The following is a 144,179-nucleotide window of genomic DNA, read 5'->3' as shown; positions in this document are numbered from 1 at the left end:
TGAGTGAAATCATATGGTATTTGTCTTTCTCTGATTTATTTCACTGAGCATAATACTCTCTAGCTTCATCCATGTCGTTGCAAAGGGCAAGACTTCATTCTTTCTTATGGCCGAGTAATATTCTATTGTTTATGTATACCACCTCTTCTTTTCCATTCTTTAGTCAATGGACTGTTTTCATAATTTGGCTATTATAGATGATGTTTCTATAAACATCTGGTACATGTATCCCTTTGAATTAGTGTTTTTGTATTCTTTGGGTAAGTATCTAGTAGTGCAATTGTGGGGTCATGGGGTAATTCTATTTTTGACTTTTTGAGGAACCTCCATACTGTTTTCCAGAGTGGCTGCACCAGTTTGCATTCCCACCAACAGTGTGCAAGTGTTCCTTTTTCTCCACATCCTCACCAACACCTGTTGTTTCTTGTGTTGTTGATTTTAGCCATTCTGACAGGTGTGAAGTAATCTCATTGTAGTTTTGATTTGCATTTCTCTGTTGATAAGTGATGTTGAGCATCTTTTCATGTTGGCTATCTGTATGTCTTCTTTGGCAAAGTGTTTATTCCGTGTCTTTTGGCCATTTTTTAATTGAATTATTCATTTTTTGGATGTTGAGTTTTATCAGTTCTTTATATATTTTGGATGCTAACCCTTTCTCAGATGTGTCATTTGCAAATATCTTCTCCCATTCAGTAGGTTGCCTTTTAATTTTGTTGATTGTTTCCTTCACTGAGCAGAAGCTTTTTTTTTTTTTTTTTTAAAGTAGGCTCCACACCCAGCATGGAGCCCAACACAGGGCTTGAACTCACGACTCTTGAGTTCAAGACTTAAGCTGAAATCGAGAGCCGGAAAGAATTAAGCTGAAATCGAGAGCCAGATGCTCTACCAACGGAGCCACCCAGGCACCCCTGTACAGAAGCTTTTTATTTTGATGAAGTCCCAATAGTTTATTTTTGCTTTTGTTTCCTTTGCCTCTGAGACATCTAGAAAGAAGTTGCTACAGCCAGTGTCAAAGAGGTTACTGCCTGTGTTCTCTAGGGTTTTAATGGTTTCAGGTCTCACATTTAGGTCTTTAATCCACCGAGTTTATTTTTGGGTATGGTGTAAGAAAGTGGTCCAGTTTCATTCTCTTGCATGTTGCTGTCCAGTTTTCCCAACACCATTTGTTGAAGAGACTGTCTTTTTCCCATTGGACATTCTTTCCTGCTTTGTCAAAGATTAACTAACGGGGGGGCGCCTGGGTCGCTCAGTTGGTTAAGCGACTGCCTTCGGCTCAGGTCATGATCCTGGAGTTCCGGGATCGAGTTCCGCATCGGGCTTCCTGCTCGGCAGGGAGTCTGCTTCTCCCTCTGACCCTCCCCCTCTCATGCTCTCTGTCTCTCTCTCTCTCTCATTCTCTCCCTCAAATAAATAAATAAAATCTAAAAAAAAAAAAAAAGATTAACTAACGGTATAGCTGTGGGTTCCTTTCTGGGTTTCCTGTTCTGTTCTATTGATACATGTGTCTATTTCTGTGCCAGTACCATACTGTTTTGATCACTACATCTTTGTAATACAACTTGAAGCCCAGAATTGTGATGCCTCCAGCTTTGCTTTTCTTTTTCAGGATTGCTTTGGCTATTCGGGATCTTTTGTGGTTCCATAGAAATTTCAGGATTGTTTGTTCTAGTTCTGTGAAAAATGCTGTTGGTATTTTGATAGGGATTGCATTTGTAGATTGCTCAAGTAGTATAGACGTTTTAACAATATTTGTTCTTCCAATCCATGGACATGGAATGTTTTTCCATTTTTTGGTGTAATCTTCAATTTCTTTCATCAGTTTTTTATAGTTTTCATAGTAGAGATCTTTCACTTCCTTGGTTAGGTTTATTTCTAGGTATCTTATGGTTTTTGGTGCAGTTGTAAATGGGATCAATTCCTTAATTTCTCTTTCTGCTGCATCATTATTGGTATATAAAAATGCAACAGATTTCTGTACATTGATTTGGTATCCTGTGACTTTACTAATTCATCTATCAGTTCTAGGAGGTTTTCAGTGGAGTCATTTGGGTTTTCCATATGTAGTATCATGTCATCTGCAAATAGCGCAGTTTTGCTTCTTGCTGACTTGGATGCCTTTTATTTCTTTTTGTTGTCTGATTGTTGAGACTAGGACTTCCAGTACTATGTTAAATAACAATGGTGAGAGTGGCCATCCCTGTCTTGTTCCTGACTACAGAGGAAAAGCTCTCTGTTTTTCCCCATTGAATATGATGTTAGCCTAGGTTTCTCATATAAGGCCTTTATTATGTTGAGGTATGTTCCCTCTAAATGTACTTTGTTGAGCATTTTCATCATGAATAAGTCCATTTTTATAGATGAGGGACTGAGACATAATTTGAAATAAGCCTCAAAGGTAATCTCAAAGGGGACAATGCAAACTTATGGGTGGGTTGTGGAAGTGTTTACAAGATAGCTGAATAAAGAAGAGGAAGAAGGGGAGGGAGAAAAAAAAAGAAAAGAAATGAGCGGGAAACAGACACAGGATCTGAATCTTACATCCAAGTTCTACAGTGAGCCATCATTCTCAGCTTGAGGTGTCCTATATGATAGCCCCCATGGCCCTACATCAAATGTTCTGTATGATAGCCCCCATGGCCCTACATCAAACATCCTGTATGATAGCCCCCATGGCCCTACATCAAACATCCTGTATGATAGCCCCCATCGCCCTACATCAAACATCCTGTATGATAGCCCCCATGGCCCTACGTCAAAGCAGCAGGGAGTGGTGCAAAACCTTTAGTGTCTTGCTCACCTACACACAGAATCAGCTTCAAGAAGGAAGAGAGCTCCCCTGAATACAAACTTCTAGGCACAGCCAGGCCAGCGTGTATTTAACAAACTCTTGGGCAAACATATCCAGGTCATTATCCATAATTCTACTGCCTTTTTTTCCCTTTTCTTCCTCCCTTCCTTCCTTCCTTTCTTTCATTTCCTTTCTTTCTTTCTTTCTTTCTTTCTTTCTTTCTTTCTTTCTTTCTTTCTTTCTTTCTTTCTTTCTTTCTTTCTTTTTCTTTCTTTCTTTCTTCTTTCTTTTTCTTTTTTTATCAGCTGAATCCTCAAAGATCCAAACTACCCTCTATTCTCTGTTGTCATCATTACCTGGGTCCCTGTAGAGCCCAAAATGTCATTCAGGAATTATAAGCAGAATTTAGACTGAAGGCAAAATACACTAGGATTTGCATTTCAGATTTACTGGCTAGGAGACTTCAGGCAGATGATTAACTTCTTGTGCCCATTTCTTTCTTATCTGCCAAATGGAGAAGATAATGTCTTTCTTATGGGGAGACTACACTGAACAGCGTTTAAAAATTCAATCACCTTACTCTGACATCCATTTGAGAATGTTTTTACCTTCGATAAATTACCTAATTTCAGCAAGTCTTAATTTCTTTATCTGTTAAATGAGGGTAAGGCTGATAGCACTTATGTCACAGAATTGTTAAAAAATTGAATGAGATACTATATATGAAACACTTGACATATTCCCTGACAAACAGTTAATGATCAACAAGTATTAGCTTTTATTATTATCACTGAAGATCAGTGGTAAGCCTGGCACAGCATAGCTGGCCTGATGCAAGCTAACTAGCCTTATTAGGGTACATGTGGCAAGCTTTGAAAAATTTGTATTTCACATTATTTTCTCTCACCTGCCATTCTTAAGTGTGCATTGGATGATGAAAATCTAGCTTTCTAGTTCTTTTCTTCTGGATAGATGAACCTCCATACAGAGATAAGGACTCATGGTGTGGGTAAAACCTCAAGCAAGACTGAATGCTGCCTCATGCTCTTATAAGATCTAGCTAGGAAGAAAGGAGTGGGTCGACTCTTGTCCCCTCAGAATTCATGTCTACTAGAACCTCAGAATGTGACCTTATCTGAAAATAGGGTCTTGGCAGATGTGATATAAGTAGTTAATATGAGGTTATATTGGAGTAGCATGGGCCTTAAATTGAATGGCTAGTGTCTTTCTAAGAAGGCCATCGGGTACAAGCCAAGGAACACCAGGGATTGCCAGCAACTTCCAGAAGCTGCATGAGAGGCAGGGGACAGACTCTGCTTGAGAGACTCAAGAAAGATCCAACCTGCCAACATTTTGATTTTGAACTCTTGGCTTCCAGAAGCTATCAAGTTTGTATGATTCATTAGGGTAGCCCTAGGAAACAAACACATGAGGGACCTCTAGCCCAAGGGGGGATGTGTTACAGCATCTCTTCTCCCCAGGCTATTAGCAAGAAGTCATGCAGAAGGCGTACATATGGGGATCCTGAACATATCCAGACAAACACAGGACCTCAGAAAGTGGGTCCCGGAAGACACAGCAAGGGCAGGCGCGTGTTCTGTTACATCAGTGGCCCATTGGGCAACTGAGGGTAGTTCTGTACCATCAGGAGTGGGTGACAGGGCATGAAAGGGCAAGGATGTATAACCACATTGATATGCAGAGAAAGGGCAAGGATGTATAACCACATTGATATGCAGAGACAGGGCACGAAAGGGCAAGGATGTATAACCACATTGATATGCAAAAAAAATACTCAAGGGTGCCCTACCAGACAGATTCAGGGGCGGGGGCACCCCAGGCCACACTAACTCATCAGTCCTTTTAAGAATATAGCCAAGGGTGATGGCTTTCTTATGCCACAAAGACAACACTGATGTCAGAAGCATCCGAAGAGCCTGGCAAAAATTCTGGAGCCCTGAAATAGAGCCTGCAATTTGTGTTTTAAAAAGCCTTCCCTGGGGCGCCTGGGTGGCTCAGTCGTTAAGCGTCTGCCTTCGGCTCAGGTCGTGGTCCCAGGGTCCTGGGATCGAGCCCCGCATCGGGCTCCCTGCTCGACGGGAAGCCTGCTTCTCCCTCTCCCACTCCCCCTGCTTGTGTTCCCTCTCTCGCTGTGTCTCTCTCTGTCAAATAAATAAATAAAATCTTTAAAGATAAATAAATAAATAAAAAGCAGCCTTCCCTGGTAGGTTGATTCAGAGCCAGGTTTGAGAAAAATAGCAAGTGCAGTTAATGTCAGGCAGTAATATGCCAGAATAAGAAAAGGATGCCCAGCCCATCATAATGAGCAGCTGAGCTGTCAAGTGTGCCTTCGATGCGGTAACATCTCAGACCACGTGGAGGCACTGACAAATCAGGCACTGGGTGGGCCCAGGGTGACAAGGAAAGAGGACAGCTGGCTGCTGGAGGAGCAGTCAGTGTCCTCTGGCTGTCGAGCAAGTCTTTGCTGGAGGCCTGGCTCTACAGCTCTTTTTCATCCTGGAATAATAACTTAATAGTCAATGATAGCCCGTATTTCCCTAGCACTTTTGAGTTTATAAGGCATTTCTGTAACAATTTTAATTGTTCACTCTGCTTTTCCTGCGATGTAATACTGTAAATATTTATAGCTCAACTTGGATGAAGAGAAAACTGAAGATCATTTGCTGGTAAATGGCTATGCTGAGATGTAGAAAGTTCTACTAGTGGAAGCAATCTATTGCAGATGTTCTAATTTATCAAGAGGATCCTATTGAAGGGGCCGTGCATAAGCCTTTGTTGATTTTTTTTTAACCTTCTAAGGGATTTGTTAGTTGAGGGAACCGAATGGCCATAGCAGTTCCTGCCTCCAAAGGCTGCCCCCTGCTCTCGCTGACCTGGGCACAGCCAAGTCTGTGCACAACGTAGCATGTTGCCGCCACCTAGTGGTGAAGATTGCATTTAACCCTGTGACTGGAATAAAAATAAGTAGAGGGAGGTCAATTAAGTAGAATACGATTCTCAAGGTCGGTTTGAAAACAATCTTGGATTCCCCTCTGGCCCTCCAAACAATAACACCCTGATATATCTTTCTGACAAGTTTAGACGTTATATAATCAGGCATGCTTTTTAAATTGGCGCACCAAATCTCCCTTTCCCTGTTTCCTCTATTCATATCCTATAATTTTTCCTTTTTTTAAAAAAAAATTAGAAGCAGTACCCTTAACCTCTCAATATTTGTGAAATAGCTAATGCAGCTATGCAAATGACAGAGAATGCTCTTTCAGCCTTTTTTATGAAGACTTAAATATCTAATGTAGAGCACTTCTCCCAGTGAAAGCCATCTCTCTTCTCAGAGCCAGAAGAGTGATCCAGAAGCATTCCTCTTTGAGTTTTAACATCTCACCTGTAGAGAGATCACTTGAAAGGAGTTGATAGTAATTAGATCCACAAGCTGGAAAACATACATTTACCACCTCTCTTTTTCTGTGTTGTTGATTGATGAGCTAAAGTGAGGTTGTCCATCCTAAATTTCCCAAGGAACTCAATGAACATTTCCATTGTCTTTCCCTTTTGTTCAAATGAGGGGACAGAAATGTGAGAAACAAATAGCTCATTCATATGAGTCTGAATTTTGCAAAGCTGTCAGCATTCTCAGACTGAAGATGCAGCATTTCTTTTAGTTCTACACATGGGACCAGTTCTGCCATTAGCTAGCTCTCTGTATGATCCTGGGGGACTTGCTCACGTCTGCAGGGTTGCTGTTGAAAACCCTTGAAACAGATGCTAAGATTGTTTCTAACTGACACACACACACAGATATGCACACGCACACGCACACACAAGCACTGATTCCCTTGCCACTGTATCTTGTTTAAAAGACCCATGGCCCTATATTCACCTTGTACTGGGTTCAGAAGTAGCCCCCTAAATGATGTGTCCTTATCCTAATCCCTGGGAACCTGTGAATGTGACCTTTTTAGGGAAAACGGTCTTTTTTTTTTTTTTAAAGATTTTATTTATTTGTTTGAAAGAGAGAGACACAGCGAGAGCAGGAACACAAGCAAGGCGAGTGGGAGAGGGAGAAGCAGGCTTCCCGCGGAGCAGGGAGCCCGATGCGGGGCTCGATCCCAGGACCCTGGGACCATGACCTGAGTGGAAGGCAGATGCTTAACGACTGAGCCACCCAGGCGCCCCTGGGAAAAGGATCTTTACAGCTATAATTAAGGATCCCATAATTTCCTCCTGGATTTTTCAGGTAGGTCCTAAATCCAATGACAGTCTCATAAGTACAAGTTAAGGAATACCTGCAGCCACTAAAAGCTGAAAGAGGCAAAGAAAGATTATTCTTTCAGGTAATTCTTATGTCCAGAGTGTGTGAATCTGAAGTATCAGTAGGAGAGCCACCATCTGGCCCCACTGAAGGCTGGTAGGACCGGGACTGAGGATACTGGAAACACAGTCCGCACAGCGCCCTCTGCTGTGTGTGTGTGCATGTGCGTGCGTGCGTGCGTGCGTGCGTGCGTGCGTGGGGATGGGGAGATGTGGGTGAGGCGCTGGGACATATCATGAGGCCATAGAGTAAGGATTATGCTGGTCATCAAGGAGCCATGAAATGCCAAAATCAGTTTTATGTTTTCCTCAGTTCAACTCTCTCCTGTTCTTCCCCACTCGTCAGTCGTATTTTGTTGAGTGTCACCACCTGGTGGCTGTGCACTAGGGATTAGTGAAGACATGCTAGCTTCTTAGATAAGAGCAGAGCCTTTGAGCCAGAATACCCGGGTGTGAATTCTGATGTAGATATTTTCTAGTCGTGTGACAAAGTTACATAAACCTTTGCTGCTTTGGTGTTCTCATCTGTAAAACAATGTAAATAACAATACCATCCTCTTAGGCTTTGTGAAGAATAAATATAAAGTGCTTGGAAGAGAAGCTGGTCCATAGAAAGTATGATAGTGATCACGTCTTAGTTAGTACTAGGAGGCTCTGTATTACACTCGGGGCCAGAGAGTACTGGGAGGGCTCCCGGCCGCGATCTGGAGGGGAGCCCTGAGCAGCACTCTGGGGTGAGGGGAAGGGCTAGCTAAAGTGACAAGGAACAATCGGGAACCATTTGTGAAATAGTTTTAGAATTACCTGGTGACCCCCAGACGGAAAGGAAACTGGCAAAATAAATCTAGACTTCTTGACCACCTAACAGAACAGAAATTGCAGCGATTATCATTTTGATTGGTGGCCCTGAAGTTTAGGGAATTTGAGGCAATCTGGGTTGCACAAATATTTTTAAAAAATGAAAAGCACTCTGCCATTCTCTGTTCTATATGCTCTTTTCATGTAATAATAGTTACTATTTTCCATGTTATTGTATATTATTCTATAGCTTTACCTACAAATATTTAATCCATCCTCTTACACTTCATTTATATGGTTTCCAGGTTTTTGCTATAAAAATCAACACTGCTGTGAACATCTGTAGTCCAAATATTGGGTGTTATTTTGGATCTTTATAGCCATTCTGTGATTTATTTGCTTGGATATAACCTTCTATAGTGGATACCTTTATCTCCTCCTAAATTTCCTGGGGATCTGGCCAATGCCTGGAATTGTCCTTGAACAATGGTGACCAGCCCAGGCCTGGCTGCAACTTTACCATCTGTACTCTACAGCCCCCCCCACACACCCCTTTTGGCTTGATCTTCACTCAAGTCAACTGGGTAGCATGCAAGTCCCCCTCTCTTCCCAAGGCAAATAGTGACCCTTTGTGAGTTTTTGAGAAGTAGGCCAATTTCAGTGAAATTTTGTGACATACATCTCAATACATTACTTAAAAATGACATGTGTAATTTGTAGCTTAGCATCGCGTTGGAGTGAGGGTCGTGTACGGAGCTGGGTTTGTTGAGTGTTGTTTTAATGGAGGTATGGGATGAAGAGATGATTTCTTTCACAGATAATTGTGCTGGGGAGAGATGGAAAGTTCAGAATCCTGGAACAAAGCCCCTTGTGAGATCTTTAAGCTATCTGAAATGGGAGGAGGTGGCTGGGACAGGTGGGGGGGACAGGCAGGGGGTAGCTGGGACTGCAGAGCCCCAGTCCCAGATATGTCCCGAATCCAGAGAGCTCCTCCCCCAGCCCCTCCCAACAAGTGGTAAAAACTACTGCTCAGGTACTTCAGTGACAAAAACGACTCTTACATTTTTAAAAAAACATTTATAGCATGTTCGTCATATTCCAGATAGTGTGCATTTTCACATAGAAGCCCAAAAAATTTCTTAGGCTGGTGGTTTTGTTATCTTCAACTAACAGTAAAGGACACTAAAGCCTCAGCAGTGAAGTAATCAGATTCCAAATCACATAGCTAGTGCTGGAACTGGGACAAAACCCGTTTGCCTGACTCCAAAGCCCATGCTTTTAATCACTGTGTTTTACCACCTCTCTGCCGCATAAATTAGCACCTAGGAAGCATCTAGGAAATCTGTACAAAACTACTTGCTTTTAATCCAAGGATGTGCTAAGGAATAGGAATGACTCTGTGCAGAGTCGGTACAATAGATGCCCGGTAAGTGTTTGTTGAATTAATGAATAATTATTTTATAATTGTGTATCTTGCAATGTAGTATACCTGAAAACTTATTGGCTGCATATTAGTAATTATGCATCTTCTGATTTTAGAATTCTCCTTTAATAACTTGAAAAAAAACTTTATTCTTAGGACATAGATCAGATTGGAAACTACATAGAACATGCTTATTCTGAGAGATGTATTTCTTTTTTCCATCTTTCATCCATTTGCAAATTTTCATTTTTATCAAGTTATTTTCTGGATGCTATAAAGAAATGTATAATTTCATTCCAATATAGATATCAATAGCATGAAATAATGCAATAGATCCCTTCATTTAGGTGAACTCAATTAAAAGATGCTATTTTTCAGAGGCAAACACCAGTTAGAGAGAGCACACAGGGAAAAAGAATCTAGGGGTGGCCAAGTGTGAAGAAGCTATACTGGGATCTGAGGCTGCCAGTGGTTAGGAAGAATTTTAGGATGTGGTAAATCTGGCACTGATGGATATGGCTAAACATGGGCTCTGGGTGAGTAGAAAGTTTGTATAATCAGGATGGCGCTAATGATCTAGGAGTGATAGGTTGAGTTATCCTGAATCCTGTTGAGAATAGTTCAGATTTGGTTTCAATGAAGAGTGAAAAAAATTAATTGTAATTGGCAAATAGTGCCATGGCAATTAAAAAATCCAGGATAGTTTTCTTGAAAGACTTCATACTCTTTGTCATTAAGGTTTTGAAAACGGAAATCTAACTTTGCCACTGTAATATAAAAATGGAGACAATTAGTACTTAAGGCTTCCAGAACAACATTTCATTAGCACTGCATTAAGATATGGACAAAGTAAGGCTGTACTATTTTCCAGGACTCTTTGTAGGTGCTTTTTATTTTATTTTATTTGTCTTATTTTTATTTGATAGAGAGAGCACAAGCAGGGGGAATGGCAGGCAGAGGGAGAGGGAGAAGCAGACTCCCCGCTGAGCAGGGAGCCCGATGCGGGGCTCTGGCAGACGCTTAACAGACTGAGTCACCCAGGCACCCCTGTAGATGCCTTTAAATAGATTAGTTCTATATCTAATCTCAGATAATGGCCCAATGCAGTAAATAGTATTCTTGTTTTACAGATGGGGAAACAGATTCAGGGAGGTTAGGAAAATAGCCCATAAGATAGTAAGTGATGAAGTACTGGGATTTGAACCCAGGAGTTGAATCCAAGTGTCCTGAATCCAGAGAGCTTTTACTTTATCCATTACACAATCCTATCAAGCACCCCCCAGATTATGACCGTTTTTTAGACACTTATAAATTATAGACCCAACATTTATTATTCTTAATCACCTTACCCTTTTCATTTCTTCACAGTATTTGTAAAATGTTGTATTTGTATTTCTATGTATCATATATACACATGCACATATACAGGTACATACACCCCCACACCCCAACACATGCAGGTGATCATTATTGGTATGCTGGAGCAAACCAAAGTTCTTCCTGAGGAAAATTCTGGCTTCACTTGACCATACTATTCCTAGGAATCACCTCAATTCCGGGATGCGGGGCCTGGTGCCTGGATGTGAGTACCACATAAATCTTCACATTCCACAACTAGATCGGTATCCTACCGTCTGCTTGTCTGCCCACATTGCACATATTCCAGATAGTGTGCATTTTCACATAGAAGCCTAAAAAATTTCTGAGGCTGGTGGTTTTGTTATCTTTTGTTATCTGAGGGCCTGCCCTCAGCCAGTGCAACCAGCATCAGAGAACGCAGAAGAATCTCAAAATAAATAGACTTGTCATGTCTTATCATTAGAAAACTTTTTTTTCTTTTGCCGATAAGACTGTTAACAATAATTGCAAAATTAGTAGTCCCTACCTTCTAAAGCCTAAAATGAGTACTGACTCCTATTTGTTGGGTCTTCTCTTTCCCCAGCACTTGTCACTTGAAGATTTGTGAAGTCATGTCAAATCAACCATGGGAATTTTCAAAACAGGTGTCCTCAAGTGTGAATGCTGTTTAAAAATCCTTGGAGCTATGGTTCAGGAAGATATGCCTGGAAATGAAGACTTTTCTGCCTTCTAAACTTAATTACACCCTTCCCCTTTTTCCTAGATGATAAGAGAAACAATGTAAAGGGAACATCTCAAGGCACTAAAGAAATGAGTGATTACAGTATGAATTAGAATATCTAATCATTGTTTATATAATTTTGTGGGGCAAATGGAAAAATGCAAATATTTTTGCCTAAAGATTTATTAGGCTTGGACCCCCTAATTTGAACATTCTGTATTAGAAAGACATAAATCTAGAGGAAATAGAAAACTATCCAGGTATAAACTGATTAATAAAACAAAAACTAACTATGGTGATAATTTAAGAATAAAATATCCATAGGTTAGAAATGTAGGAATAGAGGTCACGTAAGAAAATACCACTGATATATATTGTTATTGCAATTTCAGTTCAAACGAAGCCCCTTCCTCTTCTTTTTTAAAAATGAAATGTATTGGGGCGTCTGGGTGGCACAGTCGGTGAAGCCTCGGTTTCAGCTCAGGTCCTGGTGTCAGGGTCATGAGATCGAGCCCCCTGTTGGGCTCCATGCTCATTGTGGAGTCTGCTTCAGATTCTCTCCCTCTGCTCCTTCTGCTCGTGCTCTCTTTCTCACTAAAATAAATAAATATAATAAAGATTAAAAAAAATAAAATGTATTAAGGGACACGTGGGTGGCTCAGTTGGTTAAGAATCTGACTCTTGGTTTTGGCTCAGGTCATGATCTCATGGGTCGTGAGACTGAGCTCTGCATCAGGCTTCCCATTCAGTGGGGAGTCCGCTTGAAGATTTTCTCCCTCTGACCCTCCCCACACTCACATGCTCTCTCTCTCTCTCTAAAATAAATAAATCTTTTAAAAAAATAAAATGTATTATATTAACACACACCTCTTTCCTGAATGATGCAAGTCAATTCCTTCCTACATTTGTTCTGTGTGAAATACCTGAGTTATCAATAGGTCCAGATTAATCTTTTAGGCCATAAAATCAGACGTGAGTTTAAGGTTACCAGCTTTGCTCTTGAAACCTAAAACAAACAAAAAAATCAAAACAAAACATGTGAAAAGATGGACATGAATCCATTATTAGACATATGATTTGCAAATATATACTCCTATTCTGTAACTTTTAATTTTTTCTTTTAATTTTTTGATGGTTTCCTTTACTGTGCAGAAGCTTTTTAGCTTAGTGTAGTCTCATTTGTCTAGTTTTGCTTTTGTGGCCTTTGTTCTTGTTGTCATAGCCAGAAAATCATTGCTAATACCAATGTTGAGGAGTTTCTTCCCTGTATTATCTTCTAGAAGTTTATGGTATCAGGTCTTATGTTTAAGTCTTTGATCTATTTCGAGTTAATTTTTGTGAGTGGTGTAAGATAGGGAGCTGTCTCACAACTTTGAGATCATGACCTGAGCCAAAACCAAGAGTCAGACACTTAACCAACTGAGCCACCCGGGTACCCGGGGATCATCTTTTTTTTTTTTTTAAAGATTCCATTCATCTGACAGAGAGAGACACAGCGAGAGAGGGGACACAAGCAGGGGCAGAGGGAGAGGGAGAACCGGACTCCCCACTAAGCAAGGAGCCTGATGTGGGACTCCATCCCAGGACCCTGGGATCATGACCCGAGCCAAAGGCAGACGCTTAACGACTGAGCCACCCAGGCGCCTGGGGATCATCTATTTTTAAAACAGCTTTATTCACAATAGTCAAGACACGAAAACCACCTCTATGTTCATTGATGGATATATGCATAAATAAAATGTGATGTGGTATTCAGTCTTAAGAAAGGATATCCTATTATATATGGAACAATGTGGGTGAAACTGGAGGACATCATGCTAAGTGAAAGAAGCCAATCACAGAAGGACAAATACTGCATGATTCCAATATATGAGGTCTCTTAAAGAATCAGACTCACAGAGTGGAATGGTGTTGCCAGGGGCTGCAGGGAAGAATAAGGGGGGAGTTGTTAATAGGTATCAAATTTCAGTTGTGAAAGATGAACAAGTTCTAGAGAACTTCTGTACAACATGGTGCCTTTAGTTAACAATACTACTATATTGTGCATAAAAATCTGTTAAAAGCATAGATCTCATGTTAAATGTTCTTAGCATAATAAGAACAGCAACAACAAAAATGGAATGAAGAAACTTTTGGGGATGATGGGTAAGTGTATTACTTTGATCATGATGGTGGTTTTATGGGTGTTTCCATATGGCCAAACTCATCAGATTATATACATTAAATACGCGCAGTTTTTTGGTATATCGATCATACTTCAGTAAAGTTGTGTTAAAAATCTGTAATCTCTACCCTGGACGAGTCATATCCCAGCTTGTCCTAAGTGTAATGTGGCATCTTGGATTGAATATTGAAACAGAACAAGAGGACGTTAGTGGGAAAACTGTTGAAATCTGAATGAAGTCTGAAATTCAGTTGATAGTAATGTACTAATGTTGGTTCCTCAGTTTTAACACATGTACCAATAGTAATGGAAGATTAGGAGTAACTGGTTAAAAGGTATATAGAAACATTATGTGCTATCTTTGTAATTTTTCTGTATATCTACAATTATTCCAAAATAAAAATGAGTAAGAATTATTTAAAATAATGAAAACTTTAGAAGCTAACTTTCACTATTTAGTTAATCTCAAAGGAAAACTATGGTAAAGATATGAGAATTACAAGCATGTAGGCTCATAACAAAATAATAATCTACCATCCCAACTTTGCCAACCAAAAAAGAAGTTGTGAACATAAGTGGCTCCCTAATTTATCCAATAAACAAGAGCGCAAGTTTGTAATTACCTTTAAGAAGATAAAGAAAACTAAGCAAAAATTTACTTTTCCTGCAATATCCAGGCTGTCTCCAAATCACTAGATACCAGCCAATCTAGAGGTATGTTGTGACTTTCCAGCTGTCCTGTATTCAATGCAGAAACCTAGTGATTTAGGTAATACTGAATTGAACACTTGGCGGCCGGCATGCCTCCTTGATCCTTAGCTCAGCTTCTTTTCCTAGAAAATTGAGAAAGACGTTAGCAAACCTGCAGCATCATAAAGACCTATTGTAACAGTTACCAAATAATCTCTTTATACTCCAAAGACCAGCTTGAAGTCTGATATAAGTAAGGAGGCCTATCTGTTCATGTTCAGTTTGGAAATATGAAGGGTCATTACCTGCCAAAGAGAATTCATGTAAGAAGCAGAATGTTTTTGCAACTGAGGCAAGGTGAAATAGGCACAATGCCTGGTCTTCAGGAGCAGTGCTGTCCAATAGAACTGTAGTGTGAACCACACATGTAATTTTAAATTTTCTGGTAGCCACATTAAAAAGAATAAAGAGAAATGGTTGCAATTCATGTTTATAGCATCTTATTGAAACTGATATGTTCAAAATGTTATCATTTAAAAGCATAATGAATACTAAAAATTATTTTTTTTTTTGGTAATAAGTCTTCAAGATTCCATATATTTTTTATGCTTAGAGCACTGGCTACATTTCAAGTGTTTAAGGCTGGTACAAAGGGCTTCCGTAAAGATATTACATGTTTAAAACTTTAGAACAGAAGAAGATAGCAGGAAGGGAAAAATGAAGGGGGGGAAATCGGAGGGGGAGACGAACCATGAGAGACTATTGACTCTGAGAAACAAACTGAGGGTTCTAGAGGGGAGGGGGTGGGGGGATGGGTTAGCCTGGTGATGGGTATTAAAGAGGGCATGTACTGAATGGAGCACTGGATGTTATATGCAAACAATGAATCATGGATCACTACATCAAAAACTAATGATGTAAGGTATGGTGATTAACATAACATAATAAAAAATAGAAAAAAAACTGAAAAAAAACTTTAGAACAGAATTAGAATGTTAGAATGCATTTCTAAGTGTCTGTATCACATTTCCCAGTTAATCATAGTGCACAGGGCTTTAAATAGCTTTAGAGGTAATCATTAACTCTGTCAGGCAGGCAGGGGTGGTTACACATAGGTCCTGTCTCAAACAGTCTTGGGTTGGACTCTTGACAGCATGACCACATGATCTTGAGAACATTCAAGCCTCAGTTTATATCCTATGAGAATAACAATATATAATAAGAATAATATCTACTTCAAAGAGTTGTAAAAATTAAGTAAGATAATCCATATAAAGTACTCAATACAACACTGATTCTGACTTGAAAATACACATTTGATACATGCTATTACTATGCTATTATTATTTGGCTGAGTGGGAACCATCTTTTCTGGTGCCTGTGAGACATTTAAGTGGAAGTATCCAATAGACAGTTAAGCATAGGAGGGAAAAACCAAGAGTGGAGTAATTCCCAAAGAAGATGCATTCTAGGCCTTTTATTGTGCTCAAGGATCCAACAATGTAAGATATCACGTTGCATTTAGGACAGTTAATATTTGATGGACAAACTTTAAAAAAATTTTTATCTCCACTATAGTTAGCATACAGTGTTATATTAGTTTCAGGTGTACAATATAGAAGTGATTCAACACTTCTATACAACACCCAGTGCTCATTGTGATAAGTGTGCTCTTAACCCCCTTCACCTAATTCACCCATCCCCCTACACATCTCCCCTCTGGTAACCACCTGTTTGTGCTCTATAGTTAATAGAGTTAAGAATCCGTTTGTCTCTTTTTTTTCTTTCTTCATTTGTTTTGTTTCTTAAATTCCACATATAGTGAAATCATATGGTATTTGACTTTCTATGACTTATTTCACTTAGGATTATAGCCTCTACACTCACCCATGTCGTTGCAGTATATACCACTTATATATACATATATATGGTGTATATACCACTTCTTCTTTATCTATTCATCTATCGATGAACATTGGGCTGCTTCCATAATTTAGCTATTGTAAATAATGCTGCAATAAACATAGGGGTGCACATATCTTTTGGAATTAGTGTTTTTGTATTCCTTAGATAAATACCCAGTAGTGGAATTATTGAATCATATGGTATTCTATTTTTAACTTTTTGGAAATATGAGGAACCTCCATACTATCTTCCAGAGTGGCTGCACCAGTTTGCATTTCCACCAGCAGTGTACAAGTCTTCCTTTTTCTCTGCAACCTCACCAACACTTGTTTCTTGTGTTGTTAATTTTAGCCATTCTGACAGGTGGGAGGTGATATCTCATTGTGGTTTTGATTTGTATTTCCCCGATGATGAGCAATGTGGAGCATCTTTTCATGTGTCTGATGGCTACCTGTATGTCCTCTTGTCTATTCATTTCTTCTGCCCATTTTTGAATTGTATTATTTGTTTTTTTGTGTGTTGAGTTGTACAAGTTCTTTATATATTTTGGATACTAACCCTTTATCATGTATGTCACTTGCAAATATCTTCACCCATTCAGTAGGTTATCCTTTAGGTTTTGTTGATGGTGTTTTTCGCTGTGCAGAATCTTTTTATCCTGATGGAGTTTCAATAGTTAATTTTTGCTTTTATTTCCCTTGCCTCAGGAGACATATCCAGAAAAATGTTGCTATCACCAGTGTTAGAGAAATTACTTCCTATGCTCTCTAGGATTTTCATAGTTTCAGGTCTCACATTTAAGTCCTTAATCCATTTGAATTTATTTTTGTGTATGGTCTAAGAAAGTGGTCCAATTTCATTCTTTTGTACCTTGCCACCCAGTTTTCCCACCACCATTTGTTTAAGAGACTGTCTTTCTTCCACTGGATATTCTTTCCTTCTTCATCGAAGGTTAATCATGGGTTCCTTTCTGGGTTTTCTATTCTGTTCTGTCGACTTACATGTCATTTTTTGTGCCAGCACCATACTGTTTTCATTACTACAGCTTTGTAGTATATCTTGAAATCTGGAATTTTGATACATCCAGTTTTGTTTTTCCTTCCTCTTGTATTTTTTGGAAGAGTTTGAGAAGAGTAGGTATTAACTCTTTTTTAAGTACTTGGTAGAATTCACTTGTGAAGCCATCTGATCCTAGACTTTTGCCTGTTGGAAAATTTTTGATTAATGATTCAATTTCATTGCTAGCAATCAGTCTGTTCAAATTTTCTTTTTCTTCCTGATTTGGTTTTGGTAGTTTATATGTTTCTAGGAATTTATCCATTTCTTTTAGGTTGTCCAATTTGTTGGCATATAATGTTTTATAAAATTCTCTTATGATCCTTTGTATTTCTGTGATGTCAGGTGTTATTTGTCATCTTTCACTTCTAATTTTGTTTATTTGAGTCCTTTCTTTCTCTCTTTCTAATGAATCTTTCTAAAGTTTTATAAATTTTGTTGATCTTATAAAGGAACAAGCTCCTGGTTTCATTGATTTGTTATATTGTTTTTTTCAGTTTCTATTTCATTTATTTCTGCTCTAATCTTTACTATTTCCTTCCTTCTACTGGTTTTGGGTTTTGTTTGTTCTTCTTTTTCTAGCTCCTTTAGGTGTAAGGTCAGGTTGTTTATTTGAGATTTTTCTTGCTTCTTGAAGTAGGCCTGCGTTACTATAAACTTCCTTCTTAGAACAGCCTTTGCTGCATCCCATTTTGGACTGTTGGGTTTTCATTTTCATCTGTCTCCATGAATTTTTTATTTCCTCTTTGATTTTTTGGTTGACCCATTCATTGTTTAGTAGCATGTTATTTAACCTCCATATATTTGTGTTCTTTCCAGATTTTTTCTTGTGACTGATTTCTAGTTTTATAGTGTTGTTGTTGGAAAAGATGCTAGCATGACTTCGGTCTTTTTGAATTTGTTGAAACTTGTTTTGTGGCCTAACATGTAATCTAATCCGGAATATGTTCCATGTGCACTTGAAAAGAATGTGTATTGTGCTGTTTTAAGATGGAATTTTCTGAATATATCTGCTAAATCCATCTGGTCCAATATGTCATTCAAAGCCACTATTTCCTTGTTGATTTTCTGTTTGGATGATCTATCTGTTGATGTAAGTGGGGTGTTAAAGTCTCTTACTCTTATTGAGTTACTATTGATTCCTTCCTTTATGTTTTCTTTAAATTTATTTTAATTAATTAATTGAGAGACAGAGGGCAAAAGCAGGGGGAGGGACAGAAGGAGGAAGAATTCCAAGCAGACTCCGTGCTGAGCACAGAGCCAGATGTGGGGCTCGATCTCACAACCTTGAGATCTTGACATAAGTGGAAACCAACTGAGTCACCCAGGTGCACCTCCTTTGTGTTTGTTATTAGCTACTTTATGTATTTGGGTGCTCCTATGTTGGGTGCTATCTGTTACTCTGTCCTCTAGGTCACTAATCCATTCTGCTTCCTCTAGTCTATTATTTATTCCCTCTAGTGTATTTTTTTAATGATTTATTTATTATTTTGAGAGAGCGAGAGAGAGAGCAGGGGGAGGGAGAGAGAAACTCAAGCAGACTCCACACCGAGCACAGAGCCTGGAATCTGGCACAGGGTACAGTCTTGCAACCCCAAGATCATGTCCTGAGCTGAAACCAAGAGTTGGACACCTAATGGACTGCAGTGCCCAGGTGCCCTTCCCTCTAGTATATTTTTAATTTCAGTTATTAAGTTTTTCATCATTGATTGGTTCTTTTTTTATGTTGTCTATCTCTTTGTTGGGAGTCTGACTGAGGTCCTCCACTCTTTTCTCATGACCATTACTTTAAATTCTTTATTAGGCATATCACTCATCTCCATTTCATTTAGCTTTTTTGCTGTAATTTTGTCCTGTTCTTTCATTTGGGACATATTCCTCTGTCTCCTCATTTTGTCAAACTCTGTGTTTGTTTCTATATTTTAGGAAAGTCAGCAACATCTCCTGCTAAATAGTGGCCTTATGAAGAAATCCTATAGTGTCCTACAGTGCAATGTCCTCTGTTACTAGAACGCATCATTTCAGGGGTGTCTCCAATGTATGTTGTGTGCACCCTACTGTTGTGCCTGAGTCACATTTGCCTTTAGTCCAGTTGTCTGCAATGGCTTTCTTTGCCTATTGTGGGCAGGGTTTGGTCCTGTTAATGGGCCAATCTGGGGCCACCTTGTGCTTCAATTGGGTCAAACCAGGTGTTTGCTAGAGATGCAGTAACAGCAAAATGCAGGGTTCTTTTCCCTGTGCTGTCCCCTGAGAAGCTTGAAGTCAGACCAGATGTCTGCCCCTAGCCCCCTGCTGGGGCTGCAGCCAGACTGATGTGTGTGGTTTTCCTCTCTCCTGAGGGCAAGAGTCATTTTGGAGTAGTGTTGGCCCCATCAGGGGCTGCCATGCTTATGGTGCCGCTTTGGATGGACCCCTGCCAAGGGCATGTTGGGGAGTCCATGGGAGAACCCAAAGGCAGGGTGCATGGTGTTAGCAAGGTTTGTGCTGGTCTGATGTGGGAAGAGACTTGTAGACACTCTGGAGAACTTCTACCTATACCAGGTTGGAGCGTTGGGTCTGCAGGAGAATGTGGGAGTTGGGGTGGAGAGGGCACACTGTTAGAAAGTTAGGTAGAGAGTGTTTTCCCTGCACTGGTTTCTGCAGGTGTCTGTGTATCTGGGCTGGTAGGCAGGGCTCAGGGAAATGGTGCTCAGCAGTTCTTTTGTTCTTGGAGAAGTCTCCCAAAGATCCCTACCTTTCTAGCACACTTTCTGAGATTAGTGAACAAATCTCCCTCCCTTATACCCCAGGTATTTTTCAAACTGCTACTTTGATGCTGTATCTCAGCAGGGATGTTTGTTGTGCTGTCCCTTTAAGGGTGGGGACTCAGTTTCTTATCAGCCTCTGGCTGAGCCTGATGAATTTTAAAATTCCAGGTGTTAAGCTCCACTGATTGTAAAAACTTGGGAAGTTAAGCCCCTGTGGTTTTCAAAGCCAAATATTATGAGGATTTATCTTCCCAGTGTGGGTCCCCATGCCTGGGGTGCCTACTGTGAGGCCTGCTCCTCTCTCCTCCCTGCACCCATGGTGTCCCTCCCGCCCACAGACAGTCTTGCTGGTCAGTTTGGCTCCCTGCCATGTCTCTGACCTTCCCGCTATCTTGAATACGGCCTCTTCTCTACACTTAGCTGTGGAGAGTCTCTCCACACTTCAGGTTGTTTTCTGGGTTATTTACACTGATGTGGGTGTTATCTAGGAGTATCTATGTGACAAGGAGAACTTAGGATACTCCTCCACCATCTTCCCCAGAATTGATCTGGATGGACAAATCATCTTCTTTTTTTTTTTTTTTTTTTAAGATTTTATTTATTTATTTGCCAGAGAGAGTGAGAGAGAGCATGTGAGTACAAGCAGGGGGGAGCATCAGGCCGAGGGAGAAGCAGGCTCCCTGCTGAGCAAGGAGCCTGATGTGGGACTCGATTCCGGGACCCTGGGGTCATGATCTGAGCCCAAGGCAGACACTTAACCGACCTAGCCACCCAGGCGTACCAAGGATGGACAAATCTTAATTCCTCAATGGACATTTAGGACAGTTAGTATTTGATGGACAAGCTGGGAGATGATATAGGCTTATGTGTCTGAGTCTCTGTTTGAGCTTTCTGAAGAAAGGAGCCATCAGGGTTTGTTTTGTTTTGTTTTGTTTACAACTGTGCACCCAGCACCTTGCACAATGTCTGGCACATAGATTCTCAGAGAAGATTCATTCAGAAAGAATGAATGATATGCAGCATGTGGAGTGACACATTTATTAAAATAATACTATTAGCTGAAAAGTAAGAGCAAAACTAAAATGCAGCAACAAAGAGGGCTTAGCTACAGTGAGACTAAAAGCCGAGAGTGAGGGAGAGAGAACAATGTGCACGACTGATGCTGAGAAGGAGACAGAAGCCTGAGTTCCTTCCATCGTTTCTCTCTGTAAAACTGTCTTTCTCATCACACTCACATTCTGCCCAGTGACGTTCTCCAATAAAAATGACTTGTTTTCAAAATGTCCTTGAGGGCGAAATAGCACACACAAAATACGTGCAGGGTCACAAGAGCAAAGTGATCATGGCATCCACCTGCCCCTTCTCCCTGCACATCCCCTACTCACGCACACACATGCACTGACATTCGCTCACAGTCACATATGGATCTTGGCAAAAACAGTCAAAAGAAAAGGCTTCTGCTTAACCCCTCTTTAGACAGTCACCTCTCACTCTCTCAAGAGTTGAATTCCGTGGGTTGGGCTGGGCTTCCTGCTAAGATTCTCTTCTATCAGACGGGTTTAAGAATACCCAGCCTTCTGCTTGCATTACTAATAGTATCAGTAGTGTGTTAAAACTGAAAGGTCCTGGAATTGTGACAGGTTTTGACATGGGTTTGGGGATGGTCACAAACCTCTGAAAGCCCTGTGAAGTGTTGCACAAGCCTAACTTGTGCCCTGTCTTCTCACTTTACATCTGTGCTCTCCCGATGAACTCCCACCTGAGGCATTTCAGTTGTCAAGTTTAGGCAATAATCACTTCTCCCTTCAAAAAACGGGCTCGTTTGGGCAATTTTAGACAATTTCTCAAAATTGAGAAAACAGAGGTTGTCCTATAATGAGAGATGATACTCAAAATATCCGACAACTAGTGTGGCACCGATACCAACCAACAATCAGTACACCCAGTCAGGGCAGGCCAGCTGCATTTCAACCTGCTTGGCTTGCTGCCCAAGGACACGCACTGTAACACACCCCTGAGAACACATGGGTATATTTTATGACCCAATCCTGTGAACCATCTTCACAACCTGCCTCACTTGAAGAGATCAAAATCTGATATGTGAAACAAATATTGTTTTTATATTTGAGTATGACTATGAATAGTCTTCATAAGTGACATTTTATTGTATTAATTTTCTACTGCTGCCTAGTAAATTACTACAAACCTAGCAACTTTTTTTTTAAAGATTTATTTATTTTTTTTATTTGACACAGAGAGAGACACAAGCGAGAGACAGAACACGGCAGGGGGAGTGGGAGAGGGAGAAGCAGGCTTCCCGCGGAGCAAGGAGCCGGATGCAGGCTCGATCCCAGGACCCTGGGATCATGACCTGAGCCAAAGGCAGACGCTCAATGGCTGAGCCACCCAGGCGCCCCCAAACCTAGCAACTTAAAACAACACAAAGTTGTTACCTCACAGTTTCCATGTGTCAGGAGTGTAGGCATGGCTTAACTTTAGCTGGGTCCTCAGAACAGGGTCTCCTAAGGCTGCAGTCAAGGTACCAGCTGAGTTTGGGGCCCTATCTGTGGCTTGAGGTCCTTTCCCAGGCTCTCAGGGTTGTTAGCAGATTCATTTCTTTGGAGCTGTAGAGCTCATGATAGCTTGCTTTTTTAAGACTAGCAGGGAAGCTTGTCTGATCTTAGGGAAGGCCTAAATCTTCCTTTAAAGATTAGGTCACACCCACCCCCAAACAATCTCCTTTTGATGAACTCACAGCAATTCTGATGAAGGATTTTAATTATATCTGCGAAATCTCTTCATCTTTGCCATAGAATGTAACCTAATCACAAGAGTGACATCCATCATATTGACAGGTGTGCCCACAATCAAGCGACAGGGATTATACAGGGTTATATACAGGGGGTAGGGAATGTGGAGGCTAATTTGAATTCTTTCTACTACACTTAACATAAGTGCTTTTGTTATACTCTGGTGATCACAAAGTACTGTTTTCCGTGATTGCAGATACTTGTTGCAAATTTAGGACTGAATCATGTATTTCCGAAATTGACAGAACAAAGTATAGGGTGGGCAAGACACCAGATGAAATAAGCTTTTATTCTTGCATTATTGAAAATTAGCATTTTTGCCTTTCATAGATTATTTACATTACCTTCTTATATGTTAAGCACACACTAGTGGCATTTTTATAGGAAATGCAAAATGAGGATAAAGATGAAGAGGTCTAAGCGGTTCACAGCTCTGAGATGTGGCTACACTGCTTACATATGGAGAAAACAGACCTAATATAGTGTCCTGCATATTCACACTTGTATTCACCTGCTAGGACCGCCATAATGGAATACCACAGACAGGGTGGTTTAAGCAACAGAAGTTCATTTTTTCACAATTCTGGAGGCTGGAAGTCCAAGATCAAGGTTCTTGCAAACCTTGACTTACTTTGAAAGATAATACCCCATTACCTCAAAACAGATTTATTTGGCCTTCACATGGTCTTGAAAAGAAGATGAATCTGAGGTCCATTAACTAAATCATACTTAAACTTTTTGAAAATTATTTTAATGATGAATTTAAAATTATACCTGAGGACAGTTTTCCAAAGAAGGTAATCTGGTTGACAGGAACTCAAGGTTGATGATACCCTCCAAGCCTCATAATGGGTCTATACTGACTTCTCATTGATTTCCTTAAATCGTTTTACTTGAGCTGGGAATTTTTAATTGATAGAGACAGCCTAATGTCTAATGCTTCCAAAAGAATCTCACTGTCTCCCTCCAGTTTCTCCCACTGGAGAAAACAGACCTAAAATAGTGTCCTGCATATTCACACTTGTATTCACCTGCTAGGACCGCCATAACGGAATACCACAGACAGGGTGGTTTAAACAACAACAGTTCATCATCTGCAAGATGGTTTTTGGTAGAGCCTCTCTTCTCGGCTAGTAGACAGACACCTCTGCTGTGTCCTCACGTGGCCTTTCTTCTACGTGTGCGCGGAGAGAAAGAGAGAGTGCTGGTGTCTCTTCCTCTCCCTATAAGGATACCAGCCCTATCAGGTTTGGATTCACCCTTATGACCTCATTTAGTCTTTTTTTTTCCTTTTGTGACTGATTTATTTCACTGAGGACAATGTCCTCAGGGTCCATCTGTGTCGTAGCATGTGTCAGAATTCCCTTCCTTTTTTTTTTTTGCCATTTTTTTAATTATTATGTTGTGTTAATCACCATACATTACATCATTAGTTTTTGATGTAGTGTTCCATGGACCTCATTTAGTCTTAATTACCTCCCTAAAGGTTCTATCTCCAAATATAGTCACAGTGCAGATTAGGGCTTCAACATATGAATTTAGGGGAACACAATTTTGTCCATAGCAATACTAAAAATATCTGCAGACAATGAACAACCTGGGGGGTTGCCTGCTTATGATGACCACAAACAGTGTTGTTGCTGTTTTTAAAGGTTTTATTTATTTATTCATTTGAGAGAGAACGAGATCATGAGTAGGGGGAGAGCAGAGGGAGGGGGACAGACAGACTCTGTCCTGAGCACAGAGCCCAGTGTGGGGCTTGATCCCACGACCCTGAGATCATGACCTGAACCGAAATCAAGAGTCAGATGCTTAACCGACTGAGCCACCCAGGTGCACCAGACAGTGTTTTTAAAATCACTAATCACCATTCAAAAATTCATGCACAAATTCCAAGAAATCTCTCCATCTATTTTCTGTCTTTGCTGAAAATAATAGAGTGTCTTAGACTGGTAGTCTGTTTGTTACCAAGGCAACAAAGATACATGTGTGCCCTGCGCAGGGCAGCAGAGCAACCTCTTGTCCCTTGGTTCTGACAGAATGACTGCAAACTGTGCCCAAACAAATCAGTTGTATCATTTTTCCCAATAAAGAGACAAGAAAGGTCCCAAAGATCTTCATAAAGGGAATATAATAGACCCATAGTTCCATAGCCAGGGCTATGTCTCCCTCTGATGGATCCTTGGCTCTCTCTAATGAAAGGTGCAACCACACAGAGCATTGACACTGCTTCCACAGGAGTTAGGTATGAATGTCAGGATCTGTGGTAGAGACTGCTGTTTACAACCCAATATACTTTATCTCCCTCTTTTGTTAATAACTGAGCCCCTATTTTAGAAATCAGTGACAGTGTGCCTTGTGAAGAAACCACATTTTCTCTCTTCTCCTTGTAACTAGAAGTGATCAATGTATCTAGATTTTTGTCTGGGACTCATGAGAAGGCTTTTATGGAGGAAGCACATAGCCACCGCGTGTCCTTGTCTACGCTTACCTCCCCCCTTCCTTTTGTTTCTGCCTGAACTATGCATTTGATGTCTGGAAATAGAGCAGCCATGTGGGTGACTGGAACTTTAGGAACCATCTTGGATAAGAGTTAACTTCAAGGAGGGAAGCCACATGTTAAGGAAGACGGACCTAAAACGTGGAACAAGCTTAAACCCATAATGATACTATGGAGCTTCCATACCAACCCTGGACTATTGGACTCTCTCATGTGAGGGAGAAATAAGTCTCCGTGACTTGCTGTGTAAAGCAAATGCCTAACTGATACATAGTGTAGAATGAAAATCTCAGAGTGTCAAAATTACCTTAGAAAATCCTTTAAGTCCTCCATAAAATACAGTTAAAAAGTGTGACATAAGTCCTGAATGGGTTATAGGCATGAGGAGATGTTTAGCCTTTAATTCTTGGTGCCAGTCAAGAAAACAGACCAAATTAGTCTCTATCCTTGCATTGTTTCAATTAGTATTTGTCCTTTAGAAATTATCTACATTGATTCCAGAGATTATAATTCAGAAATTAAAAATCATATATGGCCTGAAAAGAAAACTATAGGGAAGTCCCAGTATATCTAATCCTGATAGCTGGAAGCAACATGTGTGTATATGTGTGTGTGTGTGTGTTTGTGTGTGTGTGTGTGTGCAAATATGGAATTACTACGTATGATTCCACCTTCACTTTTCACAGGAAATTTTATGATTTTAACTGTATTACTTAATGTTTCTTTATGACTTTTAATTAACATTTCAATTTTATTTCAAGGCTCTTGAACGAGCCATCATCATGGACATCCTGACTACCAAGCAGGATGACTGAGATGTCTTTAAAATCACTCACACTTTCTTCTAATAGGTTTTGGGTGAGCTAAGTTTGATTACATTTGAATACATCTTCACGGTATGTTTCTTTGAGCAGAATTATGGGCAAAAGTATCAAGATGACTGAAATTGCCGTCTTTTCTCTTTATTCTTTCTCTTTCTCTTGCATTCAGTTCAACACTGTTATATGTCTGAAACTGAGAAAAACATCACTGCTCCCATGCGGTTTTGTCAAGCTGCGAGTAAGTGCAGCTCTGAGAAGAACGGCAGGTGAAGAAGTTCTGGAATTCAGAATTCCCTAAGGAATGTTACCATGTTGCTAAGCTCTGTAGTGTATCTTAACAACCAGGGAGCCCCGTGGGCTTCTTGGAGCAACAGTGGGAGAAACTGGAGGGAGACAGTGGATTCTTTTGGAAGCATTAGACATTAGGCTGTCTCTATCAATTAAAAATTCCCAGCTCAAGTAAAACGATTTAAGGAAATCAATGACAACTCAGTATAGACCCATTATGAGGCTTGGAGGGTATCATCAACCTTGAGCTCCTGTCAACCAGATTACCTTCTTTGGAAAACTGTCCTCAGGTATAATTTTAAATTCATCATTAAAATAATTTTCAAAAAGTTTAAGTATGATTTAGTTAATGGACCTCAGGTTCATCTTCTTTTCAAGACCATGTGAAGGCCAAATAAATCTGTTTTGAGGTAATGGGGTATTATCTTTCAAAGTAAACCATCTGTTGTTGAGGAGATCATACAAATAAAATAAGCTAAGGTTGTGGAATAAAGACATTTATTTTGTGAAAAACATTTAAATTCATATAACAAATACTTACTGAGCATATGCTATGTGACAGTTACTGGGAATGCAGAGGTTGGACCAGGCCATTGCCTGTTTGATTATAATATCCTATGAAGAGAAGCAGAAAATAGACGCAGAAATACAAAAAAAAAAAAAAAGTCAGAAAGTGACATGCGCTATGGAGACAGCTTAAGGAGGGTAAGGGATAGAGAGTGATGGAGCCTGGGAAGATGGTAGGAACTACTTTAGAGAAGGGTAAGGAAGACTTTTGGAGAAAGCCTCAGCAGAGCAACAAATGAAGTGAAGATCTGAGTGGTGTACATTTTAGGCTACCTCTAGCAAATGCAAAATGTTTCAGCATTCATCACCTAAATAATAATCTTTACATCTCTGGGAATTCATAGTAAATTTCAGCTCTTCGTTGATCAGATATTGTGTTCTGTTTTAAACATACATTGTATGTAAGTGTTATTTTGGACTAAGATTATTAATATTTAATACAGATTTGCATAGTTTAAAAGTAACAATGATCAGAATTAGGACAACATGATTACTAATGCTTCTAAAACACAGGTTTTGAGGATTTTGTGTCATGTAGTCTACATAAAATTCAGTGATTTGCTAATATACAGGTCAATTCAAGAGGCTGTAGGAAAGGAAATACTGCTCTCAGAAGCACTTTCACAATTCCCTGGATGGTGAATGGTAATTTTAATTAGATTTTCCCTCAATTACCACTATGCAGGTTTTTTTCTTCTTCTTCAGAGTGAAAGCAGAATGCTGGTATCACAAACAAAATAGAATTATAAACAGAATTTGGCTACTTTCACTCAGCAGATCTTTTGGGCATAACCTCTAGGTCAGGAGGGCTCCACCAAGGTTTTGCAACACAGGCGGTGAGGTGAGGCCCAACATATTTACTAATAATTGCTAAAAATATTCATGTTTGCAACTTGTTTAGCTTTTAAAAGGAATTAATACAAAGAAGGGTAAATTTTCTAACACTGTCTCTTGGCAGTTAGTTGCAATGTCATGTGCCTACCTTTTTGGAAAGATTGGAGTTAAAAACCTGTGAATACAGCTCTTCTGAGCAACAGTTACTGACACACCATCGTTGCAGTGATTGAAAATGTTTTTCATACTTTGCTTCTCCACAACTGTGGAATGCATTCTTTAAAATTGGAACATGCGATGGGGATGTGAACATCACCTGTGTTCCTGTGAACATCACCTGTCATGTGCATCATGGTATGGAAAGTAGGCTGAGAACTACTGCTCCATATTATACAGTAAATACCTAACAAGCTAAAATAGTGGAAGAAAGTGTGTGTGTGTGGTTTGTTTTCTTTGTGTTGTTTTTTGTTTGCTTTGGGTTTTAAAAATATACATATACTTATTATTTCACAAAACAGTATTTGGGTATGGTAAATAATCCATGGCACATTTGTAGAAGTTATTGTAACTGGTTTAGTTTTACAGAATCCGTGATATACATGGACCAGTTTTGCATTAATGGGTTTCTCTAACATTGGTTTAGGAAAAGTTTTAGTTACTTCATTATAAAATAAATAAGATTTCTGATTCTATAATAAAGATAATCTTTGTTTTCTAACAAGCAAATTATTTTCTGGTTTTCTGTTAATTCCTTATTTTAATAATATGTTCTTTTCATATATCTCTTGTCTTTGGGGGAAAAATCTATCCTTACATATAAGAATGAATGATTCCTTCATTTCTTTTGAGTTTATAAATCTTAAAAAGTTATAGTCCAAAATCAATTCTTATAATAAAGAGAAATCTTAATAGAGAAATATTATTCTAAGCCAATTCATGAGCTTTGGAATGATATCCATTAAAATAAATGAGAAATGAATTATCAAAGAGTGTTAAAATCAATATAGGCAACAGGTGGAAAAGAAAGATGTGGACATTACTTATAGTAACTAAAATAGTTTTGCTTTTTAAAGGTAGTTTCTTCTTTTTTTAAATTAATAGACTTTATTTTTTTAGAGTAGTTCTTAAGCTTACAGAAAAATTGAGCAGAAAGCACAGGGAGTTCCATATATCCTGCCTACCTAGTCTCCCCTATTATTCACATCTTGCATTAGTGTGGTACATTTGCGACAACTGATGAACCAGTATCATACATTATTAGTAACTGAAGCCCATAGTTTACATTAGCATTCACTCTGTGTTGTACATTTCTGTGGGTTTCAACAAATGCATGAAGTCACGGATCCACAGTCACAGTCTAGAGCACTATACTTCAGGTTAGTGTCACTGCCCTGAAAATCCCTTGCATTCCACCCATTCATTACTCCCCTACTTCCTCTCTGGAGCTCCTGGCAATCATTGATGTTTTTACTGTCTCCGTGATTTTGCTTCTTCCAGAATGTCGTATAGTTGGAATCATGCAGTATGTCGCCTTTTTTTTTTTTTAAAGATTTGATTTATTTATTTGACAGAGAGAGACAGCTAGAGAGGGAATACAATCAGGGAAAGTGGGAGAGGGAGAAGCAGGCTTCTCGCTGAGCAGGGAGCCCGATGCGGGGCTCGATCCCAGGACCCTGGATCATGACCTGAGCCGAAGGCAGACACTTAACAGACTGAGCCACCCAGGCACCCCTGTAACCTTTTCATACTGGCTTCCTAGCAATATACATTTAATGTTCCTCCATTTTTTTTTCATGGCTTGATAGCTCATTTCTTTTTTTCTTTTTTCTTTTTTCTTATTTTATTATGTTATGTTAGTCACCATACATTACCTCATTAGTTTTCGATGTAGTGTTCCATGATTCATTGTTTGCGTATAACACCCAGTGCTCCATGCAATACATGCCCTCCTTAATACCCATCACTGAGCTAACCCATCCCCTCCACCCCCCTCCCCTCTAGAATCCTCAGTTTGTTTCTCAGAGTCCATAGGCTCTCATGGTTCATCTCTCCCTCTGATTTCCCTCCCTTCATTTTTCCCTTCCTTCTCCTAATGTCCTCCATGCTGTTCCTCATGTTCCACAAATAAGTGAAACCATATGATAATTGACTTTCTCTGCTTGACTTATTTCACTTAGCATTATCTCCTCCAGTCCCATCCATGTTGATGTAAAAGTTGGGTATTCATGCTTTCTGATGGCTGAGTAATATTCCCTTGTATATATGGACCACATCTTCTTTATCCATTCGTTGGTTGAAGGGCATCTCGGCTCTTTCCACAGTTTGGCTATTACGGACATTGCTGCTATGAACATTGGGGTGCACGTGGCCCTTCTTTTCACTACATCTGTGTCTTTGGGGTAAATAGCCAGTAGTGCAATTGCTTGGTCATAGGGTAGCTCTATTTTTAATTTTTTGAGGACTCTCCACACTGTTTTCCAAAGTGGCTGTATCAACTTTTGTTCCCACCAACAGTATAAGAGGGTTCCCCTTTCTCCACAATCTCTCCAATATTTGTTGTTTCTTGCCTTGTCAATTTTTGCTGTCCTAACTTGTGTAAGGTGGTATCTCAATGTGGTTTTGATTTGAATTTCCCTGATGGCTAATGATGGTGAACATTTTTTCATGTGTCTGTTAGCCACTTATCCGTCTTCTTTGGAAAAGTGTCTGTTCATGTCTTCTGCCCATTTTTTGACTTGATTATTTGTTTTTTGGGTGTTGAGTTTGAGAAGTTCTTTATAGATCTTGGATAGCAGCCCTTTTTCTGCAGTGTCATTTGCAAATATCTTCTCCCATTTTGTGGGTTGCCTCTTTGTTTTGTTCCTGTTTCCTTTGCTGTGCAGAAGCTTTTCATCTTGATTAAGTCCCAAAAGTTCATTTTTGCTTTTGTTACCTTGTCTTTAGGGACATGTCTTGAAAGAAGTTGCTGTGGCCGACGTCGAAGAGGTTATTGCCTATGTGCTTCTCTAGGACTGATGGATTCCTGTCTCACATTGAGGTCTTTCATCCATTTTGAGTTTATCTTTGTGTATGCTGTAAGAGAATGGTCAAGTTTCATTCTTCTGTATATAGCTGTCCAATTTTCCCAGCACCGTTTATTGAAGAGACTGTATTTTCTCCATTGGATATTTTTTCCTGCTTTGTTGAAGATTAGTTGACCATAGAGTTGAGGGTCCATATCTGGGCTCTCTATTCTGTTCCATTGGTCTATGTGTCTGTTTTTGTGCCAGTACCATGCTTCTTGGTGATCACAGCTTTGTAATACAGCTTGAAACTGGGCAACATGATGCCCCCAGCTTTGGTTTTCTTTTTCAACATTTCCTTGGCGATTCGGGGTCTTTTCTGATTCCATACAAATTTTAGGATTGTTTGTTCTAGCACTTTGAAAAATGCCATTGGAATTTTGATCAGGATGGCGTTGAAAGTATAGATTGCTCTGGGCAGCATAGATGTTTCAACAATGTTTATTCTTCCTATCCATGAGCATGGAATGTTTTTCCATCTTTTTGTGTCTTCTTCAATTTCCTTCATAAGTGTTCTGTAGTTCCTGGAATATTGATCCTTTACCATTTTGGTTAGGTTTATTCCAAGGTATTTTACGGTTTTTTGGTGCTATTGTAAATGGAATCGATTCTCTAATTTCTCTTTTTGCAGTTACATTGTTAGTGTATAAGAAAGCAACTGATTTCTGTGCATTGATTTTGTATCCTGCCACATTACTGAATTGCTGTATGAGTTCTGGTAATTTGGGGGTGGAGTCTTTTGGGTTTTCCACATAAAGTATCATGTCATCTGCAAAGAGAGAGTTTGACTTCTTCTTTGCCAATTTGAATGCCTTTTATTTCTTTTTGTTGTCTGATTGCTGTTGATAGCTCATTTCTTTTTACTGCTGAATAGTATTGCATTGTATGGATGTACCACAGTTTATGTATCCATTCACCTATTGAAGACACCTTGGTTGCTTCCATTTTTTGGCAAGTATGAATAAACATTCATGTGTAGGTTTCTGTGTCAACATGATTTCAACTCCTTTAGGGAAACATCTCGGAGTGCAATTGCTGGGTCATATGGTAAGAGTATGTGTAGCTTTGTAAGAAACTTCCAATCTGTCTTCCAAAGTGGCTGTACGATTTTGCATTCCCACTTGCAATGAATAAGAGTTCCTGTTGCTCCACATTTCTGTCAGCATTTGGCATTGTCAGTATTTTGGATTTTAGTCATTCTAATGGATGTGTAGCAGTATGTCAATGTTTTAATTTTTAATTCCCTAATGACAAATGATGTTGAGTATCTTTTTATATACATGCTTATTTGCCATCTGATGATATTCTTTGATAAGGTGTTTGCTCAGCTTTTTTGCACAGTTATTAATTTGGCTATTTGTTTTCTTAATGTTGAGTTTTAAGTGTTCCTTGTTATTCTGGATACTAGTCCTTTATCAGATATGTGTTTCACAATATTTTCTCCCAGTCTGTGGCCTGACTTTTCATTCTTTCACAGGGCTAAATATAGTTTCACTTTTCTTCAGGTTTGAGGTAATTTTATTTTTTTATGCTTAAATCACTTGTTAGAACAATTCAAAGCCCACAACTTTGTCTTGAGTTATTCATTTACCTCATTTCTGAAAATTTAAGTTTTTTTTTTAAAGATTTTATTTATTTATTTGAGAGAGAGAGAGGGAGAACGAGCAGGAGGGAGGGGCAGAGGGAGAGGGAGAAGCATACTCCCCACAGAATAGGGAGCCCTAATGCAGGGGCTCAATCCCAGGACCCTGAGATCATGACCTGGGCAGCCACTTAACCAACTGAGCCATTCAGGTGCCCCTGAAAATTTAAGTTTAAATCAGACTTTAAATAGTCCATAATGTATGTTGGATTTTGTAAAATTTTTATTGATATATGTGGATAAAATATTTACGTATTGCCTTTATCCCTTTAGCATTGTTTTGAAACTTCTAATAGAAACAATAAAAGTCACAACAGAGATAATTAAATTTTCTGTAATCCCGGAGTAAGCACTATAGCACCTTTTTAAATATAAGAGCAAGATGAATTTCAGACTTCTTGGAAGCACTGCAGTTTTCATATGAGGAAGAAGAAGAGTTTTCTTCATTGTTTGTTTATTGACCTTTAACACCAGAATTTAAAGTATATCACTACCCTTCAAATTAACCTAAGAGAATGATTGATGTGGGGAAGACACACATAGAATAGCTGAGTATTCTAGCTGACATCTCCACCAATCCCATCAGGTTTCAGTTGAGCAAATCAAAATCTAGGAAATACAGGAATTTATCCTTGGTCACTTAGCTCGTTAATGGCAAAGCTAGGACCATACATCTCATTTTTAAATTTCAGTTTAATGTCCTTCCCACTCTCCAACTTGCCTACTGTATCCTTTTTCCTCATACAGACAAAAATGAATTTACTAACTTAATTGTGTAAAAGATCCCACACAGAAAGAAGAATGAGTAAGTCTACAGTTTGAGTTACAGAAAGAGGTTAGAACTAATTCCTCATTATTTATAAGGAACAATAAGAAAATGTACTTTTTCTTATTAGATAACAGTACTTCATGAATTCAAAATATTTTAATATAGTTTTTAGCTTAGAATATTTGCTGTTTTGTGGCAACAGGGCTGGTGATCTATATACCATACACCTTGAATATATACCATGAAAAAATTGAACACAGATTCTTTGGTCTAAAAAGGTAGTCAATGAACTAAAAATGTGTGCCCCAGCCTTGAGATCAATTTCTAGAATATGGATATATTTGAATGCTGAAATTATTCTGACCAGAAAAACTCCCTGCCATAGTTAGAAATAAAATGTACATTTCCTAGTACTGCTATGATGAATAAGATATCCATGTAAGATAGGAAATACAAACAAACACCAGGGAAAAAATCCTTCTTTAAATTTCAAGATAGTACGCCATCTTCTTTTTTTTTTTTTTAAGATTTTACTTCTTTATTTGACAGAGAGAGAGTGAGAGAGCACAAGCAGGGGAAAAGGCAGAGGGAGAGGGAGAAGCAGGCTCCCCACCGAGCAGGGAGCCCGACATGTGGCTGGACGCAAGGCTCCATCCCAGGACCCTGGGATCATGACCTGAGCCCAAGGCAGATTCTTAACTGACTGAGCCACCCAGGTGCTCCAGTAGTATGTCATCTTTAAGAAAGTTTATTTAGGGACGCCTGGGTGGCTCAGTTGGTTAAGCATCTGCTCTCAGCTCAGGTCATGATCCCGGGTCATGGGATTGAGTCCTGTATCAGTTTCCTTGTTCAGCGGGGAGCCTGCTTCTCCCTCTCCCTCTGCCTGCTGCTCGCCCTGCTTGCGCTCTCTCTATCCGACAAATAAATAAATAAATAAAATCTTTTTTAAAAAAGAAAGTTTATTTAACTCTTTCCTATGTTTCTAATCCAGAAATTTTTCCCACATAATTGTAAATTCCCAAAGAGTCATAACATTATCTTTGATCACTTACACCTATGACAATTTAAGTGTCTAATAAAAATTGCTGAGTGATTGAGAGAAAATCACTAAATATTACCGAAAATTGCAAATAACAACGTGCCAAAGTTCTCTACTTTATCGTTTGTAGATGTAATATCATTCTTTTGTTACCAGATTTGTTTTCTCCTTTAGGTTTTACTAACTTCTCAGAAGATACAAATTTAAGAAGTTGGTTGTCTTAAAGCATAATATGAAAGGTCCTCGTTATATATATCACATCATAATATGAAAGGTGCATTAATGTAAAACACATTTGTGGGCATTATATTTTAAAGCTCTCATTTTCATTTACTATATCAAAATTGATAACCATGTTATGTATTTTTATGTTGGTAAGCTAACAAAGTGACCTTAAAATGTAATCAAATAAGCTTAAATTGCATATTTTAAGGTTTTGAATTTTCCAGGGAAAGATTCTTCTGTCCCACCCATGCCTGTATTCATTTCAATATTTACAAAAATTTGGTCTAAAGTAAAATAACCTCACATTGTTTTGACAGGAGAAACAATTCAGTGCAAACAGAGAAGTAATGTTTGATGTGTAAGGAAATGTCAAGAACCCCCTCATCAGAATGACTGTAATTCTATGATTTCAGGGTCTAAGCACCTCTGGAAGTGAGGTTAACAAGATAGAACCCCAGGACCTTTTGCGGCAACAGTGGAGAGGGGCAAACCAATACCACAAGAACATAAGCCTCAAATCTCCAACGTCTGCTCTTCCGTTCGAGAACAAAGGCAGCCATATCATGGCTAGAAATGGAAGCTGTTTTCTAGTCCGCCACACCCCTCATCCCAGAAGGGTCTGCCACATCAAAGGTAAGGTAACTCAAGGTCCTAGAATGTCTCTCTCTCTCTCTCTGTCTCTCTCTCTCTCCCTGCATTTGGGCTACTTGTTGATTCTGGTGGATAAACACAGGGATACTATTCAAAATATTTAACTAATGGTGAGACACAGGTATTGACCATTGAGCCGAGATGCCAGCCTTGGGGATAGAGCAGAGCCTGCAGGCATCCTCTCTGCCAGGTATTAACCCAAGGATTTCTTGACTGTTAGAAAAGGGACCCGGAGAGGTGCCAAACAGCTCACAGCAGCAATTGACCAATTGGTGTAAAAGTATTCAATATTTTAACAAACTGCATGGCCATGCTAGCATTTACATGCTAAATATTACCCCTAAAGATGCATATATTTTACCCTCCAGCCCTTTTTTCCTTTCTCTCACTTTCTCTCCTTTTTTTTTTCTGTTCTTTCTCCCCTTTTCCCCTCCCTCCATTGTTGATGCAAACAAAGGAGGCCTCAGTCAGTCCCATAAGGAGACATGGACAGCTCTACTTAAAGCAAGGGGTGTCTCAGCTTAAAGCAAGGGGGTCAGGCCTTTGTAACCCCCATCAACCACTCACTGGTCAAGTTTCCATTGTACATGAGAGCTGTCTTCAGCTGAGAGCAATTCCCAGGGAGGGCCTCAGCATGAGCCATCAGTAGCTGACACACCTGTCAGGTGGACAGATGAGCGTGTTGGTCTTGAAGGCATGGTTTGGGTAGATGCATCCCCACATCTACTACAGCAATTATTGGAGCTTCTGACTAAATATTTTTATTTGGTTATTATCAAATATCTTCCACTAATTTGTGAGCTCCTTGAAAGCTGAAGATGTGTGTTTTGCTCACCACTTATTTTCAGTTTCCTAGAGTGGCTGCGACGTGGGAGGTACTAGATAATTCTTGTGGAAGGAAAGAAGGAAGCTTAAATTGCATTCAGATAAAAATTTAGAGCCTCTGATAGATTTTAAGTAGAGTTAATGTTCTACCTCAGCTATCTAGTTGTGTGTCCTTGAGCAAGTGAATCATTCTTTAAAAAAATCATTCTAGCTGTATTGTAGAAAGTGGAAGGAAAACTGGGGCCTAAGGAGAAGTTGGAAGACCAGTTAAAAGGCTGACTCAGTCAGCCAAGTGAGAGGGATGAAGGCTGGGCCAGGGCAGACAGCAGAGTAGAGAAGTGAAGATTGAACTTCGGGGTAGAGCAAGAGAAAAGCCCAGATGAGCAGCACAGAGAAAGCCATAAAACAAGAATCAATGAGAATGGCTGGGTGATCATCAAATACAAATTGCTAAAGAAGATCAGGAAAATGAAGGCCAAGAGATAGCAAACAGATATTACAATAAAGAGCTCATAAATGGCTTGGAATCTGTTGTCTTGGCAAAATCTGGTGACAGGATTTTTCAAAATCCACATGAGAAAAGCATTCCATTTAATTAGAACTTTTTTCTCTATGACAGCAAATATTACCAAATTGAGTATATTTTTTTCTGACTTCCAAATACTTGAAAGTACTTGATATATAACTCCTATATATGTAATTCACATTCTGCCTTGAATTATCTTATACCTATAATACAATATAAAACTGTTGGCAGGCAAAGGACTGACTTTGTCTTCAAATCCCCTACAATGCCTACCACAAAGCCTTGCTTTTAGTAATATATGTCCACATATAAATATATGTTCAATTGAATAGAAAACTTTCTTTGGAAATCTTTCAAGCATATTCATGCTAATGCTAGAAAGCCTAGTAACTTGAATTGTAAGAGGAAGAGAAGAGCAGCAAGCTGATCTATTTTGACTGATAACAGCTATGTGCTTTGAACCCACACTCAGCACAAGGACACTACAACTAGTTTTGCTAATTTCACCCCATAGATAATTCTTATAGTCCGTTTTTACCAACATTCAAATGTTTTAGTCTATGAAATCTAATGTTATTTTCATAGATAAATCCTTAAAAAGTTAAATCAGTAAGTTTAGTCAGTCTAAGAAATGTCAATTTAAAGTCTCTATTTGTGATACATATATGCACTTTGCTAGCAACACAACATAAGCCAGTTTCTGCTCACAATATACTTGGAGGAGATAGGAATAAAAGGAAATAATTATAATTGTGTTATGTGCAATTATAGAAGTATGCTGGAAGTTCAGATGTAATATACAGATAGGGAAACCACTAGAGGAGTGTCAAGAATGCATTTCACAGAGGTTTTTACTGGGAGATACATGATAAACATTAAGAAGAAACAGTTAGCAGGACTTGGGTATTTATTGGATTTAAGGATGGAATAAAAAGTCTAGAATTATTACCAGTTTTTTTTTTTTAGCTTGGTTAACTGTCTGGATAGTGGACCAACTATTAATCTTGGGCATATAGGAGGAAGAACATATGTAAGAGGTAAGATTAAAAGCTTCATTTCAGACAAACACATTGTACTTGATGTGCAAATGGAACATTCAGGAGTAAATGACCAAATAGAGAAATGGATATAAAGACTTGAAGCCTAAGGATTAGATGAGGATGTAAAATAGATTTGAAAAGTGGAAGCATATAGGTTAAATCAGTAATGTTATTGCCCAAGAAAGAAATCCTAACAGAACTCTGAAAAGCACAGGGGTGTATAGACACAGAAAATCCAGAGAAAGAGACTGAAAAGAAAGAGCAGAGATTCTGAGATAGAAAATGTTGTCTCTGAAAATAGAGAGAAATGATTTTAAAGAAAGAGGGAACAGAAAGGGAAAGAAGAAAATTTTGCATTTAATTTATAAACTAGTGATCTCTACAACCTCTTCTATTACATAGAATAGGGAAAGTCTGAATTTATACACAAGATTATATTAAAATCTTACATTTGCTTGGCAGAAGTTTTTAAGCTGTAGTCTGTGGGCAAGAGACAAAGATGGAATAAAATGTGTTTGAACAAAGGGCACAGTAGCCAAAGAAATTTGAGTATCACTACTTCATGACAAAAAGCATTATATTTAGTCATGGGATTAAATGAGGCTTTTCGGAACTTTTGCTAAAGCCAAATTTTGAGGTCATCTATGCATGACTTGCTAAGAGGTAATTTAAAAACTGGCCCTATGATGGTAGCCTATCTCCAGTCTCTTTTGCTTTAGAGAAGAGTTCATAGAAAGGAAAGAGATTGAGGATTTCTTTGAAAAAGAGTCACTGGGGTGCTGTGTACTTCCCTTCCCTGCCATGAGGAGCAGTAGTAGCTGCCTTCACCTGTACCTGCAGGGCTTCCCAGGACCATGGAGAATGTCTAGAGAGGAGAGAGATCTCACTGGCTAGCTTCTTGCCTGTGCTCCTCCTGGTCTGCCCTACACTGTTTCTGCAGTGGATCACGGGGAGACTATTCTTGGGGTGAACTTGTTCTGGATCTTCTATGGTATGGAGGACACAGATGATCGTGTCTGAGTCTATTCTTCTAAAATCTCAAGACAAGAGCTGACTGGAGCTGGCTGGAGCTGGCTGTGTCAGTGGCACAGACTGGGATTAAATTGCTCTCCCACAGAAGACCAGGCCAAGGGTGTTGTTTCCTGTGGGAACGCTCAGGAGGCGGCTGGCCAAGAACTGTCTTGCAAGGACCCAGCCCAAAGGACTAACTAATAGGACCACTATAGCCAAAAGAGACTGGTGACATTTCACGTGGGGTGAAGGTGGTAAGGAAGAGAAGTTAGCAATTATCTGGTAGATACATTATCCATGACAGTGAACGGCGTTAGAGATTTCCTCAGCCACGGGTCTCCAAAGAACCCACAGAAATACCTCGTGAGAGAAAGAGCCAGCATTTTTTCTCTGCCTCACAGATCTGTTTTCACAGATGCCTCAATACTAAATTAAAACCATTAAGCAAGTAAGACTTTGTGTCCCCTTCACCATTCCTTCATCCTCCAACCCCAACTCCAGGGGAGCTGAAAGCAGTGAGTGGGGAAGGAAGAGCGGAAGAGCAAGGGAGAGGAAAGGAAGACCACACCCCCATGCCCCTGCTGGTCTGCAGAGGCTGGGTCATCCTTGGCCTGGACAGGAGGGTGTGAAATGGAATACTAATACTTTTATAGCACTAGCGATCCTGATAGTAAATATTTGGCATTCTTGATGGAAAGTTTTGTGTATCATAAAGATTAGTGCAGTTACTTGTTATTTTTAAAGTAAACTTTAAAATAACAATTATAAACCTTTTTGTTTTAACATTTAAAATTTAGCTTAAAGATTTTATTATTTTACTTATAAATCTAGAAAATGTTAACAATCACTTCAAGGGGGTCTTTGATTAATATTTAGTCCCATTTACAAACTTAGTAAAAAAATACCTTTAAAAGTTTAAATGTCAATTACTCATTAAGTAGATTTGATTTCTTTTAAAATATTTCACATCCTTATCACGTGAATTCTCACCAAGCTATAAATAAATCTTGTAAATTAAATAAATTAAACTTATAATATAGACAAATACATTATTTAAAACATTTCTTTACTGCTTACCAACTAATGATATTCTCATACTTTTCTGCTTAAATATTATATACATTTTAAAAACACATATGCAATGGTTTTTACTAAACTTAACCCATGAATAAGAATAGTATGTATTTTTCTTATTTTATCATTTCCATCTTTTATTTGAAACCTTCCCAATGTTAAAGCACACCATCAACTAAGGAAACAAATACCTTGGACAAAAAAAAAAAAAGAACATTAGAGTTACTTTCTCATTAAACTGGGGTTGCATATCAATCAGAAAATTAGGCAGGAATGTGAGATTTGAATCTTCACCTGGCAGTCTCTGAAAGGTGAGTCCTTCAGAATCATGACCGGAACAGAAATTTATGCCCAGTACAGGGAGCTTGTCCTTCCTCAGCCCAAGACTCCATTACCTAATTCTCCTGTATTCAAGGAAGTTAATGAAATTCCCACCAATATTGTCCTACTCTCCTTCACTGCTGGGTTGGGTTTCAAGTTTCCCCGACTATCTCTAAATCATTTAATGTTGTCCCATTTGACTCTGAAGCCACTTTAATACCATTGCACTTTCTTCATTTTTATGTAGGTCTTTCCTAACTCTTGGATAGATAGAATCTGAATTCTTTCATGTTACTTATTACCATTTTTTAATTAAAGGAGATAGCAGAGAAAAATAGGGATTTCTCCATTGATTTGTCTTCATGTTAATATTTTATTTCATCTGGTAGGCAATTTTTCCACGATGCATCTGGGTCAATCACTATCTCAGGTGTTTAAGATAAAATGGTAAGATGTGACGCTATCTTCAAAAACTTTATTCTCATTTCTATTTGGAACCAGTTACTATCAGTAAAGTTCTAAGTAGCAGACTAAATAAAAGCTTTATGTTTGGCTGTGTTATTCATTCATTTGATAAATAATCGTAGAGCATCAACTTTGTGCCAGGCACTATTCTAGACACTGGGAATAGAGCAGCAAACAAAACAGACAAAATACATGCTTTCATGAAGCTTACATTCTAGGGCAGCTCAGCCCAGCAATGTGCAAACAGATATGACAGGTGACAAAGGCTATGGGAAGAATAAAAGAGCATAAAGGGACAGAGTGTGATGGGATACATTTCAGAGAAGATTTTCAGCAAAGACCTTTTTGATGTCATTTGAGCAGATAGATAAGAAGGCAGTGGACTGATAGTCCTAGAAGGAAATAGAGAAAAATGGGCAAGTATAAAAAACACTATCCAGAAGCTTCCTGTGCTACAAAGCAACCACCTATACCTATCTATGCTAATTCCCTGTTTAACATAAAGCAAAGTCCCACACATCTTCACTTCCTAAGCTGTTCAATATGTCATGACATGGCATTGATACCAGAAAGAGGATCTGTCTATAATTCAATATATGAGCCAAAGGCAAATAACTCTTACAGGAGAGTGAAGGAGACCAGAAAGCTTGGACATGAGGAAGGAGGTTCCTTTGTACCGCGTTTTCCTTCCTTCCTTCCCTCACAATCTACCTTACCCTGCCTCCTCGCAGCTATTTAAACCTTCTGCCAGGGCAAAAACAGGGCCAGTGTATGTCTTTTCGGAGGCCTTGTACTGAGACATCCTGGATGCTTCCAAACATCTGAATGGGATATTCATGAAGAGGGCTAACGTAGTTCCTTAGTCATCCTCAAGACTTGGGAGATGAGAGGTCTGTCTGGGATAGAAGCAGATCTGTTGCACTTGACTCTCACACTAAGAAAGATGTGAGCCTGGTTCTCAAGGCTAACAAGATGGCAGAACATTTTAAGGAAGCATGTATTGCAGGGGCGCCTGGGTGGCTCAGCCAGTTAAGCGTCTGCCTTCAGCTCAGGTCATGATCCCAGGGTCCTGAGATCGAGTCCCACATCAGGCTCCCTGCTCAGCCAGGAGTCTGCTTCTCTCTCCCTCTGCCTCTTTCTATCTCAAATAAATAAGTAAAATCTTAAAAAAAAAAAAGGAAGCATGTATTGCAAACATAATTTGCTACACTGACCTTCAAAGAATGTCCACCTAGCACTGGTTCATACAGTTTGCAGTCTGACATTTTGTGTACACTTAACAATATGTGTTGGGAAACGGCTGATCATTCAAAGAAAATCTGCCCCAGACCTAATGTGGTTGTTTGGTCTGTTTATCCTGACTCACCTAGGTTTGAATAACATTCCTATCTGTACTGTGAATGATGATGAGAACTCACTGGGAGCATTGTGGGGTGTTGGCCAGTTCAACCACTTAGAGAAGGATGAAATACCATTTGCCGAATGCAGTTATGCACCCAGCACTGCAGCCCCAGAGAGCCCCGTCAGAGGAGTCTCACCAGCCCCAAACAATGTCAAGGTGCCCCCGCGGCCTCATTCTGGTGAGTCCTTTGTAACTAATGAAATCTGTCCTGAGGCCTCCTGCAAACTACTGGGGGTGGTGGGGGTGGGGAGGGCAGGGAGGATGGTCTATGTGATTGTTAATATAGCTGCAATGATTTTTAAATAGTCATGAAATTTTCTCACTATGAAATAGGTTATTCACTATAAAATTTTTTTCACTCTTTTAATCTCATTTCAGTAGTTCAGTAATGTTAAAAAATATTATTATTGTCTTTATTATGTCCAAGACATATTTGGTATAGCTATAGTCTCTAATCCCGACAAAAGTATCTAAGAGGTACTAAAAATGAATATTTAGCCAGCATTGGTGGGGAAACTACTGTGACAAAATTAAGTCAGGGAAATGCAGTAGGGATGGAATTGCACACTTCCATCTTCCCCCACTGGACGGTCAGCTCCTGAAGCTCAGGGCCCAGTGTCATTGCCTTCTGTGTTTCTGGTATTCTTGGTATCTCCCCAGGTCCCAGCACAGTGAGTTTGATCTTTAGTAATCAATTAATTAATGTTTACTGAATTGAAACAAAAACAAAAAGGGATTAATCAACAGAACATATAGTTAATAATATTGTATGTTTGGAAGTTATACGAGTAGATTTAAAATTTTTCATCACAAGAAAAAAAGTGGCAATTTTGTGAGGGGACAGTTAACTACACTTAACTGTGATCATCATTTTGCAATATATACATATGTCAAATCATTATGTTGTATGTCTTACACTAATACATTTTAAAAAGTGTATTATGGCAAAATCTAAAGCGCTAGGTAAAATAGAAGGAATTCTGGAGGGTAAATTATATCCAGTTCTCTTTCTCTTATTTTTTTTAAAAGACTTTATTTACTTATTTGACAAAGAGAGACACAGCAAGAGAGGGAACACAAGCAGGGGGAGTGGGAGAGGGAGAAGCAGGCTTCCCGCTGAGCAGAGAGCCCGATGTGGGGCTCGATCCAGGACCCTGGGATCATGACCTGAGCCGAAGGCAGATGTTTAATGACTGAGCCACCCAGGCGCCCCTTCTCTTTCTCTTATTACTGAAAGTTTCAGGGCACATGAAAGTTATTTTGGCATAATGTGGTAAAATACATTATCGTTCAATGGATAACAATAAGAGGGCCCATTAGTAGAGTACTCACCCTGGGATTCCATTCTAAGGTCTTCACACTTGTTAACTCACTTCATCCTTTCAAGAGTTCCTCTTCCTTACCCACTAGCAATAATCAAAGACCACACATTCCACCTTCTTTCTGGTGTTCCTTCTTATACCATAAAACCCAGAAACTTAACGGTTACATTTGCAAGAGCCCCTCAGTGGGAGTTAAGTGTTGTCATCTGGTAAGATTTATATTTCAGATGTGGGGCTCAGGTCATCTTTTTGGTTGCTGTCTGCTCTCAAGCATGACTGGAGACATGGGCTTTCCCTGGTACAATATCCCCCCAGATTCTGGATTTATGGGTGTCCGATGGCAAAGTCAGCAGATATGGTGGCTTTCAGATTGCAGTGGTGACCCAGTGCCTAATCTTTAGCCCCACAGATGTTGTGACAGCAACTGAAGTGTGAGTGGCATCCTGACCCCCCTTCCTCCCGATTGTGATAAAGGCTGTGCCCCCCCTGGGAGGGCCAGGTGCAAGGTGCTGCTCTTGGTTTGTGAGGGTCAACACCAGAGTTCACTGCTCCAGCCCTGCCAGTGAAATTGCAAACATCTAATTCCCTGTCTTATTTACAGTTTAGCTTAAAATAGGGTGGTTTCTGTTTCCCACAAGTGAACATTAACTGAATAGACTCACCATCCGTGACTCTGTTCTTCTTCCTTCCTTCCTGCTCTCTTCTGGAGAGAGGTAACTTTACAATATTTTTCTTTCTTCAGCTAGAACTAATGAATTCAGTTACTTTTGGGAAATGCACAAAATCTCTTCATCTTTTAAGAAACTGTGTTAACTGTGGCTTCAGTAAAAAAGATAGCATTGCTTACAGAGAATATATCTTTAAATTAATACAAAAGGGAATTAAGCAAATATTTAAATGGTTTTAGAGTGATTTCATTAGATGAATCTATGAAATGTGTATGGTTGAGAGACTGATGAAATAAGAAATAAAATAAAAAAATGTAATTATAACTCAGCACACATCCCCTTCTGGCCACAGGTCAAACAGCAAACATATAATCTCTTTAATTAGGGAAAGTGTCAGTTATATGGGTAGGAAACACAGGAAAACATGTCTTATACTGAAATATGTACTTTTAAAAATTAGTTTACCCAGATCAAGAAAGCTCTTCCAGTCTTTCTTTATATCATCTTCCTGGGCATTGAATTAGTTTTGTAAACATAAATATCCTTTTATTATGTTATTGTAGTATAACTTTACCTGCAAGATTTCCAATATTTATAAACATATCCCTGAGGTGACCTTATTTGAAATCCAGATATACTCTCATTTATTTCAGCAACTGACATGTGTCATGTCATGTGGTAGACGTTTTTTCAGTTTGATCTAAATATATTTTCCTGAAATATCATTTCAGAGCCCTGTAGAAAAATCAAGGAGTGCTTCGAAACTTCCAGTGAGAATCCCTTAGCAATTAAGAAGGTAAAGAAACAACTCTTTGCAGTTACCTATTTAGTTCAACTTCTGTCATTTCCTCTCTTTTTCTTCACGTACCTTTCTGAAAAGGTACATTTCACAATATTTTTTACGGCTTTTAAAAAAATTTTTAAATTTAAATTAAATTTGGTTAACATATATTGTATTATTAGTTTCCAGAGTAGATTTCAGTGATTCATCAGTTGCATATAACACCCAGTGCTCATTCCATCACCTTCCTTAATGCCCATCCCAGTTACCCCATACCCCCAATGCCCACCCCTCCAGCAACCCTCACTTTGTTTCCTAGAGCTACAAGTCTCTTATGATTTGCCTCCTTCTCTGTTTTCATTTTATTTTATTTTTCCTTCCCTTCCCCCATGTTCATCTATTTTGTTTCTTAAATTCCACATATGAGTGAAATCATATGGCATTTCTCTTTCTCTGACTTATTTTGCTTAGCATAATACCCTCTAGTTTCATCCACATCATTGCAAATTGACATAACATAACAATGTATGTTAACTAACTGGAATTTAAATAGAAACATTAAAAACGGTTTATTTAACTTAGCATCATTATTTTAAAATTTATTCATGTTGTTATGTTCACCAATAATTCATTCCTTTTTATTACTAAGTAGTATTCAGTTGTATGGATATCCCACAATTTGTGTACATGTTCACCTGTTGATGGACATTTAGCTTGTTCCCAATTTTTGCCAAAGCTGATATGAACATTTGTGTACAAGTCTTTGTATGGATATATATTTTCTTTTCTCTTGGGTGAAGACATAGATGTGGAATGACTGGGTCTTACTGTAGGTGTGGGTTTAAATTATTAAGAAATTGCCAAAGATTTTTTCAAAAATGATTGTATGATTTTTTATTCCCACCAGCAGTGTATCAGTTTCCTTTCTCTCACATCCTGCCAAAACTTAGGATGGTCAGTATTTTTCACTTTAGCCAATTTAGTGGGTGTGGTGGTATCTCATTGTGGTTTTAATTTACATTTCCCTGATGACTAGTGAGGTTGACATCTTTTCATGTTCTTACTTGCCATCCGTATGTCTTCTTATGAGAAATATGTGTTCAAAGCTTTGCCCACTTTGTAAATTGGGTTGCTGGTCTTTTTACTATGAAGTTTTAAAGATTCTTTATATATTCTAAATAAAAATTATTTTGTCACATATACATTTTGCAAATATTTTCTTCCAGTCTGAGGCTTACCTTTTAGAACCAAAATTTATAACTTTGATGAAGCCCAAATTTAAAATTTTTCTATCATAGTTTCAAGTCCACATGATGTTTACATCTCTATTGCGCCTTTTTGTAAAGGCTAACCTCTAGTACGATATCAAATAGAAGTGATGAGAGCAGACACTGTTGCCTTGCACCTAATTATAGGGGAAAAGCTTATACTTTCATCATTGAATGTGATTTCAGTTGTTTTTTTTTATAGCTGCTCTTCATATGGCGGATTCCTCAGTGTTCCATTCCTAGTGTTCTGAAAATTTTTATCAGAAATAAGGATTACTTTTTGCCAAATGCTTTTTCTGCATCTGTTTGAAATGATCATATTTTTCTTTTTTAATCTGCTAATATGATCTTTTTTAATCTGCTAAAATGATCATATTTTTCTTTTTTAATTGTATTGGTTAACTTCTAAATGTTAACCAATATAGATAGTTTCTTCTTTAGTGAGTTTGGTAGTTTCTATTGTTCAAAGAATTTGTCCATTTCATCTAAGTTGTTGAATTTACTGTTATAAAGTCATTCATAACATATCCTTTTAATGATTATATGATCTGTAGAGATGTTCTGCCTCTCATTCCTGACATTGGGAATTTGTGTCTTCTTTTTTTTCTTGATGAGTCTAACTGGAGTTTTGGTAGTTTTATTGATCTTCTCAAAGAATAAATTTTCCTTTCATTGGTGATATCTATTGTTCTGATTTTCTCTTTCTATATCATCGATTTTGGTTCATGTCTTTATAGAAGATGGAAGCTTAAGTCATTGAGTTGGGACATTTTTCCTTTCTAATATAATCATATATTATTATAATTTTTTAAATAAACACTGCTTTGGCTGCATGCTTCAAATTTTACAATGTTAAGTTTTCATTTTAATTCTGTTCAAAATACTTCCTAATTAACTGTTTAATTTCTTCTCCATGAGTTACTTAAAATTATGTTATTTAATTTCCAAATATTTGGGTGTCTTAAAGATATCAATTTAATCCCATTGTGGTCAGAGAAGATACTTGGTATACTTTGAAACTTTGTAAATTTATTGAAACTTGTTATATGGCCCCAAGAATAGGTCAACCTTGATACATTTTCCAAGTGCCATCAAAAGGATGCTCACTCTGCTGTTGTTGGGTAGAATGTTATATAAATGCCAGTTCAGTTGGTTGATACTGTCATTCAGGTCTTCTGTAGCCTTACTGATTTGCTTTCCACTTTTTTTTTTTATCAATTATTGAGAAAGAGGTGTTGAAATTTCTGACTATAGTTGTGGGTTTCTGTATTTCTCTTTTAATTTATATTAGTTTTTTTTTTTTCAGAGCTCCAGTGGCGTAATCAGTTAGTACATGGTACTTTTATCAGTTTTTAATCATGTTTTGAAGCTTTCTTATTAGGAGTATTACTATTTAGGTTTATGTCCTTTTGATGAAATGACCCTTTTATCATTATAAAATTACTGTCTTCAATCCTGGTAACATTCTTTGATTTGAAATCTGTTTCATTATAGAACTATTCAGATTTTCTATTTCTTCTCAAAATGATTTTGGTTATGAAATTATTCATTTCATGGAAACATTCAAATTTATTGATAATGTTATAATAACCTCATGTTCTTTTTTAAATATATGCAGTATCTGTAAGACCTATCAGTTTTGTTAAATTATGTCTTTGTTTTTCTTGATCAGTTTCCATAGTAGTTTATCAGTTAGTATAACAAAGAACTAATTTTTGTGGGGTTTTTTGATTCTCTGTTATATATTTCTTTTCTATTTTGTTGATTTATGTTATCTTTTCCCTCTTTCCATGCACATACTTTATTTTATTGTTCTTTACTTAACTTCTTTTATCTTTCTAATGTATATATTTAGCTGTAAATTCTTCTTTGAGGATTGTTTTAATTGCTTTCATAATTTTTGTTATCAGCATTAAGTTAGAACTTTTTCTAATTTGCACTATAATTTCTTTTTGCCTCATGACTTAGTGACTGGATATTATGTATGAAAAGTTATTTGTAGGAATCTGAAGCTCATGATAAAAACACTTTTTTTCCAAAGAGAACTTTGTGCTTGCTTCTGTAGGAACCCAGAGGCCCTACCAGCTTCGACTAACATAAACCAAGTTCGAAACTTGACCTTAGGTTATATTTCTTCAAGGACCATTGGACTTCTAGGTCACCTTCATCTTCAGGGTGTAGCCCTTTGTTGGCCCTTATTTGGGTTCTGAGCTTTGAGTCCTATCTTTCAGGACCTTTTACGCTGTCACAAGAAAATTTTCACTCTCCGGGATCTTACAGGGACTTCAGGCAAAAATGGCTACTGTACTCCCTACAGCTGAGGCTTCTCACTTCCCCTTTACTTTGGCTTATTAATTCCTTCTTTATTCACTCCTCGACAGTTTTAATCTTTTTAAATTTTAATCTGCTTTTTTAGTTGTGTCTTAGCGGGAGGGTTGAACCAAAAAATATCTATTGCTATTCCCTAAAACAGGAAGTCTTATTATATAATAAACTTTAACAGAAGAATGCATGTATCTACAATATAGCTTTAACATCACTAAATGTCAGTAGTTCAGTATTTTTTCCATCAATTCCAATCATCACAGTTCCCAGCTGTTGACCTATTCAGCCACTGGCTTCTGCATGTGTTAAATAGCCCTCACTTCTGAAGGTTAAAAGCCTTCCTTGGAATTAGCACATAGATCTAAGGCTTCTGTAACTCTTCTTGGACTTAAAACTCTTATAACCTTTTTTTTTATTTTTGAATTACAGAGTATATTTGCCTCCCAGAACAAGAGCATAGCCTTCCTCTTTCCCCTTCCAGTTAAGCAAGGGAAGTAATTTAGCTGACCTCTCCAGTTCTCCAGCTCTCAGCTGCCATCCCCAGGGCAGGGAAAGCAGCATGCAGTGTCTACACAGACATTGCATAAAATCTTTTGACTGTCTTCTTCCTGTCGTAAGGCTTCCTAACTTAACAGAAAAATCTCATGTGTGATGAGTTGGTTGTTATCTGGAGCAGCAAGATAAATAAAGGCTACGCAGCATTCAAAAATTATCATCTTGGTGTGAGACTGAGGGCTTATTAAAAATGGCTTCACAAAATGTAAATAATATCTCACTCTGTGTTCTGTCTCCAAATGCAAGTATTTGATAATTAGATTTTTATGGGAAGATTAAAACTAACCTCTCTTTACTTTCATGTACATCTCTTGTATATTGAATATGCAAGAATATGAATATTTCTCATTCATTTTGTATTCAACTTTCATAGAAAATATAAGTGGATGCAAATGCGTATTGATTATGTTCTACCTTTGATTTAGGAAGAACTTAAGGTAAAAAAGCCACTGTCACCTCCAAAAGCATGCTCTACTGCTGACTCTTGTTCTTCAGAGTTGATGAGTACCAAGACTGACGTCAAAGAGAACACTGTTTGCATACCAAACTATCTGGCTCAGGAAATCAAAGTAAGAGGCAGGTTTATTAAATCCATAACTTGGGAACAGAATGAACATACAAAAAACTACATTATTGGCATCCTTAAGACTCTTTAGTGGTTCCCCTTTAACAATTGAATTGATTTAAAGCTGCTTAGCCTGAAATCCAAGGCCTACTTCTTCGATTATTTCCATTCACTGTTACAGAAACACAACCTTTGGTTTAGACATAATGAAGAACTTGGCATCTTTCTTCCCGTGTTTCTCTTTATCAGCTTCCTAATGCTTGAGAGGCACTACTTCATGCTGTTACCTATACATTTCCTTCGTATATATTAAGGCAGAGATTCCTCCAATCAACATTCATCTTTCCCTCTTATCTGTGGAAAACTCTTTCCTCAAACCTACTCTGCCTGGGGTTACAAACTTAGTTTTATTTATAGTAATGTGTCATATCAGACTAGTGGAAGGTTCTCTCCAGCCACAGTTATTTCTGAGAATGACATATAACGAAGAACGAATTAATCAGCTGATGTTTGTTTTCCTTCTTTAGATCCTTTTGGTAACCTCCACATTGCCTCCCTGTAAGACCCAGTGCAAGGAATTAAGGGTGAAAGCATTGTAATGATGACTCTGATAGTTTTAAGTGAGTTATCTGTAGTAGCAATTACAAATGGGGGAGCATATTATAAGGATTGTTATTGAATAGTCCTGATAAGGAACTATTTTAAAAGTAAGCATAACAGTGGCATTGGGTATAATTATGCTGATGATTAAAATTAGGAAGGAAAATAAAATGAAAAGAGAAGAGGGGAGAGTATCTGCAGATAAGAGTTGTGGTTATACATGATTTCCTGATGATTCTGGTGAAAGACTCCCGATTAGATAGAGTCTTCAGAATCATGGTCCATCTTGCCAGCTACGCCCTGGCACCACTGATTCTCTATAACTTGTTCATTCCCACCTTTGGGGAATTTCCCTACTGAGAAATCTCTTCTCCTTGATCCTCTCAGTGGTCGCCTTCTTCTCATTAAGGTCTCAGTTACGATATCACTCAGAAATACTTTCCCTGACCACCCAATCTAAAGTAGCTACCTACTCACTCTCTATCCTATTACCCTTTGTTATTTTTTGCATAGCACATGCCCTATCTGATATGTTTGTATTTATTTGTTTCAACAGTGTCTCTGCCTCTCACCCCACTCACACTAAAGTTTAAGTATTATAGGATCTCCTACTCCTCTGCCTTGGTTCCTGCTTTGTCTTCCATGCCTAGATAAGTGCTAGGCATCTAGTAATTATTAAATAAGTATTTATTGAATGTTGAATACAAAAATTAAAAAGAAAATTTTACCAAGATCAAAGTTGAACTGTAGAAAATCAGCTAACGGATATAGGCCCTCTCTATTATATGTCATCTGATGATGTTCACATCTGATATATGCAACCAAACCATAAACTGAGTGCAGTTTTAGTCAGCCTGTCTTCCTTTCTTAGGCACATCAACAATAGACCAGCAACATGATCCTATAGAACTGGACTTTTGGGCATCTATTAAAGAGCCCTCCTCTCAAAGGCATCTCCACCTCACAGATATTGACTTAACTGGACACCAATACAAAATCCACTAAAATGTAAGCTCTTTGAAGGAAGGGATCCTTTCTATTTCATTCACAACTGATTGATTCATCAGCACTCATCACTTTGCTTGAAAACTATTAACTGGTGCATACACAGCATGGCATTTTATCAAATAGTTGGTGGCTATTTGTGAAATAATACAGAGGGGGTAAAGTGAGAAAATGGGTCTTAAACCAAAATTTTTTGACTTGTATAAATCAGTCCAAAAAATAGATCTCATTTTGGTGGCATTCTAACCTTCCATACCTTCTAAAAAAAATCTGAAATATCTTTCAATTTCCTACTGTCCAGGCTGGTAACTCTGAGTGGCTGTGAAGGCAAGACATGTTTGTGCAGGGGTGTGTATAAAAGAGTATACAGTTTCACAATTATTACTTTAAAGGAAAAGAAAAACAGAATTCTGTGTCTCTTAGTATCTTGTCTTTAGACTTCCTCTCAAAAATGTTGAATTTACAGAAATAATAGTCTCTTTACTATTGACATGAAAAGTCTGCCAAACACCTTCATTTATTTTGTAAATATCTAATATCAATGACAAAATACTAGAGTTTGGGAATACAGTTCATTGCTTCATTTCACATAGCTTATGAGAGGGATTGTACAGGCATTCAAAGAACATTTAGGAGGATATTTTGGGGCTGAGAGAGTCTTCAATGGGAAAGAAACCTAAAGAATATTTAAGATATAATTAAAAGATGAAGAGAAGTATGGAGAAGATCCTTCCCAGACAAGAGACCTTCCTATCTAAAGGCTAAGAGGCAAGAGCACTGTTTATTCAAGGAAGTAAAAACAATATGGCTGATTCAGAGAGTGCAGGGAGAAGACTGCAAGAGATGAGGCTGGAGACTTAAGGAGACCAGAAATAAAGGATTTGTTAAGCCGTATTGAAGTGTTCAGATTCATTTGAAGTGCTGTGGGAAGCTAGTGAAGAATTTTAAACAGTGAATTATACTGAAATTACTTTGTAAGTATAATAATTACATGGTCAGGTTTGTAGTTCAGAAAAATTGCTCTAGATACAATATGCAGAATTAATTTAGAAGGTGCAGGCAAAATTGCGGGGAAAGAACTCTGCTTCCAAATGTTAGATTAGGTCCAAGACTTAGCTTCCTGCTGTAAACAACGATATAACTGGGAAGAACACATGAAGAGACTGTTTTCAGGCATTATGCAACAGACAGTATAGATTTATGACAGTTGAGAGAAGGAACACAAGGATGATTTTTCACATCCAACCTAGATTTCAGCCTGAGGCACATTCCTAATCATGGCACAGTGAAGTGGAGCCCAAATGGAGAGTAACAGCTTCACTAGGGAGAGAAAACAAAGTTTAGAGTTTGGGGATTCTGAGGTGGCTGGAATTTACAAATAAGATACTGAAGAAGGGGAATCTGTAGAGAGAATGAGCTCCAGAAATCCGTAGAGGGTGCCATGAGTATTTAGTTCAGCATAAATTGCACATGCACAGGATGAGAGTCTGAGACCTGGCAGAAGAGAGCTAATGGCAGGCCCATTGCTTAGAGATGCTGGCGTTCTGATGTGCCAGAGTGGAGAGACCTTGCTGAACACACTAAGAATGCAACTGAAACCCTAAAAAGAGAATGGGGTACTCTAGCCCTACAGGAGGGGCTACTCCAGATCTATAATCTCAAGTCCTAAAATCAAGTTTCAGCAGATCAAATTCACCTGCCAATATATTAAGCACCTTCCAGAAAAAACAAAACAAAACAAAACAAAACAAAACTCAATGGAAAGAATGCAGGAGAGTTCCTTAAAGGACATATTCTATTTCCTCTCACTAAAGGGATAAATAGAGTCTCTCAAAGCTGATCACTGAGTAATCTGTAAGTCAGAAGAAGCTGGGAGCAATGTGTAATCACCATATTGATGAAAAACCCATGAGAGGCAAAGTAACTTAGGGAATCTTTTTAAAAAAAGAAAACATTTCAGGCAGATGAGGGAAGAGGATGTTGCAGAGTAGCTCCAGCAAGAATTGATGCTAGTTTAGCCTGGGTCAAGGTTGTGGGGATAAAAAGGAATGGAGAGATTTGAGAAATATTTAGAAGGAAGGATTTACTGCTTGTAGTTGCATTTACATCTTGTAGATGCGAGGGAGTTGGCCAGGATGAATCTCTGGGTCTGGCTTGGACATCTATTCAGTGTATGCAAGTGTTGTCCACTGAGATAGGGGAGTGAGGAGGGACCAAGCTTGGAGCAGGTTCTAAGAAGAGAAAGATGGGTTTAGTTTTAGATAATCTGGGTTCAAAGTCCCTATAGTATATCAGAGAGGATACATTTGGTAGGCAGATGGATGTATAGGACTGAATTTCAGATAGGTCTAAATTCTAAAGAATAGACACAATTTAGGATCAAATTGGAAACATCATTACTTGTGCTTAATGTTTTATACGTTAATGTTTATTATAGTCCAATTTTCTTACAGTTGTTTCATATATTTATCTCCTCTATCATCCACACATCAGCCCTTAGCGCCAGATAAAAAAAGTCAAGGAAGGATTCTGATTGACAAAAGGGAATTATATTCCCCACTCCACTGGGCCAACCACTGTGTTCAGGGAACTGAGGAAAAATGACTCCAGCTAGATTCACCCACTAAGAGAGGAGCAATGCAAGCAGGGACATTTCTGTGACTGAAGAATCCCAGTTAGAACCCCTGGTACAGCGGGGAAGTATCCATTCCCCCAGAAGGAAGAAAAGTGAATCTGTCCTCCAGAAAATGTGGGTACTGAGCAGACAAAACAAGAGGAACACTGTATCACCTCCCCCAAATTCTTAACTTGTATTGGAGATGTTTTAAGATTCCACTGCATACTATTTGAAATCGGGTTCCCAGGCTAACATCCCAGTGGACTTAATTGAGTGTCACGTGCAGAGTGGCATTTGGGAAGATGAGATCGATGGGGAAGGAAAGGAAATCTTATAGCCCGTGTGCCGTTTATTTGCTCATTGTGTGACTCTAATACTCTCTGTCAGATTCTGGCAAAGCTCTGCAACATTTTACGCACTGATTCTCTGGCCGAAGTTCTACAGTGGCTGCTTCACGCAAGCTCAAAAGGTGAGATTTAAAAGAAGCATTTGCAAACGCTGAGCTCAGTTTCTTGTCAGAAAGTAGGAATGTGCCAATATCTGAAATTTTCTACCTTGGCTTTGCAAAAATACTGCTGCAATATTACTTCCCTAGTGATTCAGTATCCAAGTCTCTGCAGTTCTCTCTGACTGACTGCATGCAACTGGTCGTTCGGTGATCCCAAATTTGGCACGCCCCAATTTAAACTTCTTGGGGTGATGTGGAGCACCGCATCCAGGGCTGGTTTGTGCTTCTTCTCCAGGTCCACACACCCAGGGGTATCCCTGAGCCTATTTCCCGGCCTGCTGTGAATCCTGAGCACAGAGCCTGTTTCCTTTCTCTGGTACGGATGGCAGTAGCATAGCCTTCCAAGTTCTCCATTCTGACAGCCTTGCCAATTCCCCCACCAAAACCATCAATTCAGTCCTCTCCCAGACTCCTTTGGGGCCTTTGCGGCCTGTTCCATGAAAGCATATCCCGGTCCCAGTTGGGACAACCATAAATAGCAAAGATTAGCTGTCCTGAAACCTAGCTGGTCATCAGACTGAGTGAGGCAAAACTTTGGAGGTGGGTGGAGTCTGAGGATTTGAATTTCTAACAAGTTCCCAGGTGATGCTGATAAAGCTAATCTGGGGGCCACTCTTTGAGAATCTGCACTAATGACGGTTAGGAAATAGCAGTGTGTTAGGGATAGACTAATATTTTTGAATAGGGAGCATTTTGGAAATAGTCCTTTACCCAGGAATTCAAGACTACTTGGCAAGCAATTAAATATTTAGGGGTAAAGAGTCTTTAGTTCTTTTTTTTTTTTCCTTTTTAAGAATGTAACTTTAAAAAATATATACAAACAATAAGTGTTTATTGTTGGGGGGAACCCAGATGAACCAGAAAAAATACAAGAAAAGAAGAACAATAATCAATCAAATCACAGACATCATTTCAGTGATGACTTTGGTATATATCTTTAGAGATATGCTTGTAACTATTATTTATTAGTCTGTATTTTAACGAGATCATATGATTTTGAATAGGTATGCTTTCTTCTTTTATTTGGCAGCAGCCTGAATGGCGGGTTTTGTACTGAATATTTAAAAGTTATTCTACTGCCATTTGGGGACAAGTCCCTCAGTGAGTTAATGACTCAGGGTGCTCTATAGTACCACAGGTGCACAGATACCAGGTTGATGTGAACCAACTTTTCCACAGAAACCTTGACTCACAAATAAATGCCTACTCAGAAAACATATTACCAGCCTTTCATACTAGAGTGCTGGATAAAAGAACTAATCTCGAGTTTCTAGCCGACATGATAATTATAACCTTCATGCCTACCCCCCCTTTTTTTTAAATCAGAAAAAGAGTGGGTCTCAGCTTTGATTCATGCTGAACTGGCTGAAATAAACTTGTTGGCCCAACAAAGAAACATCACAGCAAATCTAGCTGCAGAGACTAGGAAGCCATCCAAAGTTAAATCACCCCCAAATTCACCTGCAAAATTGAAAGTGCTGACCAGAACGAGGCAAGGACATCAACCCACTAGGTAATTAGATCTAATGGCTACCTACAGGGCATATGGTACAGAAAGACTTTTAATTTTCTTTTTGTTATCTTTCAAAACACTAAACATGCTGATGTTTTCAGTCTCTTCTTTATTCAGTAAATGACCACAATGTGTATTTGTTTTCTTTCATTTTCATAAATATGAGAATCATTCTAAATTCTATTATAGCCACCCAGACATCTAAGAAAATGTAGTTTTTTTCATTTGATCTAAAAATGGAAGCAATAAAGGCAGTAATTGTATTATTATGTATTTATTGTTAAAGGCATATCACATAAGTATCACTTTTTTTGTGTAGAGCAATGCTAGATTAAAATAAATTGCTTCACTTAATTTTCTCTGGCACACTTCTGCAGGCTGCTAGAGGGAAAAATAATGATTACAGGAGTTGGAAATTATTTTAGTGTAAATTTTTCTTAAACCTTATTATTTCAATGACAGAAGAAAATACATATTTATGTATAACATGGTGAAAGAATGTGACGTTATTTAAGTCAGGAGAAAAAATCTTGTTGCTTTGAAATTAAAAGTTTCAAGAGACAATAAATATTCAAAACCCAAGTCACTTTTAAAAATCACTGAGACAGAGAATTTTGGATTGCAATTTGTCTCCACCTTAGAGTTTCTAGAAAATTGGAAACTGGGAAATAGGGTCAGTCTTTCTACTGAAAGTCAGAAGAGTTTTTCATTGAAAAGTACACTTAATGCTGTCTGCATCGAAAAACAAAGAATTAGGATAGAATATTTAAGATATATATGTACCTCGCTTATTGATGATAGTGCAATCTATAGAAAACACTTGTTTGTATCTGTGAATTTCATTTTCTCTTTCTCCAATTACTTAGAGTGTCAAGTCAAGGATCTGAAGGAAATAAGGAAGTGCCAAAAGGTTAAGTACAGTTTGTGGTAATTACCGGGTTGGTATAGGGAAACCAGTAAGTATTGAACTCTTTAGGGACACAGACAAGGATCTATGGTTTTAAAGGCAGTAAAATTCAGTAATGACTTCTAATTACTTTTAAGGGAAGTGTCTGCTGAATTTCTCATCAAGACAAATTTGACATAAACTTAACTTTGTTTTGAAAGGCAAAGTGCCTCATCAGAGACAGATAGATACTCTTTGAGAAGTAAGATAGCAGGATAGCAGGAAATATAGGTTTAGTCATGCCAATCCAGTGACAGGAGAAGCCCTGCACTGACCTAACAAAAGGACAATAATCTCAGAGTTTGGTTCTTCATAGCTTAACTGTCAAGCTAAATTATTTTAACTAGAAACCAAGTCGATCATAGAAAACAGTAAAATGGCAATCGGCTGCAAGCAGATGCTCTGTGAAACAGGTGAAGTACAAGAGAGAGGAGCAGTTTTGTGTCCCTACCAGAAGCCCAGCCACACCCTACAGTTAAGACCAAGAAAAATAAAGACTTGTAGATTGTCCAACTTTGGTCCAGAATAGACCAATTGAAACATCCCTGTGGGTTTAGCAGCTTCTAACTTTAAAACAACTGTAGCAACAATGACTATAGAGCAAACAACTAACAAGTCTGTCTTTAAGCCTCCACAAAAGTCTATCCTGTTGTTTCTACAAGTTTCTCTTATACCAGGAATCGTATGGTAATCAATTAGAGTTCTTTGAGGTCACTCTAAACCCCAGCAGCTTTGCTGGTGTTAACCAAACCCAAGAGGTTATATGTGCTAACAGGCAATAAGAAATACAGTAGAGAAGTTAGAAAATACTCCCTTACCCTGCCACACCAAGGATAGTCTATTGTATCTGACTTCTACCAAACTCCTCACCCTAAGACTACAAAATCACAACAGGGATGGTTTTTATTACTCAACTTTATGTCTTACCTGTTGGTCCCTGTCTAGATATTTGAAGAAGTTTTGTATAAGGAGCCCCAATCACACTTTTTTCTCTCCGGTGGTCATAGTCAGCACCTCTCCAAATCCTTATTCCTGCGTGGGTCTGACCTATAGTCTTGGGAAGCTCTTATGAATATAATTCACTTGTTCTAATCTGTTTGTCCATTTTCTTTTTTGTCTATCAGGACTATAGATCCTTTTCCTTTCTCTCACTGGTCCCATCCTTGCCTATCACCTTTACAGATCACCAGTTCTAATTCATTCCTTCCAAAATAATGTTTGATTTTAAGAGGATAGAACATATCCTGCATGTTATAGAACAAATAACTCATGAAAAATGAGCAGGTGGTAAGAAAGATAAGATTGATTCTTTTATGAATTTGGGGTATATTTGATTCACCTAAACTTCATGTAGTTTTTTTTTTTTTTGTATGTCATTTGCTACTAAAACATGTGGCAGAAGCTATATTTGATGGTTCAATTTTGGTCTTATTTAGTTTTTTTTTTCTATTTCAGAGGCTGAGCACAGGCCTCCATTGTTTATAAGAAGAAATAATATGAAAATGCCCATTGCAGAATATTTCAGCAAACCAAAATCTCCTCCCAGGCCTAAAATTCAGGAAAGCTTATCAACAAAACCAATGTCTGCAAGGAGTATGCTACAAGGATGCAATCTCTCTCCCCAGAGAGCATTTTATCCTTAAACATTCCAAAGGTAGAAATTCTAGATTGAGCAATTTCCTTCACAGACATGAGCTTCACTCCATAACAATATCAAATTATTTTTAAAAAATATTTTGGTATCAGAGAATCAATAGCTAGTGGCACATGTAAATCTCAAAGCACCTGTATATAATGCTACTAAATAAATAATAATGGAGACAGTATTTCTATTTGTAGTTAATTTAGCACCATGTGTGAAAGAAGTATGTTTATTTATATACTACATTTCTAGTCTTGCACTGATTGTACTTGTACATAAGCATAGGGTCCTGATACTAGGAAAATCATCCGTACAAGAATCAGGCAGCTGCAGTTTGACCCATGCCCCAAACTCTTGATAGAGAAAAAACAAAAACAAACACAGAATTTTAACATCTGAGCTAATTTTCACAATCTACAGTGTTTCAGTGCTGTTGGAACAGAGTGGATTCCGTAGTGATAATGGAAAAATACTGGCCTCCTCCCAGAAAAAGATATAAAAATTATCATTAATTTATGAGCCAGAAAGGAAAGAGTTTCTACTCTTTGCTAATTGTGAATGATATTAACAAATTTCCTAATATTTACCTTTTTTGTATTTTTAAAATAAACCACTCTTGGGCCATGGCTATTATTCTTTCAGTGTATTGCTGGATTCTATCTACCAATTAGCCAATCTTTTAGAATGTTTGTGACAATATTCAAGAGATATTACAAATTTTGTGTATGTGTGCATGGGTGTGTGCAACGCCTTTTTTCTTTTTTTTAGAGAGGGAGTGGGGGGAGAGGTAGAGGGAGAGAGAATCCTTAAGCAGACTCCCTGCTGAGCATGGAGCCTGATGTGGGGCTCTACTTACGACCCTGAGATCATGACCTGAGCCGAAATCAAGCATTGGATGCTTAACCGACTTAGCTACCCAGGCGCCTCGTGTCTGTGCGACGTTAATGACAATATTTACATCATACTTAATTGTGTGTCAGGAATCATTCTAAACACTTTGGCTATAGTAACATTTAATTTTCACAATAACTAGTTGAGATAGCTACTCTTGCTATCCTCTCTTTTTTTTAAATAAGAAAACTGAGGTGCCGAGAGTTGTGCTCATTGGGATAGGATAAACAGTTGTAATAAATGCCTTCTTCCAAATACGGTAGAGGATTACTTCTCACATAAGAGTTCAAAGTGTGTGTCTTGATGGAGTGTTCAACAATTTGTTCGTTGCGTATAACACCCAGTGCTCATCACCACACATGACCTCCTTAATACCCATCACCTGGTTAAAACTAATGATGTACCATATGTTGGCTAACTGAACATAATAAAAAAATAAATAAAAAAACCCAACAAAGTGTGTGTGTTTTTAGTCAGCAGGTGATTTTGCTTTGCTTGGTGATTCAGGGGCCCAGGATCCTTCCATCTTGTGACTTAACCATCCCCTGGGGTTTCATTGACAACTGCCTCCTGCTGGCAAAAGAGGGAAAGGGACGTGGAAGAAAGTTTTGATTTCCTATGGGGGCCGTAATAAATTACCACAAACTTAGTGGCTTAAATCAACCCAGATTTAATCTCTTACATATCTGGGGCAGGGGTCTGAAATGGGTCTCACTGGACTAAAATCAAGGTGTTGGCAGGGCTGTATTCCTTTTGGGGGCTTTAAGTGAGACTGTTTCTTTGCTTATTGCAACTTCTAGAAGTTACCCACCCTCCTTGACTCATGGCTCCCTTCGATCTTCAGAGTGAGCAATGGCCAGTGGAGTCTTTCTCACAACATATCCCTCAGACACTGACACTTCTGCCCCCCTCTTCCACTGTTAGGGACCCTGTGATTGCACCGGGCCTGCCTGGTATCCAGCTTATCCAAGATAATCTCAAGGTCAAATGATTAGCAATTTGATTTTCCCTTACTGTCTAACCTCACAGGTTCCGGGGATTAGGATCTTGACGGGACACTATTCTGCTTTCCAGAGGGAGGGTACAATCTGCTTAAAATCATGGCCTTGAAATGGCAAACATTTCTTCTAGTCACATTCCATGGTTGAAAAATTGTCTAGCTGAAAGGGGGCTAATAAAATTCTTAAGCAGGAATAATATTCCAGTTACAACTATATTCTATGGAAAGGAAAACTGAATTCTGATGGAGAGTGAACCCTCTGACGCAAAGGTTTGGTGGCTGACTCAAAGTGTGGCTGGAACCTATGTGCTTAACCACTAGCTACTACTGATATGTATCAAAACCAGGCTCACTTCATAAAGTTAATGTCAAAGCTTTCTCTCTTTTTTTTTTTTTCCTGTTACAGAGAGTTTATTATAGCACTGCATATTCCTTTTCCTTGAAAACTTAGTAAAATTAACCTATCAGACAGACCATGTAGGTTTGGTGTTTTGTGGGGTGGTAGCCCTTTTTTTATTCCTTCTATGATACCTGGCCTGTTTATATTTTCTGTATTTTGGAGGACTGATTTTGGAAATTTAATTTTCTTAGAAAATTAAGCCTTTCATCCATGTTTCCAAACTTACCTTCATAGAATTGAGACAGATTTGTCATAATTCTAAATTCCTTGCTATATTTATTCTGCAATCTCATTTTTATGTATTAGTAATTTTTTTGATTCAGCTAGCTAATGGCTTTTTACATTTTATTATCACTTTCAAAAAAATCAGATGGATTTAGTGTTATGTTCCACAATGTTCCTATACTTTATTTCATTAATATCTCCTTTCATTACTTTAGTTTCTTTAGATTCATTAGTATTCTAATGTCTTGAGTTGGATGTTATTACTACAGTTATATTCATTCATTCTCAGGTATTAGCATACGTTTTTAAGATGACAGAACTCAATACCCTTCATAATTAAAATACTCAGCAAACCAGGAATAGAAGGAAACCACTTCAACCTAATAAAAGCCATATATTAAAAGCTCACAGCTAACACCGTATTCGATAGGGGGAACCACTGAAAGATTTTGCTCTATGATCAGGAGCAAGGCAAGCATGCCCTCTCTCACCATACTTCTAGTCAATACAGTACTGGAACAGAATTCTAGACAGAGCAATCAGACAAGAACAAGAAATAAAAGGCAAAAAAAAAAAATTGGAAAAAAAGCAAATTAAAATGATCTATTTGCACATGACATGCTATTATTTGTAGAAAACTCTAAAGATTATATGCACACACACCCCCCCCCACACAAACCTGTTAGAATTAATAAACAAATTCAGCAAAGTTGATGATACAAAAATCAATTGCATTCCTAAACACTAGCAATGACCAATTCAAAAAGGAAATTAAGAAAAAAATTCCATTTACTATAGCATCATAAAGGATAAAAAACTTAGGGATACACTTAATCAAGGAGGTAAAAGACTTTTACACTAAAAACTACAAAACACTGCTAACAGAAATTAAAGAAGAAACAAATAAATAGAAAGACATCCTATACTTAAGGATTGAAAAACAATATTGCTAAAATGTCCACTCTACCCAAAAACATCTATAGATTCAGTGTAATCCCTATCAGAATCTCAATGCAGATTGAGATTCTTGCATAAATAGGAAAAAAAATCCTAAAATTCATATGGAATCTTAAAGGACCCCAAAAAACTAAAAAAATCTTGAAAAAGAACAAAGTTGGAAGCTTCACACTCCCTGATTTCAAAACATACTATAAAGCAACGGTAATTAAGATAGTGTTGTACTGACATAAAGACAGAAATATAGGCCAAAGGAACAGAATAGAGAGCTCAGAAATAAATCCTTGCATTTATGGCCAAATGATCCCCAACACAGGTGTCAAGACTACACAACAAATGGTGTTAGAAAACTGTATTCCACATGCAAAAGGATGAAGTTACCATATGCCATATACAAAATTAACTCAAATTTGATTAAAGACATAAATGTAAGACCTAAAACTTTTAAACTCTTAGAAGAAAATACAGGGGAAAACCTTAAGAACATTGGATTGGGCAATGATTTCTTGGATATAACACCAAAAATACAAGCAACAAAATAAAAAAATAGATGGACTCCATTAAACTTTAAAACTTGGTGTCAAAAGAAACAATATAGTGAAAAGACAACCTATGGAATGGGGAAAATATTTGCAAATCATATATTTGGTAAGGGGTTAATAACTAAAATATATAAGGAACTTCTATAACTCAATGATAGAAGACATTGCTATTTAAAAATGGGCAAGGGACTTCAATAGGCATTTCTCTAAAGAAGATATGCCAACTGCCAGGAAGCACATGAAAACATGCTCAACATCATTAATCATTAGGGAAATGTAATGAGTATTCCCTCATTTTTAATTATCTACAAAGAATCTGTGTAAGTTGACTTATTTACATTTGGTATGTCTCACAGATATGCCCATAAAAAATAATGGGGCTATATTCTAAAACACTACACGAGTTTACTTTGAGTTAAAAAATCCTTTGGGATTTTAAATTTTTTTAAGTTGGGAATTTTAATTTATAACTTAGTTATTTCATATAAACTTTCAAATGTATAGACATGAAGTATTTTATAACATTCATTTTTCCAATATCTCCATTATTAATTTCCATATTTATATGTCTTCTCTCTCCCTCTTAAATTTTAATTTTGCCAGAGTTTAGTCTATTAGTCTTTTCAAAGACTCAATTTTTGCCTTGAGCCTCATATTTATCATGTTTATTACTGCTATCTTTATTATCCCTCTTTCAACTTTGAATTTATTCTGCAGTCCTTCTAACTTGTTAAATGCATAGCTCAATAATGCTAGTCTTTTTTTTCTCTAACTTAAGCAATTTAGGCTATACATTTTCCTTTAAATGTTGCTTTAGCTACATTCCACAAGTTTTTAATCCATGGTTTCATTAAATTTACTTTTAAATATATTCTAATTTTTACTTTCTTCTGTGACCAAGTTGTTTAGAAGTTTTTTTTTTAAATTCCCAAACATAGAGTGTTTTTCAAACTTGTTATATTTTTAAATGATTTTATTGCATTGTGGTCAGATAATGTGATCTGTAAAAATGACCAATCCTTTTATTTTCTTGAGGGTAGTTTTGAGGTTTAGCATATGGTCAATTTTATAACTGTCCCATAGGACTTGAAAAGAATGAGAATTTTAAAATTCTTGGACACAAAGTTGTAGATCTATCCATTAGAACAAAAGTGTTTTTATTTGTAAAAAAAAAAAAAAGTGTTATCTGTGCTTTTCAAATTTTATATATCCTATCTAATTTTTCTTTATGTTTATCAACTAGAAAGATGTGTAGTAAAATTTTCCAACTATTAGGGTACATGTTGTAGTTCTATGGTCTTTGTAATTTTGTCCATTTTGATTCATACATTTTGAAGTGATGTGTAAACACATTTTAAAATTTTATAATGAAGTCATGACCAACTTTATCTCTAACACTAATTTTTACCATAAGGACCATCTAACACTGAAGAAAAAAGTTCTAGGTGGTAAGGCGTTCCTCCCATTCACAAGTTTATTTCCTACTTTAATGTATTATCAGAGAAGCTGCCTATTTCTTATGTTTGGAACTTATTTTCTTTTATGAACATCACATGGGCGCTGGAAAACCACTTTCAGCCTGGAGGACTTGATATATATCGATTATTAATTACAGCATTTACATCTCCCATATATTTATCCTTTGTCCATTTGAGCTATCATGGGTTGGGAAGCATGTGTTAAAGTCTCCTTATACTAATGCATTTCTTAGTATTTCATGTAATACCCAAAGTTTTTTCCTCAATGAATTTGAGTACTATGCTACTTTGTACATAGATATTCACCAACTGTCAAATCATTAAGAATTGCATTCTTTTTATTTTTTAAAAAAGACTTGAGAGAGGGAGAGCATGCACGTGTGCGTGCACAGCGGGGGCTGGGGGGTAGAGGGAGAGGGAGAAGTAGGCTCTCTGCTGAACAGGAGAGAGAACAGGTCATGACCTGAGCCAAAGGCAGACACCTGACTGAGCCACCCAGGCACCATAAGGATTGCATTCTTGAACATCACAACATGCCCTTCTGTTCCTTAATTATAATGTCCATCTCTACCCAATGTTGAATTTGTGATTTCCTTTTTCTTTTATTATTAGCCCAATATGCCTTTCTCTATTCTTTTATTTTCAACACTTCTAAATAACATTATTTAAGTACAACATATATTTATTTAGGTTTGGGGTTTTTTTAAATCCAACTTGGGTGATTTTAGACATTTAGACTTGCTCATAGGAGGGATTTGGTTTTGTGTGGTTATTGTGTTTTATGTTAGCATTCTGCTTTCATTGCCTTTTAAAATATTTCACTAAATGATCTGTGATAACCGTATTTTGTTTCATGAGTGTTCATTCTGGTAATTTAGAAAGTTCACATTTTTAAAAATCTTATCTACATCTGGGTTCCTCATAAAGCAGAGTCTGAAACAAAGGCTTATATATTATTTATTTTTTGGGGGGGCAGATAATGTCAAACAAGAATGAGAAACAAGGGAAACAAGGCAAGCTATGAAGAAATGTTAATGAGAAAGTATTGTGAAGTTAACTGCTGCTTGGTTTCAAATCAATTGATTGCTCAACCCTAAGAGACAGGATAAATGGGTAACATTCCTATTTCACAAGTGAGGATACAAAGACTGACAGAGGTTCATTAAGTTCACCAAATTCCTAACAGGTGGCTGTGCCCAAATTTAAGCCTACTCTTCCTACTAACTTTATTGTCTCTTCATTCTGACACTGCTTCTCTCCTTCACATTTATGAAGTGCCTCCTCTATGTGTCTGGCTAGGAGCTAGAAACACATAAACATCTCTATGCCAATTGAGATCAAAGTTTAATGAGCACCATAGGCCACTGCTGTCATTAATTCTAATCTCTGCCATTTTTTTCCCTTTTAAAATTTTCTTTTTACAACTGTTCTCTGTACATGTTCTCAGTGCTCTATGGACAATTCTTGCATTTTACGTATATCATCTGTGACTCTCTCCATCTAAAAAGTGAAATGATCTATCACTTTACTTTGTAATTGGCAGTAATTGGTGGGTTTCAAAATTGTTCATTCACCTTAACATTCTTTCAGAATTGCTTTTTTTTTTCTTTTCCGATCTCAAGTGTTTTCAAATGCTCCAAGATGGCAACACACTGATTTCCGGAGAATAGTCCGAAGAATGCTCCTTCTTTTATGAATGAACTTGATTTATTAAGACTGCAATGAGAAAATTTTATTATTTCAGGACACATATCTCCTTTTGATGCATTTATTTAAATACTAGCTGAGGGGCGCCTGGGTGGCTCAGTTGTTAAGCATCTGCCTTCGGCTCAGGTCATGGTCCCAGGGTCCTGGGATCGAGCCCTACATTGGGCTCCCTGCTCAGTGAGAAGTCTGCTTCTCCCTCTCCCACTGCCCCTGCTTGTGTTCCCTCTCTCGCTGTCTGTCAAATAAATAAAATCTTAAAAAAAAAAAAATACTAGCTGAATTCCCTACCTTTATTATGTTCCAATACAGGTGACTTCAATATTAGTGAAGTCTTAAATAAGGCACCTCAATAAGCCAAAACAATGTTGAGAGAAAATAATACATTAAGAGATTAGTATTATTTAAAAACCATTTTTAAATATCTCAGCAATTACTTATTTCTAATTGCAATCTTACCTTTTCTGAGGCGAAGGTTGTGTCTCCTTCTCATCATCAACAGCCTAAGATATGGACTTGTATGGATAAATTGTGCCTACTCAAATATAAGCTCAAGTCTTAATATCTTGTACCTTTGGATATGACCATTTTTGGAAATAGGATCTTTGCAAATGTGATCAGGTTAAGATGAGGTCATACTGAATTATGTTGGACACTAATCCAATGATTGGTATGCCTATAAGAAGGACACAGACACAGGCAAGGAAGACTGAGGGCAGAAGCCATTTGATGACAAAGCAGATACTAGAGCGATGTAGCTGTAAGTCAAGAAACAGCAAGGATTGCTGGGACCACCAAAAACCAAGAAGAGGCTACAAAGGATTCTTCCCTATAGCCTTCAGAGGGAACATGATCCACCCTGACTCTGAGCTTTTAGCCTCCAGAACTGTAAGAAAAAAAACTGTTGTTTTAAGCTACCCAGTGGTAATTTGTTACGGCAGCCCTAGGAAATAATACAGGCCTTTCATAATTAGTGACAAACTACACAGTGCCTGTAATGATTTTTTCCCCGCCTTTCAAAATTAACTTGTGCTTCATTCCATATCAAGTAAAAGGCATAATACAGTTGACCCCTGAACAACACACGTTTGAAATGCATGGGTCTACCTATATGTGAATTTTTTTCAATACAGTACAGTATTATAAATGTATTTTCTCTTATGATTTTCTTAACATTTTCTCTAGTTTAAGAATACAGTATATAATACATATACAAAATATGTGTTAATACACTTACTGTGTTATCAGTAAGATTTCTGGTCAATGGTAGGCTATTAAGTTTTGGGACAAAGTTATACACGGATTTTCAACTGTGTGTGGGGGGGTCGGTGCCCCTAACCCCCACACTTTTCAAGGGTCAACTGGATTTCATGGTACTAAACCATATTTACTCAGGAAAACCCTGAACCTTTGAAAAATACAACTTAAGACATAAGCTTTGCTCTTCTAGAATTGTAGGGGCTTTTATTTATATACCTTGCTCACAGACCTTATTTTAAATGGATAACTATAATAGATTACTAAGAATAAAGCAACAAAAATTAAGAGACAGTAGTATCAATACTAAATCTAATGAACTTTCTACCAAATGTGTACATAATTTGAGATGCCAATGAGTAAAAAGAACAGAAACTTAATTTATCCAAACTCAGTGAAGGCTTCTGAAATCTTACTTTAGCTGTGACAAGGAACAATCACTACTTTAAACATAACTGCTCTACATTTACCAGGAGAAAATCAAAACATCTCCTTTTAGCCCCATCTTCCCTTGCCAATGTCCTCATACAAATATTTAGTTAAGGATTTTTACACTTTCTGAAATTCAAATTCTTAGTGTTGTTCCACACAATCATTGATGCAAATAATACAGCTATTTGGCAACTCAGTCCTGTTATCATTAATGATACATGATTATGGACAGATATATATACAATTATATATTTTTTTCATACATGCTTAGATTATTTACAGAAACGTAGTTATATTAGCTTGCATATTATATGCTAGTAGACAGATGCACATATAAAGTTAACTTTATTCACTTTAAGAACCAAGAAATATTTTATTTAATAGAAGTACATATAGAAGGAAAGGATAGCTAAAAGCTGTTTCCTTTTAAATTTAAGACAAAATTGATACTCAACGGTCTTTTAAAATAATCTAGCCTGAAAAATTACATTTGTAATTGAAATAATTTACCACCATTATTGAAATTAAGAAATACATTAAGAGAGTCTTTACTCTTCAGTGATTGCTTTAGAACCACGAAAAGGCATCACAGAGGAGGAACAGAGATGGGCTCCATAGTCCAAAAGAAATAAATTGTTGAGCTTATCAATCTAATACTTCTTCCTAAAATAACTGCATTCTTTTGAAGTAACTGAGTTGAATAAAAAAGCTGCAAATAGGAGGTAGCCTCCCATGCAGAACATTTTGGTAGACTTACAGGAGATTTATGAATATCTCCACAACTAAGTAGGTAATAAATCAGAAAGACACTTGATATAAACACAAAAAAATAAAACTGAAAGGTCAGAAGGCACATTCTAAAAAATATAATTCAGTAAATTAAAGAGAATGAAGGTTTACCAAAAAAGTAAAATTCTCAAGAAACTGTTGAGACTTAGAAAATTATTTTAAAAATTAAACATTTAAATTTTATGCAAAAACAAAAAACTTTCTTATAAGGGCTTTTTATCACTTAGCTCTAAAAAAAGTTTTCAAAATTCACAACAGAAATAAGAGGAAATAAAATTTTCTCCCAATTAGAATATTTTATGAAGCACCTCATTTTCTCCTAAGTTTTCCTTAATTAAGCTAAAAAAACAAAAAACAAAACAAAAAACAACAGATGACATTAGTGTAGTACAGAGTTCACTGTAGATTCATTGCTATTTTCTTTATCCTGCTTTTCTTCTTCATGTGGTGATTCTAGTTCATTTTTGCTATTTTCTTCCTCACTGGAATCACTGTCCAATCCATCTTCAATCCTGGCAGATTTCTTGTCATGCGAAGAACCTTCACAGGCTTCGTCTGTGGGAACAGCTCCTTTCCGTTGGGGTAAAATAGTAAAAAACGCTTCTTGCCAGTCTCTGGTTTCCAGATATTCCAGAATAATCTCAAACACTGCAACAAAGACAAACTCCATACATTTCTTAGCCAGGTTCATCACAATGTTGCATTCTGTATTTTAAAAAACACGGCCTTGGTATGAAGAGTGCTAATATGTCCTAGTAACTACTTTGTTCGAATCACTTCCTTCTATGCATTGTCAGAGCCAATCCGCCCCAAGGCCCTCCAGGCCTGTTAATCTTTTCTCTAGTTTTTCCTCAATTCAGTTCATGAGCACTCAAAGATTTACCATTATCTTTTGTCAATTATAATCAACAGGCAGGGGCCCTTTTTAATTTCCTTCCTATTCTTCTTTATCCTTTATGTGCTAACATAAACTAGAAACAAAACAAAAGGTTAGCATTAATCTAAATTTCTTCTGTCTTTCCTATAGAGAGTCATTCACTCTGGGGAGCATCTTGCCTGCTTTTTTTTTTTTTTTTTTTTTACATCAGAGGTAAAGAATATAAATACTGTCTGCAAGGTACTCTCACTTTAATATATTGCTGAAGGGCTTAATTTGTATTACTTTATGGAAAAGTAATTTCCACTATCTATCAAAGGTCTTGGAAGAAGTTCATTCCTTGAATCAAAAAGTTCATTTCTATAGTTCCCTAGAGTGTGCTGTAGAGAAAGTGTTTAGCACATAAGAAGAGCCCAATAAATAGTTGTATACTAACAAAAATTTCTACTAAAAAAAGTCTTAAAAGCAAAACTCCAGGCAAAGACTCAGGTCCAAGAATATTACAATGTTATTTACAATAGTAAAAAAGAAAAAAAAATCAACAACAGAACAGTTACATTATTGTATATTCAGATGATGGAATATTAACGTAGCCATTAATAATGATTCAATGACAGAAAATATAATTATAAATGCGGGAAAACACCCAAATTTATAACATTTTATGCAACAGAGTAAAAATCCAATTATGTAACAAATAATATTATATATGTATAGGAAAAGAACTGGAAGGAAACACACCAAAAAGTTAATACCAAGTATCTCTGGGTAGTGAAATTATAGCTTATTTTTCTTTATACTTTTCTATATTTCCAATTTTTTCTAAAATATGCATGTATTATTTCTGTATTCAAATTATAAATGATTACATTTTATAATTTTTTCTCCAGCAAGATGTATATTTTCTACTCGTCCAAAGGTAATGTTATTCTTAACACTGTTTACTCAGGCATATTTTCATAATCCCCTTATAGCTTACCATGATTAATTGCCAAAACTTTTCTACTATTCATCTTCACAAAATTTCCAAGGGGGAGCTGTGCATGATCAATTCCATGATTTGATGCTTGTTTATATGTGAGTCCCTAAAACAAAGATACTATAATTTGGACTAGAACATTAGATTATTTTAACTTAAAGTCTACAACAGAATAAGTACTTTTAAGAAAAACTTTAGTTCAGAGAACATTATCTGACAAAGTCTGTGTGTGTGTGTGTGTGTGTGTGTGTGTGTGTGTAATTGCTAATTTGGAAGCGTTCTTCTGACAATAAGTATTGTCAGAATGTTTAGGGCATTTGCTTTAACAGCTTTACAAATGAGGAAACCAAAGACTAATTATGTTTCCTATCCCATCACAAAGGTCTTCAGTGGAAGAACCACAAGAAAAACCCGGCTCATGGCTTTTGACTCAGATAGCTCTTCACCATTCCACACTGCCTTTCTCTCAGTTTAAAATACTCAAACTGGGAGCACCTGGGTAGCTCAGATGGTTAAGCGTCTGCCTTCAGCTCAGGTCATGATCCCAGGGTCCTGGGATGGAGCCCCACATCGGGCTCCCAGCTCAGCGGGGAGCCTGCTTCTCTCTCTCCCTCTGCCTTGCTTGTGCTCTGTCTCTCTTTCTCTAATGAATAAATAAAATCTTTAAAATAAATAAATAAGTAAATAAATAAAATACTCAAACTGAGTTCCTAGAGAAGCACCATCACTCTTCCCGTGAATGTAAATACATATAAAGATAAAACTATGTTTCTTTTTTTTTTAAAAGATTTTATTTGAGAGAGAGAATGAGAGAGAGAGAGAGAGCACATGAGAGGGGGGAGGGCCAGAGGGAGCAGACTCCCCACCGAGCAGGGAGCCCGATGCAGGACTCGATCCCGGAATTCCAGGATCGTGACCTGAGCCAAAGGCAGTCACTTAACCAACTGAGCCACCCAGGCAACCCTAAAACTATGTTTCAATTATATAACATTAAGAGGCACAAATGGCAAAGACAGAGTAAATGAAAACCTGATTTGAAAAACATTTTAAGTTGCCCATAAATTTTATTTTCCCTATCAATTAAAAGATTGTTGGATACAAATTTTCTCCTCAAAATTAAAATCCTTAGAGTCTGTTCTAAACAGAACTGAAGTAGCCAAAAGACAAAGTACAGGAGGAAGAAGAGCTAAATTTCTTAACCAGTAGTTTGCAAATTTTAGGGACAAATAATAGACTGAGACGGGTGCTTCTGAAAACAAAACTAATGTAGTTCAGAAAAACAACATTAGAGAAAAAAATGTGATTCTACACAAATAACAAAACAGAATTTTTCCACTAAGAAAAAAATTTAAAAAGCTAAAGATCATTCTGATAAAAATGCCCTGTGATGCTACAGAGCTGCACAATCCAGTTATGGTCACAATTGTGACTACTTAAGTTTAAACTGATTAGTTTCTCAATCATACTATGTACATTATACGTGCTCAACAGCCACATGGCTACCATAATGGACAAATGATATAAACTATCCCAATGTCACAGACAGTTCTACCTCAGTGATGTTATATAAGAATAATGGATTACTTCATATTACTGCTGATAGCATTTCCTCAGACATTTGGTAAACATGTTTTTTCTTGAGTTGGGTTGAATTTAGCATATTGCAAAGTAGCTGGCAAAGTACAAAATAATGTTTTCTTTTAGAAAGTAAATTTCTGTAATTTTTCATTCAAATGAGGGTAAGGAGGTGGTGGGAAGAGAGAAAAGTACAAGATAGAAGAGAAAAGAAAACATACCCCATGAAAATGACATATTTAAAAACTCGTATAAATTTACCATTTGTTATTAATTTTGGTATAAATTGCATAAATTTTACCATCAGCAGCATCTACTATCAATACAGCATATCATTTGGGCATGTGGACTCTGGAATAATCTGCAGGTTTCAAAACTCTGCTTTATCACCTACTACTATTGATTTTAGACTTAGTTTCTCTTTGACTCCAGTTCCTCATCTGTAAAATATAGATAATAACAGCACTGACCTCACTGTGTTGTAGGGAGGATTAAGCAAACTAGTAATATATGTGAAATGCTTTCTTAGCTAGAAAGGTAGTTCAGAATATAGTAGGCACTCAATAATGATCAGCTATCATTAGTATTATTGCTATCAAGAAAACTGTTATATCCATTTTAAGTATGAGCAAAAGCAAAGATAAAAACTTAATAGTACCTTGTGATGGTTGTGATCTACTAACCCTCCAATCACATAGGCCTTTGATTCATCTAATTCCTTCAGTACATTAGGTGAGTCTGATGTTAGATAAATCAGGTCTTCTTTCTTTATGAATTCACTATAATGCTCTGGTTTGATGTGGATATCCTTTAAGACATAAGGAGAAAGATGTTATTAATTAATAGGATTTTGTGAAAATTGGCTAAAAATGATTATTTTCTTTTCCTTAGACAAAGCCACCCAACAGCATATGAAAGGAAGTATGAAAGAATATTTTACAATGTATTACTGAGAACCTATTATTTCAATTCCTCATCACCTCACACCCCGATTATTTAAGTAGCCTCCTACTGTTATTTCCCTATCTCTAGCCCCAGATCCCTCCAATTTACTTCCACACATCAATGGCAGACTCACTTTCTAAAAACCCTACTTTCAATGTTTTATCTTTACCTGTAGGGTAAAACTTAAATCCCTTTACTTAAATAACTCTTTTTTGAATATGGCACTAATCTAGCTTTCTAATTTTATCTCCATTCCAATAAAACAAATGCATTTTTTTTTGGCCACATATCTGCTCACACTGTTCTCCAACCAAAGAATGCCTTTTCCAATCCTTCCCCCCATCTGCATGAATCATCACAAAAGGAAATGGCTTACAGATTTAATAAATTCCATGCACCTGTTTCTACAAAGATACACATTTGAAGTATTCATCAAAATTACCAGGTCAGAGGTCCAAGACTGAACAACAGCTGTCAGTCAGAATTTTGCAAACTACATTGACAGAATAAAGGATGATGCATCACCAGACTCAGATGGCATTTACCTAGTAATTTTTAAAGAAAAAATGAAGGAGATTCCTCACCTAAAATGTATAACGTACTAGGTAATATATAGCCACTTTTCTGGAAAACGGTATTATTAATTTGATGCCTATGTTTAATAGGGGCCCCTAGAGGGACCTGAGTAAAGACCAGTGAACTCATGAGTCTCTGGAAAACTGGTGGTATAAATAATAAATTTTAACAAGCCACAAAATAACTGAAAGTATGCCTATACTAATTACATTATTTCTTAGGAAAATAGGCATGAATATAAAACTTGGTAAATATATTGTACTTTAAGACCCCGGAAAGTTTTTTTTTTTTTTTAATTTTATTTATTTGACAGAGAGAGAGAGAGAGAGAGAGAGAGAGACGGAATACAAGCAGGGGAGGGGGGTTGGGAGAAGGAGAAGCAGGCTCCCGAGGAGCAGGGAGCCCGATGCGGAGCTCGATCCCAGGATCCTGGGATCATCACCTGAGCCGAAGGCAGCCGTTTAATGACTGAGCCACCCAGGTGCCCCTAAAACACAGGAAAGCTTTTGAAAATGTTTCATACCATAGGCTATGATTAAAATAAATGCAGGGGTGCCTGGGTGGCTCAGTTAGGCGTCTGACTCTTGATTTCGACTCAAGTCATGATCTCAAGGTCATGAGATCAAGCCCCACGTCGGGCTCTATGAGTGGCATGGAGCCTGCTTAGGATCCTCTCCCCTCCCCACCTCTCAAATAAATAAATAAATAAATAAATAAATAAATAAATGCAGTCATTATGGGATTAGTGAGCATGAGAGAGAAAGTTTGTCACGTAAAAACTGGCTTTGAGAAAGAAAAAAAAATAGGACTAACCCAGTACTTCTCTGAATAGGGCAAGGTTCCTCAGGCATTAGTACTAAAGCCAATCTATTCGTCATCTTTGCAAATGGGAACAGTTTAGTCCAACAGAAAAAAAAAATGTGAGTCACATATGTAATTTTAAATCTTTCAGTAGACACATTAAAAAAAGCGAAATTGGTGAAATTAATTTTAATACATTGTACCCAATACAATATACCCAATATGTTATCATTTTAACATATAGTAAATTTGTTAAAAAAATTTCAAGCAGGTAATTTACATTCTCTCCCTTTTTTTGTACTATCTTTGAAATCCAATGTATATTTCACATTTAAAGCACATCTCCATTCAGACCAGTCACATTTCAGTAGTTCAATATTCACATGTGGATAGTGGACACCATATGGGATGGCACAGATTTAGTAGAAACAGAATGCAAGTATATTTCCAAATTTTAAAGTGACTTCACTCTTATAAATAATGTATCACCATTTTGCTAGGTAGAGATTGTACACATAGACCTTTAAAATTTTTCCTGTTTTAAAAAACTGTTTTAAAGTTGGCAGTAAAGAACAAACTGAGGGTTGTTGCAGGAGAGGTGGGCAGGGGATAGGCTGGACGAGTGATGGGAATTAAGGAGGGCACTTGTGTGTGTGTGAGCACTGGGTGTTGCATGTAAGTGACGAATCTCTAAATTCTACACCTGAAACCAATTTTAGCATATATTTTATCTAACTAGAATTTAAATAAAAAATAGGAATAAAAAAATTAAAAAATAAAGTTGGTGGTAAAATAAATGAGATTAATGAGAACAGATGTGAACAGGCATTTCAGTTTCTTTAGCTTCTCCCATTAGTAATATCAGACTTAGGTACAGTGATATACAGGGTTTAGAGACTGTGGACTCCTATATTTATTGGCATTATGTAGAATCAGGTAAAAAATTTAAGCGTAAAAATACTTGGAATTACGTGAGAGTTCATCTGTTTTAATTACCTTCCAGTTGACCCAGCCTTTGTCATTTTCATCCATGTTCTTTTTCAACTGGCCTCCATGGCTTGTCAAGTAAAACTGGTAAAGAGATTGGTGGACACAGAAAGAGAGAGCAAATGACTATTAGAGTCCAATATTACATTTCTCTTCTACACTCATCTGATATCAATGAACCATAAAATATAGTCATTTTAGAAAAAAAATAAATTTGTGACATGCTTTAACCATACAAGAATAAATGTGCAGTAGAAGTGACATGTTTCATGTATCTCATAACCCACTACCTTGAGTATTCCATCCACATTTTCCTCCCATTTTATAAGCAGCTACAATCTGACTCTCCCTTAATGACAGCCTTTCTACAAACTCCCTACTTCCTGTCAAGTTTTCATTAAATTTCTTTTGCCACCACTGTTTTTAACCAGTCCATAGTCTTCATAATTCTCCTTTGATTCTAAACCCTGACACCTATTGCAAGTCTAATCAAGGGTGAGAAGAATATAAAACATAAAAATATAAAAACACTATCACTTGATAAAAGAAAATAAATATCTAACCAGAAATATATTAAGAGTTTCTGGTTCTTAACATCAGTGAGCCAGTGTTAATTTTTAGGTCACCCAGAATTCAAACAAATAGAAAAAAGACCCTATCTACTCTTAACAGCCGCCAATTAGTCTAAGGAAATACCTTTCAAAATGGTCACAGATTCAAAATCCTTTAGGGAGAAGTAACCTAACCAACAGGTATGATGACACACATCAAGCTGGGGGCAGTTCCCTCCCTTCTTGCGAGGGAAGGAATCGAGAGCTGAGAAACTGGTATGAAAATATGTATGTATCCTTTACTGAAGATGTTCAACTACACAGGAATGAGGTCAGTGTGTACAAAACACGATCACCGTGCAGTGTGTGACTAAGACTGACATGGGAAAAAATGTTGAAAATATTTTATTTTTGTAGCAAATAAAAACATTTTTCAAATAGGCATTTTGTTTTCTAAGGAAAAGCATTTGTAAGATTCTTGTACAGGCAATTGGGAATATCTCTGCCTCTTCCTGAGGAACTTATAAAAGGAACCCAGAATCTGTTTTAAATTCCCCAAACACACCTGCACAGGATGTAGTGCTCGTCGATTTTCTGCATAACATCGCTGAATCTGCTTATGAAGTTTCTTAATGTCCTATAAAAGAGTGCAATTTTTAAAGCAGCATTTTGAAAATCATCTATGGCCATGCCACAATCTTAGTAGAATACAATAAGCAGAAGAGAGGGACTAGACAGGTACATTTTTTCCTCTGGAAATACAGGCCCTTTCTGACATTTTCCATTCAACTTCAGTACATACTAACGTAATAATTACTATAAGTAAAGTCAATACTCTGACCAATAATTTCAATTTTGTATCCACTTAAAATGCTAATTCATGAAAATATTTACTCCTCTTAAGAGACAACAAAAGAAGAAAAACTCTCTTAGAGCCATACTACTGTTATTTTCATAACTTACTAACGGTTTGGGAAGTAAGTAAAGCATGTTTTCTTCACTAACATTGTTCAGACAGCCAGTTTTCTCAAATTAGTAAATAAATAATTCTATTAATAACGAATCACATTTCTTACTTTCTTCTCCTGATTAGGACAAATAACAAAAACATTCCTGGATCTTTATGATTAATATAGTTACTGAGTCTTGTAATCTAATTACGGTGCCTGTCTCTCTCTTCTATGCATATAAATAAGAGCAATTTATTAGCTAGTTTAACTTAGGGGGCATGACCTTGGAAAACTTTGAGATGCATTTTAGTATATAAATTTATTTCAAAGTAATATTACCTATTAAAGCAAGAATTATTCAACCTACTTTATTTTGTCATTTTTAAAGATTTTATTTATTTGAGAGAGAGAGAGAGAGAGAGCACAAACAGGGGAAGTGGGAGAGGGAGAGGGAGAAGCAGGCTCCCCACTGAGCAGAGAGCCTGATGCGGGCCTCAATCCCAGGACCCGAGGCGGGATCATGACCTGAGCAGAAGGCAGATGCGTAACCGACTGAGGCACCCAGGTGCCCCTCACCCTACTTTACCTACAGGATTTTTCTGAGAATGATTCATGATACCTTTAATATCATCAAGCTGTCAAAACTGCAGTCAATGATAAGGCGGAGTGTACTGTGAACAACATCTCTTCGAATACGTTTTCTGTCATTTCCATCTGAGTTTGATTCCAGTTGACATTGTCGCTCTAATTGTTTTCTCTTGCGTTTTTCCTTCCGCTTTTGTCTAAAATTAGGAATCAAAACTTTTTGTTGTTATTTACATATTGAGATATTTACAAGACTCTTCTAAACAGACAAAAAAAGCGAATAATTTTTTTAAATTAGCAGGCTGAACCACATGAAACTGCTACTTCTGTGGATCAAATGTCAGCAGTTTTATAGTCCACCAAAAAGCTTTAGATAGAAAATAATTTTGCAAAAACAATACCTTCTACACAAACCCTTATTACTCCTAATTTCATTTATTATTGGTAATACACTATACTAAGACTTCATAAAATACTTAATTTTAGACTTAAGGATGAAGTTTTACTTTTATCATTCTTCTACATGATTTTCAAACAACATTAATATAGAATATAGCAAAGTAGAAGTTTTTTTAAAAAAAACCTACTTTTTCTATAATTTACATCAACTATAGTTTATTTTCCCTCAATAAACGTTGGCATTATATAATAACAGCTTGAGCTTAACTGCTCTCACCAAAACCTACAATGGTTTTTCTAGCAAAATCAATGTTAGGCCCAAATTTGATCTTTCTGAGGTGGTTATTTTTGTTCTATATCTAGGACATGGATGCTAACTCTATCCCTTATCTAAGTCAGTTATTTCAGAAACTGTGCTGCTACTCATAACAGGTCCTGGGTGAGAAAAAGTGTAGTGTAAATCCACCAAGGCGGAAACAAATATAGTTTTAACAGCCAATTGACAGTGCTGGCTAACAACATACATAGCCCCAGTTTTAATTATCACAATTACTTTTGATGTGTCAAAGGGCTATCTATGCAAAGTTCAGCACTCCTGAATGGGGTAGCATATATATGCATTTTGAAACATACTTGCGGAGTTCTCGTTGTTCTTCCCATTGTTTCTGTTTAATGAGCTTCTTCATCTGTCGTTTAGATATTGGTTCAAACCTTTCACATAATCTTGGCTTCTGGCTCTTCTCTTGATCTTCATTTAAGCTTTGCTTTCTTTCAACATTAGAAGACTCAATAAATGCTGGCAACATTTCAGAGGTCATTATTTGATGCCTCTGAAAATAATGAAAGGCAACATTGACGTGAACAGGTAAGTTACAAACACATACAAAAAGTAAAAAAAGATCAAAAGATGTGATTAAAATTAAATCCTATCAATAACAAATAAAAATATAAATTTAGACAATTAAATGTCATTTACTGGCAAAGAGCATTTGATGAAATCGGTGTTTGCATATACTACTAGCAGTCATGGCACAATTTTTGCAGAAGGTTACATAGATCTGTTTCAAGAGCTTTAAAATGTCATGATACCCTTTGACCCAGTAACTTATTTCCTTAGAATAAACTCCTGTAAATGGATCAGAAATATACACAAAATTAATGCAAAAGGGTATATGTCCTGCAGTATAATTTTTTACAATGAAAAATTAGAAACTACTTGAATGTCAGCAAGAGGTGGCTGTAAATAAATTACAGTTCATCTATACCATGGACTGGGGATACTAAACATCCAGTAAAAATCATGTTTCCCAAAATTATTTAGTGATAAAAGGAAATGGTTATGCTAAGTAGAGAAAAATAAAAAGAAAAAACAGTATATATATATATATTATGTCCAATTTGTTTTAAAAAGAGTATGTACACATAAACATGTTTAATTTTTATCCATGGTTTTTTGCATTTTCTATATTTTATATAATGAAAATATATTGCTTTATGAAAGAAAAAATACTTTTAAAAAAGTGATGGGAAGAACCTTTTTTTAGTTGTCATTAATGCTACAGTACAAGGGAAATGTTACTTTCATTATCTGGGTGTACACTCAGAAATGATTTTTGACAAAAGATAAGCTATAGATTTACATATTTTGGACAGTGAAGAAAACAATTTGGTTTCCTCTCAGTATATTTCATTGTAAATATGTAATTATAAATACCCATGTTAGCCATGGCTGAAAAACAAAATATATAAGCTGATCTTATAATCAGTCATGGGATGTGTAGGACCATCTCAAACATATTTAATTGGATTAACCACGCACATCTTTATTGTCTAGAACTGAACTTACCTTCAGATTAGGAAAGAGCTAAAAATACTAAGATTTCTTTTCTCTTTAACAGATTACTAACACTACAATTTAAAAATTTATTTATCCCTAGCAAAGACTAAGCATGACTTGCAAATGTTCTACTGGCATTAAAGAAAATTCTATGATTCTTTCTTCTTAAAGAGATGGCTAACAAGTCTATGCAGAGAAGCTAATATCTAAGAGAAAAATCCCAACAATTCAGATAATGGAAAGGACAAAACCATGCAGAAGATAATTTAAGCAGCTTTATTATATAGTTCTTGCTTTCTTTAAAAGTGTAATGTTGTAACAGGACACATGGGGATAACTAAGAAAACACAAAGTTTACCAAACTTTGACTGAAAGATGAATTTTAAGATGTGTGTTTGGGGGCTACAGCAAAAACCCTGGCATTTTGCTAAGTCACAAATTACTGAAGGGGAAAGAACCATCTAGTAATCCAAGTAAGAGTTCACAAGTTTTCCTTATGGCACTAACCAAACAGTACCCTTAGTTTGGGGAAAATATCTCCTAGAAATGACAACCCAAATTTGATTTTATACTGGAAACTGCCTATGGGCACAAATGGTCTGCTTTTGCCTAATATTATATCACCACATTACATTACTAACACAGTGCCTGGCAGGTAGTAGATGTTTATTATATATTTGTGGAATAAACAAATGAGTGAATATATTACAAAGGATTTTAAAAAAGTAATGAAAGTGGTTATAATGAACATTCATTAATTCTTACTGTGCTAAATAATGTATTATCTAAATTGATCCTTAAAACAACCCTACGAGGTAGACAGCATCATGCCTACTTTACAAAGAAGGCACCATGAGATAAAGTAACTTGCCCCAAATTACAAAAGTACTAATTAATTCCTAAGAAACAAGGCACCTAGAACAAATCTAGGACAAAGTCCTCAAAATACTTGCAGAATGAATAGACAAATGAAGTGATGGAGCTAAGATTCAAACCCAGATCCAACTCCACTCTCTCCTAGAAATCCAAAATCTTATTTAGAAAATGAGGGTTTCCAAAAAATATAAAAGAGCCATGTGGCTTCACCCCTGCTGTTGGAGGGCTCTGAGAACACTGTGTCACTGAAAGAGGAGAAAAAAATAGCTCCGGTTCAATTCCTTTCCACTGAATACAAAAATGGGACAGACTTCCTAGAGATAGTTGCCAAAAGTTCATGTTTTGAGGTATCCTGTCTTTCAATCTTGAAATACATGACAACAGTAGATAAAATACAAGGGGAAACAAAAAAGGTATAGCTTCTCTCCAAACCAAAAACAAGAACTAAAATAGATATTGTTTCTGCTGGGTCTGCTATTAAAGGCAACTGGGAGTTTTCTTAGCTAATAGCATTATTATTATTTTTTAAAAAATATTTATTTACTTATTTTAGAGAGAGAGAGCGCACATGCACTGGGGGCGGGGGGCGCAGGGACAAGGCCAGAGGGAGGAGAAACAGGTTCCCTGCTGAGCGTGGAGCCCTATGCGGGGCTTAATCTCATAACCCTGAGATCAGGATCTGAGCTAAAATCAAGAGTTGGATGCTTAACTGACTGGGCCCCCAGGCGCCTAACAAAGTTTAAGATGAATCCTTAACCGAGTGTTGGGGGTGGGGCTCCTGTTTCCATGAAAAAAGGCTGAAAACAGGTGAAATTTAGACTAATGGCTTATACCATGCTGGTTACCTGGGGAAACCCGAGGTGTGAAACAGACAGCTTCTCAGCTACAACCAGGGCCAAACCATGAGATGACATATGAACTTAGAACACTACAGGATTAGAATTCTGAATCCCCTATGCAAGCTGTGCTGTGGAATGAAGCACTTAACAGGGCCAGGGGTAGAACGACCACAAAATCAGCAGCAGATAGACAGATGGTTTGGAGAGGGGAAGTGATAATTCCATGAGAGGACTTTGCAAAGCAAAATTACAAAAAGACAGAAATGATGTGGAAGAACCCAACAAAATCAACAATCAGGAGATAAATTCACTCTTCACAAACTGAAAATCATAGGACAATGTGAAAAAGACTTTAAAATAATTTGGTTGGAATCTTTCAAGAGATCATAGGAATAGAACCATAAAAACAAAACAGGAAACCAGGACACAAAAGCAGGCATAAAAAAAGCAAAAAGAAAAATCTATGAAAAAGAACCTATTTGGAAACCAGGAAATTAAGATATAAAAATTCCAAGAGATGAGACAAACTCCAGATTATCTGGAGTCCAAGAGGTAATGGATGAATTAGAAGACATCCTGACAATCTCAGAATTCAGAGAAACAGAATGACAAAATATGTCAGAACAACTGAAAGACTTAATAGCAGGATGAGAGAGAGACAAGCAAAAGGGTAACTGGAGATAAATGTATAACCTTGAGTTCATTCATTAAAGAGTGTTCTTAAAAAGCTGGAAAATAAATAAGCATTCAACTTAAACAGGAGACTGGGAAACTCAGTAAGCCTGAAAAAATTAGAAGAAAATTTTAAAATATATATTGTGATCCCCAGAATACTCTTATTTTACTTCCTTTATATACACAGTACATTAAATAAAAGCAATGCATGTATGCAAAACAGTACATGGTAGAAAACAAGCTAAACCTGCTCACTAAGCTAAATGTGCAAATTTAAAAGCACAATTAAAATTCACAGGAAACAAATTGCTCTCTTCATAAAACAATGACTAATACTCCAAAAGAGAACATTTCTGTTCATCAGTGGCACTGTGTTTTGCTAGTTCTTTAGTCTGTTAAAAAACTGCAAGTGTTGATTGGCTCCATAACGTAAAAATTTAAAAAAAGCAATGTTTTATAGCTCATGTACACCAGGGGGAGCTTTTGTCTTTCCTACCTGAGAAGTCTAAATTAACTTGGCCTACCATTGTATACTAATGTTTTTAAACAGCAAACAGCCTGTCAAATACAAGGAAAGGTCATGAGCTAGTTGACATTTTCATTATTTTTAAAGCTATTCCGAATTAAGAAAATGCACTGCAGTGAGTATTTTTTAAGCTTTGATAAGCTAGATACATTGAGGCACAAAATAAAAAAGAAATGCTAGCTTGAGATCCAATATATTACTGCTTACATCACACTCTACAAAGATGTGTACCAACTCTCACTTCCTATACCATACAATAAGAATTTCACCATGTACTAGCTTGTTCAGATAACCTGAAGCAAAACGTGGCATTTTTTTTACTCCGTATACTCGCTTTCTAAAGTTTTTGCCACAGTTTATAAGCTCCATAGCAGAAGTTTTGTGTTCCTCCCTCACACGCAGTGACACAGTACACCTTTATTTATTCAACCACGTTCAACAAGTATTTAAGAGCAATATTTTGTAGCAATTATAGAAATATCTGTGTGAAATTTAGCTTAATATAGAATTTTTACAAGGTTGGTTTATTTAGGCACAAAAATAGGTTATCAGGTGGTTTGATAAAACCAAGAACTGGATAAAGGTGACTAAGGCCGTCTGGTGTGAGACAAATAAGTACTGTTAAAAAAAAAAGGGCATCTCAATCTTCCTTTTATTTCCAGTTCTTAGCACAGCTTCCAGCAGGGAACACACACATACATCAGTGAATAGCCAAAATGAAAATTAAAACAAAACAAAACCCAACTTTCATGGATTTTGATTGGGTTAAATAAAAAGTCTTCATTATTTATGACCATCTCCCTTTCTGAAAGATCCAAACGAATGTTGGAATACCTGCAAAATGGAATTAAATGACCTGACAGTGACAGGGAAAGAAATAAAACCCTTTTTAAAACGCGCCGGCCAGATCTGCAGTATCGAAGGCGCATGATTCAGCGGTCAGGCCCCTTGGGAGGACTGGGCTGGGTTAGGGAGAGGAGAAGGAATTAAAAAACAACCAAAACAAAAAGTGAGAAAGTCATCTGTTGCTATCCTCTTTATAGCTCTAGAAAAATTCCCGAATTTTCACACTTAACTTATTTCACTCAAATCAAGTAACGCCTCAGTCCTCTTAAAAACCATCCTCGGCTCACCAGCAAGGGGCTAACAGCACCTGCAGCAACTTTCCCCTGAGCTCTCAACATTTCAGAGCGCTCAGCTACGTCAGCCCCGCGTTGGAGAAACGAGGTAAGGCCGATTTAAAGAGGTAAAGCGACTGCTCCCGGTCTCTAGCCACCAAGTGGCCGAACCACAACTCGTTTTCCAGCCCTTCAGAGTCCAGATTTCCCTCTCCCTTCATTATTTGGAAACTCACACTCTTCAAACACTAGGGACCGGATCCCGACCCCCAAACAAACGTCGACCGTAGGCGCCCCCACAGCGGGTGGGCTGAGCCTCGCCCCACATTCCCCTCTAGGCGACCCGTCTGCGGACGCACTTGAGGAGGGATTAAACTACAGCCAGCGAATCAGGGAGCTGCTTGGCGCCGGGGACGCTCTCCATCTGACATCACTTCCTTCGGGAACTGGGTCGCGGCGCCACTTCCACAGCCGCACTCCCATCTCCCCCGGAAGCCGTGTTGTTAGTCGAGAATGGCACTCGCAAGAGCCCCTTTTGCGCCCAAAGAAGACCAGAGAGTAGGCAAGTGCCAGCGGCAGTGCCAGGAGACTTACCGAGCTGAGGAGTTGTCAGGGAACTGACAGCACCAACACAGAGCCTTCTCGTAATGGTCTTGATACAGCTCACGAATCTTCCCCAGGAAACTTCAACTCCCAGAGGCAGGGACGGTAGCTATGCGTAGGAGGCTACGGCGCTTACGCCTTTACGTCATCAAACTGCACCACGTTTGGACTTGGCAGTGAAAGAAAGCGGAGGGAGTTCATGTTGGGCGGGGTTTGGAGTTAGAGTTTTTGGAAGGGGAGGTTGTTAGAATGATGTCTGTTTTTCCACCCCGAATCAAGTGTATACTTGCAGGCATGTATTCGTTTATATATTCCTATGGGGATGGAGGAGGGGTGTAAGGCATACCTACTTTTATAAATTTTAAATGCGAAAGAGTGGTGGAGGGCTCTTTAATTCTCTACTGGAGTTGATAGGGAAGCGTATAGTTACGCCTAAACTATAATGTATACGGGAGAAGGTTGTCAGTATCACATGATTTCACACAACTCAAATGGAAAATCAAATTTAAAGAGTGAGTCAAATTCCCAATAAGATGCATTTAAATCTAGAATGTTTAAAAATTTTTTCTTCATTATAGTCGTAAGTCTTACTCTCCATTCATTCCTTGAACTATTTTTCTTACGCTGTTTTGCAAAACATCATGTGACATTTCATTGTTTATAATACGTGACCTTATATGATCTTTTTGCTATATATAGACCAAGTCAACTGAGGGAGAACTGAAACATAATCTAGTAGACTGTCATTTTTAGCTTTTATTTTATCCTACTTCTAATAGGTGATTATTGCAGAATTTGAAGATAAGAATGAGATTTAAATGGATGAATAGAAGACTGCCATATTGGTATGGAAAGAATTGTGAAGTAAATTCTTGATATTTGAACATGTTTAAAAGCTTTAATGAATAGAAAATTAAATTCAGAATTTGAGTTCTCTAGTCACAAAACTGAAGTAATTCTTGCTTTAAACCCTCAAATTTTACTTGAAAAACTGTGTCAGCTATAACACTGTTGTGGATCACTCCTTTGTTTCTTCCTCATCTTACATCTAAAAGATCTCTTAACTGAACATTGACAACAAAGTGTGGATCCATTTCTGATGTTAGTAGGGCATCTTTTTTTCAGCTGCCTCTATATGAGGGCAAAGAGTAGCTGAGTGAGGATTAGTAATTGGATATGTAGCCCTTCACATGTAGGTCATTAAACTCAGGCTGGCATAGTGACGGGCCAAATTTTTCAACAGCTGTTCAGTGCCTCTCAGGATTCTGTTTATGAGTAATAATATATTTTTTCAGTGTTAATATTTGGCATCCTTATATATTTAAAGCAGAATTTTTAAAGTTACCTTAAAAACCCTCATATTGTCATGGTGGAGTCAATAAATTTTCTTTTGACATAGCCATTTTAACTTAGCAGTCATGTGGTGCAAAAATTTAAGTGATTCTACTATCAATACAAAGAAAGCACTGAAAAAGGGCAAGGAAAAAAGGGGGGATTTAATAAAAAATTGAAGCATAATATAGAAAGTACAGGAAAGTAAATTTGTGATATGAAATAATCTTCTTTTCATTGATTTGTAAAATTCATGTATTTGTTTATGTGACACATTGAGTTCATGTTTTTGTCTTAGTACTGTTCATACAGAGATAACTAAATCATAATCTCTGTTCTTGTAAGGAATCCATAGACTAGTGGGAAAGCCAGCAGTAAATAAAGACCTATACAACAGACAGACAATGTACTGTCTGTACATAGATGCCTATGCATGAAAAGGAGCAACTAAATGCTCTTGGAGACAGGGGTTATAGTTTTAGAAATTGAATAATTTTGCTCCATCTTGGAAAGCAAATGGTTTTCCAGATATCGAGAAGAGAAAGGTATTCAAAATATTGGGAGCTATAAAAGCAAAGACATGTCATAATTTGGCACATGATTGAAAAGCTGTGGGTAGGATGAAGAAAAAGGAGGAAAGAATAACCCTAAGGGTTTTTTAATTTGGACAACTATAGGAATGCAATTACGTTAACTGGGTCATTTAGGGAATAGTGGGAGAAAATTGTTTTGGAAAAAATAGTTTGATATTGAATATGTGGGTTCTGAGGAGTATGTAGGATAACTAAGTAGAAACAGATTTAGAAATCATCAGCACATATTTAGTGGTTTGAGTCAAAATAAGAGTCTGAAATCAAAATAAGAGTCTGAAATCAAAAAGATACTAGTTTATGGGTTGCAAACCTGTAATGTCTATGAGGACTAGAAGGTAACAAATGAGAGAAACTATCTGGGAGGAAAGTGTCACAAACCTGAGAGACTATTCTCTGTTTAGTCAGGGCACAGATTCCAAGGAGGAATATGGGCTTCATTACACGAGATCTCAATTTTTAAAGAGCAGCCAGGAAACTGGATTTTTATGTGAAATCTGGTTTTTAAGCGTTGGCGACTATTTTGTTCATTTTTTAAAATAGTGAGCGGGCTAAACAAAACATGTGGACCACAATCAGATAATTGGCAGCCAGTTTGTTAAGTTGGACTATTTGTAGGATGAGAAAGGGGCTCAGATAGAACCAGAATTTTGTAACAACAACAACAAAAAATGGTAATAGATACAGTTATGAGCTCCTCCAAATGTTTGGCCTGAGAACATTGGGCAGTCATCACAAATTGCATTATTTTAAGCCTAGTTCTGTTATTTCATTAAGTCTAAGAGTGTCCTTCAGCAAGCTGGAAGTGGGAAGGTGTGGGAATAGACTAATGATTGTGAGTACATTAATTTCAGGCTAAGAAAGCGACACAAATTAGTTTTTAAATTAGTTGAAAGTTATCTAAAAGGCAGCATCAACATATTATAATCATTTCAGCTTGTATTTTGATTGATTTAAAAATATAGGAAAGGCTTAAAACTTGAAAAAATATAACTTAACCCCCTCCCCAATTAATACATGAATATTGAAGATCTATGAAGACAACTATGGAGGCATTGTAGTCTGAATCTCCTCATAAAAACAGGTAGAACATCTTGGATAGGAAAACAATAATAATAACAAATATAGACCATGGGTATAACATAACTAAGTGAAAAAGAATCCTCATAAAGCTCATAATATGAGCAGGTGGGAACAAACTGTCAACTTAATACCAGTATCTGGGTAGGAAGAAACAGTGGGAAGACAACAGAGCATCTGAAGGCCATGAGAATGGGAGGACCCCCAAACTGCCAACAGGTATTCACTGAAAAGCAAGGGAGATGAATATGAGATCAGGAGCAAAACTGGCTGACTGTAATTTCAGGGTGAGTACAAAGGGAGGAGCAGGAAGGTCTGAAAGTGCTGGAGAGATATGGAGCTTATGAACTCATAAAACTTAATAAACCTGATCTCCCTTCTTGGACAAAGCCCAACACTAAGGAGAAACTTCTGGGAGTAGATCCAAATTGAACAGGACAGGGACAATAGAAGCAAAGAAAAACGCAGGTCCAAATAAAAGTGGGAGAGAAGAGACAGAGCTCAGAAATGACAAGGATACATAGGTGTCATTGTATGAAAACATGAGAAAAGGAAGCCTTAGAATCATGAGGCTAGAAAGTTATTATACCCATCCCTCCCTCTTAAAGGTAAAGAATAACTTATTTAGCTTAAAAATATACCACAAGAAGGATTACAGTTGAATCCTTTTTAAGTTGTTATAGTAAAATATGAAATAGAGAAAAAAGCATATGAAAACTATAACCCAGTACTTCAAACCAAGAGAATTTTTTTTTTTTAATGATAGAAGATAGAACAACATAAAACAACAACAAAGAACTAAAAACCTCAGAAATAAAGTGACTGGAGAAAAGAAGATTTGAAGAGGAGTGACAGAACTCAGAAAAGAATACAAAATATAAAAAGTACACATATATATTTGACCATCTTACTGGGAGTCTTAGTGCAATAAGATAAGAAAAGGAAATAGCTTTCTTAGAGACTACTAGAATAATATATACCAGCAAATTGGAAAACCCAGAAGAAATTGATAAATTCATAGAAACAACCTTGTAAGACTGAATCATGAAGAAATAGAAAATCTGAATAGACCAATTACGAGTAATGAAATTGAAGCAGTAATTTAAAGTCTCCAAAAAATAAAAGTCTAGGACCAGAAAAGTTCACAGGTGAATTCCACCAAGCATTTAAAGAGGAGTTAGCACCTATCCTTCTCAAGTTATTCCATAAAAAATTGAAGAGGGAGGAACAATTCCAAACTCATTTTACGAGGCCAGCATTATCTTGATACCAAAACCAGAGACACCATCAATATTCCTGATGAACACAGATGTAAAAATTCTCAACAAATTATTAGTAAACTGAATTCAACAATACATTAAAAGAATCATAAGTCATGATCAAGTGGGATTTATTCTAGGGATGCAAGGATAATTCAACATCTACAAATAAATGAATGTGATACACCACATTAATAAAACAAAAGATAAATTATATGATCATCTCAGTAGATGTAGAGATTGACAAAATGCAACATCAGTTTATGATAAAAAAAAACTCTTAACAAAGTGTGTATAGAAGGAAATGCCTCTATAAAAAAGGCCACATATGACAAAGTCACAGCTAACATCATACTTAATGTGAAAAACTGAAAACTTTCCCTCTAAGATCAGGAACAAGATAAGGATGTCCACTCTCACCACTTTTATTCAACATAATACTGGAAGTCCTAGCCACAGTAATCAGACAAGAAAAAGAAATAAAAGGCATCCAGATTGGTAAGGAAGAAGAAAACTGTCACAACTTGCAGATATCATGATACTATATATAGAAAACGCTAAAGGCTTTATTTACCAAAAAAACCATTAGAACTATTAAATGACTTCAGTAAAGTTGCAGGATAATATACAGAAAACTGTTGCATTTTGTAACTAATAACTATCTGAGAAATTAAGACAATCCCATTTATTATTGCATCAAAAATAAGATATCTAGGAATAAATTTAACCAGTGAGGTGAAAGACCTGTATTTGAAACACTGTTAGACATTGATGAAAGAAATTGAAGATGACACAGATAAATATATGTACCATGCTCCTGGATTGGAAGAATTAATATCATTAAAATGCCCATACTACCCAAAGCAATTTACAGATTCATTGCAATCCCCACTGAAATACCAAGGGCATTTTGCACAGAACTAGAACAAGTAATCCTTATATTTGAATGGAACCCCAAAAGATCCTGAATAGCCAAAGCAATCTTGAGAAGGAGAGCAAAGCCAGAGGTATCACACTATCTGATACTATACTACAAACCGACAGTATTCAAAACAGTATGGTAATGGCATGAAAACAAACATATAGATCAATGGAACTGAATATATAGTCCAGATGGGTTATATATAACCCATGCATATATAGTCAATTAATTTATAACAAAGGAGGCAAAAATATTCAATGGTGAAAAAAGTCTCTTCCATAAATGGTGTTGGGGAAAACTGGACCACTATCTTACACTATATACAAAATAAATTCAAAATAGTCTGAAGGTTTGGATATAAGTCCAGAAACCATAAAACTCCTAAAAGAAAACATAGGCAATAAGCTTTTGGACATCAATCTTAACAATGCTTTTTTGGGACCAGTCTCCTAGTCCAAGGGCAACAGAAGCTAAAAAAACAAACAAACCAAATGGGATTATATTGAACTAAAAGGCTTTTGCACAGTAAAGGAAACCATGAACAAAATAAAAAGGCAACCCACTGAATGGGAGAAGGTATTTGCAAATCATACATCCAATAAGGGGTAAATATCCAAAATATAAAAGAACATACACAAATTAATATCAAACACCCAAACAACCAGATTAAAAAATGAGCAAAAGACCTGTGTAGACATTTTTCCCCAAGAAAACACTCAGATCCCCAACAGTCACATGAGAAGATGCTCAACAACACTAGTCATCAGGGAAAGGCAAATCGAAACCACAATGAGTTATTACTTCACACCTCATACATAACAATGCTGTTTGATAGCATTTTACCTACAGTAGCGCTTCTTTCAAAGTTGGAGTCAATCATCTCAAACCCTGCTGCTGCTGCTTCATCAACTAAGTTAATGTAATATTCTAAATCTTTTGTTGTCATTTCAATGATCTTCACAGCATCTTCCCCAGGAGTAAATTCCATCTCAAGAAACCACTTTCTTTGCTCATCTATAAGATGCAACTTTTCACCTGTTAAGTTTTTTTTTTTTTCCATGAGATTGCAACAATCCTGTCACATCTTCAGGCTTTGCTTCTAATGCTAGTTCTCTTGCTATTTCCACCATATCTGTAGTTACTTCCTCCACTTAAGTCTTAAGCCCTTCAGAGTACTCCCTAAGGGTTGGGATTGACTTCTTCCAAACTGCTTTTGATGTTGCTATTTTGATCTCTTTCCATGAATCACAAATGTTCTTTTTTTTTTTTTTTTTAAACGGGGGGTGGGGGGTGAAGCTGAATGGGATGCCTATTTTATTTTTATTTTTTTATTTTTTTAAAGATTTTATTTATATATTAATGAAAGACAGAGAGACAGAGAGGGAGAGAAACAGAGGGAGAAGCAGGCTCCCAAGGAGCAGGGAGCCCGATGCAGGACTCCATCCCAGGACCCTGGGATCATGACCTGAGCTGAAGGCAGACGCTTAACCGTCTGAGCCACCCAGGCACCCCACAAATGTTCTTTTTGGCATCTAAATTGGTGAATCCTTTCCAGAAGGTTTTTCATTGACTTTGCTCAGAGTCAGTGGAGAAATTACTTATCTATGGCAGCTATAGCCTGCTGAAATGTATTTCTTAAATAATAAGACTTGGAAGTTGAAATTAGTCCTTGATTCATAGGCTGCAGAATGGATATTGTGTTAATGGGCATTAAAAAAAAAACATGAATCTCATTGTATGTCCCCATCAGAGCTCTTGGGTGACCAGGTGCATTGTCAATGAGCAATAATATTTTGAAAGGAAGACTTTTCTGAGCAGTAGGTCTCAACAGTGGGCTTAAAATACTTAGTAGACCATGTTATAAACAAATAAGCAGATGTGCTATCATCCAGGCTTTGTTATTTCACTGATAGAGCACAGGCAGAGTAGATTTAGCGTGATTCTTAGGGGCCCTAAGATTTTCTGAATGGCAAATGAGCATTGGCTTCAACCTAAAGTCACAAGCTGTAATTAGAACCTAACAAGACAGTCGGCCTGTCCTTTGAAGATTTGAAGCCAGGCATTGACTTCTCTTTAGCTATAAAATTCCTATATGGCATCTTCTTCTGTTTCTTCCGCATTGAAAATCTATTATTTAGTGTAGCCACCTTCATGAATTACTTAGCTAGATCTTCGGGATAACATGCTGCAGCTTCTACATCAGCACTTGCTGCTCCACCTTGCACTTTTTTGTTATGGAGATGACTCTTTTCTTTAAACTTCATGAACCAACCTCTATTAGCTTCAAACTTTTCTTCAAACTTTTCTGCTAGCTTCAACTTTATAGCTTCCTCACCTCTCTCACCCTTCAGGGAATTGGGGAGAGTTAGGATATTGCCCTAGATTAAGCTTTAGCTTGAGGGAATGTTGTGGCTGGTTTGATCTTCTCTCCAGACCTCTCAACCTTTCTTCATATTTGTAAGAAGTCTGTTTCACGTTCTTACCACTCTTGTGTTCAGTGGACTAGCACTATTAATTTCCTTCAAGAACTTTGCATTCACAAGTTGGCTAATTGTTTGGCACCAGAGGCCTAGCTTTCGGCCTATCTTGGCTTTCAACATGCTTTCCTTACTAAACTTAATCATTTCTAGTTTTTTTTTCTTTTTTTTCTTTTTTTATTGTTATGTTAATCACCATATATTACATCATTTGTTTTGGTGTAGTGTTCCATGATTCATTGTTTGTTCATAACACCCAGTGCTCCATGCAGAATGTGCCCTCTTTAATACCCATCACCAGGCTAACCCATCCCCCTACCCTCCTCCCCTCTAGAAACCTCAGTTTGTTTTTCAGAGTCCATCATCTCTCCTGGTTCGTCTCCCCCTCTGACTTACTCCCCTTCATTCTTCCTCTCCTGCTATCTTCTTCTTTTTCTTTTTTCTTAAAATATGTTGCGTTATTTGTTTCAGAAGTACAGATCTGTGATTCAACAGTCTTACACAATTCACAGCGCTCACCGTAGCACATACCCTCCCCAATGTTATCACCCAGCCACCCCATCCCTCCCACCCCCCCACCACTCCAGCAACCCTCAGTTTGTTCCTGAGATTAAGAATTCCTCATATCAGTGAGGTCATATGATACATATCTTTCTCTGATTGACTTATTTCACTAAGCATAACACCCTCCAGTTCCATCCACGTCGTTGCAAATGGCAAGATTTCATTCCTTTTGATGGCTGCATAATATTCCATTGTGTATATATACCACTTCTTCTTTATCCATTCATCTGTCGATGGACATCTTGGCTCTTTCCACAGTTTGGCTATTGTGGACATTGCTGCTATAAACATTGGGGTGCACATACCCCTTCGGGTCCCTACATTTGTATCTTTGTGGTAAATACCCAGTAGTGCAGTTGCTGGATCGAATGGTAGCTCTAATTTCAACTGTTTGAGGAACCTCCATACTGTTTTCCAGAGGGGTTGCACCAGCTTGCATTCCCACCAACAGTGTAGGAGGGTTCCCCTTTCTCCACATCCCCGCCAACATCTGTCGTTCCCTGACTTGTTAATTTTAGCCATTCTGACGGGTGTGAGGTGGTATCTCATTGGGGTTTTGATTTGGATTTCCCTGATGCCGAGCGATGTTGAGCACTTTTTCATGTGCCTGTTGGCCATTTGGATGTCTTCTTTGGAAAAATGTCTGTTCATGTCTTCTGCCCATTTCTTGATTGGATGATTTGTTCTTTGGGTGTTGAGTTTGATAAGTTCTTTATAGATTTTGGATACTAGCCCTTTATCTGATATGTCATTTGCAAATATTTTCTCCCATTCTGTCGGTTGTCTTTTGGTTTTGTGGACTGTTTCTCATTTCTAGTTTTTATTTAAAGTGAGGGACATGTGATTCTTCCTTTCACTTGAACCCTTAGAGGCCATTGTAGGGTTATCAGTTGGCCTAATTTCAATATTGTGTCTCAGAGAACAAGGAGACCCAAGGAGATGGAGAGAGCTGGGGGAATAGCTGGTCAGTGGAGCACTCAGAACACACGCATTTATTTATTAAATTCTCCATCTTCTATAGACGTGATTTGTGGTGCCCTAAAACAGTTACAATAGTAACATCAAAGATCACTAATCACAGATCACTATAAAAATATGTTAATAAGGGAAAAGTTTGAAATAGTGCAAGAATTACCAAAATGTGACACAGAGTCATAGAGTGAGCAAATGCTGTTGGAAAAATGGCACCAATTTGATCTTCAAAGCACAATGAAGTGGAGTGCAATAAAATAAGGTATGCAAGTATCTTAGTTAATAATAATGTATCAATATTGGTTTGTTAATTTAAAAAACCCAAAATAAATCTTACAAATAATGTAAGAGAATAATAGGAATAACTAGGTGCAGGCTATATGGGAAATCTCTGGACTGCCTTAGTAATTAAAATCAATTTGATCCAAATTTAAATTTTGTTTTCTTTACAGTAGTCTATTGAAAGAGAGTCATCATTTCTCTCCTTTAAATGCTAGAAATTCAGTTTTGTTTTGTTTTGTTTTTTTGTGGCCAAAGATAATGTAAAGTTAGACTACTCTGAGGGAACTGTCAGGTTATTATTGAATCATAAGGATTTGTTGTTGTCAAATATGTGTATGTGTGGAGGTGGGGGTGAGGGTAAAGTTTGTTTAATAACTTCATTTTGGAAGAATTACTATCCTTTTCGGAGAGCCTTAGATTTCAAATGTTTCAAACCTAAGTCTCAAGTTTATTCTTGTTAAGGAAAGACATTTAGTTTTAGGCACTTAGGTTTTTATTTTTTCAAAGAGAATTCTTAAGGTATACCTTTTAAAATAGTTTATGTACTCTCCTATAATTTTGCCTTGGTATAAAAGAGATCATCACATCATAAGAGTATTTTCAACCTAACAGAATTAATTTTGCAAGACCTCTTGAAAATTCTAACTTCTTCACTGAATTGAAAATGCTATTAGGGGCGCCTGGGTGGCTCAGTTGGTTAAGCGACTGCCTTCGGCTCAGGTCATGATCCTGGAGTCCCGGGATCGAGTCCCGCATCAGGCTCCCTGCTCAGCAGGGAGTCTGCTTCTCCCTCTGACCCTCTTCCCTCTCGTGCTCTCTATCTCTCATTCTCTCTCTCTCAAATAAATAAATAAAATCTTTAAAAAAAAAAGAAAAGAAAATGCTATTAGACTTTATTATGACCACTTAGGGGTAACTGGAAGTGGTCCTTCTAAATTTTTTTCCTATTAATGTCATTTTTTTAAAATTTTTTATTGTTATGTTAATCACCACATATTACATCATTAGTTTTTGATGTAGTGTTCCATGATTCATTGTTTGTACATAACACCCAGTGCTCTATGCAGAACGTGCCCTCTTTAATACTCATCACCAGGCTAACCCATCCCCCCACCCCCCTGCCCTCTAGAACCCTTAGTTTGTTTTTTCAGAGTCCATCGTCTCTAATGGTTCGTCTCCCCCTCTGACTTACTCCCCTTCATTCTTCCCCTCCTGCTATCTTCTTCTTTTTTTTTTCTTAACATATATTGCATTATTTGTTTCAGAGGTACAGATCTGTGATTCAACAGTCTTGCACAATTCACAGCACTCACCATAGCACATACCCTCCCCAATATCTATCACCCAGCCACCCCATCCCTCCCACCCCACCCCCCACTCCAGCAACCCTCAGTTTGTTTCCTGAGATTAAGAATTCCTCATATCAGTGAGTCACATGATACATGTCTTTCTCTGAATGACTTATTTCGCTCAGCATAACACTCTCCAGTTCCATCCACGCCGTTGCAAATGGCAAGATCTCATTCCTTTTGATGGCTGCATAATATTCCATTGTGTGTGTGTGTGTGTGTGTGTGTGTGTGTGTGTGTGTGTGTGTGTGTATACCACATCTTCTTTATCCATTCATCTGTCGATGGACACCTTGGCTCTTTCCACAGTTTGGCTATTGTGGACATTGCTGCTATACACATTGGGGTGCACGTACCCCTTCGGATCCCTACATTTGTATCTTTGGGGTAAATACCCAGTAGTGCAATTTCTGGATTGTATGGTAGCTCTATTTAATGTCATGGTTTTTTTTTCCCTAAGAACAGAGTAAGGTGTTCTATGTTATAAAGACTTTTTTTTTTCTCTATAGCTATCTTATAGCCTGACTTATTATATCTGGTAGGGTAATACATTTCCTTCCAACCTCTAGTGGGTGAAGTTCATTATCTTCCAATCTATGAAAATGAGTTAACTCCTAATAACCTCTGATACTCAACAGAAACACAACTGCACTTTGGAATTAGTCATTCATCTTTATGTTATAGTCTCTTATTTGTCACCACAAAATAGTTGTATAGCAGATATGCCAAAGTGTCATGTACTACCAATAGAATTTCTTTGCAATAGAATTGTTTTAAAATCTATTATTTTATTTTGACCTGGTTAGCTCAGATCAATTTTTTCCCCTGTATGTTCAGCCTGGAACATCTAAACACAACAGTCAAGTGCTCTGTTAGTCACTGTACAAAATTGTGATGGACTTACTAAAGTTAGTGGCAGTTCCAATTAATATTTCTCTGTCATCATTAAGAAATCAATTTTTCCACTTCCTATCTGTAATATTTTTTGAGTAAAGGAGAATAATGATTAGGTTTTAAGGTTTATTTTTCTATATTTCTTAAGTTATTTTTACTAAATTAAGCCAAGCCTCATTTTTCTAATATGTAAATTGATTGTCAGGATATAGTATAAAAAATCTAAAGTGCTTAGCATAGTGTATTATACATAGTAATTGTTTCATAGATGGCAGCTCTTGTCATTTTTATACTGTGCAGTGCTTCTGTCCTGCTTCACATGGCATGTAAAATAGGTGATGAGTTTGGGGAGATATCTTCCACATATATTATACCACATTTGCTCTACTTGATCCACTGAGCAAGAGAGGAGAATGCCTCTTCTTTGGCACACAAAATTCACTGAATATGGAAGAGTTTGGCATTCTCATTTTGTTTCACAAGAAAGTCTTAAGTCTTTCAAATGTCTTTGTACAAAGTAAAAGTTATAAGCAAAATATAAAAGGATGATGTTATTTATTACTAACAGAAACAGGCTTCTTTGAACATCCTATGCTGAAATGACTGTTTAGTACTGTGATTCATAGAAGCTTTCTAGTCCAAAGCAAATGCTCAAATGAAACAGCATTTATTTTATTAGGCAATACTGATACATCTTTTATTGGTTGGACTCTGGTAAACACTTGACAACAAATGGTACTTTACCCAAAGAGACACGTATCATACATGCATAGCATAGTCTAACCACAAGTTCTATGTAACTGTGAGCCTCAAATGGAAATACAAAAGACAGTTTTCATAGAATCACATATGAATCAAACCAGTCTTTAATTTAAATATATAAGAATGTAAAGTTTATATGTCAGTAATGGCTTTATATAACTATGTATGTAATGCAGATACTGTGGAGCACATAGAAATCCATTCAAATGTAAAGCAGCAAAGCACTTTCATATTACCTTGTATTTATATTTCCTGTTATTCATAAAAACTTATATTTCTTCAACAAACATTTTTCTAGGAATGGCCTTTTCTGTTTACCCCAGGAAAACTTACTATTTATACTTTTAAAGTGGTAGTCACAGCCAAACATTTTATTTTTGTATAGGTACTTTAGCCATGATTTGTATATGAAACTTAGGATAGCAAATAAAGTTTTAATCTCAATAGATGATAAAGACAAACAATTTTCATCCTTCAGTTCTTTATACAAAAATGTATTTCAAGAGGTAATATGCTTAACTTGGGAGGTTTAAAAATTTTATATTTCATTTTATGACCCTATTAAGTTGGCTGTTTTTTATCTGGGTTATCTAAAAGATACAAGTTTAGGGTTAGGAGTCTAGAAAAGGGTTTTGAGAAAGAGGAGGGAAGATTTAAGAACCCATTTTATACTTAAACATGGCTGTAAGTATTTTCAAGTTCATTCAAATAGCCCTTCACCAGTACCTTATTCCCTGACAAAACATCCCCACAGGCACCCCCGGCCCACACCAACCGGCTCATTTTAGTAGGTTTTGCTCATAGCAGGTTTCTCTTGCAGGAGTTTTCAAGGACAAGAGTTGGTTCAGTTAGTATAGTCTTAGCCATACTAGGATATTCACTTTAATTCTAGAGAAATTTCCTAATTAATTTTCTGTAGCAAAAGTGCTAAGGGCTAGAACTCCCCCTCTGAATCTCTTCCTAGAAATGGGATTCAGAAAGCATAAGGGACACCATCTAGCCACTCCAAGGACTCAGACAAGTGTTTCCTGTCATAGAAATAGCTAGAGGTCTACTATAATCTCCTCAATTGGCCTGCTAGGACATTAATGATAGACAGTGCTGATATGCTACAACCCCATTAATTTCACACATAAAGAGAACCATCTAGTTTTCAAAATGGAAAGCTCTAGCTACTATAACATTATTTTGAAGGGGTTGGTGGTGATACAACTTAAAAACTTAAAAATAAATCCTAAAATTCAGAGTGATTTTTAAATAATAGCATACACATAGTATAAAAAAATTCCAAGGTGACCATAAAAGACAAAATAAAATTCAGTTCAGTTTAGCTTAGTTTGAGAATCCTCACCACCCTCCCACATAAAGTGGCAAAATGTACAGATAAGCACTTAATATAGAATGATGATGACTATGTATTGAGCAGAAAAGTATCATCACCAGTTTTTCTCAAATGTCCTTCAACAATTCTGAATTTATAAGAAGGTAGACCGGTTTAGCTCTCAAAAGTGAAAATTTTCTTGATTTTTCCTTCTTAAGTAAAAAAAAAAAAAAATTAAATAGAGCGAGAGACCGAAAACTACAGCCCACCTAAGTTTAATCATTAATAGTGAGTTCTTTGGTGAACTTTGGTCCTCATTTTGGAGTTTGGAATCTGACCTTTCCCCAAAGATAAACATGCTTGTTGCAGGTTCTGAGGAGGGTCACTGCCTCACTGCCATCAGAAGAGTCCACTTCTCAGTGACTCCTAGCTGGGAACTGGATGCATTAGACGGCGGCTAGGCAATATGATTCTCCTCGCCGTGCTTTTTCTCTGCTTCATTTCCTCATATTCAGCTTCTGTTAAAGGTAAGTTTGTGTTTTTGCTAAACTTCAATGTTAATCATTGAGCGAAAAATTGTGTGTGTGTGTGTGTGTGAATAGTGAAAAAGTTCCTAACTAAACCATCTTCAAAACTACATAACTTTGGAATATTCGTAAAGGCATGCCTGGGTGGAATGGAAACCAAATTCAAATTCCTACATACATTAAGAAAACAGAGATTCCTTTTAGTTTCAGCCCCTTAGACTAATGTGCTCCTTGCTTCAATTTCTCATTCGTGGTCTATTTTTAAAAGGGAGAAAAGAAATGCCTGCTATTGTTAACCTGCTGCGGTTGGTCACTCACTGAATGCAGCTCCTTCATTTAAATTGTAAAAGAGGATTTTAAAAAAACCAGTCTTTAAATTTCCTTCTAGTTGCTTAGCAATGTGACATCAAGAAGAATTAGACCCAATGAAAAAGGCATTTGATTTGCCAAAGAATTATGAATGAAATGGTAAAGCATGCATTTAATTGCATTACCATTCAAAAGTGAAAATTATCATAATTGGTGAATTAAAGAAAATAAAACTACATGGTATAGATTTAAGAAATAAGACTTATTATCTTTGGATTAATAGTGTTGCTAGTTATAGTTTCTACTTTAAGAAACGTGGATTTTAAAAAATACGTATGAATTGATACCTTTCAGAACAAACATATTTTATAAGGGATGGTTTCTAAAAGCTGAATGAAATGTATTAATATAGAATTTTGTTTTAAACCACGTAGAATATAAACAAACTCCTTGGATTTCTAAATATTGCACCTGATGTAAAATAATCACTTTTAGAGTCTCTTGAGAGGGCACACTGTAAAAACCAATTGATCTAACACATAACTTAGCATGATAGGGTCCAGTTTTAATAACTATGTACTCTAACTGATATAAAACAATTCACTTATGAACTTCTAAAAACACTTTTGGGATAACTAGCTTTTGATCATAAAATTTGTCTCAAGATTTCTCTTGAGAGACAATCTTTGATATTGAAGCAATAAATGCAAGGCCAAATTTAAATTATTTCATGTAAGCAAATCACACTTTAGGTTCTTGAACTAAAGATAGTATTTTTCACCAAGTGTTTATTATTTAAAAATACAGTCCTTACTTGGTATTATCTGCCAAATAAATTGTTGAGTGTTTAAAATCTGAGGGATTTATACATCATAATATCAAATCTAATGCCCTTATATAATTTTGAGAAAAATTATTGAACTATAGTAGTTATTTTCTATTTTTTCCCACTCTATAAAGGAGAAAATTGGATAACTTGATGTTTTCCAATACATGCACTTCTGAAGATTCTAAAACATACACACACACACACACACACACACACACACACACACACACACACACAAAACAATGACATACAGGAAATACAGTTTAGAACATGACAGATAGCTACAGTTTGTTGTGTACAAGCTCAGTGGCAACTCCAGAGTTTTAGAACCTGAAGCTTATGCAATTTAGGGGCCATTTTTGAGAAAAGATTGCAAAAATATCTTACTTTTGCAAATGTTACTGTAAAACAAAGATATGGCATGTGTACACATTGCTAGGGTCCCCTTTCAAGACCTTGGAAAGAGCTTAGGGGTGTGAGGGCCCCAAAGCTTAAGCATCATTAGCTTCATGCCACAAGCTACTTATGCCAAATGTCATAAATAAAAAGTAGAGGACTTGACAGCTCTCTCTACCTGGATGTGATAACTTTTTGTATTGTGGTACCATGATTTCATTATAGATTCCTCGCCCTCTGTAATGATTGACATTTAAGAAACAAACTACTTGTAAAAGTCTATTTTAAAATCAGGCCATTATAAATTTTGGGATCTCATGTATCACCTCAAAACCCATCTCAAACCCAATTATAAATGCAACTGTTTAGCAAATCCCCAGATCTGGGTGGATTCTGAGTGCAGGTTGGACTGAAGAGAAGTAAGGGTAGGATTAGTATGGACTAGGGTCTACTTAGAAGAGATAGACTGAGTGTGAATGTCCTAAAGACTCAAGTTTTCCCTACTTTTTTTCAATTGTATTTTGTCATGGTGGATCTATTCTCAGTGCTTTCCTTAGGTTTTCTTTATAGTACTTTTACTTTTCCTAACCCAGGCATGAGTGTTCTATTTAATCTTCTTACCTCTAAACCCGAACTGTCCCTTCACTTCCAGTCTTTCTCTCAGTTCTTAGCCTGACCTGTACGTTTCAGTCCATTCACGTTAATCATCTTCTAATCTTTTTCCCTTATCCTTCATCCTACTCTTTTACTTTTTGCTTTATAGTTTTCTGTTAGAATCCTAAATCCCATTACCTATCCTTATCACTATTGCATGTGTCTTTAAATCTCACCTTGAATTTACCTAATTTTGATAAATGCATATTTTAAGATATTTCTTTTTCTTAATAATTTTTTATTGTTCTGTTAATCACCATACATTACATCATTAGTTTTTGATGTAGTGTTCTGTGATTCATTGTTTGTGCATAACACCCAGTGCTCCACGCAGAACGTGCCCTCTTTAATACCCATCACCAGGCTAACCCATCCCCCCACCCCCCTCCCCTCTAGAACCCTCAGTTTGTTTTCCAGAGTCCATCGTCTCTCATGGTTCGTCTCCCCCTCCGACTTACTCCCCTTCATTCTTCCCCTCCTGCTATCTTCTTCCTCTTTTTTTTTTCTTAACATATATTGCATTATTTGTTTCAGAAGTACAGATCTGCGATTCAACAGTCTTGCACAATTCACAGCGCTCACCATAGCACATACCCTCCCCAGTGTCTATCACCCTGCCACCCCATCCCTCCCACCCCCCACCACTCCAGCAACCCTCAGTTTCTTTCCTGAGATTAAGAATTCCTCATATCAGTGAGGTCATATGATACATGTCTTTCTCTGATTGACTTATTGCAATGACGTGGATGGAAGTGGAGGGTGTTATGCTGAGTGAAATAAGTCAATAAGATATTTCTTAACAGGTTCAAAACTGAGATTTTTGTTGCTTTTAAGTCACTTAAAATTTTTAAATGCATTTGAAGGGGGCACATTGAAGAGGTTTTATCTAACCTCAGTTTCAAAAAAATGCCATTTTGCATACTCTATAGCGCAATATCCTAAGAAAGAAATAAGTTAACAGTATAAATAGGATATGCTCCCATTGCATAGTGTTGCCAGATCTCTGAATAACATAAACAGAAATACTTATCAAAGAGGAAAGGATAACAGGAACAAAATTACAGCAGTCCACTTATTTGAATCCTTTTAGGTTTTAATCTCCTGTTAAAAGAGGTAGGAAAGGGGTGTGTGCGTGGTTCAGTTGGTTAAGCATCTGCCAACTCTTGGTTTTGGCTTAGGTTACGATCTCAGGGTCGTGAGATCAAACTCCATGTTGGGCTCTGCACTGGGTGTAGAGCCTGCTTAAGATGCTCTCTCTCCCTCTTCCTCTGCCTTTCCCCACTCCCTCTCTCTCTCTCTCTGTCAAAAAAAAAAAAAAGGTAGGAGAAAGATCTAGAATGAGGCCTATTTTTTCCGATGCTTTATCAATTCCAAATCACAGTCAAGAACTGATCTATAATATACTGTCTGTTTTCACATTCTTTTGAGTGGTAAAGTAAAAGTAAGGAAAAAATGATCAACATGAATCTTTGGAAATCTTTGGAATTTAAGAGAGGCTACCTTCCTACAAACTTTTTGTAGTTATTTTAACCAGAAGACATCTTTGTGTAGTCCACAAAACTTGGATCTCAGTAATTTAAACATCAAATTCTGCATTCTATCTGCTATGTTGCGTTGAAAGCAGAGTCAGCTTTTCTCAGCTTGTCATATAATGCTTACCTTTCAGAATTGCTGTGAGGATTAGATAAGACATGTATTTCCTTTATGCCCTCTGTGGAATTCAATAGGCATCATAAAAAGAAGGCCTCTCTGGCCAGAATGTCTGTCCTGGCCGGAAAACCAATGTTTGAATTTGTAGCCATGTCCCCAGTTAAAATGTAGAAGAGGTGGAGGTAGGGGAGGCAAGAGATAGTCACAGACTTTATCTCCTTCAAGGTTTTTTCTTACTTTTTCTGTCTTCTGTATCTTATACCTGAGGTTCTGCCTGATTTGGTGCTTGGACACAGTCTGTTTTTGTATTTATACTCTTAGATACCCGCACTTCCTTCTCCTGGCTTTTCTAGATTCCTATTTCTTGTCTCCTTATCTCCTTTCTTTGAAGGTTTGTCAGAACATATAACTTCACCATCCAAAACTTTCCAGGGGCTTCCCATCTCACTCAAATTCTAAGTCATGTCCCTGCAAATCTCCCTGTCACCCGTAGGTACCTATTTGACCTCATCTTTTGTAGTGTCTTTCACTTAATTCCTGCCTCTTTGGCCTCCCTGCTCTTCCTCCATTACACCTACACTGGGCTCCCCCCACGGCCTTTAAACTTGCTATTACCTCTATGTGGGAGGGGTGGGGGGGCGGTTGGAGGGGAAGGTAAAAGTGTGGGGATCCTTTAAACTTGCTATTACCTCTGTGTGTGGGGGGGGTGGGGGCGGTTGGAGGGAAGGTAAAAGTGTGAGGATAGAGGGGAGGGGAGAGCTCCTCCCACAGATGTCCATGCGGATAGCCTAAATAGCTTTTGCCCAGAATATTACCTTCTCAGGAAGGTCTTCCCTCAGCACTCCCATTCCCTTTCTTGTTTCATTTTTCTTCATCAGCATTTCTAACACTTTGTAATGTGCTTGTATATTTTTTATTGCCCATCCCCTCCTCATTCAAGTGTAAACTCCACAAAGGCAGATATGTTGTCTGCTTATTAACTGGTATAAACCCAGAGCCTAGAAAAGTGCCTACCACCCGGTAGGTGCCGAGTATATCCTTGCTAAATGTATGAGTGAATCCCTAACTCTCTCCCTAGGAATGGAAAAGAGTTCAACCTAAAGGTTTAGGTGTGTATAGTAAAGGAAGAGCATGGTCTCTAGAGCCAGACAGCTTGGGTTCAAGTCCTGGCTCTATCACTAACTGTCTGGGTAACCTTGGGTAAAACGTATAATCTCTATGCCCTGCCCTTTCCTTATCTATAAAAGGAGACTAATAATGGTGCCTACCCCATTAGGTACCTACCCCCTCCTTCCCATTTCTTTGGGTTAAGTTAAGCTGAATTAGAGAGTGTGTGAACTGCTCCATATATTAATTATTTTGGCTCACTATACTATTTGACATTAAACTGGCCCTGCCATATTAAAGCCTGTACTAAGATTTTATGTAGTAAAACATTATTTGATTCAGGAACAGCTAATTTAAATTTACATATGTGTAGCCTTGAAATGTACCTTTGTGCTAAAAGTTTACTATGTTAAATAAACTGTAACATATTTACTATAATTAAGAGTAAATTACATTGCAGGGGATAGTCTTTAAATATCCAATTTAAGGGATTGCCCTCTAACCCCTAAAATTACCTTGGCATTGATCTGTTGTACTGAAATGATATCTTAATTACAAATGGTTTTTATTAATTCTGTAAAGCAATTCCTGGCTAACGCTTACTTGAAATCATATCCATTATACTTCAGTAAAGCTGGGGGGAGAAGAGAAATCATATTCATATAATTAAAAGCAATATGATGACATTTCCTTAAAATATGTTCTATGGTTCAACCAGGGCAATATTTAGATACTCTGATTATTGATTAGGGATACAAACAAAAGTTTTCTGAAATGGAAGCTTATTTGTTTGTTAGTTCTTATTGCTGTTCAAGTCTATAATTTCAGCAGATGGAGAACAGAACCATCTTTCATTTAGCAAATATTACTAAGCTCCCACTAGGCACCACTGTGCTAGATGAGGAATGCTTTAATAGCAAGAAAGCACAGTCCCTGGCCTGACAGGTGCCTTACAACTGAGACTTGATTTGTGTCACAATCTTTATGCAGGTCACACAACTGGTCTCTCATTAAACAATGACCGGCTGTACAAACTCACATATTCCACTGAAGTTTTTCTTGATCGGGGCAAAGGAAAACAACAAGACAGTGTAGGCTACCGAATTTCATCTAATGTGGACGTCATCTTACTCTGGAGGAACCCTGATGGCGACGATGACCAAGTGATCCAAATCACAGTAGGTATCTTCTACCAGAGATGCAAAGATTGGATGTCAGCAAAGTCTTTGTGAAGTGTATCATTCAGTGCTTTTGTGCTCTTCGTTATATATCCATTTAGTTTGTTATCTATCACTAAAATATGTAGATCTGCAGTTTTGAAGTTTTTGCTAATCAAAAGTGATCTGGTCTTTCCAAGTTGTTGAAACAAGCAAAAGAAGGCATATGCTGGTGAGTAACTGTAGCATGATGTTCAGTTCTATGTTTTGGATTAATGGGCACATTAAACTAGAATTCATTTGAGATGTTCTAGGTGTAAGAAGTCTAGAATCCATGTCATTTGAAAAACAATTAAGACCACTCTAGCTGAAAGAAGAGATAAATTGGGAGGTCTCAATTTTTCTGAGTTCTTCCATATAACAAACAGAATTACCAATGAAAGAGTGAACCTATTCTGTGTTCTTCCTGAGGTAAGAACCAGGTGCTGTGTCCTGAATGGCAGTGTTTGGTCAGTTATGATAATTTAGATTTATGTGTTGAGAAAGGAGGTCAAATTAGTTGGCCTTTGAGGCCTTGAACTTTCAGTTTTAATATATGGTGATTCCATATTTGCTTTCAAGGGCCTAAAGGCAATAGATTTCTCTAGTAAAGTCAGTTATTCTTCCACATGTTAGTGTGAAACAGGTACACAGGACCAAGATCTATCTGTTCCCTTACAACTGATAAGAGTTGTTGATAAACTTTATAATGAGGTGTACCAAGTGATCTTTGCTTCTTTGGATGTCTCTCATAGCTCTTGTGTCTTCTAAGTTGGATCAGAACTTCATCATCCACCTCTCTGAGCTATTTCTCAATAGAACAGTAAAGTACTCTATGGAAACCATTAGGTACTTCCTTATTCAGTAACCAGACTGTTCATTTTTAACTTTGTGTATGTAAGTGAAGTACAGTGGGTTAGGATTCCTTTCAAAAAAATGGTAAAGAAAGTGAAGAGACCAGGCAGACAGTAACAGTCAACATGAACAAGGAGAGTGACTGACAAAAAAGAGCCACCTTCCAGTCATAATTATTGTAAACCTGAATTCACAGATTTCTTTAAGAATCAGTATTTTTACCCAATTCAAAAACCCAATTTTTGGATACCTTCTCCATTCTTTTAAAGTTAATGGCTAAGTCCTATGAATCATGAATTGAAAAACAACAGAAAACATTATGGACAACCCTGCTTATTGTTTTACCATTTTATTTTCTAAGAGACTGTGATGGAAATAGATATAGCAAGTTTTTCTAACAGGTTTCTTTCCATGATTCCAGATGAAAGATGTAAATGTTGAAAATGTGAATGAGCAGAGAGGAGAGAAGAGCATTTTCAAAGGAAAAAACCCACCCAAAATCATAAGAAAAGAAAACTTGGAAGCTTTACAAAGACCTGTGCTCCTTCATCTAGTCCATGGAAAGGTAAAAGTGATTTTTGGGGGTCCTACATCTTTTTTCTCCTACTTCAGATTTTTCTTCCCTTCAGTAGTTATTATTTTGAGGTAATCATGATATCATTACTTTCATAGTACATGGAGCTTTTTCAAGAACTAATAAGTAGAGATTGCAAATTAAATACTTCAGAAGTAAATCAAGGCATTGAATTCACATATTTTTTAGCCATTTGTTTCTCATTTTTATGAAAATCTTTATAGTAGAATCAAGTATTTGTTTATTTAGAGGCATTCTTAAAAGGTATATTATTAAATTAGGAAGGATCAGAAAGATATTGTAACATACTAGGTCATCACAGGTGATTGTGTACATCATTCAGGAAAGTAGACAAATTATGAGATTAAAATGATCTAACTTAGATTAATGATATTAACTAATGAGAATATCAGTATCTGGCTAATGTACAAAAGCTTTTGAAAGGGCATGGCATTCCTAAGGTAGAATTGATTTTTTTTAAAAAGCACTTAGAGCTTATTTAAGAACTATGACTTTCAAAAGCATTTTATATACCAAAGTAAAGAATGAACACTATAATAACCATTTGAAAGTTTGCTCAGAGAAATCTATAAGTGTGCATTACTTATGATTTTATTATAGTCTATTAAAATGGTCTAAATATGTTTGGAATTGAGACACAATTGTGATCAGTGAATTACTAGGCATTACATATGTGGGCTTATGAAAAGCATAGAGATTATATTGACATACATAAAAATGTATCTGTAAAGATGCTCAACTTTAGGTACTAAAGTAGAAAAACAATAAGAGATCATTAGAGCTAAAATGCTACACATCTCCAAAATGTCTCTAGATTAAAATTATCTAGATTCAAAATAAAGGTGAAAGCAAATACTTTAAATTATATATTTCAGACATGTGATGTATTGCTAATAATGCTGTGCATTTTTATAGAAAGTACTAAAAAGGGATTCTTGTGTTGTTACTTCTACAATCAAATATGAATCCCCATCTCAAGAATGCCTCTCTTCTCCTTGTCAAAATACTTAGCATGCCTCAGGCTTTGCTCACAGGCCCTTTCTTTTATAAAGTTTATGTCCTTCCAACCAGTTAGAAATAACCACCCCTCTTTAAAACTCTCTTAGCATGTTGTAGCTCACTCATGGACCCTTATCACTATCCTTTTGGTCATTTGCGTTCATTACTAGATTATGGGTTTCGGTAGAGAAAATTCCCATACCTCTTTATATTCCAGGCCCTCCCTCTCTCCTTCATGCCCTTCCACTCCCTTCCTCCCCAAAGTACCCAGAACCGACTGACCTGGTGTTCCAGAAGACTTTCCTGGTGTTCCAGAAGACTTTCCCTGCATTCTCCCAAACTCCATATTCTCCTAGGCTTGTTTCTATTTGGTGTTTATCACAGTATGTTGAAATTCTCTCTTTGTCTGCAGTCAGTATTCAGAGTAAGCTCATGAGCAGCAATTGTGTCTTTAACTGTATATTCAGTGCCTTGCTCATAGTGGGGACTCAATGAATGTTTGCAAACTAAAGGAATGAGCATATAAGGATACCTGGGGCTAAAATGAGTTGAACTTTGAAAGTGGCTTTGGTTATTGTTTGCTTAATAATAGCTAAATCAGACTGAGCACTTATTGTGCACCAGAGGCTGAAGGCATTACATGAATTACCTCTTCTATCCTCAGGACTGCTCTGGGAAGCATCTTGTAATAGATGAGGAAACCAAAGTTAAGAGCAGTAAAGAAATTTGCCTAGGGTCACACAACTGGCAAGTGGTGGAGGTGGTATTAAAATAGAAGCTCTAATTTCAGAGGCTAGGTTGGAAACCTCTACATTATACTGTCTTCCAGCTGTAATGATTTGGGGAAGTATCACCTCTTTGGTCGACTTTTAATATTCCTATTTCACCCTTCAATGTATCTATTAACTCACTTGATTTTCATATGGCACAACAACATGAAATACTGTCTTTTTCCTCTCTGGCCTTCCAATGTGGAAAGACACTTGAGCCTGTAAAATATTAGTTGCATTTATAATCTTAATGACAACCTACCATTTTATAGCCCCTTGGGTAGCAGTTGAGTACAAAGTCTTTTGTTACACACACAAAAGGACTCCGTGCCCTCAGTGTTCAAAGGCTGGGATGGAGCTGCCACATCATTATTTCGGTGACTCCAACATGCCAATTCTATACGAGCTGTGATTGTAATGATTTACAATAGCCTCAGGTTAAAGTGCGCTGTGGTATCTATCAATGATATGATAAAGGACTCGTTGGAAAAAAAAAATATGACCCTGGAGACTAAGAAGCCATGTGGAATTTTCAGCCACATCACTGTCAGAAAGATCATTATTTAAATGATCACTTCAGTTTACTATGAGAGGAATTATGAAAGGAAAGGCTGAACTGCTGATCGGCAGTTTTTTTTTTTTAAAGTATGTTCTACCCCAGGCTCAAATTAAGTTTTACCCCCTGAAATTTCTGTGATTTCAAGGATGCTCAGCAGTGTGTGTTTTTTTGTCCTTCCCGAGCCCCTGTTTGAAGCTCCTATATTTACATTATAAAAGAGAGCCCATTAAAACACTCAGATGAATATTTATTGCACATCATCTTTTTTCCATGCCCACTCATCTTCCCTACATAGGTGTTTGGGCATGGCTCTAGTTTTGTCTACAAATCATAAGTGAAGTTGGAAACATGACAGTTTCCTGGTTAAGTTGATTAACACTGACAAGCAAAAGATGCATGGATTCTTTTTTGGGCCTGAAATGCTAATCCAATTAACTGGATAATTATCAGATTTCCATTTCTGGTTTTCACTGTCAGTATTGATTAAATTAACCACATGGCTGCTGAGCTGGTGCTTTATTTTGTGTTGTTTCTAGGCATTGATTTGTTCTCTGAATCTGGCAGTATGTCTCCTTTACACACGCTGAACCTCCATAAGAAATATGACACCTTGAAAACCTTCAATTCTTCATATATATCTTCTCTTGTCTGTTTTCCAATGTGTCATTGCCAAGCTATACTCTGTTAGATATATATATCAAAGATATATTTAGAGACATAGCTCCAGCTAAGTAGATTAAATAAAATGATTCGTCTGTTTGCTGGGATTCTTTTTATTTTTGCTGTTTGGGCCAGTTAATGGAATTTTACTTTCTCTTATTCTTAAAGAATGTATAAATTAAGGGGATGTATAGATGCATTTTTTTTCCTAAGGAAGAAATATGAATCCCTACTGATTCCAAGGCAAAATTGGCCCTCAAAATTTGACAGAAAGAGGCACTGCATCGCCTTCTCCACAACTCATCCATCTTCCTCTAGTTTCCTTGGGTTTAAGACTTAGTTTGTAACTAGCTGGTGTCCCTGTTGCTTTCCAGAAGCTGTGGGCACTGTGAATTTAGATAAGAGTCCTGTGCTCTCAGATATTCAGAGTTCATTTCAGAACTGAATGAAGTAAATCAGCTTTATGGCCTAAATGTAATAAAACTTACTTGGTTCCTGTTGTAAAATAATGAATTTAAGATTATTGCTGTGACAGCCACATGGATTGAACTGCAAAGTTCTGACTTATTATTTTTTTAATTATCGAGAACCTACTCAATTTTAACAGTTTTGACATTTAGCTAATATGGATACCAGAGCTGTCTTTACTTTGAATCTCATTGGTCTGCACTAAAAGAACAGTATTTAGGCCCCAAAGATAGCAGTCATACACGTGAGAAAAGACAGATTTGTCCATTTTTCTAGTTTTAGGGAAACAATAAAAATTAATAGAAGAATAAAAAAAAAATCTCTTTTTGTCTTCCAGTTTACATTGTTCAATCTGTTAGGGGAAAAAAGTTGCTGACACCATTTTCTTAGAGATCTAGCAGTCAAGATCAAAGCTTGATCCGTAGGCATGGGCCATTGATAAAAGAGCATTTAATCTTTTCTGTAGTCCAAAGATTAAGTCAGAGAACTAGGTTTCCTGAAATTTTAAGTGAAACTTTATATAAATACTTAAGGCACAGTTTATAGCCTGGAAGGAAAGTGAGGATACTGATGACTGTACAAGTATTTTCACCATTTAATGGCTCCTCTTTGCTTTCTGAAGTACTTAAGACTCAGGCCATAGGCTATACATACTGCCACTAAGTGAGTCCTTCTGGCCGTGTCTGGGTTTAAACGATCCACTCATGAACCTTTAGCAATCATGGTATCTGGAGATACCTCCCAGAAATTTGAAAAGGAAGTTACACTGTAATTCTGAAAAGGAAAGAAGACCCAGTTTACAAAATAGAACATCAGAAACTCAACCTTGGATCTGAGAAATTGCCAGTGATTTGTTTGAGAATATGATACTATGGATTTTCAGATGCTGAGGTCACCATTCCAGTTCCTTTTTAACCTGGAAAAACACAATTCCAACTTTTATAAGTTCGTTCAGTATAATGACTAAAATTGATTGCTGGATAAAGTACCTAGTAAATTTGTCACTAGGCAGAGTATACGTAGAAAATACAGATAGAGATTTGAGGCACTTGTTTGGCTAATTCAGGCAAAATATTCTCTTCTAAGGTATGAGAGAATTTTCCTATAGGTTGAATTGTTCAGATTGGTATTAACTGAATTCATTGCATGATTACTGAGCTTTCTGTTTTGCTTGAGAAATCATGGTTGGTTTCAAGCTTGAGAAATCATGGTTGGATATTTCCAGTAGGAATGCTCAGCTATAATTACCATAGATCTTGGGGATTTTTACAAGGAAGCCATATCCATCCTCTACTTCTAAATTGTGTGAGGTGTTTGGAGTTAATACAGGGTGAAAAGTGACAGACTTTCCAGAAAATTCTCTTTGTATTTTTATTCTTGTTTCTTAAACATGACCTAAATTTTCAAAATGGTATGAGACATTGTTATCACCCCTGGGCCTATAAATATCAAGGATAAAACAAAGCTAGGCCATTGACTATTACAGACAAGTCACAGTCGTCCTCCTCATTTCAACCTCATTTCCTGCCTTCTGAAGGGACTCAAAGCAGCGCCTGTGGCAGGCCATGCAATGGTAGCAATCTCAACCTCAAATCCTCCAACCATCTCTATCTCCTTATATCCAGAGTCAACATGAATGCTCTGGAGGGCCAGAGAAAGTCACCCCTGTGGAATTTTGTCCATGGGCATTATGACCATGTCATAGCCCTTAGAGGTTGTGCTAAGCTCATGAGTGTCAAGTATGGTAATTGCCATTCTCTTCCAATAACTGATTTCTTTGTTATTTTATTTTTTATTTTATTTTATTTTTAAAGATTTTATTTATTTGAGAGAGAGAATGAGAAACAGAGAGCACGAGAGGGAAGAGGGTCAGAGGGAGAAGCAGACCCCCCTGCTGAGCAGGGAGCCCGATATGGGACTCGATCCCGGGACTCCAGGATCATGACCTGAGCCGAAGGCAGTTGCTTAACCAACTGAGCCACCCAGGCGCCCCCTTTGTTATTTTATTTTATTTTTTTTTTCTTTTTAGATTTTATTTATTTATTTGAGAGAGAGAGACAGAGATAGTGAGAGACACCACAAGTGGGGAGGAGAGGGAGAAGCAGGCTCCCCGCAGAGCAAGGAGCCCGATGCGGGGCTCGATCCCAGGACCCCAGGATCATGACCTGAGCCGAAAGCAGTCGCTTAACTGACTGAGCCACCCAGGCGCCCCGCCCCTTTGTTATTTTAAACATTGGTTCATTTTTGTTTCAGGCAGAGTTACAGGTAGGGAACATATTGATATGTTCAAAGAAAATATTCCCGATCTCTCTTCCTTGGGCAATCCTTGCTTTCACAGAAATCCCAGTCTAAATCGGTGCCCTTTTTCCTTCCCTAGGCTATGTCCATCATGTTCAGAGCCTTAATTATCTGTCTCCCAGAATTTTATATTTTCATGGTCTAGCTTCTTAGGAACTTAAATAACATCTTTTCATAAAAAAAGAAATCCCAGCTTTGGAGTAACAGATCTCTGTGTCCCAGATTGATAGGGGTGAAAATCTGATCTTTCCTGCTAATTATTTAACCAAATTGATAAATGATGCATTTTTGCTTCATATATGTTTGTCTTTTTTTCCCCCTAGGTCAAAGAGTTCTACTCATATCCAAATGAGCCAGTGGCCATAGAAAATCTCAAGAGAGGCCTGGCTAGCCTATTTCAGATGCAGTTAAGCTCTGGAACGACCAACGAGGTACTTATTAATATTAAGGATCCAGAATATCATTTGTCAATAGTTACCAAAATTGCTCATATGGAGCAATACAAATAGAAATTTGTAGAAATTCAGTAAAAAAGTTACCTACTATGGTAATGCTCAGAAAAGGTGAGTAGCATGGTTAAGTCTCACTTACATGTGAAACAAATTGCCATTTACCCCAATTTGTACTCAAATACAGGATGAAGGAAATTAGAATCCATTATATTAAGGAGCCTTACGGAATGACTAAATGATAGAGATGGAGAAAACGTTGGGGAGCATTTCAGTGGCATCACTGTACATCACTATCCCATGGGGACCTTATTTAAGATATGGATTCCCTGCAGAGGTTCTGATTCAGTAGATCAGGGAGGACCTGAGCATCTGTATTGTAAGTTTTCTCAGATAGTATGGACATATTGTCAGTTTGGGGAACCAGTGGTCTATACCAACCCCCTTCATTTTACAGATGAAGAAACTGAGGTTAAACTAGAGAGGTTAAGTGGCTCCCCCAGTATCACACTTTGAGCCAAAGGCAGAGCTGAGTCTGAGTTACCTGTTCTGAATTCAGCCAACCCATGAGTGGGTGAGAAAATCTAATTGGCAGGGCTGGGCCAAGGGAGTATTGAGTAGTTTACTAGAATAAAGGCTACGTGTGGTGCTGGTCGAGACCCAAGGGAAGGCTCAGAGAAGCTAAACAATCTGTACTGGTATACATTTGCCCACACTCAAATTGTTAATGTGACTTATAATGAGTTGAATTAATCCCACAAGTTTTTAAGGATTTCTAATTATATTCAGCTAGTCAAAGAGCACGTGCACACACATACTCATATCTAGATACAGCATTAAAAGTCAGATCCCCTTCATAATTATCCACTTACCAGAGGTTTTGATTATGACCAGGCCATTTGTCCAATTCTTACTAGATGTTAGAGAAGTAGGAAATCCTTTATTTTTACTGGGGCAATAGAAGGTGCTGATAAGACTCAACAAAAGAGGATGGAAAAGAATCCACATGCTTCAGGAAACACTGAATTCTTCCTATCCTTCTGTCTTGTCAGCCTGGACAAAAAAGCAGTCCCCCACGGCAATATTGGGGACCCCAATTTTCAGGCTGCTTCCCACTGGAATTTAAACGGTCCATGTGACAATCCCAAAAGCTGTATTTTTACTTTTCTTTTTAGGTAGATATCTCTGGGGATTGTAAGGTGACATACCAGGCTCATCAGGACAAAGTGACCAAAATTAAGGCCTTGGATTCATGCAAAATAGAGAGGTCTGGATTTACAACCTCAAATCAGGTATGATTGATATCACCCTCTTTAAGGCATCCAAGTAATTACATTTTGTAGAGATTAATTTAAAATAATAGAAGAATAAGGTAACAATATAATTTGGGAACATTTATAATTTTTAGTTTAGGGTATTATTTCACAAAATACCAAATGAAAAAGGTTTATTTTCATATGTTATAAGTTTGGGTGGTGAAGGGAAGGTATTAAGAGGAAGCTCTTGAGCACTGGGTGTTATACGCAAACAATGAATCATGGAACTTTACATCAAGAACTAATGATGTAATGTACGGTGCTTAACATAACAAAATAAAATTTAAAAAAAAAGAGGAAGCTCTTTAGAAGATTAGAAGAGAGTTTGCTATTTGACTTGATTCAAAGATAAAAAGCTGATTGTTACAACTCCAAATATTTATTTATTTATGTATTTATTTATTTAGGTCTTGGGTGTCACTTCAAAAGCCACATCTGTCACTACCTATAAGATAGAAGACAGCTTTGTTATAGCTGTGTTCGCAGAAGAGACACATGCTTTTCGGATGAATTCCCTACAAACCATTGCAGGCAATATAGTATCAAAGTAAGATAATGATGAAATTTAAATTTTCTTTCCTATTCTTTGATATATTATTATATTTGATTTTTAAATATACACGTTAGAAATGTTAAATGTATGTATGTTTTATATATATATTACATATATATATAGTGCTTCCTTAGTTTGACTATTAGTTTCTTGAAAACTATGATTATATCTTGTTCACCTTTAGTTTTCACATCATCTACAATAATATATGGCATATATTAAATACTGTTTTTAATAGAATTTCATTTAAAATTATATCAATCATTTATTGAATAGATTTACATTTTAAAAAAGCAAACTACTTGATTCATTCTAGTTTATTTTCTAATTTCTCTGTCAGATCTTTCCAATGGTAAGGTTAAAAAGTGGTGGCATTTGCATATTTTCTCCTTGAGATTTCTATTGTTGTTGTTGTTCATGTTGTTGTTGTTAAGAAACACATAAAAAGTTGTTATTGTTTTTAAGAAACACATAAAAAGTTCCATAGTAAAGTGATACGACAGGATTTTTATATTTTTGATTAATAATACCATATTCAAGCCCATTATTTCAGTGTGAGAAAATTTCTCTGGTCAGAAGTTCTCAGGGGCTTAAGAACTAGAACTTTCAAATCTAAGAGTATATGTTATTTTCAGATTTTAATTTAGAAGATTTCCTAGCATTAAATGTATTCTACCTTATGCCATCGCTTGTCAAATGCTTTCTCTCAAGTAGCTCTAATGTCAGGGGGCAGTGGATGCAAAGGCTTGGGAGAAGTGCCTCAAACTATAAATGCTTGAAATTTTTTTTGAAGTCTCATCTGGATAGAATTTTGCATTTTACTTTGCACCATATTGTTTTCATGTATTTTCATATAAAATAAATATTTTAAATTATCAGGTCTATCAGGTTTCCACTGCCCTACAGCAAACCACTCCCAATTTAGTAGTGCAAAAAGCAGCAGTCATTTTATTATTTTGTCAGAACTCTGGGTCTTGCCTTGGCTCAGCGAGGCACTCCCTTGTTCGGTGTCTGTCCTGCAGTGGCAGTCACTGACCAGAGCTGGTTCAAAGGTTGCTCCCTCACCTATTTGTTATCTGGACTGGGAAGACTCAAACTACTGAGGCTCCCCAAGCATTTCTCTTTATCAACATGTGGCCTTTCAGAATGGTGGCTTCAGGGAGCCAGGCTTTGTACTTGGCAACTCAAGTCTCCAAAGGGACATGTGCTGCTCACATTCCAGATGAAAGCTGAATTTCTTTTTAAGATTTAGCCTTAGAAGTCAAGTAGTTTCCTTCCATTCTCCCTCTCTTAGTTGGGGAAAATCAGAGAGTCCTGCCCAGGATCAAGGATAGGGATGCAGACTCTACCTCTTGATGGGAGAGAGACCAGGTTCTGAAAGAGCATTTCAGGCAAAAATATCGTGGAAGCCATTTTCAGTAAATAAGATTTTTCTTAATTGTCTTAGTTAATAAGTGGTTGTATGGATGATATTTTCAGAAAGCAGGGCTAAATTTAAAAGAAGTGACATCACATAATCTTCTTCAGCATCCGGGCAAGTTTTCTTCCTTATATTCTCTTAAATCCAGACTTTTATTTCCAAAGCTTTGAGTAAAATTGTTGTTCCAGAAAGATTTCATAATTATCTTGAGGTTTCTGCTACTGAGATATTACAGTTTGAAAGACATGGACTTACATAGTATGCATAAATTAGTATCTGATTTGCCAAAAGAATGGCAATCAGTAGCTTGTTCACTCAAAGCTGCTAATGTGATATTTCTCTTCCTTGGTCGTGCAGGCAGAAATTAGAGCTGAAGACCACTGAAGCAGGCCCAAGACTGATACCTGGAAAGCAGGTTGCAGCCATAATTAAAGCAGTTGATTCGGAGTACAGGGCCCTTCCCATTGTGGGACAGGACTTCCAGAGCGAGTGTAAAGGATGCCCTTCTGTGAGTGTGAACAGCTGCATTGTGTGGTCAGATAGGGGAATTATCATGGCTTAAAATTCAATTTTCCTTTTGTCTCCAATGGAAGCTTCAGTTAATTCTTTGAAGAAAGTTTATAAAGAGCTACCAGTCACCACTGAATTCTAATGGCACTAGTATTTAACAATATGCACACAAGATGAGGTGTAATCCAACAATAATTAACAAATAATTACTATCCACTCATTTCAAATTAAAAATATTATGACTTAAGGGCAACTTCTGAATAGTAGTACCTAGAATGCAGTGGGGGATAAAGGGTCTAATGAAGTTCGGGGAAAGCATGTAGTGTCAAGAGCATGGACAGGGATCTGAATCCTGAAAGTTCTACTACTGAGTAGCAGTATGTCCTCAGATGAAATGTTTTACTGAGCTCAGTGTTCTGAGTATTGCTGTCAGGACTAAAAAAGGATACCAAGCTCTCTGCTAAATTAGGAAACACTTCTTTACCACACCCCAACTCCCCTACAATTACGGACAGAAATGAGATAGCACACCTTCAAGGCAAAATGTAGATCATCATAACATTTTAAGTCCAACAAAGAGAAATTTCATTTATCTCATGAGTCAGTTGTGATGATGACTATAGATAGGACCTTAGGGTCTAGCACTTCCTAATAGTTAGCCTCTTGTCAGGAGAGCAAACCCCTGGCTTCATGCTCCGTTGGTAGCTACCAGAAGATGCTGTTCCCTTGGTGTTCAGAGAAGTAGAATTATCAAGAACTAATATCATAATTTGCTTAAAGTACAAGACATTAAGTCCTTGCTAATTTCTCATATTTATCAAATTGAACTATGGGAAAAACAAAAAGAAAGAGAGAATCATCATTCTCAAATCTTATTTTTTATTTGTTTTTCTTCCATATAACAGTTAATGTTCCAGTGTAATTTTCTAATGTGTCATACGAAGGTGGAAATTATTTAGGAAAGTGACTGATGAAACCAATCATCTTTTTTAATGCTGTGAACTATTAATTTCTCTCCCCCATGGTTATTAAAAATTATAAGCCATTTTAGATTTTTGATAATTACTTCTTCATTATTGTAGGAGGGGTTTATGTCTTTGAGGAATTGCTTTTGCAATTTCAGTACACTGTCACCATTGCAACCCTTTAAAGAAAAAAATCTGAATTCACACTGGTGTGCTCTCTGCCCTCAGAAATGACCCAGTAGATCTTTAGCTAAGAATAGCTGGAATTTTGCTCTGGAATATCCTCTTAAGATTAGATAACCAAAAGAGGATTTGAAAAAGAAAAAATATGTGTCTATTGCTTATTAGAAGGAGTGAATAATTTAAATATTTGTAGCATACTTGTTACCCCAGACCTCTTAGATTGCTGGAGGTCACTAATGGGATTAAACATATAATTTACAACTAGGGGTAGAAGTGGTAAACTAGGAAAAATCAGTTATTTAACATATTTCAAGGCCAGAATATGTCATTAATTAGAATTATTTACTATTGTTAAAATCAAAATAGAATAACAATAGTATGAGAATTACCTTTATCTAAATACTACTCTACTTAACATATAAGTAATGAACAATTCAGACCTCAGCATAGTTAAACATTGCATGTCATAAAAACAATAAAATAAAGAGATAGAATAGGGAGCTCAAGTTATTACAAAAACTGATTTTCAGTGAGGTCCCAGTACGTAAGAAACCTGACACAATTATTCAGCAGTTTTACTTTTTTTCCCCTTCCAACATCTCCTGCTGTCAGCGAAAATTCTGCACACTTGCAGGATGGTAGTCAAAGCCTGGCCTTAGGTATAATTCCTTTAGTGTAACGAATGACCTTATAGGCCCAGAAGCCTCGGTTCTTTGGAGCTAAGTACTAACAGACAAAAATGGTCCTCCTGCAGAGGAATCGCACACAGGGTCAGCAGGCCTCTAGATTTGTCTCTGAGAGTCACAGGAATGTGAGAGGGGCAGGAGGCAATCAGGGATATGGAGGTAAGATACAACAAGCTTCTTTTGCTTGTCAGTTACAAGGCAAGATTTCTTTCTGGGGAGAACATCCCTTGACAATGCAGATGTCCAGAATCCCGAATAGGGTGTGAGCTTGCACTCCTGTTTCTTTGCAGCTCTCAGAGCACTGGCAGTCAACCAGAAAACACCTGCAGCCTGACCAGCTCTCCAAGGCTGAGGCTGTCAGAAGCTTCCTGGCCTTCATTCAGCACCTCCGGACGGCAAAGAGAGAAGAGATCCTCCAAATCCTCAAGGCTGAAAACAAGGAAGTGTTGTAAGTTCCCCAATCTGGTGTGGGGTTGTCTGTAGAAAAGCATTTCTGGGTTACTGGTTTCTTATTAAGAAAGACACCTTTTAACCAAATGCCCAACTTCCAAATCAATTATTGTGCTGTTTTTGTATTTTCATCAAAGAGTTACGCCACAATACAGTAATTTAACAATTACTTGACCAGAAATGTGCTAAAACAAAGTTTTAGCAGCGACTCAGAATGAACATTTTTTGAGTGTTATGAGTTTAAATCAGGTCTGAATTGGCGTGGACCTATTTATTTACATTTGAAAAGATTCTAGAGTTGGATTATAAAAACAAAAAAAGAGTATGACTTTTCAATTGAAAAATGTAATTTTATTAAAGATCCAGTGATCATACCCATCAAAGCCATTTTTTTATATAGAAAATTGAGAACTAAGGTAAATAGTCAAAAGAAATCTGTGCGTTATTTGAACGTTTGCTGAAAGTGTGATTCATTGACATGCATAATAAAGAGAGTTAACTTAATTCTCAGATTTACTCTGTAAATACAAGTGGTTTTTGTCTGTAATATAGAATTTGTAAATACAAATTCAGCTGTATAATATTAATTGCCCTAATGATACAGAAAGTGGTTCAATTAATTTGACAGTCAAAACTAGCCATTAACATAATAAAAAATGGAAATTGGCCAACACACACACACACACACACACACACACACACACACAGTACCAGTAGCCATAGTCACTGAGTTCAAAGGACTCAATTCTCCAAGAAGAGAATTGAGCTTTTTTTCAAGAAGTGTATTTATTCTTTATTATATTTATTTACTTGCCTTGAGGACATTTTTAAAATTGATAGGAATTCCATATGACTAACCAGAGTTGGTTGCTTTCTTCAAAAAATAAATATTTAAACCAGAAGTTGAAAGATACACAAAGTTAGAGATTCTCAGACTCCTGTTTTAATCATCGAACTTTAAGATATATTTGTAGGGTGATTTGTCTTCATAGGAAAAGCAAAGATACTGACAAGAAAAGTTTAAAAATTGGCTATTAGTTTAGAATGGAGATTGAATTAAACTTTAACCTTATTTGTCTCCTAAAAGCCTTAAGGTAGTAATTATTTGGATAATTTCATGATGTATTTTCTAAATCAGATTACAGGTTTCTCCTGCTACCCAAAAGTAGAGCCTCCTATGAAACCTTTTGTAACCTGAAATGGTGTAAAGCAAAGAATTACCATTAATTTACATGGAAATTTTTTAAGCATTTCCAGACCAAAAAAAATAACCTCTCTTAGGTTTTACTGATACCTTAGGACACATCTTGCAAATGGATACACAAAATAAATCAAGATAAAACCCAGATGCTCATAGACACAGTTCTAAGCTATGGTGGCCTGATGCTGAGATGCTGAGTGTAGTTCCCTGGGAAGGGGGTTGGTGGGGCCACAATCGCTGCTCAGGGTGCACACTGCCTCTGTATCGGGCTTGCTGCAAAACATGTTGAATGCTATTCTGCTTTTAACCTTTTTTTTTTTTTTTTGGTAAAAGCAAAAATCCTCTTCAGATTTCTTTTGGTTACTAAAAACAGATACTAATGTAGGTCTTTTATAAAAGCACAGTAGCCTAACACAAACTTTGGAAAAGCAGGGGATACTTGTGTTTATGTAATATTATACCATATGTAACCCACATATAGCATAGTGTAATAGAAAGGACACTAGGATGCATTAAAATCAGAAGACCTAGTTTTTTTTAAAGATTTATTTATTAGAGAGAGAGCGGGGAAGGGGCAGAGGGAGAGAGTCTCAAGCAGACACCCTGCTGGGCAGCGAGCCCCACACAGGGCTTGTTCCCAGGACCCTGAGATCATGACCTGAACCAAAATCAAGAGTCAACACCTAACCTGCTGAGCCACCCAGGCGCCCTGGAAGACCTGGTTTTTAATTTTGACCTCCAACAGCGTACAACCTTTGAGCAAATTGTTTACGTTTAGCCTCTCCAAGCTTCACTTTCAACATCTGTAAAATATGGAGAATAATTCCTTCTATTTATTATAGCATAGTGGAAGACATGGTGGTGGAATGTAACATTTCCCAAAGTGTCCATTGTGTGTATCCTGTAATTTGCAGAATACTAACAAGTATGCCAAGAGGAAAGAATTCTGTGAGCAACTGAGTTGGAAAAATGCTGGGTGAAACCAAATCAAAGAGTTTTCTTGGCTGCGGAAATTTTCAACATCTTCAATCATAAATTATTACATATAAGTTTCCTTAAACATTTTCCAAACTTAAATAATCTTGAAGATCCCTTTCTTTACATCATTTCATAGGACTAGAATCACATGGAAAAAAACACTTTGAGAAATACTAACGTATTTAAAATATGGATACCAGAGTCAGAAAAACCTGAGTTCCAACCCCAGCTATTTGAACATCTGAGTCTGTTTCCTCATACGTAAGGGGGAATATTAGCATTTAACTGACAGAGATGTTTCATGGATTAAATGAAGTAATTGTATTAATACATCCTATATTTATTGAGTGTTCTAAGTGCTCTACATAGATTATGTAATCTAATCCTCCCAACAATTCTAAGGTAACCACTATTTTTAGCCCCATCTTACAGACAAAGAAATGAAAGCAAAAGAGAAGTTGCACACCTAAAATTTCTGGTGTAGTACTTGCATAATAGGCACCTAATAAGTATTCTCTCTCAGTCTCTGCTTCATTTACTACTAGGTTTTTGTTAGGAACAAAATGATAGAGTACAAGTGTGTCTTTTTTTTTAAAGTATAAAGCACTAAACACATGTATGGTATGTTTATACAATGTGGAATAAACTTACATACATAATATATTCATTAGAATGACAACTAATTTCAGAAATTTTACCATCCCAGACTCAACCAGATTCCTGATGACTGCTGTACATAATTAGAATTAGGAGTTCTGCTCTGTCCACACATAGCCATTATGGGTGAACATTGAACATGAACATGGTAACTATACCATGGTACTTTTTATTTTTAGAAAAAATGAACAACATCTTCTCCCTCAGATATAAATTAAAGTTAAAAGGATTTCCCATCTTTAAATAATACTGCCTGAGTTAAATTAGGCATTTGAGAAATGTGTACATTTGCAAAGCTAATTAGATAAAAGAGAATCAGTATTTGAGACCATAACTGTGATGTATTACTCATAGAGAAAAGAATTTGAACCTATTTTATAATTTTGCCAGTATAATTTTGACGTACAAATTTCCAAATTATGTTTGGCTTAGGCTATTACAGTAAAATTAGTTTGTATATTCTGAGTATACATTGAATTAGAGAGAGAGGCATTAAAGGAGAGGTTTAAAATAAAATGGGGGGTCTTTTTGAGGAAGTTCTTCATTTTTTGTTTGTTTATATAAAAAAATTTCACTTTAGGAAACTCAAATCAATGGAGAGCCTGTGAATGGTAGAGATTTAAATAATTCCTTAAACTGATATCCATGACTCTCCCTTTTTTGTAGACCTCAACTGGTGGATGCTGTCACCTCTGCTCAGACTTCAGACTCATTAGATGCCATTTTGGACTTTTTGGATTTCAAAAGTGACAGTAGCATTACCCTCCAGGAGAGGTTTCTCTATGCCTGTGGATTTGCCTCCCATCCCGATGAAGAACTCCTAAGAGCCCTCATTGTAAGTCAAATGAACACTGGGAAAATAAAGGCTCTCAGCTACTAAAAAGCTCATTAAGAATCTAGGCAGTAATTGGATTATTTTCTATCCATTAATCCATTAATTGTAGTAAACTGTTTCACATAGTGTCTTCTTTGCACTTCCTCTAAAGTAACATAAACTGTATTGTAAGGAAATTTAAAGATTATATTCACCTATCATACAATTTGACATAGAACAAAATTTCAGAGATGAATCTTGGTTATGCTTCAGAAATTGATTTTTAAAAGATTTGTTTTGACTTCAAAAGTCTTCATGGCATCTAATATACAATGCATTGAAGAGATACAATTCCTCCAATATTAAAAAATTTACACTGGAAACAAAAGTTAGACTTCTCTTGGGTCCAAGATTTAAAAACAAAATGTGTACTTATCCACTTATGATCTAGTGGAATAACTCATAATCTTTTTGGAAAATGAGACCATTTGAGGACCTGATAAATCAATGAAGCTCCTCTTCACCCATATGCAAAATTTTACAGACTATTTTTTTGTTTTACTGACTCAGTGAACCCAATCCATAAACCCCTCAGGAGTTCATAGACCCATGTTAAGAAGACCTGGAGAGGAGAGATTCTATTAATTCTTCAATTTAAAGTTAGAAAGTGAATTTGTAAGTGTCCCCAAATCAAAATTTTCAATTTGCTATCTAGAAACATAAAAACATTTTCCTTAGACATAGGTTATGTTGCATCTTAAAAAAACATTTCTAAAAATGTCCCTTTGAAATGTTTAAATGTTTTGATAAACTATTTTATCTCTGTTTGGTTAATAGAGTAAGTTCAAAGGTTCCTTTGGGAGCAATGACATCAGAGAAACTGTTATGATCATCACTGGGGCCCTCGTCAGAAAGCTGTGTCAGAATGAAGGCTGCAAACTCAAAGTAAGTGCAAATCCAATCTCATGTATTATATAGTTCCAGATCATTCTATGTCATACTCACTGAGCTGCCTATCACTGGCACTCCTGATCTCCCTTACCCTACTCCACTTTCCCTATTTCATAGCAATTATTGTCATCTAACATACTTTATAATTCAGTTATTCATGACATTTATGCTTATTTCTGTTTCCCACTGAAATATAACCTCCATGAAGAAATGGATCTTTGTCTTGTTAACACCAATTGCTTAAAATAATTGCTGATGCATAGATAATGTTCAACAAATACTTGCTAAAGAGTGAATAGTCTATTAATCCTTCACTGATATATATTTATTGAATGCCCACTTCATATGTAGCTTTCAATGGCATGTATGATATAGTTCTTTTTCTTAGAAAAATATTAGACTCCAGGGCTATCTCTTAGAGGAGAACTTTTTTAAAAAGGTTTATTTATTTATTTTAGAGAGAGACAAGGAGAGAAAGAGTATGAGTGGGAATGGCAAAGGGAGAGGGGGAGAGAATCCCAAGCAGACTCCACGCCAAGCATGGAGCACTACACAGGGCTTGGTCTCACAACCCTGAGATCATGACCTGAGCAGAAACCAAGAGTCAGATGTTTAACTGACTGAAGTGCCCTGGGGAATAAATAAGTGTGGTTTGCAGTTTTGAGTTTTGATGGAGGGAATTTTGTTACTTCTGATTACCCAGAGCTTTACATTTTGTTTTTAATTTCATTTGCTCAAAGCTTCTCCATTTGTCTGACTGGACTATTAATTTTAACATCTTTCTCATAAAAAACCAAAACCTCACTTTGTAAGCTTAACTAGTTATAGAAAATCCAAATGGATTAATATCCAACACAGCCTATCTTTCTATAATGCAAATAGATTAAAGATGCTGAATATATAAAAAGTCTTTTTTTGGTCCACATTTATTATACAGTCAGCCTCTAGTCAGCATTTTTCTTCTCTCTCAAAAAAGACATCACTATATTATTTTGCTTGCTGAGTGCTTGCTTTTAAAAATAATAGGGAGAACATTCTTGAAAGAGTGCCAAAAGAGACAACCCAAACTAGAAAGTAACCTAAGTATGAAAAAGATTACTAAAAAAAAAAAAAAAAATGGCTTTGAAAGTGTTTGAACATCAGCCTAGTGAGTTCTGGCAGAGATCAAATTTGTATTATTTCTATGACATCAAAGAACTATGACCTCTTATATTTTTTCAATTTCCATAATTATTTGAATAGCCGATTTACTTCAGTAATCATATATCAAATATCTTGACTAAAGACAAAATTCATGTATGAAAACATCCATTCAGAATTTAATAAGTATCTACTCTGTTCTAAGGGTGATGTTAATCCCTTAATATAAAGATGCATAAAATATTCTACCATCCTCAAAGAACTCCCAGTCCATTTATCAAATACAAACAAAAAATAATATTGAAATATAAACAAAGTGTTTTGAGAATACAGAATATATAGCAAACTATTCTGTTTGGGGGTGCTAGAGAAGGTTTCACCAAAATAGTAATATTTAAGCTTTGTCTAGAAGAGCTTTTTAGGTGAAGAGATGATAGTATGGAATGAAAGACATTCTAGGAGAAATACAATAATGCATGAAAAGGCCCAAAGTCAAAATGGGTCTGGTATGCCTGAGAACAGTGAGAAATTCTGTGGAGCTGGAGCACAAAGTATTCATATTTGTGGGGCAGATGGGTGAGAGTAGAGCACAGGAAAGAAGGGAAGAGAGAAAAGAAGTTGGATCTTTATTAATGAGATGCTAACAAGTCTGGCCATCACTCCAAAGAGAGAGGGGAGAATGGTATGTTTTTAGGCAGGTGAATGAGATGCTCAGATTTTTTTTTTTTTTTTTATAAAGAAGCAGAGTGTAGGGACTGGCTGTTGACTGGATTGGAGCAGCAAGATCTGACTGGAAATATTTACAACAACCGGACAAGAATTAGTAAAGGTCTGAATTAACATAGCGGCAGTAGGGTGAGAGAAGGAGACAGATTCAAGAGTCATTTAGGAGGTAGAGTTAATAGTACTCAGTGATGACTGATGGGGAGATGTGGGGAATGTGAAAGAGGTAAGAAGCTGGGTGACTAGTAAGGTTCCAGGGTAGGGTACTAGGTGTGGTGATGTCAACCACTTAAGCAAGGTTTATAGAACCGAGTTTGGGACTGGGAGGTAGGTAGAACTATGAATTTGTTTTGGCCATGTTAAGTTTGAAATCCTCTGGGCCACCAAGTTGCGTTGTCCAAAGGGCAGATGGCCATAGCCACCTGAAGCCCAGAAGAGGAGTTAGGGCCAGGAACAGGGTGGCTGCAACCTTGGGAGAGAGTAGAATGTAGCATGAGAAGGAAACTGAACAAAGGATTAAATGTAAAATTCTGCTGAAAACGGGATAGCCAAATTCTCATCACATCTTTAAAGTGTAAGACTGTTGAATCACAGACTTGTACCTCTGAAACAAATAATATATTATATGTTAAAAAAAAAGAAGAAGATAGTAGGAAGGGAGAAATGAAGGGGGGTAAATCGGTGGGGTGGATGAACCATGAGAGACTATGGACTCTGAGAAACAAACTGAGGGTTCTAGAGGGGAGGGGGGTGGGGGGATGGGTTAGCCTGGTGATGGGTATTAAAGAGGGCACGTTCTGCGTGGAGCACTGGGTGTTATAAGCAAACAATGAATCATGGAACACTACATCAAAAACTAATGATGTAATGTATGATGATTAACATAACATAATAAAATTTTTAAAAAAAAGTTACCTTGTAGGTAGCTTAAAACTAGCCCCTATCACTGTCATTCAATTTTGTTAATGTTTTGGGCAACTTTGGGCACGTGCTGTGATGAGCACTGGGTGTTACACGTAACTAATGAATCATTGAACACTACATCAAAAACTAATGATGTACTATACAGTGACTAACTGAACATAATAAAAAAATGCATCTTTGAAGATAATTAGTCTCCAGATGGACTGTTGTAAATGTTCACGTTTGACTTTCAACTTTCTGCTGTGGAATATTCATCTACCTCTAGCCTACATCGAAGACATATGAACAGAAAGAAAATGATGTGTTCTCAGCAAAAATTTAGGGTGCCTGCTGGGCATAAAATACTTTTACTGCCCAGAAGGTACCTGCCATCCTATCGAGTGCTAAATTTTTTCAGCCTTACTAGCATGAAAGCTCTCGCCTGCCCCATGGCAGTCGGAGTGGCAGCTAGACAAGTTAACTCACTGAGTACAAAGCCCCCTATTTCTTTTTCTTATTAGTTTTTTGTCACATTTTGACCTCCTTGCATCCTAATTGCATTTTTCCCCAAATTTGTATTTGAAAAAATTCAAACCTACAGAAAAGTTGTAAGAATAGCATAATTCTATGACTGTATACCCTTCACCTAGATTTGCCAGTTTTTAACATCTTGCATACTTCTAGTATCTCACTCTGTTTTATCTCATTTTATTTGTATTTTGATTGAGCCATGTGAGAGAGGGTTGCAGACATCTGGCATTTTACCCCTAAATGCTTTTACATAAGTGCTGTTGCATCTAGGCCCTTACAATGGACAAAATACATATATCTATACTTATTATATGGTGAGTTCATACTGCTATCTTAATTCCAGCCCAATGCAACAAGCTTCTTTCTCTCCTTTCATTCCATACATTTATCTTCCTTCTCCTACAGTGAGAACCTTGGTGTTCAAGAACATCAATATATTGATTTATTTGCTCAATCTTAAAACACACACACAATAGTTTTGGAATTGCTACACCAGTATTGCTACAAATGTCAGACTAAATAAAGTTTAAGACTTCATCACAGCTCTTTTTGTTTTTAGAATATAGTTCTCTAAATGTGTACAGAATTCTATATTCAGAAGTCTCTTGCATCAAGTCTTTGTTATTCTCTTCTGTTTAATTATGTTAGCGGTTTGATATACGCTTATGTTTGTTTGTTTCTGTTTGAATTCAATTTTGGCAATTTTCCATCCTTGTTGATTTAATTTTACTTCTTGCATATGTGAAATATTAACATGGTTCAAAAGTCAAAACTACATTTTAAAGGCATTCTCAAAGGGGTCCTGTTCCCTTTTCTAGCTAGCCCTTCAACCCATTCTTGCCTGCCTCCTTCATGTACCCATTGTCATTAATTTTTGCTTTTTCCTTCCTGTATTTCTTTTTGCAACAGTAAGCAGATATACACACACATTTTTCTTTTTTTCTTTCACAAAATACAGCATTCTATATATACTCTTTTGTAGCTTATTTTTTCCACTTAACAATATACCCTGGAAATCACCCCATACCATTCTCAAGAGATCCTCCTCATTCCTTTTTATAACTAGCCTAATACTTCACTATGTGAAGGGACCAATGTATTCAGCATCTCCCGCATATGGTCATGAGCTGGGTTCTACTATTTTGCTATTACAAGTCATGCTGAGATGAATTATCTTAGGCATATTTTTTCTTATTGTTAGAGATGTAGCATCAGGGCTGGGGGTGCTGGAACAAAATGTAGATATGTTAGCTTTTGCCAAATTACCTTTCTTAGGAATTGTATCACTTCATGCTTTCACCAGTAATGCATGAGAATGCCTATTTCCCCATAGCCTCAATAGGAAAGTATGTTATCAAACTTTTTAATCTTTTAATCAATCTGATAGTTGAAAAATAGCATTTCTCTGAGTACACATGAAATTTAGTATCTTTCCTTCTATTTGGGGACCTTTTATATCTTTCCCCACCCCCTATCTCCCTCTCTCTCTCTCTTCCCTACTCTATGTGTGTATGTGTGTCTGTGTACCTACTGCCTAATTTCAGAATTTGCAAATCCTATAGTTGAATTAGACCTTAGGAATCTTTAAAGATGAAACTGAAGCCCCTAAAACATAGGTAGTGGCAAAGACCAGAATCTAGGCGTCCCTATTTGTAATTTACTTTTCCATTAAACTGTTAACTTATAGTCAATTCTTTTTTTTTTTTAGGCCAGAAAAAGGGGCCTTTTTGATTAAAGAACATATTTGAAAAGTACCTAGCAAAGTGCCACATAGAAGGCATTCAAGAAATATTTTTTGAACTGTATGGTAGCATTAATCAAATTGGATTCAAGTGGAAACAAGCACTTTTTAAACATTTAGAACAAGACCTTATGGTCAAGTTCTAAGTACTTTCACCAAACTGTTACTTAAGAAAAAGCGTGTGGCATCACTTAGGTGCCATCTAATTGTTCCTTTAGAAATTCAATGAAGAGGCAGTTTTATGAATAATCAATCACAAAGGAATTTTAAAAATGACTTTATACATTCAGAATGTGTTCAAAAGTAGATATATCAGTTATTAATTGTACTCATTCCTTCTTAAGAATATGTTAATGTATGCATTTTTAAAAAAACACAACACCTTTATCAAGTACACTTGTTCATTTTCATTGTGTGTCTCAGTCAGGCAACCAGTGCAAAACTTTCTAAAACTTTGGGTTGTTTTCTTGGACCCAAGAGTGAAGCCAGTCTTGTCCAAGCCTTATTTAATGTATGATTATACATATGTCTGAGGTAGTATGTGAATGTTTTAGGCAGTGGTGGAAGCCAAGAAGTTAATCCTGGGAGGACTTGAAAGAGCAGAGAAAAAAGAGGACACCATGATGTACCTCCTGGCTCTGAAGAATGCGCTGCTTCCGGAAGGCATCCCACTCCTTCTGAAGTATGCAGAAGCAGGGGAAGGGCCTGTCAGCCATCTTGCCACCACCACGCTCCAGAGATACGATGTCCGTTTCATAACTGATGAGGTAAATTCCCCAAGAGTATTTGCAACATTCACAGAAGGAAAAGAAGCGTGTCTAAACTTGAGTCAAATGCAAAGTTCTCTGAAGTCAGCCTCTTTTTTTCCCCCCAAACTATCTCTCTTTCCTGTTTAGAAATAACTCTTAAATTGAATTTAAGGCTATTCTGAAGCAGCCTCACATTTTGAATAGATAATGTCCTGTATCCTGAAGCATAAATATTGAAGCACATCCTCTTATTTTAAGAAACAAATTCTTTCCAGAAATACCTTTACTTCCATAAGTTTCAAAATACTGTTAAATGTTTCCACACTAAAATATCCTGGCTTAAGAATTTCTGTGTTGGTTCCTATAGCTGCATTTTCAGGAAGCCATCTAAATTAAACTTTGATTAGAACAGAAAAGTTTTTAAACTTCAAGATAAGCTGCCTGCTGAGAATGATATTTCCAGTTTGCAGCTGAGCACCTTCCCACTACTTTTTTTTTTTTTTTTTTGGTCAAAGTTGGTAGACTGCAAAGCATGATGGCTAGGGTCATGGGCTTTTGAGACAGAGACCTACCTATAAATTCTGGCTGTTTTTTCCCAGTTGTTTGTGCTCAGGTGAGTTGTTTAACTCCTCTACACTTGAGAACAAGGCCAGCATTTGGGGGAAATAAAAAAAGCAAAGGGAAATGGAATTGAAAGAACTGTTTATAAATGCCTAGTACAGAAACCCCACCCCCATACCACATATTTTTAGGCAATGCTAGTAACCAACAAAATTATTTGTTGCCAATATTTGTTGCCACAGAAGCCATTATTTTAGCAGATTTTCTTTGGTGTTAATGTTTTGTTAAGAAAAGAGTTCCCTAATGTAACTTGTGGACTTTGGGTGACAATGGTGTGTCAGTATAGGTTTGTCAAATGTAACAAATGTACCACTGTGGTGCAGGATGCTGATGGGGAGGATGTTACATGTGTTTTGGGCAGGGTGGAGACTAGAGGCAAGGGGTATATAGGAACCCTTTATACTTCCAGCTTAGTTTTCTTGTGAACCTAAAAGTGCCCTGAAAAATGAAGTTTATTAATTTTTTAAAAAAGGATAAGGGAGGATCCTGAGGGACTTCATTCTAAGGAAATATCAGTTAATATAGCCATAGCTCCCCAGTAGTATCTTTAAAAAATCGATATTAGTTAGGTGACACCATGATATGCTGCAATAACAGATGAGCTTCAAAATTTCAGCTTATCAAAAGTCTGTTTCTCATTCGTGCCATGCCTAATGAAGGTAAGGGAAAATGTGGCCCTAAGTTTACTACAGTAGTAGTAAAAAAAAGAGAGGGAGAAGGCACACCAGCTCTTAACTGTCCAAGTCCAGAAGTCACCCACAGCAATTCTATTCATGGTCTGTTGGCTAGGACTGTGGCCCCAACCTAACTGCAAAGAACCCTGGGAAATGTAAGAGCACATGCATATTTTTAAGAGCACTAACTATTCCTATCACAATATCAACGTAAAAAATCTAGATGTGCCTTAAGTTTGAACATCTCTGAACAGGTAAAGAAGACTTTGAACAGGATATACCACCAGAATCGTAAAGTCCATGAAAAGACTGTACGCACTACTGCAGCCACCATCATTTTAAATAACAATCCGTCCTACATGGAAGTAAAAAACATTCTGCTCTCTATTGGGGATCTTCCCAAAGAAATGAATAAATACATGCTCGCTGTTGTTCAAGACATCCTACGTTTTGAAATGCCTGCAAGGTATGATGGAGTGCACCTGTCTCTCTGTTTATCTAAGAAAACTTATTTTATTTGTTCAAGCTTATTTGTTCATTGGTGTAGTACACATGTGGCTAATAATAATGGCATGGTCATTATGCTAGGTATGTTACATAAAACCAGAGTTGGCCAAGTTTCCTCCAAGAACTATTTAGCAGGCCAAATAAGACAACTTTACTTTGGCACTATGATTTGAAACCCCAGGGTATGATTTTTACTTAGGTCTCCTGATCAGTCTGGTAAGTATATATTGCCAAACGTTTGTGATGTTTTAAAACACAACTACATTTTTAATAGGACTATTTTTATCAATAGCACAACAAAGTGATATAAGTTCTCACCAAATGGTCTTTCATGTTAACTTTCCAAAGGTTAGTGATCTAATATTGAAGCCTCATCTATCACAGATCAAATGAATCTACCATTTAAGTTAAAAACCTCAGGCATGGCTCTCATTTTGGGACAATGCAATGTATGGGGAGTGGGATCAGCAGACTTCATCCCTTTCAGTAACTCTTACTGGATTCATCTTCCTTCCAGTACCCAGGTCTCTTCTTCCGAATTCACTGATGTCTCCCTTCAAAGTGGTGCTTCCCCAGAGCTATCTGCACTTCCTCACTGAAATGAGAAGGCTGGAAAAGAAATTTCCAATTTCCCCTGAGTTACTTGCACAGCAGGATCCCTAGGAAAGATCAAATTTGAGCATTTTCAGTTGAAAAGGAAAACAGATATGGGGGAGGTTGGAAAATAGATAAAGACAAAGGAAAAAAAGTTTTAAAGGCAATAAAAGAAAGGGGTGTGGGAGGAGCGGGTAGAAGGGAGAAAAGAGCAGGACAGATGAGGAGGAAGAAGGAGCAGATGAGTGAGGGAGGAAGAAGCAAAGTCTGTCTGTAGCCATGTATTCCACGGGGAATGGATTTGACTTCTATTTCTTTGTTTGCTTTTGTGAGACTGTGGAGGAGATCCTGGGTGGGTTTACTGCCCTTGTCTTGTGAACCTAGTGATGCAGGGGACAGTAAAAGAGGACACAATGGGGTAGAGAGCAGCCAGGGAAAGGCGAGGAAGCTGTCGCAACACTGCAGGGCAGATTCTCAGGACCAGAATGGTTAGAGTTGGAAAGGACGTTACAGGCCACTTTGCTTGGTATCTCTCTCCAGTGTGGAATCTACTCTCCTAGCAGGTGGTGTCCAGTCTTTGCTTGCACCTGTCCAGTGGCAGGGGCTCGCCTCCTCTGAGGGAACTTGTGTCATTATTCAGAGACTATCACCAGTACTTCTTTATGTAACTGAAAGTTTCCTATTGGCCCTATTTGCCCCAATCCCTGGAGCAAAGCAGAGCAGGTCTAATCATTCATCCATACGCAGGCCCTTTGAATATTTGAAGACAGCCATTATGACCTCCTCATCCCTTCTTCTCCAGGCTAATGTCTTATAATATTGGGGGACCTATAGGGTTACTATTCCCTCCCTCAATAATTTTCTACCTCAGATCTAGATCCAGATTTCTTTGGTTGATTATTTTGATATCTTTTGTGATAGTACCTAATTTTGTTATTACTGATATGATTAGTGTTAAGTAGTTGGGATCAGAAAGATCTCAATACTCCTTAGACAGTAGACAAGATAGTGGCATAGGGTAAGGTTTAAGACTAACTTTAGAGGAGATAATCATTCATTTATGGGTTTTACTGAGATGTCTCTTTAATTGAAAACTCCGCAAGTAGAAAAAATTCCTGGGAATGAACTGTGACGCGTCATCAGCCACTGATAAGATTAGAGAGCATAGGAAAATGTTTAGAGAAATATTGAGCAAACCCATCCCCCACCCAGTTTGGTAGAGCTTTCCTTGAAAGTATATACTATTTAACAATAGAACCATGATGATTCATAGAACATGTGTTTTCCACTCCTGAGGTGTGTCCATCAGTTGGTTTAAGCCATTCATAGCTGGGCGTCCTTGCCTTGCTGTCATTTTGATACCAACCTGAATTTCAAATATCTGAGGAATGAAGGGGAAAGCCCTAATGCTAAAGTTGGCACTCCAGCTGGCACCTCCCCAGTCTTGGAGTGGCACGAGGAAAATTTGGCCCCCTCTTTTTTCCACTGAGGGTTTGTTTTTTTTTCCAAATCTGACTTAGGAAGCCGCCATTACAATGAATGTGCAGCTTTTTCCTTTTCTGTCTTGCAGCAAAATGGTCCGTCGAGTTCTGAAGGAAATGGTTGCTCATAATTATGACCGTTTCTCCAAGAGTGGATCCTCTTCTGCCTATACTGGCTACATAGAACGTACGTCACCTGAAAAGGGGTTCTCCCTCTCTGCCCTTCTCCCAGTTGGTATTGCTGGAACTGTTACTAAATTACAGGGCTTTGGGTGTTTGATTGTTTATTGTTGTTGTTGTTGTTGTTGTGATTAGGTGCTCCCCACTCAGCATCTACTTACAGCCTGGACATTCTTTACTCTGGTTCTGGCATTCTAAGGAGAAGTAACCTGAACATCTTTCAGTACATTGGGAAAGCTCATCTTCACAGTAGCCAGGTAACTCATTTTCCATTAGTTTTGCTTAATAAAGTATGTAAAAAATTAGTCCAAAGTAGAATAATATATATTCTGGTGGTAACACTATAGAATGCATAAGTTATTGGTGGCTCCTGTTTTAAGTAGCTTGCGATTCCATCATCTGCGGGAGGCTGTATGGTTTATAATTCCAGAGAGAGTTTCAAGTATGAACTTGAAACCTAAGTAATTTGACTTAACAGACTTGCCAAATATCTGTTTGTCATTTCAAAGGCAAACCTATTCACAAAATTGAAATTGTGCTAATATTTTTCACTTATGTTTTAGAAAATATTATATTTTTATTCATAGATATATTCCTTAATGTTCCACGTATCTAACTCTGGAATATATTTTCCTTTTCTGGGTGTTTCTATGAAGAAGTTGATTCTCCATAATAAAAACTTTGACTCTCTAAAGAGTCTATGTTGTTCAGCACCACCAAGAGGAAAAAGAATAAAGTGTAGGCATCTGACAACTGGCTGAATTCCATCTCTTTAGTTTTATTCAAAATTTGGTTACAATCTATAAAGCCTTCCTAATTATAAACTATACTTTCTTTATAGTTTTTATGCATATCAAATTATAACCTTCTCAATAAGCTCATTTAAGCATTAAAATTGACCCAGTACTACACAAACTTGAGTTCTTATCCATGTTATATTACTATACCCTTTGATGAGACTCTAGTCAGAATACTATGTCCTTCTGTCCTGAGGAATCACCATCTGTTTGCTGATAGGCACTTTGAAATGCCAAACACCCAGTGGTTATGCGGCTGGGTATGGGGGACAGAGAATATATAGGATTCCTGTGTATGGGAGAGATCATCTTTTCTTTCAGCTCAAGAGAGAAGTTTGGCAGGAAAGGTGTGAGTCATGGCTTAGAGTGTTCCACCCCCCTCGTAGGAGCAGCCTTACGGCTACTGTCCCAACATTTCTCCATCTCCTGTTAGGAGCTCTGCAGGACAGCTGGTCCATTATATGTGACGGTCCTGGAGGGACTAGGAGTCTTGAGGATGACACCATAAAATGGAAAGCCCATGGCCTTGGTAGACAGAAGGGGTTTGAGTTCTGCCTCTGCCATTTGAGATTTTTGGTTATCTACATCAAAAGGGATAAAAGGTTGCAAGGATTAAATGAAGAAAACGAATTCACCTTATGTTCAGGCATAGAGTTGGTTTTTTGTTTTTGTTTTGTTTTTGTTTGCCTAGCTGCTGCAGATGTCTGAATTTCTGACCCTTAGGAAAGTTCTAGCCACAGCTCAGAAGCATCCCCATCACTTACAGAACAGTCAGGGAGCTGATGTCAGGACTGTTACTTCCATTTTTCCCCAGGTGGTCATTGAAGCCCAAGGACTGGAAGCCTTGATTGCAGCTACTCCCGATGAGGGGGAGGAGAACCTTGACTCCTACGCCGGCATGTCAGCCATCCTCTTTGATGTTCAGCTCAGACCTGTCACTTTTTTCAACGGATACAGTGATTTGATGTCCAAAATGCTGTCAGCGTCTGGTGACCCTGTCAGTGTGGTGAAGGGACTCATTCTGCTGATAGATCATTCCCAGGTAATCCGTTTCTTCTTCAACTATTTATTTAATCCCTAATGTGTTCCAGGCACATTTGAAATGGGTGGAACCTCAGAGGACAAGGTTCCATCCATCTAGGGGTTCACATTCTAAGCACTCACCCTCTTGGTATTGCAGCCCTTCCTCCTTTTCCCCTTTGTTATAGGGAAGCAGACTTTTCTTTCACCTTTGTTAGCTGATGAAAACACATCCTCACTGTTGAGGCAAAAGAGAAAATAGTCAATATAATATGAATACAGTAATGCCATATATATTTCAATAAAACCGAAAGAAAAAAAAGAGAAAATACTAATGCTAACAGAAACAAGAAATTATAGAGAAAATAACCTAGCCCTTTTGTTGTTGATCAAAACTGTGTCTTATGAATATCACTAGCTGCAAGGAAAACTGGTAAGGGTAGTTTTTCAAAGGGCACCTTGTCACTCTGAACTAGCCTATGTTGTAGTTAAAATGAATGAAGAGAAGGACAACCAGCAGTACCTGTCATATCCCTTAATCCTCAAGGTCACATGAAAACAGTTCTCAAATTATATCAGAATTTTGCATTGCACGTATCCATTACAGTATTAACTCTGAGGAGATTAATTCTTTTTTTGAGAGAGAGAGCGTGTATATGCATGTGGTGTGGGGGAGGGCCAAAGGGAGAGGGAGAGAATCCTAAGCAAGCTCCAGCACACACAGCATGGAGCCCAACACGGGGCTTGATCTCACGACCCTGAGATCATGACCTGAGCTGAAATCAAGAATTGGGTGCTTAACCGACTGAGCCACCCAGGCACCCCGAAGGGGAGATGAATTCTTAATGAAAAAATCTCTGAAGAAGGCATAAGAGTGCTGAGGAAGTGATCTACATTTTAAGACACAGGAATCATGACAGTTCAACCCCATCTGTGTGTGCTCAGCTACCTATCAACAATCTCTGATGGTCAGAATTAGGCTGTAAAACTTGATGAAAACACAGTAATCTAGATCGGGCTCAGCAGACTTTTTATGTAAAGGGCAGAAAGCAAATATTTTAGACTTTGTGGACCATATGGTCTCTATTGCAATTACTCAGCTCTGCCACTCTAGAGTGAAAACAGCCCTCAGCAATATATTAACAAATGAGTGTGGCAGTGCTCCAACAAAATTGTATTTACAAAAACAGCAAGTGGGCCAGATTAGCCTGCAGGCCGTAATTTGCCAACTCCTGATCTAGATGATCTTGTAAAGTTCTTCTGTTCATTAAGAGAAGTCACCTAAGTTGTATTCTAAGGCAAAGATCATCCCGTGGCTATTAAAACATAACCCAATGTATGTGTATTTCCTATTGGAGTACTTGGCAGATTAGGGGTTACTATACCAATAAGCTGTTTGATGCTCCCTGGTTCTGCAGAGCAATCCAGTAATGCCATCCCAGCTTCAGAGGCACATACCACTCTAGGTCAAGTGCTGACATTGAAGGAAATTTTGGCAGTGGATAGGCTGTCACAGCCACCAGGGCAGATGGAATTACTCTGTGCTTACTCTCCCTCTCTCTTTTCGGCTAATTGGATTACTCTTCAGAGAAGGATGTCTGGTAAAGTCAGCTTAATAGGGAGATCCTCTTTATCCAGCAAAGAGCGTATTGTCCTGAATGGAAGCAACGGGATAATTTGTCAAAATATCAGTGTTTGAACCAAGAGACAGCTTTGAGACCAAAGGTCCAAGATCAAGGCGTCACAGTAGCTACAAATGTAAAGTATCTTGTTCCTGTAGCTCATAGGCAATAATCTAAATAAATATGCATTCTGGGTCAAACAAGGACATAAGCCTATGATCTTTATTATAATATTTCTCAGAACACTAGGAGACAAAATAGGGTTATGATTTTGTAATAGCCATGTGTGGTAAGAGAAAAGTATCCTCCTTAGAGACAGTCTGGGTATTCATTCTGTCTCCATGTATGGCTAGTAGGCCTGGGTTCCTTTTAAATCTTCAGATATAATGCTTACCATGGAAGATTAGTAGGGGAATTAAATGAGATACCAAATGTAGAGCTTTGGGGCCAGAGTAGGTCCTCAGAACTGTTAGTTCCACTTACTTTGTACCCTTAAAAATGAGAACCACTGCACTATGTGGTTTAGTCCCTTTCACAAAGAAAGAGTGGTGTGTCCCTCTACAGGGTTCAATGCTCTGTCCTTCAATGGGAGCTCAGGAAAATTCTTCTGTGACTACACCTAAGAGTTCTTCCATGGTCTCTTTGCATGAGAGAAATGGAATCGTCCCAGAGAGCCAAGGCACTCCTTAAAACCCAGACTGCAATGGAAATGCTCTCTCCCCACAAAAGGCACATTGTTTAAAATCTGTGAAATATTCTTTTCCATGGCACTTGGTGTGTTTTGATCCACCTAAGGTATGGCCAGTGGGAAAGCCAAAGTCCACATCAAAAGTTTTTTTCGATTGGGTGGACTAACGAGATTATAGTTTTCAAACTGGGGAGAGAGGAGAAGATCCAAAGAAAGAAATACTTTTTTTGTTATTTTTTTAGAGAGGGAGAGAGAGTGCATGTGCACGTATGAGTGAGCAGAGGTGGGGGTAGAGGGGCAGAGGGAGAGGGAGAGGGAGAGAAAGAATCTTAAGCAGGCTCCGTGCTCAGCATGGAGCTCAAGCTCATGATCCTGAGATCATGATCTGAGCTGAAATCAAGGGTCAGATGCTTGCAGGTGCCTGAGTGGCTCTGTCAGATGGGCATCTGCCTTCAGCTCGGGTCATGGTCCAAGGGTCCTGGGATCGAGCCCCACGTCAGGCTCCCTGCTCGGCCGGGAGTCTGCTTCTCCCTCTCCCTCTCCCTGCCACTCCCCCTGCTTGTACACTCTCTCTCTCTGTCAAATAAATAAAATTTTTTAAATAAAAATCTTAAAAAAAAAGAGTTGGTGAGCGCTGTGAAGTGTGCAAGACTGTTGAATCACAGGTCTGTACCTCTGAAGCAAATAATACATTATATGTTAAAAAAAAAAAGAAGAAGAAGAAGATAGCAGGAGGGGAAGAATGAAGGGGGGGAAATTGGAGTGGGAGACGAGCCATGAGAGACTATGGACTCTGAAAAACAAACTGAGGGTTCTAGAGAGGAGGGGGGTGGGGGGATGGGTTAGCCTGGTGATGGGTATTAAAGAGGGCATGTTCTGCATGGAGCACTGGGTGTTATACGCAAACAATGAATCATGGAACACTACATCAAAAACTAATGATGTGATGTATGGTGATTAACATAACATAATAAAAAAATAAAAATAAAAAGAGTGAGAATCAAAAAAATAAAGGAAACCTATGTTATCTCTACCACCTCTCCCTCCACAAAACTTAAAATATATAATCAGCCACCCCTGACACCTGTAGCTGCAGCTCTTTCTACCAACGGGTCCTGTCCCTGCGCTATAATAAAATCACCCTTTTGCACCAAAAAAAAAAAAAAAAAAGAGTTGGACACTTAAACGACTGAGCCACTCAGGCCACCAGAAAGAAATACTTCTAAGACAGGGCACACAGTAGGGTTCATTTGGGAACAATCACTATTACAGTGCAAATGGAGAACTCAAATCTTGGTTCTGTAGTTCATAGGCATTGGTTAAAATTTGGGCATAATTATTCTGGCATTCTCAGGATAATTTGTGTTCCTTAAATATTAGTTATGATGCATGAGACAACCTTGCATCCTACTACAACCACGTTTAGTTCTAGAGTAAATGTAGCTGTAAGTATTCTTAAGGTTTTCTCCTAATGTGTCCTGAGTTCTATGTTAAGAACCTCACACTTTCATCCAAGTGTCTTTAGACTAAAAGTAGCTTCATGCCACAATGAGACTTTTTTGGTATACCTGGTTGTAAATCAAGGCCTTTAACTGAGATTTCTTGCCTTGTTTTTCAGAAAGTGGAGAGAATTCAGAGAGATCAATATGATCCTTTCTAGAAAGCAAATCATGGCATTTGTAGTTGGGGAAAGCATGGCTTGTTTGGTCTGAGTAGGGCAGTTACATAAGGAAGTTAGTCATGCTGCCAGTTACCACGAACCTAAGATCTTTGGAGGGATATCAAAATTAAGGATACTGAGCCTTTTTTTCTCCAGAGCCATTATCTTTTCCAACACTGTTCCCAGGCAATGTGACTGCAATCCAGCTGAAGAACTTTTCAGCCAACATCACCCCAGCTAACGTCCTCAGAAAACGCAAGACTTAAAGGCTAACTACTGACAAACCCATTGACTAAATACTTTAGCGAATCAGCAGTCTACTTCCAGTGATCAAGATTAGGACAATGTGTTTCCAAGCCTAGAGAAAGACTCCAACATTAGCACAACTCAAATGTTATTATCTATAGCAGGAGGTTGAACATGCCTTTGAAAAGGGGTTGACTAAATTTGCTTATTGTTATTATTACTATTATTAAATATTTTTGCTTCTAGGAGCTTCAGTTGCAATCTGGACTAAAGGCGAATATGGATGTCCAGGGTGGTCTAGCTATTGACATTTCAGGTGCAATGGAGTTTAGCCTGTGGTATCGTGAGTCTAAAACCCGGGTGAAAAATCGGTAAGCATATGTATAATATTCTATGCAATGAACTGCAGAGATATGCTTCTGGAATTGTTTAGCTCTCTGACTTTTCAAAATCTATGTTTTCTATTTGTAATTATTAAATCATAGAGTTGGAAGAAACCATGGGAAGTCATTCTCTCCATAGCTTCTCATGAGCAGGCCAGTTATCTGATCAACTCAGCCAAGAATCATCACGCTTTTAAAGACATCTGTCCACAGCCAGCTTGTCCCGTGGATGAGAAGTTCATCTTCTCTTGGTATTCCACATCAGTAATTGACAATGTTGTCAGAAAATATGACTTCAAAGCAAACTTTTTAGTTTTCCCTCTTGTTGGGATTTTTTTTTTTTTTTTAAAGATTTTAGCTGTCAGAGAGAGAGAGAGAGAGAGAGAGCAGAAGCAGGGGAAGCTGCAGGGAGAGGGTGAAGCAGGCTCCCTGCTGAGTAAGGAGCCCAATGCAGGCCTCAGTCCCAGGACCCTAGGATCATGACCTGAGCGGAAGGCAGCCACTTAACCAAGTGAGCCACCCAGGCGTCCCTCTTGTTGGGATTTTAAATCTTTACCCCTTTGCTATCTTCAGTGGAGAAAAATAAAAAGATGGTCACTTTTGTGTAGAATCAAAGTCTTAAATATTAAGAGTCCTTAAGTCTTTTCATTAGCATTCTTTTTTCTAAACAAAATATTCTCAGCTCCTTTAGTTTTTCTAATGTACGTGTCGAATCAAATGGACGTGTTTTATTTTGAGCATAAGACAATGTTTCTGAACCAGTGTGATAATCAGAATTATTCTTCTGTTTGTTGTGGAATCAAAGAAAAGGAAATGGAAATGCAATTGATTTTTACCTTTTTTTGATATTTAAAGATATGGTGGGGCAGAAGTGAGATAGGAGTGATAAAATTAAAGATTTGATTTCTATGAAACTGTGGCTAAAGGAATTGAGAAATCAAAAGGCAGCACATTTTAATGTGAAAGGTGACCCACAGTGTTACTAAAAGGAACCAAAGAAGAGAAATGGAACAGGCCATCAGAGGGATCAGCAGTGTAATTTAGGGCTTCTGGGTGAATCCGTGTTCTTCTTTTTTGAAGTATTTTCTAGATAGAAGTTCCCCCAAATTAAATGGAATTGAATTCTTTGCAGAAAGAAATCAACAAGAGCCACACCCAAAATTATCTGGATTTTTATTTTTATTTTTTTATTAACATATAATGTATTATTTGTTTCAGAGGTACAGATCTGTGATTCATCAGTCACAGCGCTCATCATACACAATTCACAGCGCTCACCATAGCACATACCCTCCCCAATGTCCATCACCCAGCCCCCCCATCCCTCCCACCCCCCTCCACTCCAGCAACCCTCAGTTTTTTCCTGAGATTAAGAGTCTCTAATTATCTGGATTTTTAAAAAGGACACAGTATCCCTAAGAATCTACCAGTATCCACACTGTAGCCAGTCTATCTTTAATTTTTCATTTGTTCATTTAAAAAATATCTCTTAAGCCTTTGTTGAGTGCAAGATATTAGAAGGTATGGTAAGGGATTCAGGGACTTACGCGAAACCACCTCTGACCTACTTTTACACTGACAACAACAAGAGCGGGGACTTTAATTTGCACAGCCTAACTTTGATAGTATCCGTCTATCAGAAAAGCCTGGGCATAGAACTGTTTTAACTGGGGAGGCAATTTCCCACAATTTCATTCAAAGTCTATAATTAAATTAGAGTGATCCTAGAGGTAAGCCTTCTCCTGGGATTGTTTATCCTCTTCATCATCATCCAAGCCACGTTCCCTCGTCAACGCAATCTGCCTACCCAGTTCTCTAGGCAACTATTGGGGAACCCACCATATTTGTCCTTCCTGGAGCAATGCATTGTACATGCCCCACTGTAGGAATAGTTTTTGGTGACACAATATTTTTTCAGTTAAATGTGATATTAACAAGGTTTTGTGGGTTTTTTTTTTTTTTGGCCTAAATCTTTAGGGTGGCTCTGGCAATAATTGGCAGCATCACTGTGGACTCCTCTTTTGTGAAAGCTGGCCTGGAAATCAGTACAGAAACAGAAGCAGGCCTGGAGTTTATCTCCACAGTGCAATTTTCTCAGTACCCATTCTTGGTTTGCATGCAGATGGACAAGGATGGAGTTCCGTTCAGGTAAGACCCAGTGCTCATGGAATGTTCCTGTGCAGTCCCCAGTTCACCAGAAACTTGTGACCAGTTTTGAGCATTTAGTTTTCAAAATGGTAAAAATACAGTGAAACATAAATTTCCTTTAAATAAATAAAAGAACAAATGATAAGGCTTTAAAAAAAGTCAGTTTCTAGGATACCAAGAAAATATGAAGACTAGTTCATTTTATTTTGGGGATAATACTGTATTCTAGTCCAGAAATAATTTATGAAGGTAACAAAGGGATTTGATTTACCCTAAGAGTTGCCATGTAGTTTCAGCAAAAATAGTGGACATACACTATCAGCTAACTTCACAACTATCTCCTAGACCAAAAATTCAAAACAAAACACCTGGCAATCAATTACCATGGTTTAAGAGCCCAAATTAATTCATAGTTTTTAGGTAATCATACAACAGCAACTTGATCTTGTTTAAGTTTTGGCTTAAGCTTGAGAGTTTGAGATTTTGAATTGAAAAAAAAATTTTTTTCAGTAGAATTCTTAGTGTCTCAAATACCAAATATATGATCGTTCATGTAAGCTGCCTATCACTTCTTCTACCCTACAGCTTCTCATTTACACTGTGTCCTTTGAATCTTATAATGGTTATTTATAACAATACTGTCACATGGAAGTAGAATGCTTTGGTTAGCATTGACTCTTCTTTTAGTTGTAGAGGTCTCCCTGACACATTATTAACCACGAAGGCAATTGGTATATTTAAAACAGCAAGCATATCTTACATCATCTCCTTTGATAAGTAGACCAGAGTTAAGCACTTTCTTTATTGTACTGACATTTCATGATTCATACCAGGAATGTATAAATGATACCAGTACAAATAGGAGTAGGTTATATTTTTACAGAATGAAAGATAGTGGATTATAATCAGAATATTAAGCTGTTGTTAACTTATATTAACTTATGTTTAGAATAAACCTCCATTAATGAATTTAAAAAAAAATCAACATTTCAGTGGTCAAAATGCAGTGACCACCAAGCCAGGCTCATGGCTAACTGGTTTCTTTCCACATTCCACTTGGCCCAGAGCCCTAGGAATGTTTGTCTGTCAGCATTCTCAGCCTAAATCCAACTGGACTTGCTACTTACTCAAAAGGGGAGTGCTCCCAAGGTGGGGCTCCTGGAATGATGGGTGGGAGACATAGCAAGGCCTGCAAAGTTTAACAGCATCTCCAAAAAGCTGAGAGGAATTTCGTCCTTCATTCTAGAAAAATGTATGGCAGGACTCCTATATTCTAGGCATTCAAAGTATATCTGTTGCTGTAGAAATAAATGGGAAGAAAACAATGACCCCATTCATGGGAATGGAAGTTGGCACTCCCATCCTTTCTCAAATTGCTTTGAAACAGAAGCTTCAAGCGTACACGCAGTCAGTAGCTTGGCTCTGAGGGCTGTGGGTCCCTTTAATATGTGTGTAATTTTGTTATTTTTGCTGTCATTATGCAGGCAATTTGAGACCAAGTATGAAAGGCTGTCCACAGGCAGAGGTTACATCTCTCGGAGAAGAAAAGAAAGCCTCATAGCGGGATCTGAATTTCCACTCCACCAAGAGAACTCTGACATGTGCAAGGTGGTGTTTGCCCCTGAGCCCGAGAGTAGTTCTGGCGGTTGGTTTTGAAACTGATTGGTGAGGTTTCACTTGGATCTGTCTTCCGAGAAGGGATACGATGTGACATGCCTATATACTTGCTCTCTGAGAGCACAGTGTTTACATATATATCCGTATTTAAGATTTTTGTAAAAAGCTCTGAAAAACCTCAAATGATTAAATTTGGGCCAATTCCATATGCTACCGATAGTGTCATCTTGAGCCAACATATGTGACACTTCCAGCAACATCCCTGGTTTTGGTACCTCTGTCAAATCCCATTTGGTACAGTGAGAAGAGTGTTGTTCTGAGAAGAAATAATTGTCTGTAAAACACAAAACAAAACACACATACCCTCAGGAGAACCCAATTTTGTTTCAACGATTTTCAATCAGTGTGTAGGAAGCCCCCCATAGGACCTTATTGCATGGCTTGCTTCTACCAAATATGTTGCCCAATCAGGGGAAAAAAAAAACAGACCCCTTGAGGGGAGGGGATAAGACTTTTTAAAGACTTTTGTCACAGCTTCAAGAGTGGATATTTATCTCGTTTATCATGAGTTTTACTAAGCATTGAGGTAGAAGGCACACAGAATTAAAGCACAGCATCATCTTTCTGCTGACCACAGGGTCAGATTGCTAGAAGAAAGCCATTTCACCCTCTGCCTTCTGCCCTGCGAGAACATTGAACTTAGCACGTAAGAGTTAGAAATACAAACTTCAGAAATTCCATTTGATTTTGCCTGTGCTGTGTCTCTTTGAGACTGTAATGTGGAACACTGTCCTTTATAAGGGACATTTCATATGTTCATTATTTTTTCTTTCATTCAAGCGTTTTGTGGTGGATGTTCTAGTCTGTTTGACTACAGTCTGTTCAAAAACCAGAATGGCCAAGACAATTTAATACTGCTTTTAGAAACTGATGGATTTGGACTTCTAAAATATGAAATCAAGAAAAGATCGTCTTTATTTGTACAAATTAAAAGAGCCTTGTTAAACGTTTTCAAATACCTATTAATAAACCAGATGTATGTGTTTATGGTGATAAGCTCAAAACAGATAACAGGTGCTCATTTGTCCATTAAGTACACACACACACACAATGGAAGTTTAGCTAGCCCACCACTGGTTGTAAATTTTAAATGATGTGTGATGAAATAAATATATGGACATCCTATTGAGTTGTCTTTGTCTTCCATTACTTTGAACACCACATTTCTCTGTTTCTGCCACTTTCTGAGCTCAGCCACATACACGATTAGGCCTCTGCCACCCTATAGGACAGGCTGGATTCTCTAATAGGACGTCAGAGCCCTGTGGAATATGAACCACAGATTACCAGCAGTCAGAACCTCTTCAGTACCTGTAAACTTGAAAACGAGCTCTAATTCCAGTTTTCATAAGGCTCTGGGCTGGCACCTTTATTGTGATGTTACTGAGAAGAGAGACAGGGATCAAAAACTGAAGGGGGGTGGATTGTCATGGGTGGTGGCATTGGCCTTGGAAGAAGTACTCTGTAAAGCTACCCATGCTACAGCAAAAGCAAGTTGACCTCAGGCACTAAGCCAAAGATGTCATGGGCCAAGAAACCTCAGCCATGTGATGCTTAACACATCACAACTGCTTCTGTAAAATGCAAAATAGTAATTTACTCAAGAGTGATGAATGTGGCATCCTGGACATTAGTATTATGCTACTTCCCAACAGCTTGTGTGCCTGGCCCAGTCAAACATTGCTGCCCATTTGGAGAATGGGTAGCACTTAGCAACTCTAGCTTGCTCCAGAGAAACAAGAAA

At 37.4% G+C, this 144,179-nt stretch overlaps 3 protein-coding genes across 5 annotated transcripts; 2 read left to right on the top strand and 1 right to left on the bottom strand.

Annotated features, from left to right (window-relative positions):
• Window positions 1–27,077: 27,077 nt before the first annotated feature.
• CUNH4orf17 (chromosome unknown C4orf17 homolog) lies at window positions 27,078–58,168 on the top strand. The gene is made up of 9 exons (XM_028093906.2): window positions 27,078–27,104; window positions 34,951–35,170; window positions 41,821–42,030; window positions 44,574–44,638; window positions 49,197–49,340; window positions 53,946–54,027; window positions 55,393–55,579; window positions 56,446–56,489; window positions 57,981–58,168. The coding sequence occupies exons 1-9, from the start codon at window positions 27,078–27,080 to the stop codon at window positions 58,166–58,168; spliced, it is 1,167 nt and encodes a 388-aa protein (XP_027949707.2).
• Window positions 58,169–66,943: 8,775 nt separating this feature from the next.
• Window positions 66,944–83,643, bottom strand: TRMT10A (tRNA methyltransferase 10A). 3 transcript variants are annotated; one of them, XM_028093902.2, is made up of 8 exons: window positions 83,533–83,643; window positions 77,701–77,897; window positions 76,703–76,865; window positions 75,699–75,770; window positions 74,592–74,666; window positions 71,932–72,081; window positions 69,699–69,804; window positions 66,944–68,547 (listed from the first exon to the last, which is right to left on the bottom strand). In XM_028093902.2, exons 2-8 carry the CDS (start codon window positions 77,883–77,885, stop codon window positions 68,222–68,224), a joined length of 1,077 nt encoding a protein of 358 aa, XP_027949703.1. In that variant the 5' UTR covers window positions 77,886–77,897; window positions 83,533–83,643; the 3' UTR covers window positions 66,944–68,221. The 3 variants fall into 3 exon arrangements, with proteins under 3 accessions (XP_027949703.1, XP_027949705.1, XP_027949704.1); XM_028093904.2 differs by having other exon boundaries at window positions 66,944–68,490; XM_028093903.2 differs by lacking the exon at window positions 83,533–83,643 and adding an exon at window positions 83,175–83,275.
• A 675-nt stretch (window positions 83,644–84,318) lies between these two features.
• On the top strand, window positions 84,319–143,560 carry MTTP (microsomal triglyceride transfer protein). The gene is made up of 19 exons (XM_028093911.2): window positions 84,319–84,386; window positions 97,715–97,872; window positions 103,808–103,995; window positions 105,290–105,433; window positions 111,541–111,648; window positions 112,842–112,958; window positions 113,390–113,529; window positions 115,313–115,463; window positions 117,590–117,747; window positions 121,252–121,420; window positions 122,237–122,344; window positions 127,943–128,155; window positions 129,687–129,898; window positions 132,104–132,201; window positions 132,330–132,451; window positions 133,806–134,033; window positions 138,474–138,598; window positions 140,588–140,758; window positions 142,243–143,560. The coding sequence occupies exons 2-19, from the start codon at window positions 97,812–97,814 to the stop codon at window positions 142,412–142,414; spliced, it is 2,685 nt and encodes an 894-aa protein (XP_027949712.1). The 5' UTR covers window positions 84,319–84,386; window positions 97,715–97,811; the 3' UTR covers window positions 142,415–143,560.
• The last annotated feature ends 619 nt before the right edge of the window (window positions 143,561–144,179 follow it).

Source organism: Eumetopias jubatus, unplaced genomic scaffold, assembly GCF_037043125.1.
Source record: "Eumetopias jubatus isolate StellerSeaLion01/CBP00866 unplaced genomic scaffold, mEumJub1_p1.0 scaffold_2, whole genome shotgun sequence".
Lineage (NCBI taxonomy): Eukaryota > Metazoa > Chordata > Mammalia > Carnivora > Otariidae > Eumetopias > Eumetopias jubatus.
Note: the sequence above shows the minus strand (reverse complement) of the source record. Positions and strands in the feature narration are given on the sequence as shown.

Coding starts and splice junctions, on each gene's coding strand:
- CUNH4orf17 (XM_028093906.2), top strand. CDS start 27,078: ATGCGCTATGGAGACAGCTTAAGGAGG. Junction 35,171..41,820: donor AAGGGTCTGCCACATCAAAG/GTAAGGTAACTC, acceptor TGACTCACCTAG/GTTTGAATAACATTCCTATC. Junction 42,031..44,573: donor GCCCCCGCGGCCTCATTCTG/GTGAGTCCTTTG, acceptor ATATCATTTCAG/AGCCCTGTAGAAAAATCAAG.
- TRMT10A (XM_028093902.2), bottom strand. CDS start 77,885: ATGACCTCTGAAATGTTGCCAGCATTTATTGAGTCTTCTAATGTTGAA. Junction 75,771..76,702: donor ACAGCTTGATGATATTAAAG/GTATCATGAATC, acceptor ACTCTTTTATAG/GACATTAAGAAACTTCATAA. Junction 72,082..74,591: donor AAGGCTGGGTCAACTGGAAG/GTAATTAAAACA, acceptor TATGTCTTAAAG/GATATCCACATCAAACCAGA.
- MTTP (XM_028093911.2), top strand. CDS start 97,812: ATGATTCTCCTCGCCGTGCTTTTTCTCTGCTTCATTTCCTCATATTCA. Junction 134,034..138,473: donor TGCTGATAGATCATTCCCAG/GTAATCCGTTTC, acceptor TTTTGCTTCTAG/GAGCTTCAGTTGCAATCTGG. Junction 140,759..142,242: donor AAGGATGGAGTTCCGTTCAG/GTAAGACCCAGT, acceptor GTCATTATGCAG/GCAATTTGAGACCAAGTATG.